This window comes from Syzygium oleosum, unplaced genomic scaffold (assembly GCF_021117445.2).
Source record: "Syzygium oleosum isolate NSW1041296 unplaced genomic scaffold, Sole_v2.1 Sole_v2.04, whole genome shotgun sequence".
In the NCBI taxonomy this organism is placed as follows: Eukaryota; Viridiplantae; Streptophyta; class Magnoliopsida; order Myrtales; family Myrtaceae; genus Syzygium; species Syzygium oleosum.
In genome coordinates, this window is record NW_026607488.1 from 8,700,547 (window position 1) to 8,822,498 (window position 121,952).

The window sequence follows — 121,952 nt, forward strand, 5'->3', positions numbered from 1 at the left end:
GACACATGGTAATGATGTGGTATCTAACAAGCGCCACATCAGCAAAAACTAAAATTAAAATTAAATTAGAAAAAAAGCTATAAAAAAAAAAACCAACCAGCGGTTGTGGCTATGGCGGTGGTCAAGCCCTCACCGATGGTCGCTGGCCGCCACCATAGCCGCCAGGAAGGGCTGGCGAAGGTCGCCTGGGCCTTCCCGAAGCCCGGCGACCCTCGCCGACCTTAGGCGAGGCCCCACTAGTCCCTGGCGACGGCATGAGGCCCCCGATCTGAGGGAGGGTGCGACCCTCGCCGCAGATCTAAGCGAGAGTCACCAGCCCTCACCTAGGGTCACCCACCTTGGGCGAGGCCTCGCCAATCCTCATCGGCCCCAGGCAAGGGCCGGTGACCCTCGCTCAGATTTGCAGCGAGGATCACGCCCTCCCCCAGATCGGGGGCTGCAGGCCCTCGCTGGGGCCGGCGAGGGTTGCTGGGCTTCGGGAAGGCCCAGGCGACCTCCGCCGGTTCTTCCCGGCGGTTGTGGCGGTGGCGACTGACGAGAGCTTGGCCACCGCCGCAGCTGCTGGTCCTTGGTTTTTTTTCCTTTTTTTTGTTTTTTTATAGCTTTTTCTAATTTAATTTACATTTTTTTCAAGTTTTCTAACGTGGCGCTTGTTGGACGCCACGTGTTTCAAGAAAATTAATAAAATAAAACACGTCAACATTTTCCATTAGTTAATTAGACGGTATTAAGTTTATGACTCGATTGAACCAATTTAACAAGTTTTGGAACTCAATTACACATTTTGCCAGTTTTAGGACTTGTAGTGCACTTGTCCCTAATTAATATTTTAGATGAACTTGCAAAAAAAAAACCTTGGTCACATGATCTACAGCGTAAAAATTCTTATATGCAACTCGATCATGTGAGCCCACTTCATTTTAATCACTAAATATTGTGGATTCGATACGGAGTTACATTATTTGATGGTTGAGATGGATGGAGCTAACATGTTCTTGGCACATTGTAATATTCTTCTTGGGAAGTTGGGCCTCGCACGTACGTGGGTGGTCAAAGCAAAACGCACCTCGAATCTATTACCAGACATCCTGTGCGTCGCAATAATTGTCTTTTTCCGCCTGTCGCACCCCGACTCAGTCCTACAAGTTTCAACATCGCAACTCGCAAGCAAGAACCAAGAAGCAACGCATGAGTGGCTTCTTCGTTGCGCAGAGCTCATGTGATGCTTACTGATCAAGGGTCGATGAGCATCATCATGTAGCAATCGGGTAGTGAAAAGGGTCGAGAGAGAGAAGAGAGAGAGAGAGAGAGAGAGAGTGAGAGATCATTGAGAGAAGATGAGCGTCTCCCTCACGGTGATGACCTTCAATCTGCTCGATGATCAAGGTGAAGACAGCCCGAATTCATGGTTGAAGAGGAGGGATTTATGTATCAGTGTCATCACCAGCTACTCCCCCATCATTCTCTGCACCCAGCAAGGTCTGTGTGTGGGTGGCGCGTGCGTGTGTATCTTGGCTTCGGCTATTGATTAGCGGATCTGGGTCTCTTTGATTTTCCATTTTCTTGATGAACTTCGCCATGGGAGTTGGCAAATGGGCTACTTGACAAATGAAGAAGAAGCAGCATTTAATTTGTGGGGATTAAAACTTCACTTTGTCTAACTTCGATTTAGGAGGTTTCTTTATTCCAACAATCGAATAGCCAGCTGCTTTTTATTTGAGATCAGAATGTTGTGTCTCCCTCCTTGACTTTCTAATTTCTGTTCTTGTTATTGATCTTGCAGGTGTAAAAGCGCAGCTTGATTGTCTCCAGCAGTGCTTGCCTGGTAAATTTCACATATTCTCTATTTCAAGAATATTAGACAAGTGAGCTCAAATCTTCTGCTGCTGTTACTTCCATCTGTTAAGTTGACTAACAATAAGGTTGAAAATGAGTTTTGTTGAATTTTCTCTGAAATTCTATCGATATAATTGCTCCGTTGAAGTGATATAATTTGGGCTAGCTGCGGGTTTCACTCCGCGGTACTAGCTCAATGTCTTCCTCAACTATGGAACTCATTGTGGCTGAAGGTAGACTTTCATGAGGTCATGTATTTTGTTCCCAAGTTACCAATTTCACTGATCTTTAATATCTGTGAACATCTGAAACCTTAATGGAGGAGAAAGCGGACTAGGAGGGTGAATAGAAAGCTTAAAGAATGTGATATTTTGATGTTTCTCCTTAGTATGGGAAGGAAGGATTTGAATGTTTGGTTGATTGAACAGATAGAGTGCGCTCTATCCAGGTGATAGTTTGATATCACACTCTGCATATTTTAGGTGATATATCCCTTAAAAGTGGTCATGTGTCACCAATAGACCTGTCAGTTCCAATGTTTAGAATCATACCTCAAAGCTTTAGAAACAATTTAAGTGCATCCATATTGGAGTACATTTTTGGATGGTCTGGGTTGTTGTATAAGCTATAATCCAAGTTGCACATGCCATGCACTCCGTATTTGGAATTTGCTGTCTATGAAATGTTAATGTGATAGTCCATCATTCAAAAAGCTTCTAGACTGGTTGTGAATCCACTGTTCACAGATATAATGGACAGGTTATGATCAGTTTGGAATCTCAAGAAAAGGGTCCCAAGACACTACAGATGAGCAGTGCACCATTTTCTACGACAAAGAGAAAGTACTATTTTCTCCCTCTTCTAATCATACCATCAGAACATAATTGTTCGGAGTGTCCTAGCTTATTATCTGTCTGTTTTTTTATCACAAAAGGTAGAGCTACTAGAAGGTGGAACTTTTTGGTTGTCAGAGTCACCTTCTGTTCCCGGAAGCATATCATGGGGTTCGGAGGTTCCTTCTATTGCGACATGGGCGATATCCTTCTCATAATGTACTTCTGTTTTGACTGTCGGTCTTCTTTCTCCTCTAAAATATGCTTGACAATTGAAAGATGAAAAGTTATTGCATGAATGAAGAAAAGGTGTTTCCTTGACGTGATGCCCCCACACATTCCAATTGAAAGGCGTTGAGCCACCGGGTTTTTCGTTTCAGATAGTAAATACAAATATGGACGAACTGAGCCCACGTGCTCGCAGGAGAGGCGCATTGCTCACTTGGCAACATATTGCGTCTTTACCTCCTAGCTTGCCAGTTGTGTATTCCGGAGGATTCAACACTCAAAAGGAATCAACTACGGGGCGTTTTCTTCTTGGAAGATCAAGGTTTCATTGATATCTGGTGCATTGATTTAGGCAATGCTTGTCATGTGCAATTCACTTCCGTCACTAGCAAAAGCTTGATGCTATGGCTAGCACTAGCCGTATAATAATGTGTCTACAGAAATGAGAAGTGCCTTGATTGTCCTCTTCTGACTTCTGAGCTTGAGTCTCCATTAGGTTTTCAGAAGTGACGCGTCATGTTGAAAATTTCTATGCCTTATCTTATGTAATACTAATCTATTCGAAGCCTAAGCTCAATACTATTAGATCCTTTATCAATAAACTATCATATTTTTTAGGTCAAAATTCCTGCACCCATCATTGTTCAGCTTTCTTTGACAACAAAAGGATAGTTCGTGTGATATACCTTTTCTAAGTTATGTGGACAGATGGTCATATGTCTGATTCTTGCTGCTCCATTAGGTTTTCAGAAGTGACGCGTCATGTTGAAAATTTCTATGCCTTATCTTATGTAATACTAATCTATTCGAAGCCTAAGCTCAATACTATTAGATCCTTTATCAATAAACTATCATATTTTTTAGGTCAAAATTCCTGCACCCATCATTGTTCAGCTTTCTTTGACAACAAAAGGATAGTTCGTGTGATATACCTTTTCTAAGTTTATGTGGACAGATGGTCATATGTCTGATTCTTGCTGCTCCATATACGAATGAACAAAATTTTCTTTGTGTAGCATTAGAGTTTGCCTCAAACTCTTATATAAATTGAACAGGTGCAATTTTGGTTCCCTTTAATGATGACGACTTCTTTTGGTGGGTTTTTTCTACTTGCTGCAGAGAGCATGGTGTAGTAGGTGATATGAGGGATGCATGGTTTAACGCACGGGTGCGGAAGAACATTTCTCTTGTTCGCACTTACCATGGATTTAGAGGTATAATTTTTGGTTCTCAAGTGAAAAAGGGGCATAGTCCATGTATACTGCGAGTGAGTTTGTGGTTGTTTTGAACTAATTTTATCTTCGCCTAATAGGTGACAAGCAGGGAACTCTTGAGTACATCAAATTGATTTTCAGGGCACTCTGCCTCTGCTGGGATCGCCAAACTCAGGATCTACACAGAGATTGGATTCTTTTCCGTGGTAGATCTCTCATACCAGTTTCTTGTGAAGTGGTCAGTGATAACATTGATGGATGCTATCCATCATCCCACTATCCCATATTTGCCGAGTTTATGCTGCCTCGTAATGTAAGGATGCTTGAACCTCCTGCACAAGAAGACTCATAGTCTCTATCTTCGGTGGTTGAAATCTGTTTCCACCTTTTTGACTTTCTTGAGTTCCATTATTGTCGTCATTTTTTTGGGTGAGGTCAATTTCTTCGGCGGCATTGTTTATGAAGAGGGTATCAGAACAGCCAAGTTGTCAAATTAGATGACTGTACAACTTGTAAACTTAAATAGATGCAATGCGAGTCTTTTAACGAAAAGGGGAAGATGAACTTCACTCACTTTACTCCAGGGCACCTGTTTGGAAGTCATCGAGTTGAGCTCACCCAAAATACACTGCGGTTTCTCACTTGTTCACCTGAGAAAAAGTGCAAAAATGGAGATGTTTATGAATAGAGTGAAGGTGAAAACAAAGTGCTGTATCTAATAAGACTAGTTAGATGCAACAAGTCTCTCTGGAGAGCTGGTGAATTAGTAATTAAACTGAACTCATTTAGAATTTCCACATGTTCCTCTAATCTATTTACGGTACTTTTAGTTCTTTGAAGTAGATAGCTGGGTTGATCAAGCATGAGATGATAATGTGTCGTCTTCTCGTCTATCCCATCTATTGAACTAACTAGGAAAATCTATGTTCATTAAAACATCTCCAGATATCGTAGATACATACTTTTGCTAGAAGCTTATGTGTTGCCCATAGGCAAATAAAATTAACGGCTGCTGAAGTTACCGACGAATTGAAAAGTCGAGATGCTGTGATGGTTTTGGGACATTTGCAACTCCTTTCATGCTTGATTTCAATTACTGGGATTAATAGCCTTGTCTACATAGGAAGCGCCTTGTGATGAGGTAAAGAACATGCTATTCTTGGTTGGGAAGATTTTCAGGTACTTGTAGTCCAAGTTAGATGCTCGTTCGCAGTGAATGTAGCATGATCTACGGGTTCTAACTAGGGATGAGCCAGGGGAAGTGGCAAAGCCTATGAAATGTGCATGGTTCCTGGTTCCACGTGTAGAAACCATGATTACTGGAACAAAAGCATTCTTAGTAAACATCTTCTAAAATCTCAATTTGTGAACTGCGTTAGTAGGTGACGAACCATTTCTATGTTGCTTCATCATAGAGATTGTGATTATGATGAACTCGAAACATCACTTCCGATTCGTGTACCCAAACCGCTTGATTATCTGAAGGGCGCTTACGTGCATTTTCATAACTCCTCCCTAGTAAAGGAGGAGCCTTTTGTGCATACTCATTTCCCAAAATAGAACAATTCACAGCGATGACGGCCAGAGCCGGGCCTTGAGTTTCCGTGTATTAATTATCTCAGGGCAAGGAATGCACAAAATCACCTCTCTAAAGCAGACTGGACAGATACAATGAACACTTTCATTGAGTCTCAAGTCAAAAAAGAAAAGCCCAAGATAGCCAACAAAGGCGAAATTTCTTTTAAGTTGTTGACATTTTGCCCAAATCAAAGAAAATCCTAGCGTCCTGCACAATCACTTACACAGATATTGAGCATGAAATATACGTGATCAATTAGCTTGTCCCTCTCCCCGTTCATGGTTTTCGCTTGCTATGGTATTTCACATGGCGTACACATCAAACTTGCGTAAGTGTCACTTCTTTTCTCGTACAATAAGTACACAGGCCAAGGTCGATCATTTCACCAAGCTCAGGAAGTCGCGATTTCTGGTTTTTGCATCACGATCTTTAACTGGACGTTGCAACAAGCTTCCATTTTCTTTAGGCTTGACAGCAACAAAGCTTGAAACAAATACATAGCTTTGATTCGAGATAAAAAAGACAAGTGATAAAACTACGTTCAACCGGCAATCCATTAGATACAATGCCAAGCTATAACTTATGGAAGCATACGTCATCTTGAGCCTTCTGAGCAAATATAATCAGATACACAATCAGCATCACGTCTCAATCAAGTAGTTATTGTACAACAAATCTAATCTGCATCTTCGGCAGTGAAGTCAGGTTCGGGAGGCTTCTGCAGTTTCACCAAGTCCCTTGCACTCTTGGCAATCCGATTCCGATGAACCCCACGGAGTGCATTTGCCGCAAATCTGGAAGCTAAGAAGGTTGCACCAATGCTATAAGAACCACCAGTACCGGCATTTTTGCGTGTCCCATCAGACCCTTCGACTTCTTCTTCCTCCTCCTTTCGGCGGAGTTCCATGCTCTTCCTCTTGGAATATCGCCGCCATGCTGCCTGAATAAAGCAAGCGGCCCAAGTCCTCCACTGCTGCGAATAGAACCGGAACGTGTGTTGAACCTGCCTGCTATGGAGCCGACGAAATTGACTAGCCACGAACTTCAGCTCCTCAGCTACTAGGGCAAAAGCCTCTACTTCAGTTATTGCCCTGACAGTTCGTGTGGAGGATGGGAGGTTGGAGCCAGACTTGGGATCTAGGGCCCATGTTAGCAACTCCTCACCACAGAAATCCCCTTCTTTAAGCAAGCTGCGATTGAAAAAACCACTCCTGCCACCATCTGTAGTTACACTCTCAAGGCGGCCACGAATTATAAAGAGCATCTCGTCAACAGGATCCCCCTCCCGAACTATGAACGTGCTTTCGGTAAATAAGCTGGGCTTGAGACGCTCGCAAATTGCATCAAGTAGTCTTTCATCCATATTTTCAAAGAGAGGAACCTAAAAAAGTAGGCAAAGCAATAAATTGTATGGCAATATGAGACAAACCGGGATAAATTTTCATTCAATCCACCTGGATATGATGAAAATAAACACTTTCAAAAGTTTCGCCACCCTATCTGATGGAATAGTTTGGCAATTGGCAGATGGGTAAAGACACAGTAAAAGATATAGTTTCCAAATGAGTATCAAAACATATATAGTTTCCAAAGATATTGCCTCTTGCACTGGCAGTAATATTTGCAATGTGCCAAGATAAGACTCGGGATATCAAAGCAACACATATTTAAGATGAATTCCACTCATTTCGGGGTTCATTTTCAAATATAAACTACCCCATAAATTATGTGCGGTATGAGTAAGGTAAATAAACTGCAATTCACGATTCATAAAAACAAATTTTACCATGCAATACAGCATATTTTGAGCCCCAAATGTTCGGGTAACTGGAGACACTAGTAGCAGCAAATAATGCAACAACCATCTAAATGCATTATCGCATTAAGTATATGAATAGAATTAGCAAAATAAGTTAAAAAGATCTTACCCTCCTAACCAGAGCCAGACAAAGATGACGTTTGATATCTCTCCTGAGATCCTTTGGTAGACTTTGAACCAACGCTTCTTCGTCCACCCCTCTTGTCTCTAACCACTTATACTGGTCATAGCGTCTAACTCTTTCCTTAAGATCTGGTGGTAGCAGTCGATGATGCATCCACTGTTCTGAATCACGCCTCTTGACTCTCATCTCTTCAAGCCGGATAGTAAGAGATTGAAGATAGGTCTGTCACAATAAAAACAACTCACAACATGAGCATGTTGAAGAATTTGAAACGACACCGAAGTTCCGACTTTTCTTGAGATATGAGCATCTTCAACACAACTGTAGGAGCGCAAGTGAGTCATGCTACTTGCAAGCAACTCGAGTTCGCCTCATTGAGTACTCGAACTCAGCTCGATTCCTTTTGAGTTCATGTAGCTCGAGTACTTAATTGAGTTGAGCTCAAAGTTAAAATACTTGACTCGAGTAGCTTGCTATCCTAATCAAGTAATTGTATTTTAGATATTTTAATTACCTAATACATTGATAAATATAAACAAATACATATTGTTTAATTTTGGAAAAATGACATAAATAGTCTCTGAACTTTGGCCCAATGTGCAATGTAGTCCATGAACTTTTAATTTATTCAATGTGGTCTCTAAACTTTTGCTACATATTCAATTTAGTCCCTGAACTATATGAAAATGTTTAATGTTGTCCCTGAACCTGAATTAATGAAAGGACAACATTAAACATTATCATATAGTTCAGGGACCATTTCCGTCATTATCCCTTTAAATTTTCAAGCGAAGTGTACATTCAAAATTCAAGATCAAGCACATGCTCGAGTTTGAGTTCGAATGGAGCTTCAACTAAAACTTGTTAACTTATCGAGGCAAGTTCGGACTCATTGACAACTTACTCAAGTCTAGCTCAAGCTTGAAAAATCAAGCTCGAGTTGATTATCAAGCCTTGAATATTCAAATTGAGTTGAGCTCAAGTATTAAATTATGTTGACTTGACTCAACTTGATTACACTCCTATGCACAAGTCCAGCAACTCAGCAAGGATTTATCTTTTCTTACATGAAAAGCAAAAAGAAAACTACCCTTTTCCAATTCTTTTCATGATTGACTAAGAAATATTCCTGAATGAGCAAAGTGAATACAGTGGTGGCACATAACAGGAATTAATGGAAGGAAGGCAGGTTATATTGTCGCTATGAAATAGCCCTTTCCTGGGCATTGGGCATTGCAAATTAAAGTTTGCCTTCTATAGGTAAATTACACATTGTATCTTGTGTATTCAAATCATCCCTGCATCCTGGGTTCTTAATATAACAAAAGCTTTATATCCTATGCTAGGTACCATTATGGGACATTATAACCTATTTACCACAATACCACCACAAGCTGCAAGATTCCCAATAGTGTTCTTTAATTGTTGAAACCAGTTTGCCCTAAAGTAGGAAATTGTTTCAGGCAAATGAGCTGATTACTCACTCTCTCCACACTGTCAGACAAACAAAAGAGTGTTATTGTTAGTGTGTATTAATGAGGTGAAGGGTTTTTGACCCCATCTTTTGGATTATGGTTTGTGGCATAAAAGCTAGAAGACTAAAAGACAGAAGCTATGTTACCCTACTTTTGACTAATTGGCTTGTGGATTTTTCATCTAAAAATTTTGCAGTGATTTTTAAAGAATTGAAAACCATGATAGCATGACTTTAAATGCAACTAAAGTCATATCGAGCTTTACATTTATGGTCTGACACAAGTGAAGTAGATACGTAACCAGTATACGTCCAGTAATGCTCTCCTTTCACCTTTTGTCAATCAGAGGGATATATTACTGTTTTTATCACACCTTCTATGATATCAACAGGCAATTTACATATTTCCAGCTAATTGTGAAGCTTTTAGTGCGACAAGAAACAGAGGTATAAAGGAAACTAAAGGATATTTATAAGTTTGAGGATTTTATATGCATATGAAAGCAGGTATGGATTAATCAACCAGAGATAGATCTTGTCAATTGTTTCACAAAACACATCTTCATTTCTCTTTTCACTTATCCAGAATGAACAAGCACCTTGCTAGTACTTTTGAGGATGCACATAGAGCCACCGAATTCAACTGCATAACCTATAGCAGTCATTTACAAGTCCAATATACCAGCTAGTGTTGCATTGAACAAACCATTACTTATCCTTAGTAGGCAGTAGGCACATGAGTAGTTGAAGTGTCCTTAATAAAACAGGATAGGGAATCTAGACTGACAGATAAGATGAACCAACCAAACCCTAAGATCAGCACCTACCACCAAAATAGATAAGTTACGGAAGGTCCACAGTTAAAACTTTTACAGAATGACTAGGAATTAAGAGTTTACCTGCATGTTACCAATCAGGAGAGCAAATAGGATGAGACCCAGAATTGCTAATGAAATCGAAAATATCACTTCCCAAGGGTAGGTACTGGTCTGAAGCCCCTGCCCTAGTGTACTGCAAGTAACAGATTATCATCAGGAGGTGATTTTATGCAAGATATACATACAATTGACCTTCAGAGAAAGGATAAATGCTTCAACTTTCTCAGATAAATCTTTTGTATAAAAGAAAGAACCTCAATTGGAAACTAAATGTCGGTACATTTGACAGAATCCAATTAACCAATGGTGATGGCTAAATGCACCAGCTTAATACATGTTGGAAAAATTTATCAGCCATACAAGATAGATCTTCTCCATCAGCTTATAACAGAATAGAAAGTGGTTCTTCGGTAAACTCCAAACTAGAAACCTGTAGCATCTATAATTTACAATAAAAATCTCAAAAACCCTCAATTTTCTCTCCCTCTGAGAAAGCCACGGAACCTATGGAGGCATAGCAGCAGGTAGAGTTATTTTTTCTTTATTATCAACAAAACGATTCAAGATGCCCAAGACTCCTCTGCACAAATACTGTGCATCAAGATATCAAGCAAAAATATTAGCTACTGACATGGTAAGTCATAATCCCTTAATTCAGAATTTGCCCGATTCATCTCAGAATTTGCCCGATTCATCTTTATCTGCGGGATAGTGCATATTTCGAATCTTGAAAACAATGGTGCTGGCCTTTCAATGGCCAGATCTATAGTGTAGCCTATGTGCCACACCAAAGAGGTCATTTCATAATGCAAAAAGGAACAGCATCAGAGAGAGAGAGAGAGAGAGAGAGAGAGTGACGACAGTAAATTCTCCATTCTTATTGGAAGGCAAGAGGGACTAAACCACATGCTGGTGATCTCGTGCTTTGTAAAGTTGTCATTATGGTTCTTAAGTACACAAAATCCAGATATGTTAACATCATCTTACACCATAAGATGGCATTAAATATGAGGACTGCTTCCTGGAACTGAATGAAAGAGCTAGGTTTAGGAAGAAACATTCAGATCTCTTGTTCTTCTATTCGTAATTTACAACTTCAAACAGACAGGAGAATATTAATAGACTTGGAATTGACATATCACAGTTAAAAAATTTTCCTCTAAACTTGATAGTAAATGGATCCTGCTATAGTTAGGAATGTTTTTTCTCCAAAGTAAGCTTCCTCCATCTCTTTACTCTTCAACTTCTGTTACTTTGTCTCTTTGGTTTTTCATCGCTTGTCATTTTTTAATGCATACAACAGGCTAATCCCGTGACTCTTTCTGACAACCACACTACTGTATAAAGATGCCTCCATTTTCTTTTTGTTGGCTAAAGACAAGATAGAAAAAGGAAACAATATCAACTTAGCAATGAAACCTATTGCATATCTCGGCATGAGCATGAAATTTCTGTGACAAGTCAAAACTACTCTTGCCTCATTTTAAAGTCTTCTTATTACCTTTAATTCCATAATGAATGAGATTGCATGAAAAACACAAAGATACGTGATACATTATACATATTATAACATAAGATAACCTGAAAGTCATCTGTTACAATAATTAAATAGAATTATGTACCTTAAATTTTGCAGCCCCCACCACAAACAATAACAGTATTTTGAGATGAATTGCGTGGTCGACACTATTCCCGATGAAATTGCCGATTGGTAGATTCCATAATCAAATGGTGGGTTCTCACCATCTGCCGTACAACTAGTATTGAGCAAGCTTGCATTTGTGTTGTACCAGTCAATATAACCAGGCATTACTTCATTGCCACAGTAAAGAAAACCCTTCTTGCAGGTTCCAGTGCAAGCTTCCTGCCAGCATGTATCATTTCGTTCCACAGCCAACAAGTACCATAATGCCCCAACTATCTGAATAATTTTGAGAGTGAGTCATTTCGACCAACTGAAGTTTTGTTAACATATAGTAAACCAGCTACATGTAAACTGAGACCAATTTCAACCGAAGGTAGAATGATGGCCCAAAAAAAAGGTAGAAATATTAAGCAAATAACATAGCAACAGTTTATCATTTCTACCAATTGAAGTTTCTTTCACATATTGTAACAAAATACATAGTAGAAATATGATAGCTACAGCCAGCACTAAGCTAAAAGTGCACCAAAGAGTCCTGACTAATCTAGAAATCAGATAAATCATAAACTCCAACAATAAGAGATAAGCCAGTCTTACTGAAGTACAGCAAGCCATATCTGTTCATAACATTGTCCAGAGAGTATCACTTAAGAAATCAATAATCCATAACTATGTTTTTTCCTCTAAATAGTAAGTTTTAGCATAATTTAAGGAAGATAGGGACGTAGGATTGGAATCTCATCCTGAAGTTTGAAAAATGAGCATGCATCCCTATTCAGTGCGAGAGAGAATCCTATTGTCACCCCAGGGCGCTCCTTCAAAAGCCCCTGAAACCGACAAAAAAGGAAAACTAAAAATGATTCACGCTGCGTATTGATCCTGAAGACCTGATCAGTTTCCTTTTTCACGTACGAGTATACCACATTTCACTAAGATGCATGCGAACCAAATCGCTCGCCCTCCTTTTTCTCCAGCCACCTCCTTTAGATTCATCAGTAATATCATCTAGCAAATTCTCAAAACTCCACAATGAACAAAGGAACAGTTCACGACAGAAATACATAATAATGAGCCTAAAGATACCTAAACTAGACAGAGCAGAATGCAGGATAAACCGAGATTAGATAAAAGTCATCAAAATAATCCATCAAATAAAGTAGTAGAAAACAAAATTAAAAAATAAGAGCTAACTGGAATCACTCACATGACTGGCAAGCATATACAGTAGCAAATAATATGCAGCTCCAGCCCAGGCAGTCTCAGCCAAAACTCCCGCAGTCCTTTTTAGTTCTGAAGTCAACGGAAAGATGCGAAGAAATCTAAAAACATACTGCGCAAACACGATGAAAAGCAAAGCCCTCTTTGTCCCTAATACATCTGAACCATTCGATCTCCGAAGGAATCTCCAGACAACAATCTGCATTTAACAAAAGAAAACAATGTACAGTGTCCTCCATGCCCATTTCCAAAATAACAATCTGCAAAGCCTACAATAGAATTTTTCATCCAATATAATATACTTGCAGTATAATAACATAGATATCAGCCAAAACAAAATGAGTTTGGCCGAAAAAAAAAGAAAACTGGAAGTGTATTTTGGAACCAATCGAGCGAAACAACTCAGCACACGGCAGGAACCTTAGCATAGAAAATTTGGAATCAAAAGTAAAGAATTGGGTGCATTCGTTTCAAGGAAAACCAATGATGTGGAAAATATTTTACTAACAATGATTGTTTGTATCGCATAGTAAACGAGTCAATGCAAAAAAAAATTTATTATCAGTAACGAACTATGCTTATGTATTTTTGTTGATGATGAATATATTATTCATTAATTCATTTCTGTAAGCAATACAGGCCATCATTTTAAGGAAATGGTTTACAAATCATTGATTTTCAGCGAAACAAACACGCACTATGATGAGAAAAGTTTGCAACAGGGAGAAAACACGCAGCCTTGTGGAACTTCCAAGAAAAAGAACACAGAAAGAGTTCAGTAAGAACCTGAGGCAGGGGTAGAACAGCAAGAAAATCAACAATGAAGTACCGCCGCAAGTACCGTTTAGCTATTTGGGCAGGATCTATCACAAGTTCGCCGCGTCCAAAAACCCGGGATGATGGAGCAATATAAGCAGTTCGGAATTGGAGGAACATGTGTATGAGATAGAAAGTATCGACAACGGTTCTCAATGTGGTGACAGTGATGGCTAATTTTCTGTCTATGCCAATACAGTTACTAGAAGCATTAACGACAGGAAGATAAAAGAAAAAGGGATCCACATATATTGCCATAATACATGATATGACAGAGAGCTTATTCCAATACAGTAGGAATTTATCTTGAGGATCAAATATCTTTTTCTCCGATGATTTTAAATCTTCAGGGAACACTGCCCTAGAAACTCCAAATCTAAGAGAACGACCAATTGACTTAAGTCCTTCAGATCCCTTTTGCATTCCAGTTTTGAAGGACTTAGATTTGGCATTATTTGTGTGGCTGGATCGGCTCAACCCCTCAATGTTGAATCCACATTTCTTCATTCCTGTATCAGAAGATGATGATACTCTAGAGTCCAAATCGTCCAGCCTAGAAGTTTGAAAACAGTGTTAGCATGGAAAAGGCCCAACTTTTCTTTACCATTTTACAGCAATGATCCTTCCAACTCTTTTCATGAAACAGTAAAAGAAGGTAACAAAAAATCTCAGCATGCACCACACTTCAAAATTGCCTCGAAACGCAGAGAGCAAAAATATGAACCTAGATGAATAAGCCACAGTCTCAATTAACTACCTCAGAATGTTGAAATCAGATAGACCCAATGTTTAAGTTTTTTTCCAAATGACAATACGCTCACTCGTACATACATAAAAGAAAGTTGACAATGTTGACCTTCATCATTCAAGACAAAGAATACAACAATGTTCTCAAGAGCCCAGGCGGTTAGTATTTACAGGAATGAGAACTTAATGACAAGTGCGCAGATGGTTGCCCCATAATTTACCAAACTCTACCAAATGCCTGATTGATATGCAGGTTTTAGCCCTCAGCCTTCACAAATATGTATTTAAAATTGGCCACTTTTCTAAAAAATTTCATATGCAAAAGCTATTAGCCATCATCCAACATAGGACCTTCACTGTACATTGAATTCAAATGGAAAAAAATGGCTATTTCACATAATACCTCACAAACTTCTCTTGCTGGCCACCCATGTAGTGTGATTTCAAGCCACAGTCGAACATTATGCAGACTGAAACCAGATATAAGTCAACTGCAGAACAAGAAACTGGTTTAAGTTGCAGAAGGCCTCAAGTAGTATCACTTGCATTTGACAAAACCCCCAAAAAAAAACCCAAAGATTACCTAAAGGTCCTTTTTCATTAATGATGAATAGATAGGCACTTCCCCATCCACACATAGAAAAATCTATACTGGCAGACATGGTCACAAATACATCCTATAACTAAATCCATTTCAAATGGACACTTTATGCATGCATGCATACAAACACACTGTGTAGCAGGACACTTGCACAGCATGCTGTAGAAGCACGTCCATAAAAAAATGCAGCAAAACCCATCAATTTCGTCAACAGCAAAAGCAACAACACATAAATGTGTATTCCATTTAAAACACTTGATACAAGAATTTACGAAGAGTACTACCAAAACGTATAGAGCAAAACCAATTCTAGACTTGTTAAAAGAGTCTGATGAAGCTGATATGCTCTAACACCAGAATAATCTAGTGCAGCTAACTGATCCCTTGAATATCAATGTGACCGCGTGTTCTTAAAAACCAGAGATAATCCTATGATACAGTCCTCTATAGCAAAAATCCAATCCTTCGAAGCCTTTCAGAAGATGCTAACCGAGAGACGCATTGAAACAATATTCTGATGGAGAGCAAAACACGAGTAAACCCTAGCTTCGTGATCAAGCGAAACGTGAGCCCAAGCAAGTCATCTAAACATAAAAGAACTGCCCCCCCCCCCCCCAAGTGCATCACTTTAACTGCTAAGCTGCTAAGACAAGACAGCCCCATACGCTCCAATTTAGTGAAACCCCATAATTTGCCCCCAATATCTCCCAAAATAGCCCAACCAATTACATTTCCTCTTTTATCTTTCGCGACAACATCAGTTTCATACCAGACAGCCATCCGCATAGCAACGCCCATTAGTACCAGACCGCCAACAGATCCTTCACCGACCCATCACCGCAAAACGATCGCTCCGAATGAAATTTCGCCGCGGCCACCACAAAAATCAATCACACAAGACCCACCCACCTCCTCCTCGCGAACGAATTCGTGTTGACTAGCGATTGCGGCGAATTCGCGCGGTGTAGAGAACAGCAAGGAGAGAGCTAGTCAGATTCCAATCACAGACGAGCAAAAGGGGGCGTTGACCCAGAAGTTTGTCCCCCAGTTTCATAATCTAGGCGACACGACACGACGATGAGCATCAAGGCGAGAATACACCGATGAAACTCGGAACACGACTACACGAATGCATGATCAGAGCACGAAGAGCATCACCGGAGTCGGCAAATCAAGGCGGAAACCGGCGAAGATCGAGGGTGGTGGGGAGAGAGAGAGAGAGAGACGACCGGAGGACTTACAGTGAAACAACTGTCGCTGGTCCGAAATTTTCAGTCCATGGGATTGAAGATGAAGGAGAGAGAGAGAGAGAGAGAATGTAGTCAGAAATATCGTTTACTGCTGCAGCCAAAAATAAAAAACTGAAAAATTGAAATTGAAAATGGTTTTTTTTTTTTTGATTGGATAAATTCGGGAGAGGCGCCGATAATGCGAAATGACGGAATTGCCCCTGAGTTGGTGACGGCGAATGCGAGAGCGCTCGGTCAAAAGCGCCAACTGCCAAACGCTACGGTGACGAAGAAACCGAGTTGGCTCTCCTCAGTCCTCACGCGCTCCTCCGCCGTCGCGATCGTCGTTTTGACGTGGAAGGAAGTTGCGCCGAGGCCTGCTCGCTTGCTTGTCGTGTCCAGTGGAAAAAAGGGACATCATAACCAAAAAAAAAAAAAAATTTCTTTCGAAAGGGATAAAATAGAGGAATAATTATATAAACGGTCCATAAACTTTAGTCCAACGTGTAATGTCGTTCATGGATTTTTTATTTATTTAATGCGATCCTTGAAATTTAGCTCAATGTGTAATGTCGTTCATGAATTTTTAATTTATTCAATACGATCCCTGAATTATATAAAAATATCTAACTATTATCCTTTCATTAATTCAAGTTAACGGATAATATAGTCCAAAAACTAAATACATCAAATTAAACAAATTAAAAAAAATTAGGGACGACATTGCACATTGAGTTAAAATTTAGGGACCATATTAAACAAATTAAAAGTTTATAGACCATATTGCATACCGGGCGAAAATTTTGGGACCAGTTGTATTATTTGCCCATAAGAAAATGAAGGGCGAGGATAGTAACTGTGACAACAAGTAAAAAATATTATTCTAATTCTAAAAAATTATTTAGAGTTAGATATTGATCTATAAGGTCTCCGATATTTTGATATTAAAAAGTCAAAACGCTTGCATCCAAAATTCAGATAAAGAAAAAAAAAATTTTAAAAAAGTGAATCTAACATGCTCTTTGATTTTAGGGTTAACCCCACAAAAAATTTAAAACATTCTCACTGTGATATAAATACCCCAAATTTTTTTTGTATCACTGAAAACCTTAAATTTGTCCATTGTGACACAATCATAAAAAACCTCTAACTTATACCAGTGTGACAAATATACCTCCGATGGAATTGAAACAGAGGTATATATTTAACACATGTATAAGTTTGGGTTTTTCATGACACAAAAAAAAAATTTAGGGCATTGTGTCACAGTGGGCAAATTTATAGTTTTTGGTGATAAGATATTTGTGTCACAGTAGTCATAATTTTGAATTTTTTTTTATGGTATTTATCCTTGATTTTATTGGAGTATGACGTCAATTATATTTGACTGACGCAACTTTTGCTTAAAAAAACAGAGGAAATGCTGAGTAGTCAGATAATCGTTTGTTGTTCCAAAAAGAGAAAAAAACAAATAGAAAAATAAAAAAAGATAATTAGCTTTTGAGTTGTGATCGAGAAAAGCATGAATTGTTCACGGGATTGACAAACCCCCAGAGAGCATCATGGATAAGAGTGAATGTGAAATGATAGCGATATCCATTTGATCAACAAGGTTCGGAAAAATTATTTAAAAAATCATAAATTTATTACACTTTTATCAATTCGGTCATAAACCTTTCAATTTTGTCAATTGAGTTCTAAATCTTTTGACAATTTGCCAATTGAGCCCACGATCAATTTTAGCTAGAAATTACTGATGTAGACAGTTTTAAATAATATTTTAAATTTTCTTCTAATTTTTTTGTTTTTCTCTTTACATTTTTTTATTTTTTGGATTGAGGGCCGGCACCAACCCTCGCCGACATTGGGCGAGGGTCGCGACGCCTCACTAGATCCAGGTGAGGGTGCCGGGGCCCTTACCGGCCCCGGGTGAGGGTGTTGCGGCCTTCGTAGGGTATGGACGAGGGTCGCGACACCCTTGCCCAATGCCAGCAAGAGTTGCCGGCTCTCAATCCAAAAAACAAAATAAAAAATGAAAATGAAAAAAAAACCAAAAAAATTATTAAAATATTTTTAAATTTTGTCCACGTTAGCAAGTGGTCGTGCCACGTAGGACTGTCATCGTCTATATTAGTAATTTCCGGCCAATTTTGTCCAGATGAACTCAATTGACAAATTATCAAGAGATTTATGGCTTAATTGAGCCAATTGAGCCCTACTATACACATGGCTTGACGAAAGTGCAATAGGATAAAGACTTTTTGGACAATTTTCCCATGAAGCTCCATGTATGTGAACATGGATTGTGCCTATAACTGTGTATGTATCTATACATATATTCATGTATTAAGATAGTAAAGTATGGGGGTAAATCAATTACATGAAACATCGACTATTTAAACGAAATAGCTAGAAATTTGAATTTTGGCTTTAGCATAGCAAAATCCGTATTAACTCATTTTTCAACATAGTAACTTTGTAACGCTTGAGACTTTCTTCTTGGTATTCGACCCGTGTTTATTTTATAGTGAAAATGTATATAGACGAACGTTTGTGAAAGTAGCTTGAGCCTTGAAGCAAATTCTTTGATATACGCTTGGGCTTTTTGCCATTTCGGCGAAAAGCTCTAATAATTACCTTTTGATTAAAAACAAAATCTTTCCAAATCAAAACATTTTCGACAATCGTGAGAAATATGATCTTACCTTGGAAGATGGGCTTCCTTTTTGGCATATCATTAAACAAACGGCCGCTTTAATTTAATTAACAAAATTACATCCTAACTATAAAAGGGGGTCTTCAGCTTTTTTTATTTTCCCCCAAATATAATTTGAAAGAAGTCGACTCAACTCGTCAAGCAAACCCCTAATTCGAATTAGTATTAGGGGTAACACTTGATCATCTCATGAACATTTTAGATGTTATCATGGGCATCTCATCTATCAAATCCATTTTTTCTTATCTTATCTATATATAAACACGCATTTAGGAAATAAAATCTTCTTTTCATTCCAAGTCCATCTTTAGTACACCAACAACTCCTTAATAGCCCATTCAAATAAGGATCTTATTTGATTTGGTCTTGGTCGTTCAATTCCTAATTTTTTGGATAGCGATTATGTGCTGTTCGGATCAGTTTTCGTGCATCCGTCCGTATTGGCCTGATGCATGCGAGATTTTACTCCTAGGATATTTTCTACGAAGCTTAATAAACCCCAGGAGCATAAGTAGAAAAGCAAACTCCTTTGCTATCTAAGCTACTATTTGGTTGGCCAATTCCTAAGTTTATTTATCTCAAAGGACGGATCAATTAGCATAATGGTCAATCAAATCAAAATAAGACCTTTGAAGTAGCTCAATACATTCTCAAATCGAGAATAAATAGACAAATCACCAATGGCGCTCGCCCACCATGGCTCATCCACCATGGCAAATCTCTCAATTCGCCATACGACAAAGCACCGACACGTCGGTGCCTTGCCGATGTCAATGCTTGAGATGGGTTCCATGGTAGGACACTGCGAACTGCAGTATAGAAATCGATTTGGCACAGCCAAACGATCCAAGGGACAAAGGACAGGTGAACTCCTTTCTTTGGGTCCATGTCAAGTACATAAATCTGTAAATAGTTATATGATGTCCGGTTCTCAGACAGCGTATATTCGCACGACAGTCACAGCTTGCAGCTTCCGTCCTCATCTGAACGCGGGCATCGGGAATCTCGGAACATGTCCCGGCTACCAAATCACTCATATAGGCAATTAAGCCCCACATACCGGATGAATTAGGAGTTTCTTCCTTGAATAACATTAGGATAAAGTAAAAATAGAACTCATTTCGTTCTTGTCAAGGAAACGCAATCTTGATTATGTGTTGTGCAGGACTAGTGTCCACAGAGAGAGATTAAGTGCAAGTGTGCAAGTGCTTCCCGCCGGCCGTGAAGATCCGGACCTCATGTCCGAACTTTGGAGAACAAGTTCCGAACACAGGAGGAAGTTAGAAGTATCATTAGGTATGAAGAGTTCCAGGGATGTGAGTCTGAAAGTTTGGTGCAACAAATAGCGCAACTATAAAACGTAAGCTAGATTTAGTTGCTGCTAGGTGTACAAAGGAACCGAACGCGTTACCACTTCTCGAAAAAGAAGAAAAGAACGATTACGAAATGGAAACTGTTAAATTCAATTGCTTTGGTTCGTGTAGTATTTCAGATTCTCCATCTCAGGATTTCCAGAGAATCTCCCTATCATTCACTTTCACTATGCCAAAAAAAAATTACGGTTCAGATCGCGACCTCCCATAATTCGATTCACAAGGAATGCATTCTCGTAATACACGGGCACAATCATTTGTCAACCTTGAGAAACTCTACCGTTTAGACTCGGGCATGCCGTATGGGGAAGGATCGGGATGAAAGCTTATATAGCAGTCGGTGAACTGTTCATGACTAAATCAAACCAGCTCTCGTGGTTGTAAGGTGAACGAGACATAACAGCCCGCCAAACAGCAAGAATTTGCCTCAACTACAATTTTGTACTGCACAATATGTCCTCTGCAAATTGTATATCACCTGCAGAAACAACGAATATGCATCCGTTAGTCTAATAAGATGGCAAAATCTAGGGCTGCATGTGGTTATGTGTATAATTTCCAATAAGAAGAAATCGGATTGCAATACACACCCCGGCGCGCGGGCATTATCCAAAATAAGTTGAGGGAAATCACCAGTTTAAGTCAGAAATGACAACTCTTATATATGATGTTTGGCACACGTTGAAGACCAGATATAACAAAAGAAGTTACAAAGATAAAAATGAGATTCGCCCTCATAGTTTGCCAACCATTGGTTGACCACCTACCAGAAGCCCATGGTCGGTGCTACACACCAATGAGCTGGTAGCTGGTAAACAGTTGTTAACATGCACAAGGATTGGTGACCGATTCTATGAAGATGACCACCTGAGCTGCTGCAACTTAGTCTCAGACCAAAGTCTGAGCTGTGAACCTTTCATTCTATCCTTCCTAAACCTTGGTTGCAATTGGGCTGAGCAGTCCCGACCCAATTTGGCCTAACAAACGAAGTTACAGCACATTGCAGCAACGGGATGTATGTGTGTGTGTGTGTGTGTGTGAGAGAGAGAGAGAGAGAGAGAGAGAGAGAGAGAGAGAGAGAGAGAGAGAGAGCATCCAAAGCAAGGGCTTGCCTGGCCACTCACGATGGTATGACCTACGTAGATATCACGACAGAAAAAATCGAGCTCTAATTTTCTGGGAAACTTTCTCTTTCCATCTGAGTCTCTCTTGCTGGATAGGCTAATCCCATCCAGCCTTATTTGGCCCCTTGAAGTTGGAATCCATAGACAGTCTATATCCATGCTTATCTAGCTCTCTATTGCATCGAAAGGCCACTGCCAAACACCTATCCTATCCAGAGTCAAATAGGATTTCTCCAAAGTGCAGTCTAAAAATTAAGAAAGACGATATTTAATCATATTAGAAGCAAAGAATGCACATTACACTTAACAAGGACAAAGATCTATGGCATTCAATGCATGATAATACCATTTTGATTTTTTTCACTTATTTTATCAAGGTATATATCATCAATAACTACAAATTTATTATGTTGAGAGACTTGCACAACAAAAATGCAGTAGGAGTACAGTTATCCATATTTCCCATCTTACATGTCCACAACAGTCAAGCCATGGCTTGGTAGGATCTCATCCAATTGTTATTAAGTATGACCAAGACATAGCTTCACAGGGGCCAAGATGGAAAGCACAATAATTTAAGCTTGGAATAGGTAAAAAAAGAAGAAGTGCCATTTGAAAAAGCTGAGAGAATAGAAGTTTTACAAGAATAAGAAGAAATAATAAAATCAGTAATTATCTAAAAACAGAAACAAGTAGAAATTTGAAATCGATGTTTACCCAAAACAATCCTTGGTGCATGCATGAAGCACAATTAAAAGCAAGCTTGCTCACTGTTTACCTTATCAACAGAAGTACTTTTGTGTGCACCAGCATTCGGCAAAAGCTTAACAGAAAATGATGATGAAAATCACAAGCAACTAACTAGATCAATAAGTAATCTGCATCACAGTATTTGATTTCAATTGAAGATTTAATTAGAATTTCATCAAAACGCTGTACTAGACCGTAGATTATTTTAGTTTGCTTAGTAGATCGTGGAAATAAGCAGCACTATAGTTGACTCGTACCTTTTATCTCTCCATTGTGCCAAAAAAATGGATTAAATTCTCAGATTGCAGAAGGAACTGAACTTGTCTTCGTAAGTTCCTCATCCTTGACAATTCAGAACTTTTGCTATAGTACTTTTAGCTTCATTGCACAAGGTTTCAGCATCACTGCCTTCTATTGGCTTATGTATAACCACTTTCACAGATCCTGAATTTACAATGCCCTCATGTCCTGCCGGCATGATTTTGCCAGTTCCAATCAGGGTCATAGGTACCACAGGCACTCTGGTCTTCGCTGCAACACTAAATGCACCTTTCTACATGTCAAGATAAACAATGCATCAGAAAATACTTTTCCATCTCAGTAGATGTCAAGAAGTGTACTCTTCGTTTCTCATATTAACCAGAATGTCATGATTTCTTAAACAATTTATACAAAAAATAATGACATAAATCCCGTATCCATGTTGAAGTACAAATAGAAGATCATATCACAGACTTGACAACGCTGGTCTCCATCTATGCAGATAGAAGCAAAATTCAGTTTTCTTCAACTAATCTCATAGAATTAGCATTTCGATACTATAGAAGGCCAACGGGGCATCACCTTGAAATCACCTAATTTTCCATCTCTACTCCGTGTTCCCTCCGGAAAGAAAAAGACAGATGCTCCCTTCTTAATGAGATCCATGCACCGCTTAAAACATTCCTACATGTAGGGAACCTAGAGTGTCAGTAAACTGAGAAAAAGAACAATTTTATCCATAAAACCTACATCTACACCAGGTAAAGCATTGCAATGAGCAGAAGACAAAAAAATATTCTAAAACAATGATCTACAATAAAACCAAGATGAAATTCCATACTACAAGTCTAAAACTGTTACCTACAAACCAGATAATACAAAGGAACACTTCATCAACAAATGAAAGAAGAGAATTTACCAATTGGCTTCGGCTGTCCATTCGTTTCAAAGGAATAGTACCCAACAAATACATTGCCCAACCAATAATGGGATAGAGGAATATGCTGGTCTTGCTGATGAACTTGAAGCTTCTCCCCAGGGTGAGAAGAGTATATATGTCTAAAAAGCTCTGATGGTTGGAAACATAAACAGCAGGAGTGTCTGGTGGAGGAAGATTCTCCAATCCCTGAACTTCAATTCTAACAAACGGAGCAACGGTCAATGTAGACCAAATCTTGGCAATGAAGTGCTGAGCTTTTCTCTGATATCGGTCCAAGAGGAACACAAAAGGATGTGCCACCAGCATTAGCTGAAAAAGAATAATTGCGGCAATTGCAGTGACAGCGTAGAAGCAAACTCCTCTCACTTTAGCAAGCACTTCATGCGCTGTGATTCAACAGGGAAAACACAAAAGGATTGAGATTAAAATTTCAAATTGGGGGCGAGGGGGTGGGGCGAACGTATAAAATAGACTTCAAACAGACCTGCCAAGGGAAGAGCTGCACCAGAATTCCCAAATTCAGCCAGTTCACATCTTCTGACAGTATACTTATAATATCTATTCTGGGAGTACAAGTTATCATAGTAATATGGCCTGTTGAACTTGACTTTACGGCTAGGATGATGCTGTAAAGCAGGGATTTGCTTCTTTGAGTGGTGGAAAAAGCATTTTGAAGAAACTGAAACCAGAAGCAGCGAAGGCTAGGAATTAGGTGTATGCATATTTACTGCAATGCAAGCATAAAAAACTCACGAAAGAATTTAAGGGCTTACTACAATGATGCAAGAAGAATCTAAGTCTTAAGGGGTAAACAAAACTCATGAGGAATTGAAGTGATGTCTAACAATGTGAAAATGCAAACGGTACCCACATCAACCTAAGACTCTTTATGCTACTCTTGTTAGTCCCCATCACTCGACAATCAGTAGAAAAAGCAAACCTCACACCGAATCTTCAAGAAAAATGGACTTTTTCAATAAATTTAACTTTAGTAAGGAATGCATGTGATTAATCTCGTATCATGTATAGAGCCTAAACATCCCAAAAAATTTGTCTTATGCCCCTATAAAATTAAATATCTCTTACTTCATCTTTTTTCCTTGAATAAACTCCTGAAGATCAGCAGTCGATACTCCCTTCCATCTATGTACTTTCATCGTACACTGTCCTCATTGTATAACTCGACTGAGTTGTGTCATGTCACATACCACCACCTCTAATTCTTAAAAACCTAAATACAAGAAATAAACAGAAAAACATAAGCAGCAAATAATGTCCTAAAAATTGGTTTTCATGAAATTCAAAACCTTCCTCTATAGTGCCCCTTTTATCCCTTAGATTTCCGCATCATCTACTTTAACAAAAAGAGGCATAGGGTTGCTGTTTTCACCTTTCTCCCCCCTTAGTGTGAGTTTCCATCTGAACCAAAAAGGACCATGGGGGTGATTGCTTTGTCCCGCAGAAGTTCATTCGAAAGATAGATACTTATAGCAAACAGATATTTTGAGCCATTGAATATCTTTTATGGACATGGCACCTTTTCAAAAGCCACTACCATATCAGTGGCGTCAGGTTCCCACAAACTACTCAAGTTCCAAAGAGTCACCAGTTGAACCATATTTTGGCATTAAAAGAATGAGAAAATATAGTTGATGGCACAGCACTCCTGAACAGCCAGTATTGCAGAAAAGTGGCACAGCACTCCTGAACAGCCAGTATTGCAGAAAAGCAAAGGCGACGAGACAACAATAATATCATTTTGTTTATGGCATCATGGATATCATTCAATGCATTCTTACCCTACTTCTTAGCCATTCAACACTATATAAAAGAAATTAAAACAATAATCACCTAGCTGATCCTATCCAATCAATTTCATCGCATTCCCTCCAAGTCCATCCACCATCTAACTGCACCCCCACAGGTTTATATATCTTCAGGAAAAGGGATATTATGGTATCATCGACAGAAAACTGTCCCCAGCTAGTGTCATAAATCATTCTCACTTCTCATGTTTATTGTCCTTTCAATACATCCAAAATCATCACTCATATGTGTGGTTCTTAGAACAGACCCAACATATGCACTGGAGGTTTTCAGAAGGAATAGCCAATGATGAGCGCAACATACAAGCAACAGGAAGCCCCCGGAAGGAAATCTTTGAGTTGCTTGAACAACACAAGATTCAGAGAAGAGAGATAAATAGGTCAATAAATGTTGAGTAGTGCTTTAATTTTCTTCTCTTATACTAGTCTTGAAGCATGGATTAACCTCCCTTTCTGCTACACAGCAAAAATGCAGCACTAGATACGGGCACAACACAATCAGACCAAATCATGATCCGAGATTGTAACTTTAAGCACCCTGATCGTGGCAAGGCCCTAAGGAGGTCATCTATAAAAGAGCAAACTAGAAATGAGACACCACAATGAACCCATTCATATCAATGCAGCTCATATAATGAGCGATCTGATAATGCAGTTTATTGCCACTCTTTATAATGTACACGCTAAACGTGAATACTTACAATTACTGGAACTTCTAAGAATCGAACGTCTATAAAGAGAGTGCCCACTATGAACTCCTGCTTTATACACACAAAACTGCAAAATTTCAGACAACAAGAAAATTGTCAGCCCCGATAAAGATGAGCGGAACGTAAAGGCTATAAAGAAAAAAAAAAAAATTCAAGGCATGGTATCATTATGAACCTCATCTAAACTGCCAAGCAACAGATGCAAAACAGAAGATCAGCCTTTGTTCGTATCCCTTTCATATTTTCACTTTAATCCTACATGCACACCACTGTCATGCCTCCTACTATTTGGCAAATGATCAATCCAATGTTCAAAGCTTCTAAAAAGATCATCTCATGCTCCAGTCAACTGACACTCCGACTCAGTCCCCAGCTTTCACCCTCCTCTTCCAAACGAAATGCATAAAGCGACGCCAAGTCCAGGCGCGCTCGAACTAGATCGATAACCTCGGGAACCGCACGCGTCCCGCCGACACTCCGCGAAAGGAAACACTGTTCGAGCGACCGCACTAACTAAATTCGAGATCGAACGAGGCCGAGAGGCCCAGCAAGTTCCAATCGCGAACGAACGAACGAACAGCGAGAGGCGGACGCGGAGATTACCGGCACGAGAGGCGGCGTCGGCGGCGGCGGCGAGGAGGAGGAGAAGTTCCGCGAGTCCCTGAAACCTGAATTCCGCACTTCGCAAGGAACGCAGAACGAGAGAACGAAATCAGGAAAAAAAAAAAGAAAAGAGAATTCCGCCATAAAAGCACCGACGACGACGACGACGACGACGACATGCACGCCGAGAGAAAGAGAGAGCGCACCGTGGCAGAGCCGTATCGAATGCGGGGAAGAAGAAGAAGAAGAAGCGACTTCCATGGCAGGAGCTCCGCTGTGCTGAGCGGCGGCGATCGCCTCCGGCAGATCTCTCTCGCGCTCTCGCTCTCTCTTCTCCGTGAGAGCTCGCGTCGTTTGGCGGAGCGACGAGGGGAAGGAGATGAGAAGTTGATACCGATTGAAGTTTGATCTTCAAAGTAGATTTTCGCCAATTTCAAGGCATCTCTGCCGGTGCCTTCCTCCTCTTTATCCCACGCCCCACCTTTTTTATTTTTTTTATTCCACTGTTTTTAATTTTTGAAAACCCGTTTTTTCCCTTTACTTTGATTTTACTTTTTTACACACAAAGTAAATTATAAAAACAAAAACCCAACTAATTTGTATGGTCGCAACACGTGAAGACATTAATCCAACATAAATTCAGATATCATGTTTTTTTTTTATGTATTCTCCACATTATACTTTAGACGAGTGTATTAAGAAAGTATTTTGAACTGAGGTCGAAATTACACGTAAAATAAATTAGTGATTTACGAGGACAAGAAATTATTTTCGATAGCTAAAAAATTCTGATGGTATAGTTATTTCATAAAAATTGTCTTGATATGAAATTTTCCATTTCCGTGTAGCTAATGTTCACTTCTATCACTAAAAGCAAGTATGTATGGAGTGACTTTGTTTCATTAAATTCCATTTTATTTATCTTCATATACAATATCTTACGACGAACTTTGTATCGTGTTTATGTATTAACATTGACATAAAAAAGGTAGTGAAAGTAGGCAAAAAAAAAATAGGGTCAATACCGCAAAAAATATATAATAGATACATCCGTGCCACATTTACCTTAAATTAATTTTTCGTGTCGCAAAACAATTCAACCCGGTACAACAGATGTCTCATTTGCCAAAAACTAATTTTCGTGTCATTGAAGATCCCGAATTGATACACCCGTGAAAAAATCTACCTTCTAATAGTGTAGAGTTTACTCCCAATATCGAGCGGGCGGCACGGGGCCATCAACATCGAGGAGGTATCGGGTCACCAAGCAGAGCTGCCTGCCACCATGCCGCCTGGTCCGGTTTCTGTGCTTTTTGCTCTTCTTCTCTTTAGCTGCGTGGACATTCCTCAGTCAAGCGTCTGGGAGTTAGAATACAGCAAGAGCTTCCTTCATTGCTGCCCTGTGGCTATTATTTCATGGGAACTCAGCATCTTCTGGTAAAGCGGATAAAGACCTGCGAATTGGTAAGAGACCACAAAACTACACGTCCCGAAAGATGATCCTAACATGCCCTGTAGAAGATATCTGGTGAATGAGGCCAGTTTCTTAACTTCGAGACCGGCCAATGCAGATTCACACAACCTCTCTGCTATCCCCACGGCCTGTAAAGGTCCCAGAATGGATATCTCATTAGGAAGATCGCGGCTCACCATTCATAGGACATGAAACTAAGCAAATGAAGATGCATACCGCGTTCTTGGTCATGAGGCTGTCCTCGAGAGCTTTCAAAGCAGGTTCCAAATCACCCTACTCCAGATATGCTTTCTGCAATACTGGAGAATAACGTCCATGATCAATTTGTAACATCCGACTTGTTAAACGGAAAGCGAGTACGATCAAAATAAATCTGAATCGGATTCAAAAGAAAGTCTCAGGTTCTTCTCCGTCCTGGAGGATTGCTGCTGCGCTATCTGAAGCAAAGTTTCACTACAAGAACCCAACAGCATGTCATTTGTACCAAGATAACATAAAGCACTTCATCACATAATCATTGACCACTTTCCACATTTTCCTTCATTAAAGGGATTCAGTTAATAACTCCAAAAAATCAACTCTGCGCCATGAGAAGCCGGAAGGAAGCATATGAAGGCCAGAATGATTATGCATATTCAATGACTAATGAGAATCCCGAAAGAGAACTTATTTTTTTTGGTCGTGCCTGAAAGATAACGTAGGTTGCCCAAATAGTACCAATACAGAATACACATACCGACATGGCAGTAAAAAGATTGATTAATGGTAGACTCGAACTGTGAGACAAATGATAGTAACATATATGGTAATGACACAATTAAGCAGAATTGATCTGTCAAATACTCCATTGCAAGGTCTGAGAGTACGCCAATGCTAACGCTTTTACAGAAACAGAAAACAACAGATAAAAAACAATTAGGACATATCTAAAAATCAATGCTCTTAAAAGAAAAATGTAAAGTATAGAGTATCACATCGGACAGATCGTCTTGAGGAAATGAAAAGTCTGGATACCCCCTATTATGAAAAAAACAATGGACTCAATGAATTAATCGCTTTCCAGCTATACTTCTACTCTACATTGATTACAACAGTTTTAAGCAAAAACTATGGAACAGCTAGAACTTGGTCATGCTGGGTGTCAGACAGTTCAGCAAAAGGAAAAACCCTTGTCGAGCCGGACCCTTATGTAATGTCTTCTAGTGTGTGTTGTAAGATATTCCAACTATTGAACACACTGTAATCACCTCAAACTACCATTTCAGCTTCTCTGACATCTGAGGGAATCCCTACATCCAATCTCATGGTTGGTTTATACTGCTCTGGCACGTTTGCACCAGCCTGCACACATATCTCAACCACCACAGGTGCTTTTCCATAGAAGCTTTTTAGCTCTCGTTGTAATGGAGGGCCATCAGCATTGGGAACATGCCACACGAATCTAGGAGGTATCAAGTCATTGAGCACAGCGGACTGCCATCCGTGCTGCCCGTTCCTTTGTTGGTGCTTGTGTGCCCCGCAATTCTGTGCCTTGTGCCCAGTTGGACCCACGTGCACTTCTGGGCAGTATCCACAAACCCTCACGGGGTACATCCTCATCAGCCTCTTGGCTCCACGCCTCATCTTCTCCCATGCCTGCAATGTTTCCTCTGCAAGCAACAGCCTTTCTTCATCATCAGATGGAGCTAGCATCTGAGAATCAGGTAGTTCAGTCAACATTGGAATTATGGGAGCTTCTGGGACAGGGTCAGGGAGCTCGCTCTCATCTGCATCGACAAATTCTTTCTTCCCAATACGAATTATAGGCTTTCTCCTCCTTTTCGTAGGTAAGTCAGGAATTTCAACACCAGCTTGGATGCAGAGCTCAACTACAGCAGGGATTCGAGGAATTGAAAACCTCTCATCATGAGAAATACGCTTCCCAAGTCTATCATATAGGTGATAAGCTTCAACTGGTGGTAATATATCTTCAACAGTGGCATTTGTCCACTCATGAAGGCCCTTGCGCATAGATGAGGTTGGACCTTTACATGATTTGAACGGATGCCCAACAGGTCCCACATGGATTTCATCACACCACCTGCATGGGATATGGTGGAACATTCACCAATTTAAAAGTAAATAAGAAGAAATAGATATGTGAAAACAATAGTGAAAAACGGAGGCTACATGATAAATAACTCGGCCCATCAAGGACTAGATCTATTTAATGGATTGAACAGTAAAGTGCCACAGTCCAATGATCAAACAGATGTAACTGTAAGGCTAAGAAGTCAAATCTGCAGTCATTCAATTTCTACAATAATCATGTTATGTGGCCCCTATTTTAACAACTATTAAATAGTTCAATAGAGTTTCTCCCGCCAAAAACACCGTCTATGGAGACTGCCATTACTGAATCATCTAGAAAATTGCTGTGGGCCATAAAAAGATGTCCAACAGCTCTTAGGGGCCAAAAACAAAGATGAACTAGAACATTGAAAAGTGTAAAAAGAATGTAAAACTCGGTCAACATGTCATCTAACTCTTGAATGAAAAATAGTGGTTTAATTTGTTTCAGATGTGACTTTGTGGACAGGAAGAACACTTGGTAACTATTCTACAAGCAGACATGAAACTATTGTGACAAGCGAGGCAAGATAGTCCTTTCATGTAAAGAAATGAAAGCTCAATTGTCTCTTGAAAAACAAATTATAGCGACAGATGCTGTGAGTTTTTGTCATCAGAAAAAGGATCTTCAAGAAAGACCATTAAATGTGCAAGATTATTACCCACAAGCATGGACCGGTACTACTTTCAAGAGTTTCTTGAGATTGTTGATTAATGTAATCCTTGCATTGAAAACATCATAAGCCAATGGTATAAGGCTTTTAACGACCAGCCCATTTTTCGGAGCTGAAGGAGGTCTTCTGGGCTGATCTTTCCTTTTCTTAAGTCTCTCCCTTGCTGCTCGCCTCAACTCAACAATTGGTACTTTAAAGGGTTTCTTCTCTTTTCTTGAGTAGGAGCGAGGAAAATCTGCATTTTGAGGATGATCATTCCTGATGGACACCACATACTGTCGATATGACTTATCTGATGAGACAGAAGACGCTGAAGGAATCGAGAACCTCCAACGGTAACGCTGCAAAATATCAAAATGTAACCATAAAGGCAAACTTTAACAGCAGTTTTGTTTCAAGTAGCTCGTCTCCACTGAAGGACCAGCGGCACAAAGGTTAAGGACACCCACATGATGAAGACCCTTCAGAAGGCATGGTTCCTAGATTTGCCAATCGGTACTTCTATCTTTTTACTAGTAGCAAATACAAATCCCAGTCAACAAAAAGGGGCTGTCGGGAAGAAAAAATGCCGGTGCCCATGTTTCTTAAAAAGGCTGCACCTAAGGTGGAAGTTCTGTCTGATGAAGGAACACATGTTATCTGAACTTAGAAGTGGTTCAGGTTATGAATATGTTGTGGCACAAACTACATGGACCTAGCATGGATAGGATTCTAGCTGCCCAAAATTACTCAAGTAGGTCATCATCCCGCTAGGCAACAACCAAAGCTTATTCAACATGATTGTTTCTCCAAGCTTCTAATTCCAGCAAATGTTTTTATTAAACTGACAGAGTTCAAAACTCAATCAAACTAATGCACCTTTATAAGGGAGTTCAGAAAAGAAGAATCAAGAAAGTCACTCAGGTAGAAACAAATTTGCAGGAAGTCAACTGAATGGAGAAGATAAAGTTCTAACACGGGCTTGTTTGTCAGTTTCATCTGCTTCAAAAAAAATAACCATTTAAATAACTAGATTTTGGTTGATCTTTGGCAAGCACAAAGCTTCGTATATGCAGCTTGCTCTCAAAGCAAATGAACTCACAAATCTCACACAAACAAAGCATTATCCAAACATACTCTAAGATATTGGTAGTGATTTGTACATATAAAGTAAAAGACTACGAGTCATGACCATCGACATTCACTAGTTAGACTCATTTAGCCTTCGGCAAGTACTTTTTCACTGTTTGTAGAAACTAATGAAGACTGCTTCTATAGCAATGGTTATAAAAATAACCAAACAAGCCAACTATAGGTATAAATAGGGTCAAATGGTTGTGATGGACAAGACAAGTAACTAACAGGTGCCAAAATTAAGAGCAACAACTGGTCGTGCTTGGATAATGGTATAGGTTTGCCGAAAGGCGGATTGATGACAACAGATGGTGGATGTCATATGATCGTATATAGCAATGAGAAATGACGACCAGATAGAAACTACAGGACCTGGTAGGTCTAACTTGGTTTTATGCAAGTAAAATTTAGTTCTTAAAAACAAGTGATATTCTTAAATTAACCGAATCAGTTCTAGGAACTCAGTTTGTCTCTGTGAATAGGAAGCTCGATGCCCTTATAAGTGAAGATATGCGCTGGCTGCATTACCAAGAACATATTACTTACCCCATGACTACGTCTACAATGAGTAGGTGATTTACTAAAACAAATGGCACAGAATCAGATAATAGAACAGACAGCAACTTCACAAAGAACTGACTAAACAGCTTCGGTGAAACATACCTTCAAAGAACCAAGTGCATCAGCACCAGAGAAACAACTTTTAAGAGAATCTGTATTGGAAGGAAAGGAGATCCTGAAACCCCTGTTTTTGGGAGATGAGGAAATCTGCACATGAAACATTGAAAAAGGAACCTTTATGGTTTTCTTTGTATTATTACACAACTAACATAGAGCTTTTTCAAATTAATTAGTTAATGCTGGAGAACCAAAGTTAAAACATTGTTCTACTTATGTCATAGCTCGTATCATTAAATCATATATTGAGCCATCTAATCAAGTAGAATTCCTACAAAATTCGGACCCAATTAATGCGCCTTAAAACACTATTTTGGTCACTGGGCCACAGATACAAAAACCTAACTTCCTCCATGAACGTTGTGCATTGTATCATGGGGAAAAACTTTCAGTTTCCAACTTCCATGTACAATATAAATCCAATTTCTCCAGAAAGAAGAACAACAAATTATAGCATCACCAAGAATCTCGGAGTGTGGTCAACTGTGATTCACACCTCTGACTTCATCTTCCATTCAAAATTTTGACAATTTGAACTTAACAACAACCTCATCAATCCATCGGGCAGATTCCGCGAAAACCCCGCCCTGCAGAACGGGTCGGGTCATTCGGGTCCCTCTGCCATTGAGCGTTAGGACCCTCTACCTCGGTCACGCTCAGCAATTAGCAGCAAAAGATCAAATGGGTCGTCGAGCTCTGCCAAGCACCCAAATGAAGAACGGAATAGCTAACAGAGACTCATCGACGAAACGATCGTCATATGTCCAGTCACAACGGATGGACTTAGGAGAGGGAGGATTACCGCTAAAACTGAGGCCGGGGTCGCATTCCCCAGATGATTGCAACCGGAATTTCGCACTGCGCAAAGAAAGAGGATAAGAGACCGCAGCATACATAAGCACACGTACACACGTAAGGGGAGAGAGAGGGAGGGAGGGGGAGGGAGAGAGAGAATACTCACTCGGACGGTAATGGACTGAGCTGAGTGGAGGAGCGACCTCCATGAACGCAGGCTCTCCTTAGCGAATACCCTCTCTCTCTCTCTCTCTCTCTCTCTCTCTGTTAGCAGAAATGGCCACTGAAGTGGGCAGAGATCACGGTGAGCCTCACACAGGGCCGTGCCGTGCTCGACACCGAACCTGAAATGGAGTATCTGAAGCGTTCATCTGGCGTTGCTCGTCATCTTTTCTGCAGCGTGGCCGCTGCCCCACCTTCACTGCCGTGTGTGCGTGCGCGCTGTGGTGTGGATAAACGAAGAGTGATAAGAGACGACCGTGACGAGAACATCTCGTTATTTTCAGTAGGCTCACCGCGATAACATTCCGTTTCAATAGACCCTGCCTTTTCTCGTTTTTGTGAGAACGCAAAGCGAGGGCTCGCACAGCCCTTGCCGCCGCCCGTCAAGGGTCGGCCGAGGTTGCCGGGTGCCGGCCAATGGCCAATGACCCTGGCCGACCGTGGCGGGATCGCCCTCTTTTGCGTTCCTTGCTCTCTCTTTTTTTAATGTAGTTTATTTTTTTGGTCCAATTTAAATCATATTTAAATTAAAAAAATCAGATTTGAATCAAGGCGAGCCACCCCAGCACCATACAGGTCAGAGAAAATTATAGTAAAAGCCATGTGGCATTTTCCGTTATCCAAGGGACCAAGTTAGACAGAATTAATGCAAGAACTTAATGGCACCAATTGGACAAATTTTAAGATATGATTGCAATTTTTGAAATTTTAGAACTCAATTGTATTTTCATGATAAATTTTAAGATTTGTAATGCACTAATATCTTTGTATAATCGAATCCTAAATCATATACTTTTTAATTGTTTATTATTTTAGTTCCTCGTTCCGTCAAAATATGAGTAAAAATACTGACGTGACCATTAATTAATGTTAAATGTTGAAGGGCCACCTTATGTAATATGTTACATTGCAAATTAAAGATATAAAAAATGTGTTAAAAAATTTATGGAAATGAAAAATTAAATAAAGCAGAGGGTGTAAAACAAAAAAGAAAGAGAAAAACGGAGAGGTAGTTGCAGGCTGTAGATGAGGCGGCAGCGGCTCTGCCGTGGCCCGCGCACCGGCAAAGGAACATTTCACTTGCCGAGCTCTTCCGTTTAACATGTACGTATCGTCCTATCAACACCATTCCATGTTTTGACTAGACCAATAACGAGACCGTTGATTGAGTAAACAATAGATTTAAAGAAGCAAAACTATAATAGCACGTTTGGTGGCCCGAATAGAAGGCTAACATGAAAAAAATAATCTTGGCTGTTTCCACAACCATCATCGCACGCGCCATGTGCCTAAAACCACCGCCGCGACTCTCGAGCAACCATAGTCTCGGCGGTCATGGATCCCGGAGGATACAAGTTAACAAGTTGCCTGTTATGCATCAGTCAGGGTTAAAACACGAATTCATGCAATTACTTCAGCAACAGCAAGAGAGCATGCAGAACGGGGACTCATGCTGTTAAATTAGGAGACTAATGGAACAATTCAAGACTGAATACAAATTAATAGCCGCAAGCGACTGATCACCACCCAGAAAATGTCGGACCACACAAACTACCACCAAAAGCGAAGGACAGGGCACACGCGTCAAACATGTCTGAACAAAGAGGAAAGACGACAAGCGCAGATTCTCATGCAAGAAGGGTCTTGACGATCGATTTGACATTGAGTTTCTTCAAGTCCGTGTATGACTGTCCGCAACCCACGAACATGACCGGTGCTCCGGACACATAGACCATCGACAGTGCAGCTCCAACCTTTATCAAGAGTAAGTACGCAACACATATAAGAAAATGGTAAGAGAATGGATACAAGTTCATTAAAGTATCTGAATGCACCCAATGGAGTTGAGTTATTCTTTACCTTATCATCAATAGTATCAAATTTTGTGAGCAGGATTCCATCAATTAATCTGGGACTAGGAGAAGTCGACAGGTCGGCCAATTTCTGAAAAACGGAGGCAAGAGGATTCAATGCCGATCAACAAGATGTAGAATACTACTCTTCTGACATAATATGATCTACCAATTCATGAAACAAGGAAACAACCTAAAAGCTCAACTAAACTGTTGATTTGCCTTTAAAGTGATAGCTGTTTAGCCTAGGTCCTACAGTCATATCCATGTCAACACAGTGAGTATCCATAGTTAGACTAATGGGATAGTCCTTCCTCGTCATACTTCACTCATTCCATATGGCATTCAATGAGAACCATCAAAGCTTCTATAATGAACCCTACCTGATTAAATTTCGAGAGTTGATCAACAGCATCATTCCCAACCAATGCTTCACCCACGAACAAAACCAGATCTGGATTGTTGAGGTTTACAAGTTTTGAGAGAGCTCTCATTAGTGGCTCATTGTCCTGTAAATATCAAAGACATTATTAATCATCAGTGGCTCAGAAAAGTAAGATACACCATCGAATGAATGACATAGTAAATACAAGGTCCTCTACATCATCTGGTAGGGAAAAACATCAGTCAGCTATGGCAAACAAATCGTTATTTGTCACCTAGTATTTTATTGGACAAATGATGGGTAGCAATTTTATTCTATATGCATTTCCAGTACATTCCTGAACAGCTTCTGTCCTCTTTATCTTATCCAATCAATTAGATATTTGATACTTTGACATGACAGAATAACTGCTATGGTTCTTCCCCGTCTTTCACTCAAATAAAAAACTCCTTCCTCTACACTGCTAATCAGCAATGCTTGTTTGGGACCTAAAAAGCTACACAAGCACTCCCCGACAGAGGAAAAAAAAACCATTTATAGATGGAGAAAGAAGGAAGGAAGCAATGCTGCGATCCAGAATGGATAAGTGCTGACAACAATGAATTTGGGCTTTTTTGCGTGACAGTTCACTTTTAGTCCATTTTGGAAAATTTCTTCAGAGATTTTTCTTTGGTGAGAAGTCTGGCGTGACTGGCAACTTGTGCACTCCTAAACCCCAGTATGGACCAGCAATAAGGGAGAATGTGACAGGGAAGAACATTAAACTTAACGTCCACCAACAGTCTAGGTAATATCAATCGACCTTTTCCAAATTTATCAGCAATTATTACCTGCATTCGACCAGCAGTATCTACAAGAACAACATCAGAACCATTGCGGGCAGCTTCTTGAATTGCTTCTTTTGCAACAATTGCAGGATCTTTCTCGTATCCTTTCTCAAATATTGGGATCTAAAGCAACAGAATGATAAGACAATCACAGACCTTAGTCAAATTAATTTGTCCACAGAGAATGATAATGCACTTTGTTCCGGAAGCACAGAACTATATAATCAAGTACCTGGAGTCTACGAGCATGAGTGCGCAGCTGTTCAACAGCTCCAGATCGAAATGTATCGCATGCAGCCATCATGACACTAACTTTATGCTGCAGGAGCCAGTAGGCAACCTGCATATTCATTTCAGAGAAGGGCAATCAATTTACTATGCCACCACTTAATACGTGAAAGATGTAACAAATAGAAATTAGCTTAACCTTCGCTAGATTAGTAGATTTTCCAACACCATTAACACCAACAAAGACGACAACATAAGGCTTATTTTGCTCTTTTGCTGCATGGACATCCCTCAATATGTCAATTGAGCGCCTGGGAGTTAAAATACGAACAAGAGCTTCCTCCATTGCTGCCTGTAGCCATTATTTTGCAAGAACTAAGCATCTTCCGGTAAAACAACTTGACCTTCTATTGAATAGCAAGAGACCACATAAATGAAAACATGCAGTAAATGTTGAGAGATTGAGAGATGATCGTGACCTGCACTGTAGAAGAAACCCTGGTGAATGAGGCCAGTTTTTTCCCTTCAAGACTGGCCGACACAGACTCACATAACTTCTCCGCAATCTCCTCGGCCTGTAAATGTCCCAGCATGAATAACTCAACAAGAATAACACAGCTTTTGTCAACAGAAAGTAAGACATGTGACTAATCAAACGAAAAATGCATACCACATTCTTGGTCATGAGCCTGTCTTTGAGAGCTTTCAGAGCTGGTTCCAGATCAGCCTTATCCAGATTAGCCTTTCCTGCAATACTGGAGTAGAATGTCCGTGATCAATGACAGTAACATCTAACTTGTCAAAATAGAAAGAGAGCATGATAGAAACAAGTCTGAAACAGATTCAGAAGAAAGTCTGACTCCACCCTCGAGGATCAACATTATGCCACCAAAACAAAGTTTCAAAACAAGAATCCTGCGGTATTCTAGGAAGGACTGTAAGACCTAGTTATTGACAGTTTTCCACATTCCCTTTCATTAAACGGATTTAGTTAATTAATTCAAAAGTGATGACCTTGCACCTTGAGAAGCCATAAGAAAGCGTAAAGTAGGCCAAATTACACTTATGAAACGAACATCCTGAAAATAATTAAGGTAGGGCAAAAAGGAAGAACGAATGTTTCGGTAGACAGGTTGATTGATAGTAGGGAGGAACTAGGAGCTTAGAAATAACAACCTGACTGACGGATGGCTTGATTAAGCAGAACTGATCTACATCGAGGAGTGGCTTATAGTCAATTTCAATATGTTCCATACTATAATGCAAGGACAAACGAGTATCCCGATGTTAAACTTTTAATGATATTAACCGGCCAAAACAAACAACACAGATTAGTCATGACAACATATGTTCAAACCAACCGTCCTCAGAGAGTTTTACAAAGTATGCAGTATCATGTATCCAGACAGATTATATTGAGGAAAAGAAAGCACAGTAAGTAAGCAGGTATCCCATGGGAAAGTGGTTGAAAATGCCCAAGGAGGATACAATAGTTTCATGGTTTCGACCTTTTGAGTCAGCCATCTCTTTCAATGAAGATATCCTCGAAAGAATCGGGAAAGAAGCTCACGAAAAGATTCACAGGTAGGAACATAGCAAGGAAACATCAGGTAAAGATTATGTCACGGAACGTACCTCTGAAACATGGATGAAAACCATCCTTTCTTCTTGGCATCAAGCTTGCTCTCCTTTTCCACCTCCTCATCATCTTCAGATTCACTTTCACTGCTCACAACCTCCTCAATGTCCATCATGCTTTCACCATGCACCTCTGCCACATCATGTACATTGTCATTCCCATTCCCATTCCCATTCCCATTCCCATCCACAGTTTGTGTGAAGTCCAACTTCGTCGGGGGAGGTTTATCGTCCCAAACTCTATTTTTCTTTGTTATCTTTTTCTTGGTCTCCACCTTGGGAACCTTGTTATCAACAGTGTCAGTTTTCTTTCCACCTTTAGACCTAAGCTTCTGAAGTTTATTTACATCGAAAGCTCCATTGTTGGAGCTCGTGTTCTCTTTTCCCTTGACAACAGCATTCATTTTGGAATCTTTAACTCCGACATGATTGCCGTTGGCATATCCATTCTCCATTTTACGCCCTTCGCCATCGCCGTCCCCCCCATCGTTCGCCAAGCCACCTTCGCTCCTGTTCTTGTTTCCTCCGTCATATCCACCCTTTTGCCCATACCCTTGCCTTTTGCCATTACTCGCAGGCTTACCCACCGGCTTCGATTTCTTCAATTCCTCGGCTCGAGCCTCGGCCTCCATCTTCAGCTGCTTAAACGTCCCATCGAATTCACGGTACACGGTCCTCTTCGGATCGTACATCTCCGCAAACTCGCGCCTCACCATGGCGAGCAGATCGTCCACGTACAGCAAATGGAGGATCCGCTGATAAACGGCCACGAACACGAGCCCGAGGTCGTTGTGGAAGGTCCACTTGAGCGTGTAGGCCGCGCCGGGCGCGTCGTAATTGAACGACGCCGCGCCTGAGCGTTCCTCCAGCAGGCAGGACCTGATGAGGGTGTCGATGGGCGATCCCTTGAGGGCATTCCCGATCTCCTTGCACGTCCAGAGGATCAGCCCTCCCCTCGTGAATATCAACAGCTGCTCCAACATCCTTAACAAAAATCACCACCCCGCCGCCGCCGCCGCCACCTGCAACCAACCGGACAAAATCGAAAGACGCAATTACCACCACAAACTCCCCGATCAAACCAGAAAACGAGCAAGGATCGAACGCTGCTCGCGATTCCGCACGCGGAAATCGCGTCGCGATCGATCGACCGACTGAAACCCTAGAGATTCGAGATCACGAGGAAGACGGAATCGCAGAGATCGATGAAGGGATCGAATCGGAACCGGATCTGCAGAGGATCGAGGGAGCGAAGAACTGACCTGATGTGATGATGATCGGACCTCGAGCGCGAGCGAGAAAGAGAGAAAAAACACGCGACTCGCGAAGAAAACTGAAGAGAGAAAAAAAAATTGAAAAAAACGAAATTCGAAATCTGGGAATGTGGGAACTGTGCTCGGGGGGGGCCTTTATATGTGCCGCTTTCCGCGTCTCTGTCTATTTTTAGTTTCTTATTTTTTTTTAAATTGTTTTTTTTTTCTTTTTTTTTTGTCGGAAACTGTTCTTGAGGGGGAGGGAGGGGAGGGGGTGGTCAACGTTTGACCGGGCGAGAATCGATCAGGGGGCCCGCGGTCAACGTGGGTTGGCTCCCGGCCGCCAGGTGCGAGAAATGGCAACCATTTTTTTTTTCTCTTCTTTTTGCCCTTTTTGGACAAATTTGATTGATATGAAATTATTAACTCGGTTAAAAAAGTATATGTCTCCCTATCTATTAATCGGAAAACAAAAAAAAAAAGGTAACGTGAAAATCCGACTGATTATTTATAGGGAAACAAGAAGCTAATAGTGACGTGACATTTCAAAGGCGAACGATAACTTTTCTATCGCTGATTTTTTTCCGACCGAACTACTTAGCTTGTTGAATCGGTTTTCTTGGGGAAGTTAGGTCTCGGGACTCTCGCTCAGTAACATTTCCAAATCCCAATAAGTGAGATTCCTTGGATATGAAGATGAAAAAGGCACTAAATATGATCGCTTAGATTTGCTTCCGTTAAATAAAAGGGGATGATAGATCTCATCATACTAGATTTGGCCATTGTCTAGATTGAGCAGTATCCATGTGCATTTAAAAGTTGTAGAATCCTTTTTATCGTAGGCATATTATCACTTTTGATTTGTTTCCTTATATAAACTAGAAGGATAGGGATCCACTTTCCATTGCCCATCTTTTACAAACCGAAATTTGTGAACCCTTTGGAAATAGGATTAATACCACGAAATATCCTAAACTTGTAAACCTGTGATAAATTTATCATCAGTTAATTTTCATTATATTTTACCATCAAATTGTCGAGTTAGATGACATGTAGCAGTTGACGGGTGTACCAATTTGAGGTTTTACCTTCTGTTTATCACAGATATACTAGTTTATGATTTTTCGTGATATTAATTCAATCTAATGGAAATTAACAAAAGGTAAATATATCACAAATGTATCAATCTGAGATTTTTGATAATCAAAATATTAATTTAAAATAAATTTACCACAAATATACCAATTCCATATTTTTCATGATATTAACCCTTAGAAATTATCATAATCATTTTGGTAAGGACAGAACGAATAGCTCTTCCACTCATTTTCATAACAACTCCTTTGAATTATGTTAACGATAGCCATTGACTAGGTTAGATTCACACGTTTAATGATTGGCGTTTGGCTCGTGTTTTTCCGAATTGAAATTTATTGATTTTCCGGTGATTGAAGAACGGAATATATCCCACTCCGGCTCTCAAGCCAGAAGTAGTTTGCATTCTTCGGAGTCATTGACCCAAGATCAAAAACGAAATCAGCAGCATTCTTCAAACCGATTGTTTCGTCCAGACACTAATAGCCATGAGACATGGAACAAGTTTATCGGTGCAACGGTGGGTGTCATGAATTCGCTAATTCCCTTCTTCAATGAAACCGCGACCGGCGTTCGAACGGTTACAAAAATCTACGGCTACAGTACAAATCGGAACAACATGCCTTGACTGTATACAAAATTGGATCTCGACTCAGTAGCCACTCCCCGGCAGGCGAGAATCGCTATCATGGCTTGAAACCCTCGCTCATGCCCGGCGGCATTCCCAAACTCTGGGCAAGATCACTCATTCTCTCCTTCATGGCCTGAGAAAGATGCGTAGACAATTCAGCTCAGAAAAATGACGATATGACCTCCCATGTGAACGCATATGAATTTCGCTCTTCTCACCTGTACACTCTTCTGGTGTGCATCTTTGTAAGCCTCGTTGACTAACTCCGACAGCTTCTGCATTCGAAAATGTCGCGCGTGTAAGCAAATATAATTTTCCATCAACTTTTTTCACGTAGCAGAAGCTGGACAGGTTCAAGTTGCATACGTATCTTTCCACAAGGTAATCTGGCTTTTACTAGCATCAAACTAAATCCGTTATGGCATGATCTAAATTTCATCAGAGTATTCAAGCAGATGCACAGACAAACAGCACCCGAAGATAGGATGTATCTTTCTTCATAAGGGTATTCGCTTTGGCCAAACATACACATGCGCATGCATGCACCAGGAGGTTCCATATTTATAGCGAAATAACACTTTGCCAAGAAAATTTCTCCATCACTAGAGTAATGATAGTAACAAAAACGCCAGGCAGACAAGCGAATATTCATCATCTTAATCTCATCCCCCTTGTATCCCAAACCTCCTAACCAGAGCATAAGGATCGATATAAGGTCAAATATAAAATACACATGGCATACAAGAAATCTAAGGCAGTTTCTGCCATACTGGTGAATTGGCCTATAGTTGCATCAGTTCAACTCGAAAGAATTTCGACCGAAAAAAAAAAAAACGAAAAAAACTCGAAAGAAGGCCTTTGACCAAAAAAGAAAGTCCAAAGAAGGTCCAAAGCCCAGCAAGCAGCACAGAATCTCTATAGTAAATAAACCTCTACTCTAGCCATAGGCCCCGGCATTTCTAAAAGCAGCAAGCTGATGCCTCGGATTAAAGGTGGAAGTTAAAGGATTGAAGTTACAAGAGTTAGAAACAACTGCATGCAAGGAAATGAAGTGGGAGGCCATAAAGCATGGGGGATAAGAGCTACAACCACCAACATCGTTTAGGAAGGTAAACTTCCATAATGTCCATGCACAAGCAACTCATGTAAGAGACAAGACCACCCAAGTTTTGCATGGCTACAGTTTCCTTCCAGGGAAGATTTCTCAGCAGATGATCCATTCAATCAGCTGTGAAGGGAAGTATTATGTAGGCCATACTAGTGTGCGTCCACGGCATGGGAGAACATGGTTATAAGATACACTATTATCCTAGAAACACAAAAAACGCCAGCATGCTCATCATGCAAAACAATTCTTAGGAAAGTAAAGTGCCTTAACACCAAATAACTCCAGAGAACTGCACGAGTAGATAGAAAAATTTCGACCTGTTTTACTATGTGAGCTATGAAATGGAAAATTTAACCATGGGACATGGTAAAATAGTTTTGCATAGGCATATGAGATGACAGAAATTGAAAGAAAAAGAGCTACCAGAAAACAAGATGGCAGAAACAATCTGGCCAATAGTTCGGGACTTGATAGTACATTAGGAATTTTTTCCCAACTGATACAAACCATAGCCACATTCTTGAAGTAATGATGAGATAATGCAAAATGGAAAGGAGAGTGAATTTACTAGAATACAAACTAATCAAGATTAAAATAAAATCCTGTGGCTTCATCATTGAATCACCATCCAAGATCCATGTCTAACAAAATATGAATTCTACTAAGAAGAATATTTTCTGCCTAAGTGGAGCCTGTTTGTAGGACATGAAAGGATAGATGACAAATCAATACCGAAAGATAGATGTAGAAGCAAATTTATCTGGTATTAATCAGAAAAGAGGTGAACAAAATGACATCGTCATCTCCAGGAAGAGGTGGAATGAATCACAAAAGAATCTGGACTGAAAGTCTGAGACTCTGAAGAGAAATTTGAGTTTACCCATGCTTAAGTAGATAAAGGAGGAACTCGCGTTGTGACACTTCCAACATGATGGGATTAGAAGAGGTGGGACTTGTTTACATTTGATTCCTTATCAAAATACAAGAATTCTTGTATCGACCAGAAAATGGGGTCGCAGAAAAAAGTCACAATTGGCAGAGCAGATGGTAGTGATAGACAATTGCCATTCTTGACCATCTACATAATTATCTAGAAAGGGAACCACGGAGACTTCATATAAATTCCTGAATACAGAATCTTGCCTAAGCAGTTCTTCAAATCTAACTATACGATAAGGATGGAAACCCAGGCAGAGTAGCTCTTGAAAAAGGAATAACTAACAAGACCCTATGGAAGCAGCCATTATATAACAAACAAGACCTCAACCTTCGCAAACTGCACATAATTCAGCCTATAAGTACTTTACCTACATAGAAAGTCTAATCAGAAATTTGCAACTCAATTAGACTAAGAGCAACCAAGTTGAAATGGCTAGTGCAATTTTCACAAAATCTTGGAGCTTGATATAGACTTAAAAAGTGAAACTAATGAATACCAAAATCCAATAGGATCATTTGAGAAAAAATATCCTTACAAAACACATTCACCAATCTATTAAGCGAGTATCACAGCAACACAAATTGAACAGTAGCGGCAGAACATTTTGCACTCACCTCAGCTCCTAATTCCATTGCGGCCTCAGTAATCTCGATGCGCACGGGTTGCTGGTTTCCAGATAAAGTAGCCTGTCGAAAATTAATTTCATTTCATTGTTCTTTTGTTGAGCCCTTTATATATGTCAGAGAATGGAAAGCTTCAGCAATTTGAAGAACAACATGAACGAACTGAAAGAGACAAAGAATCCATACATGACCTTGCATAAAATTAAAAGAAACCAATATATTAGGCTTGCTTGAGGAATTTTCAAATAGAGTTTCAATGCTGTAGTAACAACATTACAAAATACTGTAATCCAACAACATCATCAACAATACAAGTCACAATTAGGCAAAACAAATATTACTATGAAACTCGTTACTAATGGAGCAATGTCCACCGACGAATTCAAAATCTTCCCGCTTTTAGTTTGTTTCCTTATTTGCCATCAGAAATCAGAAGTAACCCCAGCTGGCACTGTGGATTTCTTGTCCCAGTTTTCATTTCTTCTTATTTCGGAAAAGTCAGAAAAACTTTTCTCTACACTCACACAATTGCAAGTTCTAATTTCGAAACCAAAAAATATTCTGTCTTCACTTTCCCAGCGATATCAGATTATGATGACCACCCTGAAATTTTTTTTGTCATGGACAGAGCAAATTACATGTACAAAAAATCAATACAGAACAGCCAAACCACACAAGGCATCCATAGCACCTCAACAATTTCACTGGTAAGGCAATGCATTTGTACCCAGCAACAATGTATTTCACAATATTGCATATTTTACTGTCTCTACCAAAAGCGCCTTTCGCCAATTAACTGTCTCTACCAAGGCATCCATAGCACCTCAACAATTTCACTGGTAAGGCAATGCATTTGTACCCAGTAACAATGTATTTCACACTATTGCATATTTTACTGTCTCTACCAAAAGCGCCTTTCACCAATTAACTGCAATTTTCTTAACCAATAGTTTCATCCCTAGAAAGGGGGATTAATCTTCACCTTGAACTAGACAACCCATTCATTCATCCATTCTTTCTTTCTTTCTTAGCTCTTACTCTTTTCCTCTCGTATGACTTCAACGCCATATCTCTGCCTCTCTACTCCACCACCTTGATCAGGTATTCACTAAACTTCCCATGTCTTTTTTCTATATTAAGTCTGGTTATAATGTAGTAGTCACTAGTCAGGTCCATATGACAAAATCTTAGTTAAGACCTCAAGACATCCAGGAATCCAGATTACTAATGTTGCGAGAATTTCATCATCTGGGAAATCCTTTTGTTGAATTCTGCTTGAGATTTTTGTGTGCATTTAGTAAGCAAATAATTTACTGATAAGCACAGATGTATGCTCATGGCATGTGCCTTCCTGCTCTCTTGGAGCATGGTAATACAGACCATGCATGGCCTTTGTTGGCCCTACATGTGTATACGACAGCTTCATCTAAGATAGGCATATGCTAACACAGGACATCATAAAACCATGTGAGGAAAACAGTAGTACCTTTATTAATTCACCTTCACAGTAACCATCAAACTCCGCTCTGTATATCAGAATGGACAAATATCAAGGAGATTATAAGTTAAGACTACATGAAGGAAAAGCAAGACATCAAAGGTAATAAAATAATATAAGACACCATAAAGAGGAAATAACATAAAACCTTACGCTGCAAGTTCCTTCTGCACTCGCACAGCCTCAACTTGGACAACCATTTGTGCCTTTTTCACTGTCTCATACAAATTTTGCATATTCCCGAGAATCCCTGCCTAAAAATTGCAGGAATGTGGTCATAAATTTTCACAAAAACTACACGATATATAGATGGAAAGTAAAGAATGAATCAGCATCAATAAGCTCCGGATATATTGCACAAGCATAATGACCCTCACATTCCTACACTCAAAAACTGGCTCACTGAACCGAGCCTTCTAATCCGCCTATTGTTCTAAGCTGCTTAAACTTACTCAAATGTAGTCCACCTACTTGTAGTGAGCTTAACTTAATCAACTTTGACAGCAGAAAAAATCTCATATCCAAGGAAAATTTCATAGATTATATTAAGATGCAGTAAAGTTGAACAAAACTACAATCAGAGACCTACAATGTCCAATGCACTGGATAAGAACATCAATGATATTTCAAACTAGTTGGCAAGATAACTCAAAATGTGGTCAAAGCAACTCTGCCAAAACCATATCCATGACTGTACTAATACAAGCATATATAAGGACAGTCCTTTAAACAAGATAGTGGAAAACCTTCGAAGGAGCATCATCACTGTTATCCTTCTTTCCTCCAAATAGGCCATGAACACGAAGAGTTCTATAACCTCTGTTGACTCTTTTATGACCAGACCAGAGCAAAATTTGCCTGCCACTACCAACAATATTCACACTTGAGTTGAGATTACCTGAAAAGCAGCAGGAGGGCCATATAAATAAACAGCTGATGCGATGAAGGAAAGCGGACAACATCAATGGACAACAGCACACTCCAAACGTCGGAGAGTGAGCAGAAGCAGAAAGCAATAAAATATCTACTCTCCAAATTACTTAAGCTTATTCTTCCAGCAAATTCTATTATCACATTTGCAGCGAACTTATAGAGAAATCCATTTGCATTAAGCTCTAGAAATACCAAATTAAGCAACAATACAATAAAGAGGTGGATACTGAATAGACTATGAGTATATTGTAAATTAACAGGTGTCAATTCGCTCAAACAAATAAAGAATGGGAAAGTTTTGAGGTTAAGACTAATTAGAGAAATACATTTTATCTGCCAATTCTACAGAGGGAAACTAATAATCAGTGGATCAACAATATGAGCATAAATACAGAATTGATCAATGGAAAAGTTGTTTCCATTTTACGCAATTTCTGATTTGATACTAGTTTAATAGGAAAGAAAAAGTAACCTCAGAACATGAACAAAAGCCATGCACACTTGACATTATTTAATTCAAACATTTCCAATTCAATGGTAACAACTTGGCCAAGGCGTTCACTTATTCGGTACCCTCTACCCTATATCTCTCTTAATTACATTTTCTGTACTGGAACTTCAAGCTGAAACCCATGCATCTTCCGATCCTGATCACAAGAGCACTTCAGCAAATGCGACAGCAGAAAACTGGAAGAGTTAAACAATAACTCGGGAAAATAGTAAATAGAAAAACCATTTCAACTGACCCTCCCAGCGATCTTTCATCCTGACTCCCGCCGATACTTAACCAAATACCTAACCAAATTGAAAGATGAACCTCAAACACTAATCTATTTTGTAATCTCTCTCTCTTTCTCACACACAAGCATGCAACCAAGAGGAGCAGAACCTGACTTGCAGACCCAACTTTATGAAAGATGAAACCTTAATCACTTCCCCACTCCATTCTACTTCATTATCCTCTCTCTCTCTCTCTCTCTCTCTCTCTCTCTCTCTCTCTCACAGAGACACACACACACACACGTGCGCTTATAATTGCAGGGCTGCGAACAGCAAAAAGCAAAATGCTCTGGTCACACAGTGCGTTTGTTCTGATATGAAGTAGGTCCATCACCAACTGGCTGTAGATGCATAACAATTAAGCATATGCTCATGCCACAAGTCATGTTATTTCTTTCTCATTAAAATAGCAGAACCTAGTGATCTCACAACTTTGCATGAATACGCAGGGCATCTCTTGCCCACTTTAAATTCAACTCAGCCCTCTAGCTTCTTCCCTGACCAATACAACTACCCGTTTCACATCCCAACAAAGTATGAAATTCCGTTTGCTCACTGTAAATTGAGCATTGCATCGACATGACAAACGCTACAAAATACAGGAAAAGACACTGATATCGCAACTCTACGGAGATAAGATCACATGCAGATGCAACACTCGTAGCAAACTTTTTTTCAATTCTAGAACGCTACATCAAACACTCACGGTCATACGGGCCTCAACCATCAAGACCCACTCCCCCAACAAGCAGACAGCGTCACAGAGGAACCAAAACTGATCAGGCATTACAGCTAGTGCTGAATTGCAAACAGAAAAGGAGACAATAACCACCACATGCTCTTAACAGCACCGAGTTCCGATCAATCGTGCAGCTCACGAAAGCTGAAAAGACCCCCCACCCAACGAATTGCGGTCCAAAACCCCATTCCTCACTTCGAATATCACAAACGGTCGCCAAATCTGATCGAACCAAAGAGAGAGCCGCAGCTCTTCCTCGCCAGACCAAACGTAATTCGACTCCCTCCCCAAGTAAAACCGCAATGAGCACGAGAGCGAGAGCGAGAGCGAGAGAGCGAGAGAGAGTTACGGAGAGAGACTGATGACGAAGGAGCACGGTCGTGGGGCGAGCACAGCTTCGGCAAATGACGAGCCAGAGACATCGAAGAAGAAGACGCAGCCATTTCAGCTTGCGCACCGAGAGAGAGAAGACGAGAGGGAGAGAGAGGGACGGGGCAAAGATAAAGGTGGGTTGTACTGTACATTCGAGGTTGCAAGCGGCGCTCCGTGACAGACCAATCGCGTCGCGCCACGGAATCCGAAAAGGGTCAAAGAGATAACGGGGGTATTTTTCGCTCCGTAAACCGATAGGGACTGAAGAGGAAAGGGAAGATTAGAGAGAGAGAGATCGATCCCCAGCCCTTCAGTTTTGCCAATGGCGAACTGCCACCTCAGCTTGCCATCAGATATTTTCACTTCGATGATGGATTTGGAATATCCGAGTAAAAAAGCGCGTGGGATGTGTAAATTGATATTCCGTCGATCTAGACATGGCCACGGGCCGGTTTCGACCCGGAACCGGCCCGGGTCAAACCCGGGACCGGCCCATTGATCGGGCCCGCAGTTTGGAATCGGAACTGGCCCGGAACCGCTGGTTCCGGGCTCGATTCCAAAACAAAAAACTGCAAATAAGTGGAGAAATTCTTTTTTTCCCTAAATTTGATTACAATGTATATTTTGATTACATTTTATATTGAATAATTCATTATTTCATAATTTGATAATTCATTATTTTTGTATTTCATAATTTATTTTTTAAATTTTTACCGTCCGGTTCCGAATCGGGCCGGAACCGGAACCGGCCCGGAACCGAAACCGACAAGGGCGGTTCTGGTTCTAGTTCATACATGGCCACGAACCGAAATCGCCGGTTCCGAACCGTGGCCATGTCTACGTCGATCCTCTCTAGCTACACGAAAGCGTGTGGCATGTGCGTTTGTTTCACGGAAAATGTACCGTTTCTGAAAAATATTTTCCGAAAAATAATTTTTCAGGAAAATAAGTTGATTTTTCAGTGTTTGGCTAAAATATAAAAAGTATTTGGAAAGTATTTTCAACTGTTTAGTAAGGAAAATCTAATGGTGAAAATTATCAAAATTTTTTATATTTTTAAAATTATTGAAAATTATTTGTTATTTTTAAGTTATTTTTATTAAAAAAAGAAAATATATGAATGTTTTCCTTCTTAGAAAGAAAATAAAATTAAAAAAATAAACAAAAGAAAATAAAAAAAATATTAACAAATTCAAGATGAGCAATTTCAGAAAGTGTTTTCACCTTCTTAAACAAGGGAATTCACTTTCCTAAAAATAAAACATGATATTTGTGTTAACCGGAAAGTATTTTCCGTTGATCAAATCATTTTCGGAGAATCAAACGGATGAAAGTCCAGAAAACACTTTCCGGAAAAACACTTTCACCAAAACAAACACACCCTAAGACTGGTCTTCAAATAAGTGGAGTGGATAAAAGATGCGGATATCATATATATTTTCGGGCAACCATATTTGTAATTAATTAATTTATATAGAATGGTGTTTATAACTTGTAACCCATCGTCAATAAAAAAAAAAAATAGCTGCGTTTTAGCACAATATTGAAAAAGAATTTTGGGACTCCCAAATCCCTCAAGCCAAATTCACAGCAGATGGTAAATGTTTTATTTACCACTTTAAATTGAGATAATTGCCTAACCGGCATTCGCAAACATCAAAAGCCCAAAGCAAGTCCTCCCGTATTTTGGTCCGGCATTTTCGGAAAGCCATCTCCAAGAATTGATTAATTCTTTCGGTCGCCTGAAAATTTTATATTTTCCTCATTTACCACCTTAATTTTCATTCCTCGTGTATCATTTTTCCTCCTTTCTCAATCATATCAGGAAAGTTCAGGGGTCTAATTGTTAAATACCGAAATTTTAGGGCGCATTCTGCAATTAATCCTCCACATCCTCCGGCCTCCACCGGTTTACCGTCCATTTCCCTCTCTCTCCGCACTTCACCGTCGTCGTTCCTCGATCTCCGATGGACGCCCCCGAGCAACCGCCGCCGCCGCCGCCGGTCGCCGATCCCTCCGCCGCCTCGGGGCCGAACTCGGACTGGGCCGAGTTGACCCACGAGTGCCTGATCAACGTCCTCTCCCGCCTCACCTCGGAGCAGCTGTGGACGGGGCCCATGCTCGTCTGCAAGTCGTGGCTCCGCGCCTGCGCCGACCCCTCCCTCCACTCGGCCTTCGACCTCGAGGCCCGCTTCGGGTCGTCCCGGGAGTCGATCCGCTGGTGGTCGCCGGAGTTCGAGCGGAGGGTCGACGCCATGCTCCGATCGGTCGTCGGCTGGAGCGGCGGGGGCCTCGCCGCGATCCGCGCTCGCCATTGCTCCGATCGCGCCCTCGACTTGGTCGCCGAGAGGTTCGCCCGATTCGATCGCGTCTTTTCGTGTTTGCGGCGTTAAAGTTATCATTTTTATCGCTTGAAACGGAGATGAATCGGGACATGCTTATGTTTAGACAAGGTAGCATTTGTGCGATGCTTCTCTTCCGTGCCTAAGAGGATGAAGAACTCGCTGTAGAAGTGTACATGGAATTGCAGTAGGGACAGAGTCGAATTTGCCGTTGCTTTGTCTTTGTTCAGGCGTGGACATCTTTCTTTGAATGGTCTGAAATCTCATTCTGGCTGGCTGTCGCGACATTGAATGTGGTGTCGATCGAATGGGAATGGAATAGAAAGTAGTATTCTCTCTGTTTGTGGTGAAAATTAGACATCAGACGAGGAAGTTTACAACCTCACAACATTGCAATTATCCTGTCCGGTCGACTGGTTCTTTTTGTTGGATGTTTTGTTTTGCTGTATGCTAATGCATTGCGGCGATCGGCTTTGAGAAGATACTTTTGTTTAGCTAGAGTCTTGTTGACACTGTGAATTATCTGCCGATTATCGAGGAATTGCCCATGAATTTGCAATTTTCAGGTGCCCGAGTCTCCAGGTTCTTTCGATCAAGAGCTGCCAAAATGTCACCGATGCGTCGATGGCCAGGATAGCGTCCCGTTGCACCAACCTCAGGGAACTCGATATCAGCTATTGCTATGAGGTGTCTCATGAATCTTTGGTTCTGATTGGGAGGAGCTGTCCCAATCTTAAAGTTCTGAAGAGAAACCTGATGAACTGGTTAGATCCTTCCCAACATGAGGGTGTAGTCCCCGAAGGGTATTTGAATGCTTGCCCACAAGATGGAGATTCAGAAGCTGCGGCTATAGGCAAGTTCATGCCTCGCCTGGAGCACCTTGAGATACGTTTTTCCAAGTTAACCGCGAGAGGTCTTTCGTCCATTTGTGACGGTTGTCTTGACCTTGTGCACTTGGACCTGTCAGGGTGTGCAAACTTGACTAGTCGTGACATCGTGAATGCGACGTCCAATTTGAAGAATCTGAAGCAGATAAGTAAGCCAAATTTCTACATCCCCCGGTCGGTTTTCCATACGGAGAGGTATGGCCATTGGAGGTTGTACGATGAGCGATTCCAGACGGATATTTTCCGAATCTGATCAGGCAAACCAGAAGAGGTTCTCCAGTTTAAGCTAGCCAGAATCTGAATGACTTTGCACAGCATCTGGTTCGTGATGGTCTACAGTGTTTTTTACTTTTTCGCCTACACAACTTCATCTTTGGTATTTATTTCAGTTTCACTTTTGATATACTTGTCTGTCTATATATTGGGCACTTTTGTATCCTTCCCTTGCTTGTTCATATGAATCACAGCTGAATCATCTATTTCTTGCTATTCTGACTTGGTTTTCGGTAAGTTTGTGTTGTGGATTGCTCTTTGGCTTCTAAGCTTCTTGTGAAATGCAACTCTTTTCCACCTTCATCTTGTCCCAAACCCGTCCCATTAACTTGGGATTTGGGAGTGATGGAACTGGTGCATGCAATAATTCTTCGAAGCTGAGTTTTGTAGGAGCGCAGAAAGGTATCGAGGTAGGTAAATGAAGATGACAACCATGCACGCATGTTTGTTCGAATCGATTCAATTAGTCTACCTAGCAAAAGAATTCAATGAGTATATTTACCAAGAAATATTCAATTATTATATGAACATAACTATTTGAAAACAACTTGATATTGATTCCAGAAATATTTAACGAGAATCCCAAATTAGTACAGAGAAACGACAGATCCAACGCTACTGGAAATATCTCTTGTAGCCACTACATTTTGGTCCCTTTTATTTTGTCTCGAAGAACGTTATGTAATTCAGAACAATAATAAGCAGATGAAAAGAGAGTAAAAGTGTAACATAATGCAGCAAAACATTGGAATTGATGATGGTCGAGGACGTTGCTTCCTTGTAATTCCGACTCGAATGCATGCGCAATCTCCTTCTTCAGGTGAACGACCGAACTTCCCGAGCAGAAGGACTTAGGCAGTGCTAAACCAAGGAAAAGAGAGGAACAAATAATAGAACCAAGCCACGGGCTGAGATCTGACAGCAGAGGACGACATCGCCGTGACACTGTAAGAATTATCATCACCATGTTGAGCCAGGAACAGCGTCAGAAAGACACACAGGATCATCAATTCTGCTTCTTTTCTCTTATGCTGGTCTTTTTGTCCAACTCTTTTTGCCCGCATAATTTGCGTAACCGAGAGCCAAGCTCCCGCGAAATTGGAACAGCAGCAGAAGAACTGCAGAGGAAAGAGCAAGCGCAAGCTTGATCTCCGCCATGGAGTCACTAAAATCTCTGGGTCACGAAGAAACAGTCGAAGCAAACTCTTGGAGACAAGACTGGCTTTACCACTTCATCTTCATTGTATTGGGAGCACAAGTAATTCTAGCAGAAGAGAAGACAGGATGCAACACAATGGCCCCAGCCACGTAATTCATTTTTCCGCAGGTCGGGCTCTTTATAGACTGAAACATCAGCAGATGAATAATAGAAGGAAGGGTCGAGCTTGAATGTAATCTCCACCACGGAATCGCCGACGCTGCGAGTTATGTAGGAAACTTTGTTTGGGGACGAACTTTTGAGAGGAAGGGTGAGTGTCGATCGTGTGGATGGTGATGTTACATGTACGAAGAATGCAATTGAGGAGGTCAAGGTCTTTCCGGCGCAAGCTAGACTTGGTTAAAGAACGGGTTGCACTCATCGCTCTTTCTTTTTCTCCAAGGTTGTCCCCAGGAGCAAGAGTCCATAGCTCATGTTAGGACTCGATGTATGTGGGGCTGGGGGACTGCTTTGCGAGAGATTAATCGGGGCTCAAAAGTTCCTACCGTGTCGTAGATGATTTCAGTCGTCTTCCCACCCTCATCCTATATTCGCACAAATTACTTCATCTCCCTCCCTTCAGAATTTTTTTCCTATTTATCCTTTTGGCTGAGTAATAGGGGTTCAATCTTTACTTTACGAGGAAAAAAATTTTGTAGTTCGGTAAAAGAAAAACGAACGGAATAGTAAAAAAAATTATATTTGGTTAGAGAAGTTGGTAATTTAAAATAATCAATAAACATGGCTTGGTAAGGTAGCAATTTAATGGAAGAGTAATCGCTCTAATCAGGCTTTGTAATTTCTAAAACAAGGGGAGGAATTTAATGGATTGATAGTAAAGTCAATAAAAGTTAGTAAGTTAATAGAAAAATTGACAGTAAGGTGTTCAAATAAGAGTTGGTAAACTAAAATTAATCGTTTGGTAGGAGAAAAGCTTGTAAGCCACACATAAGAATTGATATATATAAGGCGTTAAGGGCCTGTTTGGTTCAACTTTGAAAATGCTACTTGGGGGAATGCAAATAACTTTGAGTGAAAGCCCATTGGGCAAATGTAAATGGTGTTTGGTAAAAATATTTTGTAAAGCTACTTTGGCCAAAATATAGTGTTTGGTGAATTTTTTTTTGCAAATGGACTTTGAGAATTATTTTATTTATTAAAAAAAAAACAAACCCACCGTCGCCGGAGCAGGCCGCCGGCGGTCGCCCGAGGCCAGGCGACCCTCGGCGGGGGTCGCACGACCGGCGACGGCCGCTTTGGGTCGCGCGACCTCGGGCGATGGCCGCTGGGTCGCGCGACCCGGGCGACGGCACTTGAGGTCGCGCGACCTCAGCGGCGATGCTGGGTCGCGCGACCCGGGCGGCGGCCCGAGGTCGCGCGACCTCGGGCGACGGCCGCCTGGGCTTTCAGCCTTGAGAAGGCCAGCATTTGGCCAAAGAACTCCAAAAATGATTTGCCAAACACAAAATAATTCCCCCAAAGGGCTTTGGAGGCTCAAAGCTCCTTGGAAAAGCCCAACCAAACACCCCCTAAGTATAAAAAGAGATAAAAGATGATAAATAACAACACTTAATTAAATTAAAAAAAAAACAAGTAGCAACTCAAAGTTGATGACCCAGATGATCTAATCGAATTGGTAAGTCACTAAAATAAAGATTGGTTAATCCATATTAAAGAGTCGGTAAGTTTAAGGCAGTTGACAAGAGATAAGTTGATAATTTCGTAAAAGTATTGCTAATTATCCACGAATCGGGTGCTTTGTTTTAACATTTAAAAACTTTTTATCAGAAACCTACCACTACAGAAAAGAAAATATCAAGAATGGTAACTATCATCCAACCTAAAATCGGCCTTCAAGAGCCTCATGAAAACAACCACCAAAGTAGAACAAACTAGTCAAGGAAAAAATAATACAATCCGAGCACCGAATTGATCGTCTTCAATTTTCAACAAAAATAAATCCGTCACTGCTACTACTAACCCTAACTTGTTCTTTCTTGGGGTTCTATTCAATCTAGAATCCTAACACAACCAACCAAGGAAAAGAGAGAAGAGACCAACAACTGAACTGAGCGACCGGCCAGACCCGGGGGCCGAGGACGCTGTGCTTCCGGGCATCGGCATCGGCATTGTGATCACAGGGTTTGGGTTCAAGCCAGGGACTGGTTCGGGCTCATCGATGGGTTCGGGTTCGATGATGGGGATGGGTTCCGGTTCCGGTTCCGGTTCAATGATGGGGACGGGTTCGGGTTCGGTGATGGCTCCGCTCAACCACCTCATGTTGAGGCCGGTCCTATCTCCTTCTCTGATTCTCTGGTGTCGCCGGCCAGCAGCCAATTCGGGCCAATCTTCTGCGCCTTTGTAGTTCGGGATCTCCAGGGGTCGGCACGGTGGCAGCAGCACGAGGATCGCGAGGGAGAGGACGAGCGCGAACTTCATGACCGCCATGAGAACTGCGAAAGCTTATGAGCTGCGTAAGACGAAGTTAGACGAGAACTATGATCAGGAGAAGAAGAGTTGCAATGTCTTTGATGGTGAATGATCTGTATGTAAAGGCGAAGGCTTTTAAGGAGAATCCGTTCTGAGGTTTTTCCGAATGCAAAGTGGAGAAGTTCGTGATCTCTATTATCACTGAAAATACGAATTATCATCATGATTTGAGAGATTGAATTTTAGTTTCTATCCAGCTGAACAATTACCATGAGATAAGTTCTATGGAAATATTTTTTATCTATCGGTGAAAATGTTAAAAAATTGATAACACTTGGCATTTGATGATTGGTTAATGGATGGACTCGAGCTCCTCCTATTTTGATGATATCTCAATCATTTTTTTTTTCAAATACAGATGCATGAATTCGTATTTTTATTTTATCTCACTTTTTCAACATTACATTTTTAATGTTTTGAATACTACACCGTCTTTCCAAAAGCAATTTCGAATCTCGAAATATGTTTGTGTTTCCATAAATATTTATGCAATTTTTTTTACCGTGCACTTTTATCAATAATTTCTTTTCATCATTCATATATATCATAGCGGAATATCTATTTCTTGCCATTCTGACTCAGTTTTTGGTGAGTCTGCGTTATACATTTCTTTTTGGCTTCTAAGCTTCTTGTGAAGTGCAGCACTTTTTCCCACCTTGCATAGTGTTTGTTTCAATGAGGAAAAGAAAATAGGAGTATGGTGGATGAGTTACTGGTTTTGCCAGCACTTTCTCTTCACTTTGCAAATAGGGACGGAAGCCGGACGGGTTTGGGAGGGATGGTCGATACCGTCCCGAACCCGGACCCAGACCCGTCCCATTAAGTTTACCCATCACAAATCAGGATTGGGAGTCATGGAACTAGAGCATCCAATAATTTTTGGAAGTGGGTTTGGTACGAATGCAGAAAGGTATCGAGGAAAATCAATTCAATTAGTCTATCTAGCTAGCAAAAGAATTCAATGAGTATATATATTTACCAACATATATTCATTTGTCTATGAACTTTGAAAAGAACTTCCTATTCGTTCTATAAACATTTGATGAGAATCCCAAACCAAGAACTTGCTATTCGTTCTATAAACATTTGATGAGAATCCCAAACCAGCAGCAGATGAAAAGAGAGAAAAGAGGCAACAGAATGCAGCAAAACATTGGACTTGATTTGATGGTCGAGGGTGTTGCTTCCATGTAAATCTGATCCGAATGCGTACGCAAACCCTTCTTCAAGTGAACGATCGAACTTCCCGAGCAAAAGGACCAAGGCAAATACTAAACCAAGGGAAAGAGAGGAACAAATATTAGAACCGAGCGACGGACTGAGATCTTGACGGCCGAGGACGACATCGTTGTGACACTAATAAAAGTCATCACCACCGTGTTGAGCCGGGATCGTCGATTCTGCTTCTACTCTCTTTTGCTGGTTGCGTTGGCCAACACTTTTTGTCCACATAATTCGCGTAACTGGGAGCCTAGCTCTCGCGAGATTGGCACGGCAGCAGAAGAACTGCAGAGGAAAGGGCGAGCGCAAACTTGATCTCCGCCATGGAGTTGCAAAAATCTCTGGGTCACGAAGAAATAGTCGAAGCACACTATTGGAGACAAGACTGGTTTTACTAGCTCCATCTTCGTTGCATTGAGAGCGCAAGTAATTCTAGCAGGAGAGAAGGCAGGAAGATGCAAGACAATGGCCCTAGCCACATAGTTCAAGCCTCCGCAAGTCGAGCTCTTTATAGATCGAAACATCAGCAGACGGATAATAGAAGAAAGGGTCGAGCATGATTGTAATCTCCACCACGGAATCGCCGACGCCTCGAGTTATGGAGGAAAAAGAGTGAGTGTCGATCGCGTGGATAGTTATGTTATATGTATGAAGAATGCAATTTAGGAGGCCAAGGTTATTCTGGCACAAACTAGACTTGATCGAAGATCGAGCTGCACTCGTCGATCTTTCTTTTACTCCAAAGTTGTCCCTAAGAGCATGAGTTTTCGGCTCGTGTTAGGACTCGATGTACATGGGACAGGAGGACTACTTTATTAGATATTATTAGTCGGGGCACAAAAAGTCCTGTCAAGTCGAGGATTTCATTTTCCCGCCCTCATCCTATATACGTGAAAAATTACTTCATCTCCCTCCCTTCAGATTATTTTCCTATTTATCCTTTTGGCTGAGTAATAGGGGTTCAATCTTCATTTTACGAGGCACAATTTTATTGTTCCGTAAAACAAAAATCGGATTTTCTCCGTAGTGGTGAATTTTAATTAATTGTTGATAAGTGCCAAGTAACTTGGTAGTAACTTATTGATATTTCTACAAAATTACCGGCTTTTTTTTTAGTTTGCAAATGATCGATTATCCTACTAACTTCCCAACTATTACTTGCATAACTTACCAACAATTCAAATTAATCTTTACCAAAAAAAAAAAAAACAATTCAAATTAATCAAACTCCTATATGAAAGTACCAACGTAAATTAGAGTGAATTACCAACTTTTGTCATATTAAATTACCAACTACTTTTGAGTTACCAATTCCCAATTGAATTACTTAGCAACGCTAAATTTTTTTAATTTACCGACTTTCTATGGAGTTACATCTTTTATTAGCCTTAAACATTTACTATCTTTATTACCAACCTAAATTAGTATAACTCACTAAGTTTTTTCCCATTATATTTCACTTAGTATTCGGTTAACAAAAGTCATTTAATTTACTTACCGATATTTGTCCGTTTTCTTTTAATTTGCCATTTTTTTTTATAGTTTACAAGACTTATTTGCATTTCTTATTAACGCCTTAAATTTACCAACACTATTTAGAAATTATCAAAGTTGATAAATGATAACAAAACTGAATTAACTTTTAAAAAACAAGTAGTGACTCAAAGTTGATGAACCGTATGATCTAATCGAATTGGTAATTTGCTCAAATAAAGATCGGTGAATCCATATTAAGAGTCGGTAAGTTTATCTAGTTTAAGGTAGTTGATAGGAGATTAGTTGATGATTTCATAAAAGTATTGGTAATTATCCACAAATCAAACATTTTTTTTTTGCGTTAAAAAACTTTCTATCAGAAACCTACCACTACAGGGAAAAAAAAAAATCAAGAATGGTAGAATCATACACCTAAAATCGGCCTTCACGAGCCTCATGAAAACAACCACCACAGTAGAACAAACTAGTAAAGGACGAAATGATACAAATCCGAGAACCGAATAACTTCTTCTTCACATTCCTATTTGCTTTCCCATACATCAATTGATCATCTTCAATTTTCTTTTGTGATAGGCCTAAACAAGAACTTCTAATATTTTCTTTAAATATATATATAGGGAAAAAAAAGTAAAAAAAAAAAAGAAAATGATTCACAAGCATTATAACTTTAGAATTCCATAATTTATGTACGGAGCTCAGTGCTCGATCACTTGAGTGCTATATAACTTTTCAATTAATAGTGCCATAAATTATTCAAAATGTTTAGCACCGGTACCCTTTTTTTAGAAGTTATGGAACTCATGTGGTCAAAAAAAAAGTTATAACGCTCAAGGGCCGTACAAAAGTTATGGCACTCTTTATACCCGATCCATGCAAGACTTATTACGACTGCTGACATCATGAACATGTATTACAGAAGTTTACACGCAAGGAAACTCAAAAACAGGACTGCATGAAGATAAAGGGAACCAAATAATCAAGAGTCCAAATTGATTCAGGAGTTATAAGAAAAATAAGTACGACACTACAACCAACCCTAACTTGTGGGTTCTATTCAATCTAGAATCCTAGCGCACCCAACCAAGGAAAAGAGAGGAAGAAACAAAGGAACCGGGCGACGGGCGAGACCTGACGGCAGAGGTCGCTGTTCTTCACGCCAGAAATTCGGGCTCATCGACAGGTTCGGGTTCGGTGATGGGGACGGGTTCGGGTTCGGGGATGGCTCCGCCCAACCGCCTCATGTTGAAGCCGGTCCTATCTTCTTCTCTGATTCTCTGGTGTCGCCGGCCAGCGGTCAATTCAGGCCAATCTTCGGTGCCTTGGTAGTTGGGGACCTCCAGGGGTTGGCACCGTGGCAGCAGCAGCACGAGGATCGCGAGGGAGAGGACGAGCGCGAACTTGATGACCGCCATGAGAGCTTTCAAAAAGCTTACCAGTTGCGAAGACAAAGTTAGATGAGAACTATGATCCGGAGAAGGAAGATTTGCAGTGTCTTTGATGGTTCAACGAGTTGTATTTAAAGGCGAAGGCTTTTAAGGGGAATCTGTTCCGAGGATTTTCCAAACGCAAAGTGGAGAAGTTGGTGATCTCTAGTTTCACTCAAAATACGAATTATCATCTAAGATTGGAGAGATTGGATTTCAGCGTCTATCCGGCTAAACAATCACCACGAGATAAGTTTTGTGAGAATTTTTTTTCGAAAAGATAAGTGCACTAGAAATCCTAATACTTTTGGACGTACGGTACTGCTACTTCACGTATTAGCAGCCTCATCGCTTGGACTGTACAGCAATGAGCTTCACGTATTAGAAGCCTCTTCCGAGGGGAAAATTACCAAAAAAAAGCTAAATTTATTGCAATTGTTTCAATTCAATTTTAAATATTTTTTTTGATTAATTGAGACCTAAATCTTTCGCATTTGTACCAATTTAGTCCATCCAGCCAATTTTGATCGGCCGACGCTGACATGTACCATTTTTAATAATATTTTAATATTTCTCGAATATTTTTATTTATTTTTTTTTCTTTTTCCCTTTTTTTTCTTTTTTTTTTCTTTCCTTCTTCCTCTGGCTTGTTGCCATGGTTCGGCGACTGGCCAGAAGCGAGGTTGAGCTTGCCCTTGTCGTTGTTTGGCGAGGGTTGCTAGCCATGGGAAGAAGGAAAAAAAAATAAAGAGAAAGAAAAGAAAAAAAAAGAAATAAGAAAGAAATAAATCAAAACAATCGAAAAAAATATTAAAAAATTATCCACGTCAACGTCGGTCACGCAACGTAAGACGGATGACGACCATGTCAGTGCTGACTGGTCAAAATTGGCCAGATGGACTAAATTGGCACAAATGTGAAAAGTTTAAGACGTAATTGGTAAAAAAAAAAGGTTTATGAGTGAATTGGTACAATTATAATAGGTTTAAGACTTTTTCAGTAATTTTCGCCTCCTCTGAGTTATCAAAACAAACCGCGCAAGTTGAGGTACATTTGGTGTATCGTACACCGAATTAATCCACCAATGCTTAGCCGGAGACTTTTAAGGTTTTAATCTTATGACCGTTGAATGAGCCAGTCGCAACCGGTTGCCATTTTTCACACGAGGTCGGACGTCCGATTCACCAGAAAATGGACGTCCGACGTACTAAAAGTGAAATTTACAATGCTTTAAGCACAAGCAAATGGGGCTTTAATCCCCTAGAATATTGACGTCATATCACGGCAAAAATCAAATTTAATAAAGTTTTATTAGCTTATGTTCTAAGTTACGAGGATTGTTGCAAACCTTTACAAGCCGTCGTAGTCTAAAAGGATTTGAATTTGCGATGTTAAGTTCTTGGTTAGGGTGGATTGTCGAAATCTTTGAAAACTGTCATAATTAAAAAATAAATAAAATTTGCAACAATTTGTTCATGGTTACCTTCGCAAAGCGTTGTAATTAAAAAAATAAAAATTATGACGTTTTTTCCTTATTTATGGCTAACCATCATAAACTTTTGTAAATAGTTGTAATTGAAAAAACATCCTAATTTATTACGTTTTGCTCTTGTTAAGACGTCATAACTCTTTGTAAATCATCCTAGTTAAAGAAATTCTAAATTTATGGCAATTTCTTCATCTTCTTTTTATGACAAACAGTCGTAAATGTTTGTAAAATTATGATGTTTTGCGCTTAGTCATGACGCAACATTGTAACATTTTTGTAAATTTATCATAATTAAAAGAATCCAAATTTACGATGTTCTATCTTAGTCATTATAGACAGTCGTAAACTTTTGTAAGCAGTTGGAACTAAAAAAGTTCCAAATTAACGACATTTGGTTCTTGGTTACGACATTAACTCTTTGTAAATTGTCATAATTGAAAATTTTCCAAGTTTACAATGTCTTGTTCATTGTTATGACAAACCACCATAAACCTTTGTAAAAGTGGTCGTAATTTAAATTACCCAAATATGAGATTTTTTGCTCTTGATTGTGACAAAACATCGTTACTCTTTCTTAATCGTCACACTTGAAAAATATCCAAATTTATGATGTTTTGTTCTTAGTCATTATAGACCATTGTTAACTTTTGTAAATTGTAGTTACCATAAAAACATTTCCAAATTGACGATGTTATGTTCTTGGTTACGATGTAATGTCATAAACATTTGCAAGCCGTTGTAATTAAGAAAAATCAAAATTTACGACATTTTGTTCTTGGTCACAACATATCATCATAAAAATTGGTAAATATTCGTAATTTTGAAATAATCCAAATTTGCGACACTTTGATCTTGGTCACGAACAGTCATAACTAATAAAAAAGTCGAAATTGACAATGTTTTGATCTTGGTTACGACTAGTAAACATCCATAAACCATCATAAATGTATTCCAAAATTAAGACGTTTTCCTCTTGGTCATGATAGAACATCGTAACTCTCTCTATAAGTCGTAGTAATTCAAAAAAAATATCCAAATTTACGATGTGTTGACAAAATTCCTATGATGTTTTGAATATGCCAAAATAATAGAAAACTACTAATGCGTACATTTACTTGTGTGGAACAGTTAACACATGCATAAGCCAATATGCAAATGGAGTCTAGAACAAGATGTTCGGAAAACTCCCTATGGTATTATTCCAAAACTATCTTTAGTTAAATAACTACTTGATAATTGTAGATGATCATTGTGATGAAGTGATGGTAATTTCAGGAAGACTGATGATATTGGTCTCCATAAAGTTTGGTGAATGGCATTTAATAGGATGAGGACCTTGACAAAAGGAGAATAAGTCTAATATGACAAGTGGTTCATAAGGACTTGGAAGTACTAAGATTAGGTGATGATTTGAGTAAATCCTTTGGATATTGATCTGTTTAGGAAGACCAGATGTTTCGCCGGAATTTTTTCTGCAACAAAATACCTTTCACCGAAAGTCGTTCTTCAATTTTTTTAATTAAAGGAAACAGGTCCTGTGGCGACTCTACACATAAAATTTCATAAGTGATAAGGAAATCAACAACTTGAATTTCAACAGGATTGTATAAAGGCAAACCATGTCGGAATTTAATGAATGATAAGGTTTGGAAAATACAGACTCTATTGCATAAACAAATGTAAACAAATTATTCCGGAATTTAATCGACGGCACATCATAAGAATGCTAACAAATTACGCTGGAATTTAATCGACGATGCAACACCCAGGATAAAGATACACGCTGGAATTTAATTAACTTCACGGATCTAGAAGCTGTAGCTAAGAAAAGCGTCGGAATTTAATCTACGATGCGAGTCTAGAAAGTAAAAGTACAGTATAGGAAAGTAAATTGAAAGATAGTAAATTTTGTTTGATTCATGCTGGGGATTCAATAAATAGGCGATTGGTGATGATATTTATAGTGGTAGTGCCATAATTGCTCTCGACAGATCCTTACGGTTGTGTCCATGTTCTTCTATTTTGAAAATCTTTTGCCCATGGTCCCATGATGTCATGATCTTATTTCCAAGCGATTGTTCCAATAAAAATGCATATTAACTGTCCCATTGCAATCTCTATATTCTCCGGTGGCTTCAAACTCGCAATCATATATTGATGCGTTCTTTCTTCCAATACTTTGATAGCTCATTGATCTTTATCAATCGGTACCCTTATCGATTATCATTATCCATTCGTCATCGTATATCGACAACAGATCGGTGAAGATTATCAATATGCACTAACTTTGACATCGATTGGTCACGTGTCTAACAACACTTGTTGCTTTAATCACATATCCGTGACCCGGTCACTTTTTGGTACAAACAACTGGCAGGGCTATAGAGATATTGTCTGTGTTGTGCAGCGACGGCGGGAGGAGCTGGACAGCAAGCAGCAGCTGGTATCGGGACTGCTATGCAAGGCGGAGATCTGGCCTGGAAGTGTTTGCTGGAAGTGTCAGCCTTGCTGTGACGGTGCCGGAGTTGCAGTGAGCGGTTGCGGGCCTCGGATGGGGGCTGGGACTCGTTTAACCACCGTTGGAGGACTAGTAAATGCGGTGGAATTGAAGCGACGCTGCGCCGGGACGTCGCCAAGATCGATGGGATGCTAAGAAAGCCGCTGGTGCGCGTCCAATCGCGAGTTGGAAAACTTGCCAGAGATCTAACTGATGAGCAGGTGCAGGTGTTCCTGGTAAGGGCTGGAGGAGTTCGCTAGACTGAGCTCTTCGCTGGGCAAGAACCGTCGCGGGCGGGACTGGAGGATTCCGAGCATGATGGTCACGGTGACTTCTTGACTTATATGCTTTCTCTGCCTTCACGTGTGTTTCTTGCAAAGAAAGGAGTACGCGAGTCGTGCAATAGTGGAGGGGTGATCATTGTCCAGTATACGAGCTCCTCTTCCCAATTGTAAACCTCGCTTTTTGTATATTGTAATGTATATTGTAAGAAAATCAATCTACCGCAGTCGTCTCCTTTTTGTATATTATAATGTCCCCCTTTCTATACGGGGAAATTACCAAAACAGTTCTGAACCTATTATAATTGTGTCAATTTAGTCATCAACTTTTTTTTTTGGCCAATTCAATCCTAACACTTTTGTATTTGTGTCAATTCAGTCCATCCAATCAACTTTTGCCGGTCGGCCGGCTGATACTGGCGTGGCAATTTTTAAATATATTTTTTTCTTAACAAGGAAAGGGAAGGCCAGTAGATTGATTTTCTTTCCATGTGTACAAATTTAAATTCAGAGAGAACCTCTATATATGCCTATCTCAGTCCATATATTGTGAATGCTTTCCTTTTCTTGTCTTTTTTTCTTTGATCACCAAATATATGACAAAATTTAATTTGCACCCAACCAAAAATATGCACTTTCTTATGAAAGTATTCTTTTCTATCCAGCCCGTCCCAACTTTCCTTTCAATTTCAATTAATCTTAGTCCAATCTCCAAATGGAAATGATCTTAACTGAATCACATTTCCTTTCTCCAAGTTTGACCCATCTTGAACCTATTTTGAATTCGAAAAAAAAAGAAAAAAAATATTTTGAATTATATTAATCTTGAAATAATTTTGAATATGAATTTGAATCAACCTCGAGTCCAAGTCTAATTTAAATTTCTAGACCAAGACGGATAATCTTATTTTGAAATTCAGTGAACTTGGGCAATCCCAGCCAACTTTGGTCGAGATGAGCACCAATATTATTAACCCTCGTCCAAATCAAACCAACCCACCCTCCCTTGAACTTTAAGAGAATTACACCCATAGCCGATGCTCCGCCAACATGCTCAAAAATGTTAATATTAAATGTATTTTTATTTAGAGGTCAGAGTTGATCCTTAGTTTTTTTATATAATAAATACCGAAATGGGTCGTCAAAATTTAGGTGTCGATAGCTGCCGCTCTTTGAAGGGAAGCTCGCACAGGTTTCATTCAAAAGACAAAATTATACCTTAGATTTTGACGATGCAAATGCAAAGCGATGAAAACAAATATTTTTGTTGGGAATATGGAACTCAAAGAGTTTACACCCATTTGTTAATACAATAAAATGTAATGAAAATGCAGTTGCTGATGTAAAACGTACCTTCAACTACTTATTCGGGAATCCGAGAGAGTAAATTTGGGTACGTACAAGAAAATTTCATTGGGTGGGACTTGATAAACATCTCGAAAATTCGATAGCTATTCGACAAATTTGAAAGCCATGGAAAGTTTTCACGGATATGGATACCTGACAGATTCTTGCAAAAACTAGAGGATTTGGAACATTGACAGATGATGAGATTTCTTTGAAAAATCTTCAAGGGCTTGGATTTCCGACAGGTTCCTGAAAAAGTCTCAAAGAAAAAACGTACTTGGAGGAGATTTATGGAGAGTCCTTCAAGCATCTGGAGAGTGACAGGTTCTTGAAAAACTCGGGGGATGAGGGTGTCCTTGAACAAAAACATCTGGATAGTCGACAGATATTCGAACAAGGTTTTTATTTAGAAGTCTTCAAGCACCTGGATAGCTGACAAGATCTTGAAAGGCAAAAGGACACTATAAGTGCCATAACTTGTGTACGGAGATCATTTTGGTGCCATAACTTTTTTTCGGATCACTTTGGTGCCAAGTCGGAGGAAAAACGATCACTTAAGTGTCATAAGTTTTTTTTGGATCACTTCAGTGCTAAAATTTTTGAAAAACGATCACTTCAGTGCTAAAATTTTTTAAAAACGATCATTTAAGTGCTAAAATTTTTGAAAAACGATCACTTAAGTGCCAATCTCCGGCGAGCCTCCGGCAAGCCACGTCAGCTTCAGAAATTAATAAAAAAAATGCCACGTCGGATTTCCGGCGAAAAATTGTGTACGGCACCGGAGTTGGCACTTAAGTGATCGTTTTTCAAAAATTTTAGCACTTAAATGATCGTTTTTCAAAAATTTTAGCACTAAAGTGATCCAAAAAAAACTTTATGGCACCAAAGTGAGCGCCGTACACAAGTTATGGCACTTGTAGTGTTCTTTTGCCGATCTTGAAATAGACTCAAAGAGAAAGTTCTTGGACAGCCGACAAAGTATCTAAAATATCCAAACACCTCAATAGCCGACAGATATTTGATGGGCACCTGTTCTTGGATAGCCGACAGATATTTGATGGCATTTGGTTCTTGGTTACGACGTCATTAACTCTTTGCAAATAAGTAAATTAAATGCTTTGAAGGAGAACCTGTCCTGATGAGATTTTGCCGAACGCAAAGTGGAGAAGCTGGTGATCTCTAGTTTCACTTCAGTGTCGTCTATCCAGCTAAACAATCCCTTTGAGATAAGTTTCGCGAGAATATATTCCTTTCGGATGGAAAAGCCGAGGAAATCGATAACACTCGGCACTCGATGATTGGTCAATCGACGGACACGTCAGCGCCTAGGAGAGCCATGAAATCTCTCTTTTCGTTGACGTATTCAATTTCTCTTATCTTTGGGAGCCCATTGTATAAAGCCCCTCCTTATTTTTTTTATGACATTTTAATTTCTCTCTCTCTCTCTTTTTTTTCCAATAGAAATGGTCGTCGTAATTTGAATATCTTTTCATACTACCACCACTTCCCTAAAAATATATTTCGAATCTCGAAATAATTGTCTCTTTTCATTAACGTTTATTCAATCCCTTTATAATGTGTAGTATAATGTGTAGTTTGGGACTGATCGGATATTTTTTCCCATTAAAAAGACAAACTTCACATTACTATAATTAACAATATACATAAGTCGTTAGCATTAAGGGATTTTGAAATCATGATGAAAATTGGTTTGTCTTTTTATTTGAGTGCCTTTCACAGCTTATGTAGTCTCCGTTATCATTGGCATTTGTGCAAGATGAAGATGATTGTCTACCGTTCAAGCGTAAGAACCCCATAACCAAGGTTTACAAAAAAAAAAAAAAACTAATTGAAATATACGAATAGCATTCTATCGATATGATGTGTTGTGCGTAGGTTGCGAAACCTTTTCTCCCTCACTCTTGCTAGAGGTCGCGGCGACCGGCTAGAGGAAGAATAAGAAGGGAAGGCCAAAAAAAAAAAAGAAGAAAAAGAAAATAAGTAAATAAATAATTCGAAACTAAAATAAAATATTATTAAAAATTATTCACGTCAGCGCCGGCTGGCCAAAATTGGCCGGATGGACTGAAACGGCACAATTACAAAAGGTTTAGGGCTGAATTGGCAAAAAAAATTTTAGGATTGAATTGGCACAATTGCAATAGGTTCAGGACTGTTTTGGTAATTTTCCCGTTATGAAATTGTATACATAAAATATTATGCATGATCGTGTTTTTTGGGAATGCAAAAGAAAATGAGCAGTATATTCGAAAGATGGTAGACACAAATAAAAAATCATAAACCTATTTTATAGATGTTAATTCAGTTCTAAATTTTTAGTTTGACAAATTAGTCTTAAACATTTTGACGATTTGGTAATGCAGTCTTTCCGATCAATTTTGATTGGCAATCGCTAACGTGGACACTAGCCATCCTTTATGCTATAGCTGGCGCTTATATGGACAATTTTTGCAATTATTTTTAAATTTTCTGAATTTGTTCTTTTTATCCTTTTATGTTCTTTCCTTTTTGTATTTTTTTTTCCTATTTCCCTTTGCCGATCACAAGGGCCTCAGCGATGGCCGGCGGAGGGCAATAGGGAAAAAGGAAAAAAAAAGAAGAAACAATTCATAATTTTAAAAAAATTATAAAACTTGTCCACATTAGCACTGATCGGCGTTGACCATGGCGCGTAGCACGGCCGGCATTGACTGGAACGCCATGTCAGCGATTTCCGGTCAAATTTAGCCTGAAGGATTATATTTACAAATTGTCAAAAGATTTAGAAATAAATTTGTCAAATTGAAAAGTTTAGGACTGAATTGATATTCATACAATACGTTTATGACTTTTCCAATAACTATTCCGACGAGATTTATGGAGAAAACAGATCATAAAAAAGAAGAAGAAGAAACGACATTGATGAGGAATAGAGAGACGAAAAGATTAAGACGAAAAGAGTCTTAATCATTTTTTTTTCACATTCGGAAATGACTTATTCACAGGGCATGCATTAAGCATTCTAAACTTGTGATCAAACAGGTCTCCCTAATTGACTACCCAAAGTCATCGTCCTTATCACTCCAGGTCTTGATCAACTTGAATCGAGCTAACCTTGCTCTGATACCAAATCAACAGGGATGTCACGTCCCGAACCCGAATGAGCATGCAACATCCCTTCGGGGTCGTCAAGCATGCGACATCCCAGGACTTGCCGCCGACCCAACTTAACTCAAATGAGGAACGCGAGCGGAAGCAAATTCGAACTCACCATACAACATACAATGAAACAGGGTAGTCGAGAGAGACGAATGATACACATCAACAAACTGCTTTTTAAGAACATAATGTTACTTACAAACGGCACAAGGTACAAGCCTTACTAGAGGACACTATTGACGAACCACGCACAATAAAAAGGATCGGGTGGTTGGTAAGCTTAACTCCCCTACAAAAAGGGGCACTCAAAAGACGGGGTAACTTGACCTATTCTCAATCCCCATAGTACCTTGGCAGCATCTCCGGATCAATCATGGTCGCGGGTCTGAAATGGTTATATTACAACAATGAGAATAAATCTCAATAAGCAACTACCTAAGCCTCGCTTAGGCCAAAGCGTACCTCCGAACAATTCTAAACATGCACTTCGAACAATCGACGTGCCATGAACAATCACAGGCATCCTTATCTTGTCTCGGCATATACACAAGCCCTGCACATTAGAATATTGCCATAACATGGCCAATTACTCATCAAACAAGCACATTTCAAATCAGGGCATAATCATAAGAAACAAACTCAATATTCCGGATTTCGAGCATCCACCAATGCATAGCATACGTTCACATGTATCCAGGTTATTAACGACCCCTCGGGCCACCGACCTCCCGCCGGTCTTCTGGCGTAACCAGGCATCGTCCCGCTACGTCGGCGACGGCAACGTTGGGAGTCTGTTGACACCTAATTTTTAGCTCATTTTTTTTTTCATATTTTCAAAAATCTCAAAATTAGGACTAGGAATCTTGGCCAAGCCTAGAAACCTATTTCTAAACCAAAAATAATTTTTTAGCATTTTTCTGCATTTTTCCTTAATTTATTTTAATAAAAATAAGTGAGAAAAGCAAGAAAAATAGTAAATGGAATCAGAAAATTCCATAAAAATAGTCATTAGTATTATTTTAAATCCAATTTCATTAATACATCATCAATTTTGAAAAATCTCAATTGGGTATGTGTTTTTCTCAAAATTGGGCAAAATTAAACCCGAATTGAACCAAAATTGCAATTAAATTTTTTCTAGTCATTTTTAAGTCATAGTGTCTTCACAAAAAATGATTCTGGGACCTTGAATTACACAATGGTTGTGCCAATTGCACAATTTGACATAAAAATAAAAAAATCCTCAAAATTCAATTGAAAATCAAGAATTTTGAAACCAAATTGGGAATCGTGCCCAATATGAAATTGTCGAAATATGAGACCATCATTTCTAGGGTTAATCAGATGAATTTCAGTACTATCGCACCCCCAATTACTGAATGTATGAAGAAAGGCAAATTTCTATGGGGAGAGGAAGCTAAGAATAGTTTCGCTATTTTAAAAAGAGAAATTATGTACTGCACCTGTTCTTGCTTTACCTGATTTTGATAAACCGTTTGAAGTTGACTGTGATGCTAGTGGAGTGGGTATATGAGCTATTTTATCTCAAGAGCGCAGACCAGTTTGCTATTTTAGTGAGAAGCTCAGTGACGCAAGGCAGAAGTGGAGCACTTATGATAAAGAATTCTATTCTGTCGTAAGGGCTTTGAAGACCTGGGAGCATTATCTGATTGGGAAAGAATTCGTCCTTTATTCTGATCATGAAGCTTTGAAGTATCTGAATAGTCAGAAGAGGATTAGCAAAGATATGCATGAGCGATGATGTCAATTTTTGCAAAAATTTCCTTTCAGATTACAGCATAAGTTAGGTGTGCATAATGTTGTATCAGATGCATTGAGTAGGAGAGCTGGCTTGTTGATTACGTTGAGCCAGGAAATTCTAGGGTTCAAGTAGCTGAAAGACTGTTATGCAGATGATGATGACTTTGGAAAAATTTGGGAGTCATGTGCTGCTGGTCAACCTGTACAAGAATTTTATGTGCAGGATGGTTATCTGATGTGTGGCAATTAGCTTTGCCTTCCTCGGACATCATTACGAGAGAAGGTAATTCGCGATTTACATGATGGTGGATTAGCTGTACATCTAGGTCGTGATAAAACTATTGCTGCAGTTCGGGAGCGATTTTACTAGCACTAGTTGGTAGAGATGTCAGTAGGTACGTACAAAAGTGTTATGTTTGCCAGACTGCTAAGGGTCAATCTAAGAATACAGGTCTGTATATGCCTTTACCTGTTCCTAACAATATATGGGAAGATCTGTCCATGGATTTTGTGCTTGGTTTACCACGGACACAAAGAGGCGTGGATTCTGTTTTCGTTGTGGTTGACAGATTTTCCAAGATGGCGCACTTCATTCCTTGTAGGAAGACTTCTGATGCAGTAAGTATGGCTAGATTATTCTTTAAGGAAGTGGTTCGTTTGCATGGTGTGCCCAAGTCTATTACCTCAGATAGGGATAGCAAATTTCTGGGGCATTTTTGGCGGACTTTGTGGAAGTTGTTTGATTCATCTTTGAATTTCAGTAGCACAGCTCACCCGCAGACTGATGGGCAAACAGAGGTGGTTAATAGAACTCTGGGAAACTTGATTCGAAGCATTTGTGGAGATAAGCCGAAGCAATGGGATGTTGCTTTATCACAAGCAGAGTTTGCTTATAATAATGCAGTTCATAGTTCTATTAGCAAGTCGTCTTTTTCTGTTGGTTATACAAAGGCGCCTCAGCATACTATTGATGAGGAATAAAGAAAATGATTAAGTCATTTCCGAATGTGAAAAGACTCTTTTTGTCAATCGAGTGGCTTTTCGTCATCCAAACTCTGCAAAGTCCGACAGCTATATTTCCAAAACAACTTTTGAAAAACAAAGCTGATCCTTTGTTCATTTTTCTTTTGTCGACATTATCAACCAAGAAAATGATTAACTCGTTTCCCCCCGATCTAAACTTATCGTTTCCATCTGCGAGCGAAAGACGCTTTCCGTCGATTAAGTGATTTTTCGTCATCCAAACTCCGAAAAGTTCGAAAACTGTCTTTACAAAATAATTTTTGAAGCAAAACAGATCCTTCGATCGTTCATTTTTCTTTTGTCGATACGACTTATTTAGCTACATTGCTCGCCACCAAATAAATGCGAACTAATATATGAAAGGGCGTTAATCTTCGAAATTTTACAGCAACAAACTTTTTAACATAAGTGCACAGAAGAAGGTCCAGCAACTTCCTAATTCCTATTTGCAGGTTGCTGTCTTCTCTTTTTTCTGTGTTTCCAGAGCCGTGTTTCCGGACATTCAAACCAGAGTTGAAGCAGACAATAGGCCGAGGCAAAGAGAGGAACAAGCAGCGGCGGTGGCGAGCAGCGACGGGCGAGGTCCGACGGCCGAGGACCTTCGGGTCCCGTTGCTGGTCTTATGTCCACCCACATGTACCGGATAGATCATACCGCCGCCTATGTAACCGCCGCCGCGGCCACCGCCACCACCGCCACCGCCGCCTCGGCCACCGCCGCCGCCGCCTCCGCCCTTCTTCACGTGGACGTTAATCTCTCTCGTTTCCCTGCTGATGGTCTTATCCGCAGGCTCGGCGCTTCCGCGAGCGCTAGCCGAGCTCTCGGGAGATGGAGACAGCAACAGGAGGATGACGAAGGAGAGGGCGAGCGCAAGCTTGATCCCCGCCATCGAGATCGCGGAGATCGGACTCCTCGATCGGATCACGCGGGAAGGCGATTTTCGCGTAAGGGAAAAGGTTTGGAGATCCTTTGTCTTTCGATGGTGATGTTGCACGTATATTTAAAGGCCAATGTTAGATGAAGAAGAAGAAGAAGAAGAAGCAGTTGGCGATTCTCCGGTGCAATTGATTTCAGTTGGACCGCATTACTACTTTTGGAAACAAGAACTGATCTTATAAAGAATAGTAAGTACATTATCAAGAACAGACCTCTTGTACAACATCTTCTAGAACATCGGGGTCGTCGAAACGGCGCGGTAAAACCAGGTTTCGTTGTCGCGAACGGATTCGTGCCCGCACGTCGAAAATGGACAAATTCGATTGGAACTCAGTAAGCGCGCGGACGAGAAAATATAGTCCTTTCTTCTCGAGAAAGTGCCGCGCAGACCTGACGGATATACGGGGCTCGATTCCGGTATCGTTTCCGACGGTCCGGATTCGATTTAGCACGGGACGGACCGCATCGGAAAGAAGTGAGATAGGCTCGTTATAGCATCATGGCAACACAACGGAGAGACCAAAATGGAAAAAGATGGAAAAGTTACATGTCTCTGTCGTAATAGTCGTTTTATTCAACATTGGCTACACCACACGCAATGTCGAAGAAATGCCGGAAAAGTTACCCGATCGGTTCTCAACATATCGTGTAGATATTAATTCGGTTCTAAACTTTTTGATTTTATCAATTTAGTCATAAATTTTCACGCGGAATTCCGATGTTGTCCTTCCGATTAATTTTTGCCGGAAACAGCTGACGTGGCGGTCCGGTCATCTCCGCAGCCTTACGTGTCGCCGCGCCACGTCAGCGATTCCCGACGAAAATTGGTCGAGAGGACAATATAGGAATTTCACGTGAAAGTTTAGAACTGAATTGACGAAATTAAAAAAAATTTAGGATTGAATTGGTACGAGTACTATAAATTTAGGATTGATCGGACAGTTTCTCCCGAAATTCCCATCGGCTATGACCGCCCAATATGGGTTGTATTGCTTTCGAAAAGTCACTAGCTAATGAAATTAATGTGACGCGTAAATAAAAGTTAGTTAACGAAAAATATCGCTATCGTTTAGTCCCCGAAGAAAATTCTTGCGGGTACGACCAAATGTTCGGCTCGGGGTCCGTCGAATCCAACATGATATGTCGACATAATACCTCTTATCAATGCAAAAAAAACATCGATCTTTAGGTATGTCGGGGTAGCATACTAGCGTTCCGCTTGACATAGCAATTTCACAAAAGATGTTCTCATCGATTCGAACCCGACCGACATTGTTGGCAACTTTGGCATACTTCTTTTTCGACCACCCACATTGCGAGAAATCGAACTAAGAACGTCTAATGGTGAAATACTTGGTACATTTATGCGGGGTACATATATATATATATATATATATATATATATATATATATGTATATGATACATATACATGGTTTTCACTAAGGCGCCGTTTGTTTGGCGGAAAATATTCCCCTTTTGGAAAATATTTTCCCGGAAGTCATTTTCCTGGAAACTGTTTTCCCGGAACATAATTTTCCGGTGTTCGCGACCAATATGAAAAAGTTTCGGAAAATATTTTTCGCCGGCGACCGCGGCGCGGCGGGGGCGGCGGCGGCGGCGGCGGCGGCGACGCGGCGGTAGCCGGCGACCGCGGCGGGCGGCGGTGGCGGGCGACCGCGGGCGGCGGCAGCGGCAGGCGGCGGCAGCGGCGGCCGGCGGCGGCGGGTACATATATATATATGATACATATACATGGTTTTCACTAAAATTTGCATCTTTCGCCTGCTTTTCATATGCTACTTTGTGCGTTAGTTATAAACTAATTTTATTTTCATTAGTTATTCACATGTTTATGATCGTTTTTATACGTTAGAAAAACTTTAAGTTAGTTTTAACCTCATGTTAGATATGTTATATTTTTTTTTATAGAGTTAATACAACCAAAAATCCCAAACTGGTACATCCGTGATAAATTTACCCCAAACTAATTTTTTTGACTACTAAAAACCTCAAACTGGTACACTTGTGTCAAATTCACTCCAAATTAATTTTTTGACGAGCAAAAACCCCAAATTGATATATTTGTGACAAATTTACTCTCCGTTAGTTTCCTTTAAATTATATGAATACCACAAAAAAAAATCACAAATTGGTACACTTATGACAAACGGAGGGTAAAACCCCAAACTGGTATACCCATCAACTGTCCGGTGTCATCCAACTCAACAATTTGACCGTAAAATTTAACATAAATTAACAAATGGTAAATTTATCGCAGATGTACTAATTCGGAGTTTTTTGTAGTCAAAAAAATAATATGAGGTAAATTTATCACAAATATATCAGTTTGAAGTTTTTCGATGTATTAACTCTTTTTTTATTTTATCAATATCCATTCGAATCAAGTCCTTTCGTGCCAAAAATTGATTTTCCTATTTGCCTACTGGATAACTCATCAATTTCCAACGATATCCCTGCCAAGATTCTCGCGATTTTAAATTTCCCCTCCTCTTCGTAGTTATAGAAATTTTAGATATATCAAAATTTTAAAACATTATCCAAAAATGTCATAAACTTATTATAATTCAGTCATATACTTTTTAATTTTATCACTTCAGTCGTGAATTTTTTTACAATTTGCCAATATAATTCTTACGGATGTCCTAAACTTGTGATATCCCGATTCCACTTATATTAGCGAAGTCAATTGATGTTCCACCACAACGTGTCGAGAAGATATTTCATGTCGGCGGTTACACGACGCGACATTTTGACCGCAAGGTTTGGCTTCACAGATAAAGGTATTGGTTTAGTTACGGGGACTCGTTCAACCACAGGGTCGACACTGTTGTCGCATAACTTGTGTCATGTGGAAGGAGCACAAAACGATGTCGCCGTCCGGTGATGGATGATCCGACTTCTCCTTCTCCTCCTCTCTCTCATTCGCGGGCATTGTTGGCTAACTTAATTGCACTTTCGCGACCCCAAGGGTCTCGAGAGATTGACATAGCGGTAGCGCCATAAGACAATGGTGACTCGATGTCCGCCACGAAAAGTGCGCAAGTTGCGAGCTATGAATACAAGGTCAAAGAAAAGAGTAACACTTGACGGTCTTTAGATAACATCAGATTGGATCGAGATCGTCTGAATCGTTGATCATGCAGGTCTGACGCGATTAAAAACTACCTGTCAACCGGCGGTACGATGTTTTTTTTCTTTTTTCAAATAAACATGGAGTGTGATTCTTTATGGTCCGTACATAGAGGCGGGAGGGGCTTTGGAGAAGAACTTGCCGTGGGAGTTTTAGATTGCCTTCGAAGCATTGCGGTGTCTATCCAGCTAATCAATGATCATTAGATAATGCTTTGACGGTGTATCTACATCCCTAACCTAATAATTATGGGTAATCGCCGTATAGTTTAAACCGTTAAGAGAAGAAAAGCGAGCGAATTCGTTCGATGTATGGATGCGGCGCGGTAAGTTAATCCTCGGTTATCCGAATCTCGTGTTCGTTTTGTTTTTTTCTTTCTTGTGACAAGAGTGTGCAATCCGTGGAGGTGCGTAGCTCCATATGCTATTTTTCTCTTTTTCGATAATTCATGTGCATGGCCACGATTAGCAAGCTTACTAAAGGGAAACTGATACAGCAACTCACCGTCATGACCCATCACTTAAATATGAGTAATTCGGGGTTGGAGTCGGATGCCCGACCATCCATTTTTCGAAGTCTTTCGACTGTTGTAAATGCAAGCACTAAATTTCATCAGAAACAAAAAAAATAAGATAAAATTTTCAGCATAAGCATTTCTATAATTATCAAGCAAATTTTCTTTTTTTCTGGACGCACTGTCATGGTCGAACGGCTACCATATGACTATGCTATCACCGGAAACACCAACGACGGCCAAAATTCCTGATTTTCCGGTGGCTACATTCAGATTAGGGTTGAAGAGCAACTCACGACGGAGCCGACGAGCGTCGACGGGCCAGAACTGACGGCTGACGGTCCATCAGTCCCGGTGGGAACAGGCCTCACTACACTCCCTGGTGTCCGTCCAATGGGACCGCCGCCGCACCCGCCACCGCCACCCCCGCGACCGCCGCCGCCGCTACCGCCCCCAAACCCACCACCACCACTACCGCCACCGCCACCTGAACGGCCACCCCCACCGCCAACACCCCCGCCACCACTCAGCTTCTTCACCACACGGGTGCCGATCCTTCTCGCTCGGACGGAGGAGGAGACGTCGTGGCTCGACGGCTGCTGCCGTCGCTGTCGGTGGCTAATGGCTTGATCCGCCAGGCTCCCGGCAGATCGAGACAGCAACGTGAGGATCACGAAGGAAATGGCGAGCGCGAATCTGATCGCAGCCATCGAGATCGCCCGAGTTTTTTTGGTGTTGATCGGATCGCCGTGGAGTTTCACGCAGTGAAAGGCCGTGTGATTCTTCTTCTTCTTCTTCTTCTTCTTCTTTCGGTCGAGTATGATGAATGCCACGTACATATGAAGGCCAGGGAGGGGGTAACGATGGAAAAAGAAGAGGTTGGTGACATTCGGATACGATCAAATTCGGTTGGACCCGGGTTCGGGGCACCGGAGCGTGTCGCCGGCCCGAACGGGCCGGTTCTTTCGCCGCGGGAAAGATCTTAAAAGGGGAAAATTCGCGGCGAGCGGGACGCGAATTAGCCCGGGCCTGCCCCATTTATATATTTATTTTTTGTATGAAGTTAATTTTTGTGTGGATGATGATTACATACAATATGTTCATACCTAGAGTATTATATATTTATCGTCGTTAAATATATCGATGATAATTAATGATTAAATATTAGAACACGGGATATCCACGTTAATAACGATATCACAATTACCTATTTGAAATTATAGTTTTTCCGTAATTAAATCATATAATAATTCGACCACGTGAATAAATTTTCATGTAGACGAAGGTAGGGGGCGGGGCGAATTCCCCCGGGGCCGAGATGGGCCATCCCTAAGTTGGATCGTGCGACCAATTTTTGAAATCGATAACCTCTCGCCATTTCTCCTTATTAAAACGAACATAATGTACGTACTAAATTGAATCTGGATCGTCGAAAACGATGGTCTTAATTCACGTGGGACCATCGGATTCGGTGGTCCAAATTCTGTTTGATTTTTGGGCAAAGTAGATGCAGGAGAGAGCTGTGCTGAGAGGAACTCCTTCCACAAGAACTTACTACTTATGGCACTTCTCATGAAGGATTATAGCCTTTTGCCACAGCTGTTCAAACTAGGCTTTTACCAAAATCTTCCTCCAAAAGATGACAAGACAGCTGTTGTCACCTGGTAGGAAAGGGCCCGTGGATTGGAAAAAGTATATACTCGTTTTGAATCTTCATTAATCTTCCTCTTAAATATCCCATGCTATCGTCAAGAAAACCCAAGACCGATGAGGTATGGAAAATCTTATCTCGAAGATACATAGTAACTAGATTTTTGCTCTGATGGAGATCCCGATCTCGACCCTAATTTATGAATCCATCGATAAGCGAGAGAATCTTTCAGAGTCTACGTGATTACTTTAATGAATTCAAAAGTCGAGATGTTTATCAGTCACTTATATATCTATATCAATCCGGCCAATACATGAAGAACGAGAGGAACAAGTCTAACAAATCTCTTAGACGACATCGTCTATCATTTTTGCCGTCATTAAATGCCCGGTAGAATTCAATGAGTATGCAAGGTATTATCTCTCTCCGTACATTAATGTATACACTTACATAATGTATAAAAAATTATAATAGTTGAAGAGGAGAACAAATAGGCTCATCATAGCACGATGGCGGTAGAAACAAAAGTACAAGAATCGTTCAGTGCCCGAAGACGAAATCGTTATGCGGGCGGGCACGACAGGATATATTGTCGTAGCAATAACACCGCCGATCAACAATCACGTTTCTCGATTACGGTGATCGTGTAACATACATTCAAAACGAAGAAATTCGTAGAGGTGCGTAATACCGTATCGATATATCATGTGATATAGCATTTGATATAACCCGATATAGGAATGAAGTCAGAGAAACCCTAGATGCCACTAAGTCTCTCCCCCAAAAACAATCCATGATGGATCAGAAATTTGCTTTGAGAGATTGAAATCAACTCCTGCCAAAGAAGGCTTGTTCTATTCTCAGCAGCAGTATTCGAAGCATTACAAGAGAGTTGGCCAAGCCAATGCTTTGTCCTGTTGGGACAGATTACGCGCGACATTAACGACGGATCGTGGGGGACAAAATCAAGAAAAAACCCTACTGAAACCACAAAAGAAGTCCAACAACTAACTGCCCAACTCCTATTGTCATGACATTCAAAGTAGAGCTGAAGCAAACAGTAGACCGAGGAGAAGAGAGGAACAAACGGCGGAGGCGAGCGACGGTGACAGGCGAGATCCGACGGCCGAGGACCTGTGAGTCCCGCCGTTGGGCTTAGCTCCACCCCCTGGCCAGACACGACCTCCATAGCCACTGCCGCCCGTGCGACCCCCGCCACCCGCACGACCCCCACCGCCCGCATGACCGCCGCCTCCGCCGCCGCCCTTCTTCACGTGGACGCCAATCTTCCTCATTCGGAAGGCGGACGAGACGTCTTTGCTCGACGGTCGCTGTTTCCGCGGGCCAACAACGGTTTTATCCGCGGACTCGGCGCTCCCGCGAGCGCTGGCCGAGCCCTCGGGAGATCGGGACAGCAACAGAAGGATCACGAACGAAAGGGCGACCGCCGACTTGATGATCCCCGCCATAGAAGTAGCGAAAGAAAGACGGTGCTTGGTGGATCGGATCGTGTGAAAGGTGGGGTCAGGTACGGGCGATGGCGATGTTTGCACGTACGTATATAGAGACGAAGGGGTCCATCAAGAAGAAAGAAAGTGGGGGATACGATTTGATATCAGTTTGGACCGCGTGACTATTCTAGGAAACACGAGGATATCTCTCTCTATGTGATAGAGAGGTGATATTGTGTCCATGCGAAAAACGGTCCTCGCTTCCTCTCGAGAAAGTTTAACCTAAATGCGCGCACTAAACTGAATTGGGATGGCCGAGTTTAATAGAGACGGATGTAAGACGAAAGTGAGACCTATAGTTTATACTAGGGTCTAGGTTCATACTCGGCTCTAGGCTATTAGCGACGATACGCTATGCGCACCGCGACGCCAATACCCGAATTTTTCTGTCACATCAGACCAGTTCAAAGTTTCAATTATTGGTGGCAAAAAAAGAAATTGGAATATACGTGTCACGGTAGGTTAAGTTTAGGGTTTTTTTTTTTATAGTAAACGGCAAGTTTGGAGTTTTAGTAACACAAAACAAAAGTTGAGGGTACTGACGCTGCAATGAACATAATTTAAGGTTTTTTTTAGTATTTTCTTTACTTTCGAAAAGAAATAATGTACATGCAATGCGTAACTAAAAGTTACACCATTTGAGTAGTTAATTAATTATATAATTACGAATGTTCAATCCATTCGGCAGCCCAAAGAAAATTGTTTGTAGGGTACAACCGAATGTTCGGCCTGTGATACGTGGAATTTCCATGCGATGTACCGACATAATATTGATAATTTTCTTGATTTTCTAAATATGCGTGCAAATGCCAAAACTTCTTTAGATATGCGGTACCATGTAAGTCTCCACTTGATAGAGCATTCTAACAAAAGATATTCTCATCGATTTGAAACCGAACAACATTTTTGCTTCATGATAAGAGTGTTTGGCGTATTCCATCTTCGAATGCACACATATGTGAGAAATCTAATGATAGAATACTTTGGACTTTTATGCGCGCGCGTGTATATATATTAAAAAGAAAAAGCAGACAGCTTTTATGTTGGGGGAAGAGCAGTGCTATCACAAATCGTGATTGGTTAAGTTGAGACTAATTAACCGTGCACACGTTAACAGTAGTCGAGTGACCGGCGGTTCGATGCTTACCTTGATCGATGAAAGCTCCACATCAGTCGTCGACAACAGAGAAGTATAATATGAGCAAAGCACACGCGTTGATGGTGACAACAGTATGATGCAAGATGCAGTCAGAGAAATAGGTTGCTGAGAACATCTGGATTCAGCTTGTGGTTTGACGAAATCTGACCCAATTGTCTAGCCAATTCTCCGACCACCCGATCCATGTAGAGCATGTAGAGACCATTGCTGCTTTCCAAAACTCCCAGCGCCTTCCGGGCGTGGATAATTGATGTCAACCACTCTTCAAACAACACTGCGTGAATAACGCTTAACGCTTACTATATCATAGAGCTTATTATGCTTATGATATTTGTTGTGCAGAATAATCAAAGATTATGGCTTTAGTCTTGCCTTGCTAAAGTGAAGTAAACAGCAGTACAAGATGCATGCAAGAAATAAAGTACACTTACATTGGTCAAAATTTTCATCCCTTGACCATGTCAGCAAGTAATCGGATACCAAGAATTCGAGAAGTTGAATTCTGCATGCACAAGAGTCAGCAATTGATTTATAAACTTGCTGAAACCAACAATATCTAGGACTCGTCAGTTGAAGCATTCTCTTTATGAGGCCACCAAAAATAAAGCATGATCTTAGCTCTAGATAGCATCATGTTTAGCCTATGAAATTCAGGAAAGACCACATGCCCAGACGCAATTATCCACTATATTTATGCCAAGTAGGATGCAGGCAACAGATCCCATTTCACCGATCTTCTGATGTGAACTTGTGTTACGTAAGTCCATATGGTTAAAAAAAAAAGTTCAGAAATCCAGGTAATGACATATGGTTTGCTACAGGAGAAGTCATGGTTGATTTACTTACAAGATGAACATATACTGATGCATGTCTGGAAATTTATCATCAAAAGGATCTGAAAAAAGTATACTTTCTGCCACAACGGGAATCTTTTGAGAAACTGCGACTGATGCTCTTTGTCCTAGGTAGACCGCCTTTCCTAGTTTCCGAATCAAATGCTGAACATAGAACTGCACATCATTGCCAATGTCATCCCGCCCTAAAATAAAAGGATGCAGCAAAGAAATAAGTATTATGAGTCACTGACAACAAAATGGAAACACCAATGATGGACTGTAACTGTACCTGCGGAAAGTGAACAATTTCAGTACATATAAGTCACTCATCCATCATTATATATTGTCAGACAGTTTAGGGTGTCATAAAATCAAGAGGAGAAGGATTGGAATCAGAAAGACTTACCACCATCTCTTCCTGAAAGAGAGGTCATCCTTCTAACCAAACGCAATATCAAACTGTTGACAATACCTTCAATGCTTTCCATGTTCTCTTTCACTGATAATAGATTCTTCAATGAAGCTTCAGGAGAGAGCATTGTTAGAAAATTAACCAGAGGGCCAAAAAAGGCATTTGGCATGAATGCCAAATTGCATAGACAATCATCTTCATAAATTTCTATTCACAAGAAATCTGGACAAATTAACATCGAATCATTGAATTTGACCTCAAACTTACTGAAAGTCCTTGCTGCAATTCTAGGGCCATATAGATTTAACCACACATTTAACCACCTTGCTGAAAACCATTAATAGTTCACTCTAAAAAATTTTATATCTGAAAAATGATTTACACCTCCAAATTACTGCCGCTGGAAAATTACTTGTACAATGTGCACATCTCTCTACTTGTAGTAATGACACAGGTGCAGTAAATAACATTCATCCTCGCAGCAGACTTCCCAATAGATAGACCACCATGTGCAGACTAATAAATATAGGTTCACGGAAGATAACCGATCTCTCTTTTACTTTTGATACATTATTTGACTTCAGGACTGAGTGTTTACGATGAATCAGCAACACAGTATAAGGGAATATTGTGGATAATAAAATTGAGAAGTGAAGGTGGATGCAACTTAGAGAAATTCAGAAACAAAACATGCAAGTGTTCAGTACCTAGTATGAAGTCTACAGCTTGATGTGACCAGTTAGCAAAATTATCTTCCTCAACCTACGAGAAAACAATCCTTATACGATTAATTTATGATATATAGTATGAAATCACAGAGAGCAGAAGAGAGAGAAATCTCACAGATGAAACAGCATCAAGTAGCTCCACGAGAAAATCAGCAGCAGCACAAAGATGCTCCACTTCATCTATGGTTGTTACGTCTGAAATCGAAGTGTACGAGGACTCCAGAAAATCACATATAGCCATAGATAGCATATTCATACTGCTGAATTCACGGGTTAACAAGAATTATATGTTAATACAGTGAAAAGCCAACTTCGAAGGAATGTCTGGCAGTCCTTTGAGGGGAGGGTACTGGCTTTGTGAAAGAAATATTGAGATCATTTCTGCTAAGGGAAGGAAGAGGAGAACATCTTGAACTTTTCAAAGTTAAATCATTCCACCAGTCTCTCAAGTCCAAATCCCCAATTCATTCTAAGGGTCTTTCTCAGTCATAAGGATCCCAAATTAAGCAAGACGGAGACATAGCCGATGAGTACATAAAACCAACAAGTGCGTTAAATCCTCCATCGTTACTCTCGCCCATTCACTACCGGTACCAGAAGCCATTAGCGGAAAGCTACCATATAAAGCTGTATAGTGCAAGTCATTCAACTTTAGTTAAAAATAAACAGTGAGGATGTAATACCTCAAGAAGTCCAGTTTCGGTTCTTAACGTTATAGAAACGAGTGAGGGGAGCAACACCGGAAGTTCGACAAGTAATGTAAATGGGAAAGGGCATTCTATTCCAAATCACGGTACAATATGAACTGTCCGATTCGAAATTCACTATTTCCTCCTAAGCAGTGACAAAATTAAGGTACTGGTGAAAATGTACATGGATAGACATAGATGTAGGAAATGCAACACCAATAGACGAGACTAATACGGTTCGTTTCGACTCTGAGCATGCCGGAATTATAATGATCAACTAAAAGAAGCACCTGATAGATGCCGGCGCTGATGCTGATCATCTCTTTTCCTCTTACTTTCCCGGTATCGCACTGCAGAGTAAGAGAAGCGAACAAGTCCTTGGGATCATCGAAACTCGAACCGGAGTCACGTCACGACGATTAGGATAACAGCGAAGGCGAACCTTGCCTGAGAAATCTCCGGCGAAGAACATCGCAGAATCGGTGATCGGAGCCGTCTCCGGGCCGCCGGTCGGGGCTCAGCTTCCCCAAGTCGTTGAAGAAGTAGCACTTGCAGGACGCGACCTGCGGAAACGCAGCGGCGCGCGACGCTTCTGGCGCGAAACGACCGATCGGACAGAGTCTCGGATCACGAAACTCGACCGATACAAAAGCAAAGACGAAATCGGGAGCAGAGAGAGAGAGAGAGAGAGAGAGAGAGAGAGAGAGAGAGATTCGGAATAACGCGAACCTTCTGCTTCCTTGAGATCCTCCCTGAGCCTCAGCAGCTCCTGCTTTCGCTCCTTCGCCTTAAAAAGCCACAGGCAACAACAGCGACGCCGGCGACATCACTTCCGGTCAGAGAGGAAGATGCGACGAAGGCGATTCGAGCAAAGTAGGAGGAAGATAGAGAGAGAGAGAGAGGGAGACCTTTCGCTTCCATCGTAGAACGTCGGATTCAGGAGGAGGAGGAGGAGATGTGCGGTTCTTCAGGAACTTGGAGCGCAGGAGAGAGATGGCGACGGCGAGCTTCAGTCGGTCGTCGGAGTCCTGCGCCGTCGCCGCCGTTGGCGGCGGCTGTTGATGTCGCCGTTCGCTCGAACCGGACATGTTCGCTCTCGACAAATGGAGCGCGAGAGCGGGAGAAGACGATCTTGAGAACATCTCTTCCCTTCTGCGCTTTTTTTTGAAAGCTTTCGGTTTGTTTCCGGACCGGTTCGCCGCTCCCCGGTCCGACCGTCGGGCCTCTCTCGGCCGGTATTTCAACTGGGCGGGCCGGGCCGGGCCCATAGAGGCCCATAAAGAAACGGGCTCGGATCCTTTTCCGGTCCGGTCGGAGCTCCGATTCGACCCAGGAGGAGTTCGTTGTTGATAAGGAAGACGATGATTGCAGTAGCGAGAACTTTTGCTCGCAGTCGCATCGTAGCTCTCTCGCGACGACGCCATGGCTGCTGTCACCGGCGGCTTCGCCTTCAAGCCCATCCTCGCAAGCTCCAAGGCGACGTCGGCGGCGGCGGCGGCGGCGGCGGTGTCTCCGCCTTTCTCCCTCTCCTCGCTCGAGTCATCGAAGCTCTTCGGAGTCCGACTCTCCGAGGCAGGGAGCCTCACCACCAGATGCTCTCTCGTCCTCGCCCCCTGCGGCCGCTCCGTCGCCTGCCGCTACGGCGGCGGCGGCGGAGGAGGAGGAGGATCGCGGTACTCGGGGTCCGGAGATTGGAGGCGGTCCCGGCAGAGCGATTCCGACGACGATCAGGCGCTCGACGTATCCACTATCAGGTGAGGTGCTTCGAGCTTCTCTTCTTTGGATGATTTGCTTGAGCATGTTGCTAAATTTGGAGTGAATCGGATTGAAGTTCGAAATGATGGTGTTCAACGGTCGTGTGGTGGATTGGTGCAGGTCGGCTACTGTACGCTTGATTGACCAGCAACAAAACATGGTGAGTTGTTTTCCTTCGTCCTCTTTTCTCCTTTGTTTCTGCATTTTGCGTTGAGTTCGAGGTAAGAATCATTGTTCTCATCAGTGTAGTTATGATGAAGAGGCTTTGAGAGGGTTTGTATTTGGAATTGAATGGCTGCAGTTGGCTTGAACTTAGTTAGGGATGCTTTTCAGGACTGTTTCAGGTCCTTTTTGTATGCATGTTCTTGTTAAAGCTGTGGCTTATTGAGTTATATCTTGGTGTAGGTTGGGGTGGTGTCTAAAAGTGAGGCGATTCGGATGGCTGAGGATGCGGAGCTCGATCTGGTATGAATTATAGTTGTCGAATTCTTCAACTTTTTTTCTTTTCTTAATCTGAAATCCAATAGGAAGATATGCTAGAATTTAGTACAAACGTAGCTTCTGCTTGTGTTGCTTCTCTATCTTATTGCGCTGATAGAATTTACCATGAAGTACTATATTTTAGATTTATTCTTGCAACAAAATGGGTGGAACAGTCCAAGTTTGAAACTTGTTCTTGGAGAATATATGTCTTCCTATGCCTTTTCGTGTCGGGTTTGGCAAAAGATGTAAAATCTTGGGATCATATATGAGAAATATGCCTAACTACGAGCAGTATATTGTATAATGATCATGAGTTTGCATATTTAGTGTTTAGGAATTAGCTTTCAAAAGAATCCATTATTTTATTTTTAATGGTTGTGAATGATGTATGAGAAGTTAGTCAACTTTTAATGTGTACTCAATGACAGTATTGACACATGATGAAAGAAGATCCATTTGGAAAGTTGGAATTTTTCAGTCCAGACTCGAATTAGGTTGTCAGAATTTTCCACTGATGAAACACTCATATCTTGTGGAATCTTGATACCAAAAGTACTAATTTCAATATAACGTCCATCAGTTCTTCCTTTTTGGTCAGCACCTCGGGGTTGGCACTGAGCATTGGACATGAGATCAACTTTGGTCTATCACACGATGCATTAATCTGCATAGACACTATTATTTTAATAATCCACTCTATACCTTTGGAATATCGTGGTTGTAATTTTTTAATAATTAATTGGGGATTGAAGTTTTTAACTTTGCAATTTTCCATCTTTGCCCATGAGCAAATTGATGTGTTCTTCATGGTTGTAATTTTTTACTAATTAATTGGGGATTGAAGTTTTTAACTTTGCAATTTTGCATCTTTGCTCATGAACAAATTGACGTGTTCTTCAAAGATCCAGTTAGATTATTATAGTTTAAATCCAAGTTTTCTTATGGGAAAGATTAGCAATGTCTTTCTTTTGGCTGCTTAAATGCAGGTCATATTGTCCCCTGATGCGGATCCCCCAGTGGTCAGAATCATGGATTACAGGTATAGACCTCAGATTTCCGTCTTCATATTCTGGAAATCAATACACGTGCAATGTGAACTATAATCAACACACTTGTTTATTGAAACAATGTTAAATGTTGATTTTATCTTATTATATTTAATGTTTACATTACCACCTCTCGTTTGATAAACTTCCTTTTTTTGCTGTTATACTGATACTGCTATGTGCTAATTCCAGATAAAAGTTTTTGCTATCATTACTCTTATCTTTGTAGTAGTAGGTGAAAATGTGAGCCATACTGTTTCCATAAAAAGAAAATTGAAGACATTTATTTGTGCTTTTCCCTTCATTCTGTTGGTACAGTTTTGGTGTGCTGACTGAACCTCCTCTATCTATACACTTATCAGTGATAACTTGAGATTATGCATATCTTACTTATAATTTGATCATCCTATCTAAGCAGCACTAGTTTTCCTACTCCTCTTTCTTCCTTTTTGTCTGTATATTTCTTTGTTAGTGAGTTTGGAATACTTTTTTGTCTTGTCATGATAATCAAGTTTTCAGAACCTAAGCTCGCTAAGTTTATGGTATAATCTGATGATATAGTGATGTTTCTAAGCCGATTTAATGTTATACGTGAAAATTTAACATTTGAAGATTGATTAAAGCTGTCACATGTGGCAAATTATGTTATCAAAATTCGAGGAAAAGCCCTGTCTTTATGAAAAGGACTGTGACCTCACCTTTTGGTTTAAGAGTTTAGCCAACATTATTTGTCTTCTAAGGAAAATCTAAAGCTTCTGTTTTTCTTTGTCGATTTTGTTTATTCTCCCCAGGAAATTCAAATATGAACAACAAAAGAAGAAACGGGAGCAACAGAAGAAAAGTGCTGGTGAATCTCTTCTCAGCCTAACTTTTGGAGTTCTAGAGTGATCCATGTGCAGAATCTCATTAATGATAATGTGTACTTATCAAATTACCCTTGCGTTTACAGCTAGTCGCATGGATATGAAGGAGCTGAAAATGGGGTAACGATTTACTCTGGAATTTCAAGATACTTAACCCAACTGTATACTCTTTTCTTTTTTTGCTTTATCTTGGCCTTTGATCTCTAGTTATTATTAGGGTACGAATGAATACCATTCTGTGCCCGGAAACTATTTCTGAACAGAAATGATTTTTTTTTATTCTGTGCCCAGAAACAATTTCTGAGTATTTGAAGGTGTTTAATAAACTGTCCAAAATTTCTATTCCTAGAGTAGAAAAGAACAGAAATGCGTTTGGTAACTACACACAATTTCTGTTCCCAAATAATATTTTAATAATATTTTGAATTGTTAAATTTTTTTTTTCTTTCTACCATTTTCTTCTTTGGCCATGGTCGGTCGCCGGCGACTGGGGGCCGGTGACCGGCGACTGGCCACAGCCCAGGGCCGGCGAGGGCGTCACGGCCCTCGTCGGCGGAGGCGAGGGTCGCCCTCGCGGCGAGGGCGAGGGGTGGACCCTCGCCGCCCGGGCGAGGCGGCCTCGCCCGAACCGGGCGAGGGCGACCTCGCTCCACCGGCGGCCGGCGAGGGCCGTGACGCCCTCGCCGGCCCTGGGCGTGGCCGGTCGCCGCGGCGGCCCGGCCCAATGGGGAAGAACAACACAAAAATAAGAAAAAGAAAAAAAAAGAAGAAAAAAACTGGTTCTCAAAATTGTGCCGAGAAACAAGAAGCAACTTTTTTTACTTCTTATTTCTCTTCCAAAACTGTTTCTCGGCACAAATTTTTGCAAAAATGTGCCCGGGAACAAAAAGTTTACCAAACGCATTTCTGTTCCCAAACTATTTCTGGGAACAAAAGAACAGAAATTTTCACTGTTTGGCACGTTGCCAAACGGGCCCTTAGTCGCCAGACTTGCTCTTCCTGTATATGTTACAGGTTATATGGTACAGTTTAAAAAGTTCGTTAAGAGGAAGTCTACTGATGATTTTATGTTACTTTCAAGTGTGAGAAATGGGTCATACTCAAAATCTCCAGTCTATGCAAATCAAACTGAGGTATTAACTGATTCGGTTAATCCTCTCCACATACATAAAAATTTGGTTTTACTCTTTTCAGCTCAAAATGTTTTAAAAATTATGAACTAGAGTGCGGGTGGTATTTGTGTGTATACTGAGAGTCAGTGTGTGTTCTTTTAGATTCTGCCATGTCTGTCTCCTCAGTACACTCATCTGTCTTTTAATTGTGTGGCAATTTCGTGGACAGTTACAACATTGATCAACATGATTATTCTGTGCGTTTAAAGGCAGCACGGAAGTTTTTGAAAGATGGTGATAAGGTTGGTTGGATCATTCTTTATGATGTTGACACGTTACTTATTCGGATACTAATATAATTGGACCTTTATGTGTGAAACCCTTACTTCTTGCAGGTTAAAGTTATAGTGAATTTAAAAGGTCGTGAAAATGACTTCAGAAATATTGCCATTGAGCTAATCAGACGTTTCCAGAATGATGTTGGAGAGGTATTCCTATTTCCTGCACTTCATGAGTATATATGTTCAGTAATTTTGGAAGTAAAAAAAAAAAAAACTCCTTACACTTACCCAAAAAGAAAAGTTCCTGTGTAATGCCCCAAATCCCGGGACAACACCACGTGTGAATCCTGAGGGGGCTTCCTATAAGTACGCGGAAACAAAAACATATACATTTTATTACTTTTATTATTAATAATAATAAATGGACAGAGTCTCCCCTGTATTTTTTCGATATATCAATTAACTTGTAAAATCAGAAATACTGAACTAAAGCAAAATCAAATTTAAACATGGCATTCAGAACACTTGTCATGGCGATGTCATTTTTCAAAAGGTGCTTACAGAGCCAACCAGTTTACTAACAGCATCGTTGTGCAATTTTCACTAAATTATACAACTGGGTGAGTTGACATTAACACTGGGTATTTTGGTGTGTCCATATGATACTAATTTGATGTTGACTATACCAAACTTAATCTCCGTTGCTGACAATCACGTAAATTTCATAAATCTCTTAGTGGCCCTCAATAATATCCGAAATAAATCTGACATGTCTATAATATGTCGATATGGGTGAATTAGAGGATTGTTACATCCTAACACCACGAGCTAATGAAAGATGAATATGTCCTCTTAACTGAAGCATGTAAAGAAAAGAGAGTTTATTTTTCGGACCGTCTGGAGGTGCCACTAATTTCTTATTTTTGTTGAGCTAGCTCTGGCTTCACTATTGGGTTGGATAAGCGGATGTAAATAACTCATTATTTCTTGTCTTATATGGTAAATAGTTGGGAAATTGTAATTTCTTCGTGCCCTGTCTGTTACTTTTCTTTTGGTTAATCCTCAAATTCTTTTCTCTTTTCGCATAAGAGGTGTTTGCCAAAAGGTTCGGATGTTATATTCCAAAGTTTGTCATATCTTTTTTTAAATACCTCGTGGCTTTTGAGTGGTGACCATGTGCAAAATATCTCTTAAAAAGTGATTTGTCTGTTGCTTCAGATTGATATTTATCTGGGTCACAAGCTTAACATTTATTTAGCATATTCTACCTTGCTATGAGTTTCCATTTTGTCTAATCCTGGACATGAACCTACAGCTTGCAACCGAGGAGAGCAAGAACTTTAGAGAGAGGAACATGTCCATTGTTTTGGTCCCAAATAAAGCTGTTCTGCAGAAAGTTCAAGACCCACCAAAGAAACAAGATAAATCATCCGCCAATGAAGTCTCAGCCAGCATCTAGGAGCCAAGCGCTGAGGTAGAAGGCTCGTGAGCCATTTTGTTTTACATAATGTCGATCTTTCTTTAGATTGGGAAATTTTTGTAACTTGTGTACAGTAATGTGTACAACGGCCTATTTCGAGAACCGGCTAACTAGGATTAAAACAAGTTAGTGAATAGTAGCACTTTGCCTGTTTTGACTGGTGCTAAGTTAAATACAAATGTACTTTCAAGAAAAATTTGTCAATGAAGTGTATCATTTTGAAAGCACAGTAGTGAAGCAATCTCTTGCCAATGGAGGCTCTTGTATGTCAAAGCGAGAAGAATACGGTAGTCCATGGCACTTTGATTCATTTTTATCTCCCAGAAGTTCTACTATGCACTTTGACATGTTTCTTTGGCAGAAGTATGAATTGATTGGGAATGAACTTGATACATTGTTGCATTTCCCAAATCACCAGGTTCAAATTTTGGTCCAACATACCTCTAAGTCAAAGGCAAATCGAACCTTGAACCCATAGATCACGATCGCTTATTGGAGGAAAAACCCTATATGGTGACTCTTTCATGTCATGACTTCGCACCATCTGCCGACTCGTGGAGATCCGAAGCAGTTGTGTCCGGCCTGGGACATAAGCTTGCTAGAGAGCTGTTGCAATTGGGGACCCGCGATTACAATCAGACGCCGAGCGGCTTAAGGAAAACATCATAGATTGTTATTGTCATCAAATCGCTAACTTGCTTGTTTCTTGTCAAACTACAAGCTAAGTAGCACCGACACGTTATTTCTCAAAATATAGAGAAATCCGACACGTTGGGTCACGTTGTATATTTAATAAATATTTTTATATATACATAATAAATGATCATTTTTATAATTATTTCAATCAAATTAATTTGATTCAAATCCATGAATAAATAAATAATAAAAAAAAGAGTGTCAGACGAGTGTCGGTGTCCAACACGACATGGGGGAACACGACACAGAAGCCCCTGGAGAGTGTACGTGCTTCCTAGACTACAAGCAAAACATCTACACAAAATCTTCACTCGCTCATTCCTCTATTTTGCTCTAGACTTCATTCATTTCCAATCCCTTTGCTCTCTCTCTGCATTGCTTTTCCTAATTATACTCAAACCGTTTTGATCAAAATTACATTGTGAAGGTGGGGCCTGATGGTGCCGCCACGGCAGAAGAGGAAAGTGGAAAAAATGAATGGAACAAAAAAAAAAGAGAAATAGAATCTAAGGAAGAAAAAAGAAAAAGGCGTGATATGAATATACAAGCTTCCGACTCCCGAACAGACCCGAGTCGATCTGCGGAACGTGTTATATGAAGGACAGTGAAGAAGGCAATCTCAACGGCCGGAATAGGGTGCTCCTTCTCTCCAGCGTCTGCTTCAATTGCAAGAGATGTGTCCTGATGCTGCATTCCTCCACCTTCGTCAATTGACAGAAGATGAAACCGAAACATCTGAGTAAGAGAGCTCATGCTACGGATTGATGTTACACAAAGGCGATACAAACTCCTATCCGCTACAAAGAGATCTTTCACGAACTAAATGGGTTGCATCTTATGTTGAGCTAAGACTTGCTCTAAGCAGAGACATGGGATAAACTTCATTAGCTTCAGTGAACTTCAGTGACTTTCAGATCTACCCACTCTACCCATGATTTCAATACCCTGAGGTGCCGAACTTTCAAATTTCTCTTTTTACAATTGATGCACTTTCACCGAAATTCAGTAGGCTTTCCAACAAAACAGCAAGGTGGCAACCGCATGGCAATGACGTGACGCATTCCACAAAAAAAAAGTCACGTACGTATCTGCCACGTCAGCATCTCACTAGAAAATTGACCAGCCGAAGATATTAAAGTTTAGCGGCTGGACAAATGCCTAAACCAAAATATACTCGTTGTACCATAGCTATGAACCGAGGCTGCATTAAAGGTGGTATGCTAGTCCTCAACCTCGCAACAACACATTCAAACCAGTAAAATGTGTATGAAAATATACTTTCAGTCTGTAAGCATTATGCAGCAGACTATATCAGACTTGATGCAAACATAGAGGAAGATTCGGCATAATATTTATGTCCCGCACCTGCATAGCAGCTGTTGAAGCCAATAAAGTTTCACATTGATCAAGCATTGCCCTTTCACGAGTTGCTGCAAGAGCTAGTTCGGATACCAACTCATTCATTTCTTCAACCTGTAAATTCGGGGACAAGAAGAGCGAAATGATGTCAGGCCTTGCAAAACTATTTAATCATGTTTGCAAGTACTTATGAAGAAGCTATGAGCTTCAGACAACAATCTGAGTAACAATTATATTGGAAAAGGGGCTATAATAAACATATACATCATAGAAATTTTGTAAACCAAAGGTATATGGGTATGGAAGACAGCACAATGGGCAAGTATCCACAAAATGCAATTTCCCTCCCTAAAGATATGATTTTTCTACAGGACATGAACTACTAAACTTTGCATAATGACCAATGGTTTGTGTTGAACTAATAACCATTTTCCTCCCTCAAGTCATGCTTCCTCTGTAGTACAATCTGATTGTGCCATAAGTTAAACCAATTACATTGAAGCAAACACGTAAAAAACTTCTTTGCTTTCTTTAAAATATCACAGAATGGAATTTCTCGAGGAAAGAGACCTTTCCAACAAATCCAAATCTCGAAGACTGTAGGACACTCAACAAATGAGAAATGAAAAAAAAAAATAATAACTAGGTCTTACTTTTGAGAGAAGAGGATACATAGAGGATCCTGTAGCGTGCATCACATCAACAGCAGAGCAAAGAGCACCTTTCAAAGATTCTATATCTACCTGTGAATATAAATTTGCCATGATCAGATATTATGGAGATCAGCAATTATTCTTTCCAACCAACAAAATAATCTTTTGCAGACCAACATACTCTTGCTCCTCCGGTAACAGGAAGACGAAGAGTGCTAGCCTCTAAATCTTCTACAGCTCCAGCTAATGAGCTAATGTGATCTTCCTCAAGCAAAGCCCATTCATCGAGGTAGGTCATCTGAATTGGTCATTATAGATAGAGGAGAGCCATTAAAAGCCAAGCATTTAAGAGTATCATCCTGGACATTGATCTATAAGAGTTCATAAATAAGAATTTCCTCTATAAGTGCAGAAGTTTACAAGCTAGAACCAAAAAGCTTAATATATGTTTTAAGAGGAGTTCAAATAGATCCGTGTTTACGCTTCTTTTGCCAAGCATAAAATTTAAAATAAAAATTCATCGGACAAAAAGTACAGCAAGATTTATCAGATAACTAAGTATACGCATCAGAAGTTTTCTCCTCCTTATAATTTGATGCTAGGTATCTAAAACCAAACAGAATTTTGAAAATCGATCAAGTAGCATTGGCTTCTGTCAGTGCTTCCACATTTCTCAATACAGTGAAGAACTCAGACATAAACCTCGTCAAAATCAGGATACAATCATACCGAATACTTCTTTTGTGGTATCCGTTTTAAGACCATTAAGTCTGAACTATTTTTAGTATAAACTAAAAAGAAAAAAAAAATCCATAGCAGCTTCTCTTCAAAAAAGTCCACGAGCATCTTTTCATGAAAACATCAGAAGTGCTCTTATCATATTTCAGCCATAAACAAGTAAAAAACATACATGCGTGAAATAGATGAGAAATGAAATCTAAATGCTAGTAAAGGGTGAAATAACGGACTCAGTCGATGCTGTTCATAGCATGAAAGCTTCTTTAACAGAGAGTTCTTACTTGTTTATTCAGAATAGAGTTCAGCTTGAGCTCTAGCCGCATCTGCTGAAGAATAATACTCTTCATGATAACTGAATCCCAGAGCTCAATCATAGCGACCCAAACGTTGAATAAAGTCTTCTGCAGAATTTAGTCAAGTTCTATGAAATCAGTGAAAGTAATCAAGAGACAGTAGGGAGTGAGCACTCACATGACCATAAAGTATACCACTCACAGACGATATAGTACAGGTACAAGTCGCCACTAAATGCACACACACAAGTGCATGCAAGCATGCGCACACCAATTACATATGCATATCCAATTCAAACATTTCCCTGTTCATCTGATTTTAACACTCATTTCCATGCATCTCAGAACAGAAAGCTCGCATAGATTTTTCTTTTCTAATCTCAAGAAAAAATCTTGAGTATATATACAAAACGAAGTAGGCTAGACAGGTATATGAAAAGAAACAAAGTCACTTTAAAGTTGTAAAGGAAATCAGGAAGAAAAAGTAATCAAACAAACCCTCTTCCTCTAAAAGCCAACTCTAAAATTCAGCATTAACAGTTGAGTCTACCATGTCATATCACTGTTAATGTTTTCTTATGATAAAAGTAAATATTAGCTTTCTATAAAAAGAGAAGCTCTTCCATTGCAAATTCTGACTTCCATTGCTTGCATGAGCCAAAATCACTTACATGAACACAAACTAATGCTCAGAAGCATCTTCAATGCAGTAGTAGATCATCTACTAATACAGATATCTTTTTTATTAAAAGTAATTTTTCATCCCCTGAGAGCATCATAACTGCCGATACAAATGCAGCTTTAGTTTCCAGAGTCAATTCTAAGCATTTCATAGAATGGTGAAACTTTGAGCTTTTAGAGTGAATAAACTCCCAGAGCTTTTTCATCAATTCTTTTTCCGTACTCTTTGAAAGAACAGAGACATTGAAATAGTATAAATCCCATAAGGAACATACGTATCAAAGTTCAACACAGTTAATCATTAGTAACAAAAACTGAGTGACCGTCTCACTTGGGCTGTCATGACGACTATTGGAGAGCAAACAGATCTAAGCCAGTCTTGAGTAATAATTCTGCGCGGCAGTAATTTCTACAGATAACGCTCTCATGCCAGGGATGAAAGCTAATGCATGCTTGACAGGGCTATTAACAGGCTTTCCCTTAATGTGAAGCCAAAAATTCGTCTAGAGCTGATCGAGAGGCTAACTTCTTGAAAGGTAGCTATCTGAAAAAATAAAGTGTTCTACCTCTGCTAATGCTTTCTGATCATGAAGTACTGCCTCTGCCCGTGCATTAGCAAATCGCCACTGCAGATTTCTGTTGTGCATCAGCCTGAGCTGATGAGCATCTTCTATAAAACCAGCACTCTTCTTCCCTTTACGAAAATCGACAATAAAACTAAGAACAGATGTTGAGCTGCTGGATTGAGTAGAAACATTCGCCGGTCTTATCCGAGAGGGACTTATCCCTCTCGAAGGGGGCGTTGATGGCCTTGTCCTTGATGGACTGGCACCTCTAGAAACAGGGAATGATGTGACAGATGTCCTACTCGGTGATGGTAGACGAGATCCAGGAATAGGCAAAGACTGAGATCTAACTGCAGGAGTTGATAAAGTCATTCTGTCAGCTAAACTTGTTAAAAGAAGCCTCTTCGGGCCAACGAGCAAATCATCCTCAAATGAATTTCCATCAGACTCTCCTCTGTCGGATTCATCAGTTGCCAGTCGTCTTTCAGCATCACTGGTAGATCTTTGCGGAGGTTTCATCGACCCATCAGAAGAAGGCATTCTCCTGATTGTTGATAACCCAAATCCTGATTTTGATGCAGACCCTCTAGTGATCTTTTCAGGAAGATCCGAGCTACTATTTAAGGCATTCAAAGACACTTTCCCACCTGCTCTACTAGGCCATCTAAGTTGATCAATCAGACGAGCATTTATACCGTCAACCGGCTTAGAATTCTCCGACTGATCAGATAAATTCTTTCCTTTGAGCGGGCTTCTTTTTCTCTCTGGCGTAGGCTTTCGGACCACAGTTGGCGTCTCAGATTGCTTGTGTACTCCATTTGAAGTGGGTCTCAAGGTGCGGTCCGATGGGGTGCTACTTACAGATTTCTCCTTCTTGGCAACAGGAATGGAAATAGAATCGGACTGGAAAGAAACACTCAAACTTCGCATTGTGGAAGGCCACAGACCTTCTGCTAATCTACCAGAGCTAACTTTTCTAGGTGCCAATTGCGTATCTACAGATGAATCATGTACAGGTGTGGACGGACGTGAAGGTGCCGATGAACGTGAGGGCGTGGATGGACGTGAGGGCGTGGATGGACGTGAGGGCGAGGCTGGCGTCGATGGGCGGTTCCTCTCGGCTGACTGGGCTCTCTTTGGCGCCAATTGAGAGGGCGTGCTTGCTGTCCTCGTGAGGCTTGGAGATGGGCATCGCCTAACCGAAGGGGTCGACGTAGTGGGCGACTTGAACCTTGAGCTAACTTCCCTTGCTCGGGGGCGGCGTACGGCGGCGGCGGCAGCCGCATTGTTCCTTTCTGCAGGAACCAGGGGTGGTCTTGGGGTCTCCACGGTTGTGTGCTTCTGTATTGCTGGGCGGGATTCACATAGATCCATTCGCTCCGTCTGAACAAACCCACATTGACGAATTCACCCATATACTAATCCATATTTGACAGGCCAAGCAGTCTTGCATCCCACATGCACCAGAATCATACCATCAATCGCTCAAAAAAGAAGATCCTTTTCCTCTGCAACCAGTCTGGCAGAAAAGCACAACGACAAAGTAAGGAACCACAGCGGGGAAACGGCCAAGAAAAGAATAAAAACCAGGAACAAAATCTGAAAACAGAGACCGTCTTCCGATTCACTATCAATTGGCTGAGATCAGTGGAATTGGGTACTGGATCCTTGGTCACCAGTACCCCCAGTTTAAGCAGATCACCGACGGGAAGAGACTTCAGCAAACGGGGAAAAGTCACCAAAGTCGCAATTATGGAGGGAGGGGGGTGGGACAATTCTTGAAAGCGCATCAACAACCTGCGCCGGGAGCAATTCCCAAGATGCCGACGGGGGAGGGGGAGGGGAAGAGAGAGCAAGGTGAAGATGTCGGGAGGAGGGTGGGCGGGTGCGCAGGATAAGGAAGCGGGGGTGCGCAGGATGAGGGGAACGCCGTACACTGCTGTCCCTCTCACGGGAGTCCCATGGTCTGCTGGGCTGTAAATGGGGTTTCTCTCAACAACAACAACAACACCGCACGAAAAGCCTGGCTTATTCTCAATTCCTCATCTCCTTTCTCTTTAAACTCCCTTTCAATGGAAACAACGCTGAAAGTGAATTCAGCCAGGTCTCCACCCCCACCACCCCCAACCCCCACGCCCACCCTCTTCCCAAAAACCAAAAGAAAGAAAGAAAGAAAAAGAAAGAAAGGAACAAGATTAGAAGTGTCTCGGTAACAAGTCTTTTCCTTCCTTAACTACGATATGTTAGAAAGAGGGTTGCGCATGCTAAATGACGAGCTTGAGTTTTGTCCGTATCCGCGAATTATTCTATTGACCCTCTTGATTAAGAAATGGAGATTGGAGTTGTTGCAGGTGCTAATGTTCTCTCGTGGGTTATCGGAAGAGACATGGCCGCCCACGTGCCGGAGAGATCATTGTCCCATCCCCCAATGAAATTCAGAGCCTTCATCTCGCGCAGGAGAAAAAAAACCAGAGGAAAAACCAAATTGGAAACCTCAAGCCAAAACAATTCACCAGAAAAAAAAAACGACCGGGGGAAGGAACAACACAATAATGTGCAGAGCCCCAATATAAAAAAGGGAGAAAAACGGGGGTCTCTGCTTCGACGCCATTAAAAAAAACGGGCGAGTAGTTCCAAAATTGAGGAACGGGAACCGACGGACCTGTGAGGAGATTATGGCTGTCGGTACGAAGATCAGACCAAACCCAAGTTGTATTGGAACTAATCAAAACTTTGGCTCGGTCAAGAATCCAAAGCGAAAGACAGACCGGAAATCGCCCGCGTCCGGACGGATTCCCGCTTCTGACGGCATCGAGGACATCGGACTGCGATCAAACGCAGCCGGAATCGCCTCCGCGCGTCTCGACAGTAAACTCTCAGGCATCGCGCGGACAGAGAAGAAAGAGAGGGGGAGATCGTTGGAAGTCCGAGTTCCTAAAATTAGCAACCAAAGTGAGATCCGACGTATTCCTATCGTCGATTCGATCGAAATCAAGCAATTTTCGATGTCGAATCCCTAGTTGGATATCATCAGAAACGAATCCGGAAGCCAAACTCCCCGATTGATCAAGGCAAATCCCGATCGGACAAGCGTCGCAAGTCCTTCCGCATGATCGAACGATCAAACCGACGGCGCTCCTCGATTTTGCCGTTCCGCGAGAGCGGCCGTCGAAAAAAGAAACCGGAATCCGCACGCGGGAAAAAACGCTGACCTCGGTCGACGGAGCGCGAGATCCCGATCTCCGGTGCGGTTACTGTAAGGCGACAAGAAAAGGCCTCGGAACTCCGGGAATCCACCGAACAATCTGCGGAAAAGCGGCGGGACGGTCGGCGGCGCTCGAGGTTCCGGCGAATCCGATCGCTCCAATTCCGTCGGCGAAGATGAGACCAAAACCGAGTCGTCGGCGCGGGTGGCCGGACGGCGAGGATCCGGCGAGAGAGCAGGGGCTCGTTCTTCTTCTTCTTCGCGCGGCGAGATAGAGATAGAGAGAGAGAGAGAGAGAGAGAGAGAGAACGGTTCCAATTGAGAAGAAAAGGGAGGGCGTTGTTTTCGCGCCACTTACTTTAATATCGACGTGGCTTTTGTTTATTTATTTAAATATAAAATTAATTCGTTTTTTTTTTTGTTTTTTTTGGCCGGAAAGGTGAATGATGAATATTCTCCGACACCCCCAAAAAAAAAAAAAAAAAGAAAAGAAATTAATAGGAGCGGTGATTATTCTTCTGGTTGGCGTTTCTGTTTGGGGGGTCTCGTTGATATTGACCGGACCCCACTAAGGGAAAATAGAAAGAAGAAAAATCCAAGTGGGGCCCCACCTCTTGCGAGTGCCAACGAGACGTGGGCCCCCCACAACGTCCTTTCCAACGATGAAAACTCAAGGCGGCCAAAAGTAAACCAGCGAAGAGCTTAACTTGCATTTTCGATTGTCTGCTTTCTTTGGTAAACTAAACTTTAGACTTTATTATGGTCGCCAATATATTCAATAAGAATAACGCTAAATATATTTTGACTAAGAAAAATCTATGATGTCATTTGAGATATTAGGTTAAACGGGATTTTACAGAGGGGCGCGGTGATGACTCGGTGCCTGCCTTTCTTTCCGCTGGCGATCGACCACTCCAGTAGAAGACGGAAGCTAGTCATGCTCCAATTTGATTTAAGAAACGAGCACTGAGCATTTAGGTAGAGTTAGAGCTCCAGGAAGTCTTGACGGTTTTAGGACTATATTTCGGACTTTTGGCAAAGGTAAAGCCCGTACGAGATTCTCCAGGAAACATTTAGGAATCTATAATATTATCTCGGAAGTAATTGTGCACATGCGTGGCGTGTGCATGAAAATTAGTGTTGCTTAATGGAAGTCGGGGGAAAAATGCCAAAAGTATGCCTCAACCTTCACCCAACACCCAATGATCACTTATGTACTTCTATCTTTACGGATACCATTAATGTACCTCCGAGCGAAACCCCGCATTGAAAAGATCGAATTGCATCTTCTTGCAAACTCGTTTTAGTATCTTGCTTAGCGTTTTGGATTGGTTTGGTTTTAAATTTGTTGTTAGTGCTTTGGGTGAGTGCGACCTCTCTTTGTGTCAATTTAGTCATAAACCTTTTAAAAATTTGCCAATTTAGTTTTAAACTTATTATTTGGATATTTGACCGAAAGGACTACATTGGAAAAATCATTAAAAGGTTTAGGACTAAATTAGTAAATTATCAAACGATTTAAGATTAAAATGGCACAATTGCAAAGTTAATGACTAAATTGGCGAATTGTCAAAAGGTTTGAAACTAAATTTGCACAATTAAAAGGTTTTGGATTAAATTGGCCCATGTGCAATAAGTTTATAATTTTTTGGACAAATTTTTCAATTTGCATTTATTGTAAGTTTAGTCTTGACAAAATAGGTTTTCCTATAAATCGAACTGGCAATTCTCTTTCAAAAGTGAAAGATTGAGCTGCTTTAATAAAGTGTCTAATTATGATTAGACCCTTACCTTTTGACTTCCTATTATTTTATGTAAAGGTAATTAGAGGAGACTTTATAAGTGAACAAATCTCACTTTTGACTTAATAATACAGATAGATTCAAAAACTTTAATGGGTCATCTAGGAGGAACGAATGAATGATATCATTAAAATGTAGAAACCCCTTCTTTATTAAAATATAGATTAGTCCCCACGCACGCGATTGCTTTTGACGTTTTTAACTCTACCAACAAATTGTTTTTTTTTAATCTAGTTTTTTTTTGTTTTTTTTATTTTTTAATCTAGTTTAAGTGCAAAAGATAATTAGTTTTCTAAAACCGAACAATAATTATGTTTAAAGAATATATTAGTAGCTTTTTTTGTTTTGGTAAGTATATTAGTAGCTTTTTTATTGACAGAGTTCATTAAAAAAAAATAGGAGCGATAGAGAGAGAATAGAGAAGGATAAAATATGTTTCATTGGCCATGAAATGATTCTCACACACAATAATACCAAAAAAAAATCCAATAATGCATTGAAAAGGCACTCTAAATAAATGTTATAATGATAGTTCAATATGAATATTGATCCTCATAATTCTATATCTGTCTGTTTATCTATTTATCTGTCTATATTGTTTAGGGAAAATATGAGCGTCTCCTTCTTTTAATTTCATGAATGCCATTACATAAATGGGGTAAGGCTAAAAGCAATCGAACTTCAAAAGTTCTAATATGTAAAATATCTTTTGGCAATTATCATGATTTTCGAGAAAACTATTCTCCACATATTGCGGCAGTAACTACACTCCGTCGTCATCCCCATCTTCGTGATACTTAAGCTATTAGTTGCGTATATAGGTATAATCGCGCACGAATCGAAAAATACTATATTTAATCCAATGTCTAACCGAGAACTCCAAGCTTAGAGGGGCCCGATAAAATCACGTTACGTCGACTCATATTTTCTAGTCAATAAGAACGATTAAAGTTTGGAAAATATTTTTTTGAAATCTCCGATTAATTTTCACGGAACCTTGATGACGCCGTCGTATCCCGTCGAACCGGCTAGCAAAAGCGAGGCAATTTCATTGAAAGTGCAGCATTAAATCTCACCACACGCAGCATTCAAAGGCATGGAAACCCACCATCGAATCCGATCTCTGTCTCGTCTCCTTCACACGGTGGTCCAGTACAATGGGGCAGGCACGAACTGAAGGAGCCACGAGCAGTTCATGTCATGAATGGAGCAAGCCATGCGCACTTGCATTGCGTGCTTTCCTCAAACTCTGAACGATGGCTGTCGGTATCGGCCGTGCCGAAACCCTTCTTCGATAGAGATGCCGGACCTTACAGTTCCATACACACGCCGGCCGGCTGAACGAATGCAGGCAAAAACCTCACAGTTTCGTACAGATGCATCTGTTTCATCGCTTTCTTCTGGTTCTTATCGATGCCAATGATGGAGATTCCCATCGGTGCATCGTATGGCATGGAAAAGATGCTGGTTGCGATGCAGAATGCGACCGCGAGACTGGGTGGTAGAACAAGGATGACAAGCCAACGAACCAACATCTTCCTCAGGAATCCGGGCGCTGTCGAAGCGGCGGCGTTAATTATCATCTTCAAGAATGCCCACCACAGCAAACCCTAACCCTAGCTTGGATCTCTCTCTCCCCCGCAGCCTCCCAAGTCGTCGCCGACGCTGCCGCCTCCGGCATCACCGGGTTGTGTCGTGTCTCTAAAAGTCGTCCTTGCTATAATTACTTAAATACGTTGACGTTATTTTTAGCCGACACGAAGACAATCGAACGGACATATTCAACCCTCCAGAATAGAGAGGCCGAGTCTTTCCTCGCGACTCACCTACTCTTTTAACTCTTTTTAAACCCGACACTCACGAAACTCTCGCGGCACTCGATTGCTGACACGCGGTTTCACGTATAACTCTTTCCATAATTTTCTCGAAACTCATCTAACATTTCAAATTCCGACGGAAAAGAATTGAAAACTCAGTTTTGTTTGCCGCTCAAGTCCATAGAAAAAGGGCCCTTCGTTGGACAAGTGACGTCCACTTCAATTTTCTACGATCTTCGATCTTACACCGACGGCGACAAGTGACGTCCTTCGCTGAGCGCTCGTAAACAGCGGTGACCACTCGATCGCGTGAGCGTCATCGTGACGTCCATTGATGCGGCCTCCCCCCCGTGAAATCGACGTATCCCGCAAGCCGGCGAGGGCCACACGGGAGAAAGCGACATGGTGACGGGAGCTGGTGTGAAGTCAATTTAAATGGAGTGATTTTTTATCATTGCTGGTCCGGAATACGAATTGGCGGTAGCCGGAGGTGCGACGGCGGCGTGGCGTGACGACAGGATAAGGTTGTCCACCGGCTATATCGAGGGGGGGCGGGGGAGGGGGAGGAAAGGGTAATAATGGATGTTTTAGGCGTCAGGGTTTTGAACTTGGACACGCTCCGTTCGTTTCACCGAAATCAAATGATTCAAAACATATTTTTTCCTAAAAATGATCTCCCGCATCGCTCGCAAGCACAAGCAAACGTTGAGAATATTTGGACACAAATTATTGTTGATGATGAAAACATTTCTCATTTTTACGGTGCGCTCGTTTTACGGATTTGGAAAATACTTTCCCAGAAAATGATTACTTATATCATTTAGAAAAATCAGTCGATGGAAAATATTTTCATCATCGATAACAATCTATACCAAATTATTTCCGTAGGCAATGAATTTATTTTTCATTCATTCATTTTTTTAAACGATATAAGCGATTATTTTTTAAATTACTCATTTTTCGGGTAACGAACACGTCTTTAAGAAAATAGTTTCTAAAAAACACCGATTTTTCTCTAAATACATGTAGGGGTGGAGTTCAAACCAAATGGGACACGTGTCGTCATCTCGGAAGAGAGTGGAGATTGAGGGGGGGGGGGTGGGGAGAGGGAATCTTGAGCTCGCGGATCGAGGAATATGCGGTCAACGAAAGCCGCTCGTTTCGGTGCGACTTCGAAGAGCCCCTTCGCCCTTCACCTTCTCTTTCCCCTTCTCCTTACGCAATCTTTGTTCGGTTGACCGGACCGTTGACTCGGCCGCCGCCGCCGCCGCCGGCGGCGGCGGCGGCGGTTGGCCCCACGTTTCCCCCACTCGGAAACGCCTCGGCCGCCGCAAGAGAAATCGCGACACGGTCTTCTCTTTTCCTTTTCCTTCGACAATTTCAAAAAGGTTGTTGGGGGTCGGCGAGGGAGAAAGATCCGAGGTTTTACGTGAAATGGCGTGTTGAAAAAAGACCAAAAAACGGGGAGACATCTTCTGCAGCTTTTGAGGCGCCATGATTCACGGCCTGTTTTGTGGGGAGGGGATCTCGGTCAGTCCGATGATGACTAGCTCTAGATTCGTTCGAGTTCATAAATCGAAAAAAAAAAATATATATATATATATATATATCTAAAAATCGAAGAAAGCTCGAATTGACTCCACGCGCATCCACGCGGTAACTTCGATTCGATTTTTTTAATCTGGACGGTTTTCTATCTAGATGAACCGATTCGAATCGAAACGTAACGACACGAGCGTGCGTTTTTAAAGGATTGCTCTTAATGGAGGTCGATGATGTTTTGAGCCAAGTTTTTCGTTTCTTTTTTTCTAATTTTTTTTTAGAGACGTCCATATTTGCCGGGATAATTGTCCAAAAAATCTTAAATTTATTATACGACGGCCAATTCAGTCATAAATTTTGGTAATCGTGCCAATTTGGTTCCGAATCTTTTGACGATTCGCCAATTTAATCCTAAAAATTTCGATTGTGTTAATTTAGTCCAAAACCTTTTGAGGATTTGCCAATTTAATCGTAAATTTGTTATTCAGTTCTTACAGGTAAATGTGCCCTAGAAAAGGTCCCATTTTTTTTTCTCGATACCCTTTCTCGCAAATTTCCGAACCGAAAGAACACCTATCCATCACTTACAGTAATTTTCACCCGATTAAAAATCATTTTTTAAATCTAAATAAATACGTATCTTGATTTATTTTGCTCAAGCAATATTTCCACGGCTTTATATGGTCATCTCTCAAAATTCATATTCTTCGTCCGAGATTTATTGCAGGGAATTGATATGATAGTGAAAAGACAAAAAAAAAACATGTGAACCCAACAATAAATGTCCTTCGAGCTAATTAATTAATCAATAATTAGTTAATTACTCGAAAAGCACCACCGAGGATACTTTCCACAAGGCAAAGGGAGTAGTGCCGGCTTAGAAAGCCCCACCTAAAAAAACAAGAGAAAGAGCAAGAAAGGCACTTCCAAAAATATAATTTTAATATAAAACTAATATCATTAAAAATCTCAAATTGATATCATTAAAAAACTCAAGTTAGTAATCTTATGGCACTCTCATTTATATTAAAGTTTGTCTCACAGAAAGACGCAAACCTATTCCTCATAACACATATACCTCAAACTAATTTTCATCTCACAAGAAATCTCATCTCATAAGAAATCCCAAAGCGGTACTCCAGACCCAAATCCACCCTCCATTAAAGCACGTGCATGTCACATGGATTTTTCCATGTTGGATCTGTCATTCTTTGTATCAGATCCATCTTATAGGCATTTGCCACGTGTGTTGATATGTACGCATCTTAAAGAGAGAACGAAATGCTAACGAAGGTAGATTTATATCGGGGATACCAATTTGAGGTTTTTTTTTTTTTGCAAGATGAAATTTAGTTTGAGGTACCATTTTGAAATTTTTTTCAAGACAAAAATTATTTTGAATCAAATGTGTTATGAGGTACCGATTCGAGGTTTTTTTAGCAGTGTTAATCCCTAATTTGACCTCATTTTTCACCGAGTTCTCCATATAATTTCTAGAGCAATGCGAAGAAACGTGCTAAGGTCAAATGAATTTTTAATGTATAATGACGTACATAATATGGTGTTACATAGTACAATGATTAATTTGGTCACAAAGCATGGACATTTATGGCATTAAATTAGCCACAAAAGCAAGTTAAAAACGGCGACGTATTCCCATCTACGTCGCACGTGTGTCCCTTTCCTTTCAAGCTGGCTTTCGCACGCATCCGATCCACTTCCTCCTTCTCAGATCCAGAAAGCGATGCCTTAAAGAAAGGCAGCTAATTTCGTGGTGTGAGATTCTTTCTTTCTATAGTGAATTGGTACTAGAATTAGGTAGGTACTAGAATATCATCTTCGTTTGGACGAATTCGAAGAGACGTGCGGTCCTTAATTTAGGATCTAGACCCGTCGTATCACGCGATTGGTAGCTCCATGATGAGGAGATTATGTAATTTTATCGTGAAAAGTGAGCTCCTCGATGCTTGCTTTTCCGACATAATATGTGTGTTAATTGGATGCAAATTCCAATATAACAATGTTTCGAATCATGGGTTCACACAAAATTGTCACAAGGCTCCTACTTAATTTACTGTTTTGAATTTTCGTGTAATTTTTTTTTTTATTTTTTTAATTCGATCAAAAAGTCAAATGGTAGAAGTTTACACTAATTGCTTTTGTAGTTGGTCACCCACCATCACCTAAACTCAAGTACGGTGTGCCATGAGCACATGCCTAGCAATATTCTATGGTGCTTTTGCTTTCAATACACTATGACTTGACATGTCAAAATGTGTGAAATTTTGATACTTCATTCTTCTTACTACTAATTTTTTTAACAACTTGTAATTCTTAAATAACTGTTTTTTTAGGTTCGAGATTGATTACATACTAATAATTCCATTCTTCAAAATACAGTTTCGTCATCTAGAGTATTCACTTTACGTTCCAATAAAATAGTTTCGGGAAAGTTATCCAATTAGTCCTAAACATATTGTACGGATGCCAATCCTTCAGTCTTGAACTTTTCGATTTTACCAATTCAATCTTGAATTTTGCGCAAATTTCAATGTAGCCCTTCAGACCAATTTTCGCCAACCGTCCGTCGGCACTTTTCAGCAAAAGCTGACCGGAAAGACTACATTGAAATTTTGCACAAAGGTTTAGGACCAAATTGGCAAAATTAAAGGTTTAGGACTAAACTGGCAAAAGTGCAATAGATTTAGGACTTTTTGAACAATTTTCATATATGTAATTTTAATTATTGGATTCAAGTGCAAAGAGAATGTGAATTATTCTTGTGATATTATGTCGCCATGTGATTGGATTTGGACAGCTGCATGATACGTGACTCTCAACTTTGGGGGCAACATTAGCTTTTGTCCCATTCCTTTGGTCCCCCAACACTTGCTTTCCTTACTTATTCATTTATTTATTTAATTAATTGTTTCGCATGCAAAATACCCAATAAAACCAAATTTCCATTTTCATGACAAAAGACATTACACTCGAATTTTTGTTTATTCAGCTTTATTTGTGGATCTTCCTTGCACCCGTCGCAACGTAGTTATCATGCCAAGAGAGCAACATAAAAACAAATCGCAAATTATTAAAGAGAAATTTTCATTTTCATTTTCGCATTTGATCGAGAGATAAACGAATTTTGTAATTTGTTGTCTCGGAAAACGTTGAGTCGAATTGAAGTTTAGCTGATTCCGGCAAAAGGAGTTGGCCACCTCCCACCTCGGGAAAACTCGGGAAAACTGTTTAAAAAGTCCTAAATTTATTATATTTTTGTCAATTCGGTCCTAAACATTTTAATTTTGTCAATTAAGTTTTAAACATTTTCATTGTTTGCCAATTGAGTCTATCTGGCCAATTTTGGTTTGAAATTGCTGACGTAGACGCCAGCCGTTCTAAGTGACACGGCCAGAGCTAACATAGATAATTTTTTTATTGTATTTTAATATTTCTTTTTTGAAATTTTCTTTTTACACCTCGCCAACCACAGGCAAGGGCCAGTGACCCTCGCTCGGTCTGGCAGAAGGGTTCGCAACCCTTGACTCTTTGTGTTTGATGTAATTTGAAGATGAACTCATCATATTCACAAGCGGGGAGAGAGAGAGAGAGAGCTGTCCCTCGCTAGATCTAGGTGAGAGCCATGATGCCTCACTGGCCACAGCGAGGGCCACGGCCCCCTCACCTAGATCTGGGCGTGAAGGCTCTCGACCATACCAAGCTTGTGGTCGGCATCCTTGCGTCCAGAGGTGTAAAAAAAGAAAAGAAAAGAAAAGAAGGAAAAATAAATAAATAAATAAATCAAAAAATTATTAAAATTTATCCACATCAATAATGGTCGTGCCACGTAGAACGCCCGGGGTCCACGTCATAGATTTTCGTTTAAAATTGACTGGATGGACTTAATTGGCAAAACGCGAAAAGGTTTATGACTCACTTGTTAAAATTAAAAGGTTTGTGACTAAATTGGTAAAAATGCAATAAGTCTAGGACTATTTGGACAATTTCCCTAAATAGTTTTAATTATTGGGATTCATTTTGAAAAGCCTTGGCTTAAACCAATTAATAAACCATCATTATCATTCTAATCATGGTCCAAGACAAGTGCAAAGAGAATGTGAATTATTCTTGTGAAATATGTCACCATGAAATTGGATTTGGACAGCTGCATGATACGTGACTCACTTGAGGGCAACATTAGCTTTTGTCTCATTCCTTTGGTCCCCCAACACTTGCTTTCCTTACTTATTCAATTATTTATTTAATTAATTGTTTCACATGCAAAATACACAATAAAATCAAATTTCCATTTTCATGACAAAAGACATTACGATCGAATTTTTCTTTATTCAGCTTTATTTGTGGATCTTTCTTGCACCCATCGCAATGCGGGAGAATTACCAAAAAATTCCTAAATACATTACAATTGTACCAATTTAATCATAAACCATTTTTTCTTTGTCAATTCGGTCCTAAACCTTTTGTATTTATTCCAATTCAGTTCATCCGATCAATTTTAGCCGATCGGCGCTGATGTAGACTCTTTTAAATATTTTTTTTATTTTTTTATGATTTTTTCTTTTTTCTTTTCTTTTCTTAAGTTTTTTTCCCTCCACTTAGGGCCAGTGAAATTTTTTATTAAAAAAATTCAAAAATATAAAAATATTACCAAAAAAAAGTTCACGTCGGCACCGGCCGGCCAAAATTGGCCAGATGGACTTAACTGGCACAAATGCAAAAGGTTTGAGACTGAATTAGCACAATTGCAATAGGTTTATGACCTTTTTAGTAATTTTCCCTCGCAACGTCGTTATCGTGCGGAGAGAGTAACAACATGAAGAGAAAAATTTGCTTTGTCATTTTCGCATTTAATCCAGAGATAAAACGAATCTTGTAATTTGTTGTCTCAGCAAGCGTTGAGTTGAATTCAAGTTTTAGCAGATCCCGGCAAAAAGGAGATGGCCCCCTCCCACCTCTCATTAGCTCGACTGAAAGTGACAATCGTTTGCAAACTTGTTTGGTTCACATTTGATGAGGTGACCAATAACTATAGAACCATAGTGTTTTGTATCATTTACAATTACAAACATGCATGATTCCCCCAACTTCTTTTTTTCATTTTTTGGATCGCCATGCATGCGTTCGTGATCGTGAATAGCGTTCAAATCAGCTTCGAGCACCTGAAGTTCGTTGAACATAAGTTATAGTATTCGGTGAATACCTTTTCAGAAGACTTCGGGCTCGGAGCTGTCTCGACAAATAGCTCAAAGCTCAAACCAAGTCCCCTCCTATCGACTAAACACGTTTCCTCTTATGCCCTTTATTTGCATTTGGGAAGGAAACTAGGGATAGATGCGTGGCGGCCACCCGGCTGTCGGAGGTGGAGTCATGCGACCTCCAGCCGACCACTCGCCTCGGTCGCGCGGCCCTAGGTTACATGGACCTCCCCTAGGCCTCGCCCCCACCTAGGCGAGATCAGATATCTGTCGAGGTCACGCGACCTAGGTGAGATCTCGTATCGCCGGGGGTGGTCCGGCCTTGGCAACGCCTTGCTCACGGTTGTGGCCCCGGTGACGTTGTGGCTGTGGTTTGGTGGCTGCTGCAACAATCTTATATACCTTTTCTTCCTTTCTCTCTCTCTCTCTTTGCTTTCTTCGATATTTTTGCTTATTCTAAAGTTGATCTAAATAGATGTTATTTGTACTAATTATCAATACACTGTTGCTTGAGCTGAAAACCCCTAGTTAAATTAAGGAAATTTAGTAGATGCAAAGTCTTAAAGCCTGCATTGCCAAACCCACCCACTCCTCAACATCAGCTATTAGGGTTTCCATAGTTTCACGAAAAGTAACAACAAAAGTCTTGCATTACAATTAACTAAGGGTCCATTCGTTCGAAGCAAAACTGTTTCCGAAAAATTGTTTTCTGACTTTCGAGTATTTGGATAACAGAAAACTAATTGAACTATGAAAAATATCTTCCATGGACTAAAAATAACAAGCTTAGATCGAGGGAAAATGACTTCTCCTTTTGGTAAAAAGGAAATCAATTTTCCTATACCACAAAACAAATAAAAACTAACTATTATCCTATAAATTTTCTTTAAAAATATTTTTGTTCATGATGAATTTCATTGAAACAAATAAGTCCTAAATTAGGAAAATGTGTTTGTTTTGGGAAAAACTTCATGATAAAGAAAAGTGCTTTCCGAGAAATTATTTTCCAGGAAAATGTTTCCCACTTTTTAGGTTGGGTTATTCATTTTCCTAACTTTAAGCATGTTTATGTTCTTTGACCGTAAATGATTTTCCGTCGACTGATAATTTTTCAACAAACCAAATATGTGAATGTTAAGAAAGCTAATTCGCAAAAAATTATTTCACTCAAACAAAAACGCCCAATCACAGGCAACGATCACCCTTATCGCCTTTTATCTTATTATGTTAGCCAAATGATTGGGCACTATGAAGGTGTTCAAGGAGCATTGAATCTCCAAACTCCACACATGATCCAATCAACCAAACGTTTTATCTTTTTCCAATTTCTGTGGGCATGTGCACATGCAAATGCAATGATTAAGCAAAGCAATCATCTGGTTATGTTCCCTGGCCAATTTGGCTCCTATGGAATAGTAATACCACTACACAGTACACATTAGACACTGATTTGAGATGTGCATTTTGGCGTGCATGAGGATCAAATACCCAATATTCAAATTGAAGTTCCTTACAACCAATTTTTTTGCCTTTTTCTTAATTTTTTTCTTTTTTTTTTCAAGTGTTGTTTCTCTATCTTGCAATTAAAAGTGGACCCGAGGATGGGCAGCCATATGCAAGAAAATCCAACCCCAATCATGGTGAATCAAAGGCCTTGCACCTGCCTGTGCTCTTCATCCCCCAAACAATTCATTATCTCTTTTCTCATTTAAGGTTTCGAAGAGATCTTCAGATTTTATATAATAATATATATATATACACATATGTACATGTACATGTATTGGTTCTTTATTGAAATTTGTCACCTATTGTTAGTACACAGTCTCTGCCTGAGGTGTGTTGTTTTTCTCCAAGGGCATTAATTGTGGGGGACAAGGAAATCGGATCAGAGATGGCTTTGTTCTGCATTGTTCCCGCGCCGATTCATGTTTGTTTTTTGTTTGGGGTATTGAGGTTCAGGGCACATTGGATACCTCTAAAGGTATGGTACATATAGAAGGACCAAAAGGACTCATGGCAGGAGACGGTGAGGAGATCTGCAGGAACTGAGGATTTCTTGAGTGTTTTGGCCTCTCTATACATTTGATCTTCGGCCATATGATGGCATGGTCTTTTCTATGTCACGAGCTCGTGCACCAAATGTCCACTAGCGTTCCCTCTTTTTCGAGAAAATCTTGTTTCAAGCCGAGGTCCGGATGGATCGGATTAATGACAACTGTTGGATTATGTAGGTCCGTATCAAAGTTATATTTGACGGGTGTGGTTGCGCCCGGTCGATATGCTGAGGTCTTTGGAAGAGTTTCTCCATTTCTATGATGAAGTCGTACATAACCCGGAATATTTGGTAAAATCACGTAGTGAGGGGGGAAAAATCATTTTCACGGGCAATGTCAGATCGACAACAAGTGTTTGTTTACAGAATTTGGGATAGTTCATCGGCATGGACATTACAAATCAAACATCGCCCGGGGATAGTGTTTCTTTCACTCCGATGCACAAAATCCTTGGGTCATTGGGGACCTCATAGAAACGAGTAGGCCGACTAGGGTAACAACATTATGCCCGATCTCAGCCCCGGCACGGCCTGCCGTTTAGGCTGAAGACTAGCCTGAATGAGCTTTAAGTCCATGGCGACTGCTTATATTTTTCTCCTCCTTATTGGTGATACTCTATGGAGTTTCCCTATGCAGTTCCAAAACGACCTTGAGCTGTGTTCTTGGGTTTGAATCAAAACGCCCCCAGTCAAAAAGCCTAGACAGACTAAATTTTTTTTTTGGACAAAGACAGACTAAATTGGAGTGCCAAAGAAAAGCCATTTGGATTTACCCGAGACCATCCAACCTAAAATTCCATTAGCACTACATGAGCAGATTCGAACAATGTAAAATAGTTCAAGGAGGAAACTTAACCGATTGGAAGTTCAATCTTCAAAAACATAACACTTTGTACAAAAAACTCAAGAACTGTTAGTGTCGTTATTCCGTCCTCGATCCAGACATTCGACGACACGATGACTTCAAATTCCTGAACTAAGGTGATCGAGAACAATGGTTGGTCACAGTGAGCTTCGAATTGGATATAAAAGTCTTGAGTACATTGAACTTCAAATTCTAATGGTGATCACAAAGAACTTAAAATTGGATGTGAGAGTCTCAAGAACAAAACCAATTTTAAAATTTTGTAAGAATAGGGCTTTAACTGTATCTCTGGAAAGATTCATCATGCTTCCAGTGTAGCTTCAACTGTGATTACCACTCCAAGCATATCATACATGGAATCCCAGTTCATCTCTAATGCAAAGGTCAAAAGTATAATGATTCTTCATCATTATCAGAAGAAGAGTTCATCATGATACAGGGCAATTACGGAATTAAGATCCGGTCGACATAGACATTTCCATAGGCAAGACTCAATCAGTGTACAGGGCATTTGTGTAAAGAAGGATCTATACAACCAAATAAAAAAGGGTAAAGTTCAGTCCAATCATTGTGACGAGCCAATTAATCATAAAACGGAGATACTAACTACTGTCAACGATGGGACGGATATGAGGCTTGACAAATTGAATCCAACCCCAGCACCATGTACGAGTCTTTATGTCAAGATCCACATCCATTGTAGACATATAACGATCTTTTTCGTAGATATTTGAATGAACTTCTAATGTTTATGCTCTGACATCATCAGATTGACATTATTCATCACGCTGTCTAATATAAACTGACACAGAACAAAGCAAGAGAGCTAAGATGATTCTCATCCTCATTAAACTTAAACCTATGTAACAAAATTTTACAGAATACCTTGATATAACAGAAAGCAGGATCTCAGTCAATTTTGGTTGAACTTTAGCTCCCACCAGTCAATCTGTACTAAAATATCACGGTGTTCACTAAAGGTGAATACGAACTTGCAAACTTTTCTGGCATCTGATTCTTCAAGTTTGCCAATTATAGCTCAGACAATTCCTCTCCCACCAGAATAAGCTTACTTGCATCCTGTGCTCCACAGAACAACATGTACTGATGATGCTTGGTCTATATTAAGCAAGTTAGATCCAACTGTCACCGAAAATCGACAGCCCAAAAGGTCTCGTGGACTTCTTTTCCAATTGCATCCTCTGAATCTTGTCGACAACCCATAACTAAGTAAATCGAGTAGAGAAGTCCCATAAATCTGCAGTAAGTGCATTATATAGATTATAAGGACGTAAAGCACAAGAAACAATTGATTATTAGATGTGGTTCTAAGCAAGAAAATTACAAAGCATATGGTTGGAGAAAGGCGTGGTAGAGCACTGAAGCCAAAGACCAACTCATACCTTCCTTCCTCAGCTAAAATGAGCAAGAGATTGGCCAAAGTATATACAGCCTGCACTTTCTAGTTCATACACCGAAAGGGGATCTTAGTAATTAACAAATCCAGTGCCATAAGCCCTGCCCAGAATTGCTTCTATGCCGTCGGGAAGTAAATCGAAATTTTTAGCGACAGCTAAACCGGCATACATTCCATCAACGGCAGCACTAACGATTCCACCTGCATAACCTGCTCCTTCACCTATTGGATAAAGTCCTCTGAGCGACACACTCTCATAAGTATCAGAGTTACGTGGAATCTGAACAGGAGAGCTCGTTCTAGTCTGGAAAAGTAATAGAAAAGAAAAGAAGGAAATGATTTACAAAAAGTTCTGAAGAAACATTGCTAGCACAAAAACAGAAACAGATTCCCCGCAAGAAATAAATTTCCTGAGGTGACGGCGACAAAGATGAGAGTGATACTTGAATACTATTAAACTGGAATGTGAAAAGATCGACAGAGTAGTAGATGTGTATTACCTCCACCCCATGAAGAAGTGCATCCTTGGTGATAAAGCCTGGTAACTGGAAGTCAAGAATTTGGCAAAAAATGTTAATTTGTGACACCACATTTATTCATCATAGTCTAAAAGGAAAACTGTCAACAGATGACTAAGAAAGTACTCGACCTCCTGATCAAATGCGGCAATCGAACGCTTCAAAGCCTCTGTTATATGGATGGGGAAGAGATTGTGAAGATTTGCTGCTTTTACTCCTAACCGATAGCTCGAGGGTGGCACAGATGTTCCTAAAAAAGTTACATATTCCCAAGTTAAATGACAAATTGACTGTTTTCTTTCCGTGATTTAACTCGAATGTAATTTATATTTAGACAAGTGGGATAATGATACGAGAAACACTACCCGATAACTTATTTTCAAGAAAATCAGTCACTGTTTGCGCAGGCACAACAAAATTTCCACCTCCCATAATAGCTGCTTTCTTTTCAAGATCCCTCTGATATATTAAGAAATTAGAATCAGAATGTGGGAACAGTTCCGAAAGACTGACAAGGATTAGAAATTAAGCCCTCTCAATCAAGGTTTAATTTTTTAACTAAACTATTGCTTTTGACCTTTTTCATTCATCTATGGACGTAAGATTGAAGGATCAGTAAGCGGAGAGTATAAACGCCAACGCCTTGAATGAACTTGGACTTAAATGAGCACAGGAAAAGAAATAACATAACAATGGAAGCAGAACACCAATGAAAAAACACCTGAAAATAAATCCCGGCCATGGGTCCAGAGCAATTCAATGAATTAAATTCTGTTCCAGACACAGTGACAACTAAAGCAGCATTTGCCCATTTGGATGAACGCCGAGAAAAAGACATCCCGTTGATACAAAGTTCTGATGGATCGGTACTTGTGAGAACCACCTGTAAAGTGTTCTTCAGTTACACCAACACATAAAACCAACAAACTTTCTTCTATACTTTCAATATGCTCTTCTAGACAGATTGTTCTCAAAATGTAGACAATCCATCAAAATTCATAATCAGTCCAACAACTTTTGCATTGATTCATGGATATACCACACCATCTATCTAGTAGCTACTCTTCAATTTGTGATGCAAATCCGCTGGAAAGATTTATCGACCTGTCAGGATAACTCCTCATTAAGTTACCCATATGATCACACTGAACAATCTTACATCTGCAGAAGTCCGATGTCCCCTATACTATAATCAGGAAACATGAAGAAAGTCTAATAGACCACCATAGAGCATTTCAAACCATCCTTTCAACAAAAGTAAGATATGTATCAGGTATACCTGTCCACCCGGACACATGCAGAAGGAGTAGCAAGCAAGGTTTGTCCCTAAACTTGTGGAAGAATCAACATCCTCACCCCTGACGTGCTTGGCAACCTTGTAATCTGCCACCGGTACTTTTCCACGTCCACCACGGACTTCCGATGCCAGTTTTGAGTACTGTAAAGTATAAAACCAACTCCATGATAACCTTGAGAAAAAGAATTATTTCACTAGAAATACTGAATTATGCAAGGAATACAATTTACTCAACAAATATTGTGAAAATGGAATGAAATCTACTACCACTAGCATAAGGTTAGATATGATGGAAAAATCATACTAACATTGTTTGGTGCGACAAAAGTACCAACGTGGTACACTAGTAACTCCACACAGTTAACCACACTCAATACTGAAACCTTTATTATTTTCAGAACTGTTGCAACCACATATAAGTCTCATTGACAGCACCATCTTCCCTGATTTGTTCCATTCACCCCACATCTGATCCACTTTCAACAACTCACGTCCACAAGGAGCATCCTTCGAGAAGCACACACCATCTCCCTCATTTCTTCTCTTTGCGTATTTTTCTCCAGTTGGTTTCTGGTCTGAGCAGTCTCTAAGACATAAATCAAAGATGAAAAGATTCCTGAACATATATTTACTCTCCTATCTCTCCACTGTCGCTTTCTGTACACCCATCTATTTGTGTTATGATCATCTTGCTTCATCTCCCTATCACTTAATACAGTCGAAATCTCCTTCGCACAAACAACTCTTCCTTAAGTAGAAAAAACTCCAATCTCACGATCTTCTAATGATTCAAACTCCACTCCTCATTCTTCCCACTAACTCCAGCCCAACCCTAACCAGCCCCTGCTAAAGGCAAAAGTTTAGCAGCACTGCAGCATGGGCTGGGGAAAGGCAGTGCCAAATGGACCAATTTCAGGGAAGCAGGTATGGGGAGTGGAGGGATGGCTGGCCTAACAAATTCCAAGAGGTGACTGATTCCACAACAGTGCTTGGAGAACAAAGAAAGGGAAGAAAGAATAAGAGAAGAGGATATCAGGATACCATTCTGTTCCAGGCATGGCACTATATTTTTCCCTGACCAAAAAAACACATAGGATATTTTTAGGAGTCTCTCACAGATTTACCTAGAGAACCTCAATTGCGAATTTTTTACTTCGTCGAGAACCTAATTGAACTATCAAAAGTAAAGAGCTAACTCGACACTGTATAAAAAAAGATCGTATTTCTGATGCAGTTATCCCATCCAACAAATATAGAAGGTGACGGGAGATTTATTCCCATTTTCAATGGCATTAGGGATATGTTAGTCCCAAAATTTTCCACAGATTTAGGGGGGAAAGGAAAGAAAATTAAAGACATCAAGAACAACCATGGGTGGTTACTCCATCCATCTTACTAATCAATTGATACACTAGCAAAGGGAAGTGCATCACCAACCTGTATGCTGTTTATTAGTTCTTGAGGATGTTCAACCCTCAAACCTACCTGCAAGACACAATAGAAGGAAAAACGACAATTAATAGTTTCATTTATATCACCAGTATCCAAACATTTGGAATGATCTTACTATGCATACAGATCAAGTTGCCAAACAAGGTGATTTCAAAGATGCCCAACATTCTAGTAACCGGACTATATATTTGAGAGGATCAAGGGTCGCAAGTTAAAACAAGGTTGAGGTAGCGATCAAGATCGCAATGCAACGATATAACAATTCATAATTATGGTTATAAAGAAGATGAGAGGGTAATATTAGCACAACAGCTGAAAAATTCATTAACCAAATTGCTTCTTCTTGCTCCTTGACGCAATCAATCAAATTTTCAAACCTTTGCATTCACATAGCATTTGCATATCGAAAATCACAATGTTGATGGACCAGTTTGACACAATTAATTGAATTCTCAAACCTTTACATTCTAGTGTGCATTTGCATATTGAAAATCACAATTTTTAAGGATCAGATTGAAAATCTCTATTTGATCTAGCACTAGTTTTGATCATTCAAACTTCAAATGCTATCTTTTCAGTAAGTGTTTAGTTCTTAAGGTACAGGACTGGACTTCGGCCATCTCCTGGTTTATTCAACTTAAGTGGTCAACATGGTACAGTACAGCTTTAAACAAAACAAGAGAGGCCACATGTTTGTTAAACAAATATCTAATGTTCCTATATCCTATCAGGGATGAACCCATGCACAATATTGACCTAGAAGGTGATTGCTCACCACCTACAATAGCAAATTGAAAAAGTCATCCATCTACTCAGGACATCAAAGGCAGAACATATGCAAATGAGCAACCAAAACGGACATGATATTCCGGAAAAAAGCAATTCAAAAGTGATGCATTTGCTCAGGCTAATTTACTCACAGCAAAATCTTTAGGAACCAACTCCACATTATGAGAAAGAAGTATCTGGTACACATCTCGAGCAGAATGGCCGACAGCAAGGACAACTGCATCAATTGTAAGCTTTTCACTGTCAAACAATGATTTGTCACTTGACTGAGAGACTTTGACCCCCACAACCTGCCCATTCACTACTAGCAAATCATCCATTCTCGACCCAAACATGATGTTAACCTGCGCCAAAATATTTTAAAAGATGAACAACACCCACGAAAGTAGTGATGAGCTAATAAGCAATGATCTAGTGCAATCAATTTCATTAATGCAATTGAAAAGGATAACAAGAAAAAAAAACTGACTCACACCAAGTTGCTGGAGATGCTGCCGAAAGTTCCGAAGCAAAGGAACCAACCTATCAGTTCCCAAATGAGGCTTTCCATTGACCAAAATGCTTTTGGGAGCTCCAAAATGCACCAATGTTTTCATAACCTGAGATGGAATAGTTATCAAAGTGCTGTAAAGCAAGTGAAATATCATACAAGGGCAGGGTGGCCTAAAGGATGTTGAGGGAGACACAAAATAATTGAAAAATACTAGCCAAAATTCCCTAAACTTATTTCTCCCACATTAATAATGCAATGCTCAGCATAATAGAGTACACTAGAGCAATTAGCTCAAAAGAAGTGATATGAAGATTGAAGTTTTAAGTCCCACCCCAATAAAGCTTGCAAACAAAAACAAAGAAACGCAAGTGTGGTGTTATAATTACATCACTCTTATTTTGAGAAAATAGATTTTAATATTTATTATTTTATAAGTAGAAAATATACAAAACTGTTGTAAACTCTGCATCTGGGCAAACAAATATCCTTTAACTGGAAGAAAATAAAAAAAAGAAGGAAAGATTTAAATTTTCACCGCCTTCTAATAAACTATTACACAGTCAACAACCTTTTATATCGACCAATATTTCTCCCACGGGCTAAAAAAAATGTGAGAGACGCGTATTTAACTTTAGATAAACAGAGAAAATTCCGCCGAGCTGCTCTTCCACTCCACCATTATAGAAGAATGAAATTTACCAAAGACTCTCTCTGAGTTGACCTCACTATTACCTTGCAATGAAAACAGTCACACCAACTCTAGCACTTGATTTAAGGTTTTCTTTTTAGGCTGCCTCAGCATCATACTGTCAATCACGAAGTCCTCAAGTTTCTCTTAGTGAAGGAGCAGCTTTCATCAAAATACATTAGTTCAGTTCAGTGACATAGGGAGACCTAATTGAAAGATAAAGACTAAAAAGCACTGCACTAAGACTTGACTATGCATCTGTTGCCTAAACTCATATAAGGAAAAGGCAACATCAAAATGGTATGAGAGCCTGCAATTGTGCTTCCAGAGAAGAACTATGATCTAGATAAGCAGGTACTACATTCCGGTCATTGCGGCCATCCTATTCCCCTAGTGATAAGGTAATTGGAAGGGAAAGGTTAAAGAGTCAATAAGAGGGTGAAGATGCACCATTTAACATCCAAATTAGGGGTTTTCTGACAAAAGAAGGCCACTGGTGAATTACAAGGAAGGAGTGATGAGCTATAACACAACGATTTATGAAAATATTGTGTATGAATGCACATGTTTCACAGAGGAAATAAGGTCACGGATCATTACCGCCAATACACTCTCACTGTTCTTTCCAATTCTAGTTACCAATTTTCCATCACTCCAGGTACCTGCACCACCCTGCCATGCATAAGTCCTCGCATAAATGACTCTAACAGCAGACAGTAGATATGGACCATAAAAACTAATATAAGAATCTCAGCAGCCAAAAACAATTTTAAAATGGTAGATAGGACAAAAAGGTCATGTTCTCTGCAAAACTACACCCTATTTAGGCCGTATAAATTGATAAGTGTTAAAAACATGAGCATCCCATCAAGAGAAATATAGAAAAAAGAGTCCTCGATAAAATTTAATTTTTACACAAAATGACAATTCTTTAAGACAATGATTTTTTCTTCTTTTTACATTGTTTAGATCTAGTAAATTAGGCAAACTATCAAAACGTAGAAAAAATAATAATGAACTTCTAGACAAGAAAAAGCGAGTCTGAAACAAATAACTGCTTTGCTCATAAAAATATAGCCTCATAAATCATACTATAGAACAATGCGATGGACAAAAGGTTAACCTCTCCAAAGCAAAAGTTGCTATCTAGCTGTAACATCCGACGCACTACGAGAGCACCAATGTCACGCCCCCTTTGCTCAACAGGCTGGCCTCTTTCAATTAAAGTAACATCTGCACCAAGTTCAGCGAGCACAAGAGAAGCAAAGAGACCAGATGGCCCACTACCCACCACAGCAATTTTAGGTACTTTTACGGAATTGTATGTGCATTGTCTACTAGATCCAGCGTTAAGGTCATTATCGCTCTCTCTTGACAATGTAGCTTCATGCGTCTTCTTACAATCATGTATCATGCTGATCAAATTTCCTGAATCCTTTTTACTTAGCATTTGTTCTACTATCCCAACTTTGGGCTCCAACCGAGAAATAAAGTCCCATGTACGAGGCTCTAGGTGCAGAAGCTTATTTGCATCCATATCCACTGTATATACAAATTTGGGCTCCTTTAGCATCTGGGACCAAAAAAAAGGAGAAGTGGTCAATAAATATTAAGCAATTATAAAGTTCGGCTTTACAGCATTGCATAGTGCACGGCTCAATGCAGTCATTGATTGGTAACTCTTACTCTAAACGGCAAACAATGCAACTTGAAAAGCTTATTCTTCAATTCAGTAGTCCCAGGCTACTGTCATTCAAACGATACCTAAAGCTAGAGTAACAGAACAGGACTGACCACAGAGATAGCACCGTCAGTTCGATTCACAATAATGTTTTCTTTTTCCTTTTCAAGTTGGCATCTTCTGATTCTGTAGAATGATTGAACAGCTGACTCATCCATCTTTAAGAACCATTTCCTGGTCTGTTGGTGCACTTTCTTGGTATCTTAACATAATGGTATATTCATTAGCATTCTATAACTGTAATGTCTTTTCCAATAAGCAAACAATCTTCTTGTGATCCTCAAAAGAATGGGTCTTTCCAGACAGCAACTTATGAAATGCATCGAGAACGAGTTAAAAGCGGAAAATGATCCTCAAATGAGGAGAGTGGCAGGGAGATTCCAACACAAACCAGATGCCACACATACACATACGCATGCACATATGTTATAAAAGACTCTCGAATGCCATATTACCATATTGTACTTGACATATGTTATGGAACAATTCAAGACCAACAACTTCACTGTCACACACGTACCTTTCTCGCATCAAATGATTTCCTCACCACGCAAAAAGCTTCGGCTGGCAACATCGAAGCGACCTTTTAACATTAAAAAAAAGTCTCAGTCACTGAAGTAAAATGGCCTCCCAACCAGCACAAATTCGGCTCTACAATGAATATCGAAACGAAGCATTTTCAAAATTCCGAACTTTGGATGAACACCAATCCTAAAATCGACCCATTCCCACTCGATCATCACGCCCAACAATCCAACAGAACCGAACTAAAGAAACCCCAGAAAACCATTACAAAACAAGAAGAGAAAGGATCACAATAAGTTTCACCGGAAACTCGAGGACTTTGGCGATTTCCTGGAGCAACCCATCGGAGACGCCGAGGAAATCCTTGCCGGGGTCGTCGCGGACGGGGACGGCGAGCTTCGACAGCCTCCAGGTGCCCTCGAACTTGTCCTTGACGACGCCGCCGCCGGGGGCTCGCTCCCGCCGGAGCCGGAGCTTGAGCTTCTTCTTCTCGGAAGGGTACCGCTGCTTGCCGGTCCTCTTGGCGCAGAGGGTCCGGAGCGTCTGGCGACAGGGATAGGGGAGCCCGGGGCGGCGGGGATAGGGGAAGCTCGTGGGGAGCGAGCGGTGGGCGAGGGCGAAAGGAAGGAGCTTGGTGGGAGCAAGCGCCATGGCTAGAGAGAGAGAGAGAGAGAGAAGAGATGGTGTTCTCAGTTGCAGAGGTGAGGGGATAAGGGAGGTTTTTCTTTGGCTCCATGATCCATGTTTTAGTGGAAAAAGAAAAGGAAATCCATGAGTTCCTGTTTCACTTAAATTTTTTTTTTTTTGAGGTAGGATAATTTTGTAGCAAGATTTTTTAACTAAAAATTCAAGGAAATTGGGACAATTTGCCCTAAAAAAATTGAATCATTTGGCTTATATTTCAACACTAAGAATAATGTCCGCGCTAAGCAGGAGATTACGCAGGAGGCGTGAGGCTGATTAACAATCTGTTTCGTGTGGATTAAGGCCCCGTTTGTTTCGCGAAAAATGAAACAATTAAAAAACATTTGTCTAAAAATGATAGCTTGTATTGCTTGAAGTAATTAGTCAATAGAAAATATTACCATTATCGATAATAATTTATGTGTAAAAATTTTCGTGGGCAATGATTTAAGATGGCTTAAGATCTAGTGCTGCAATCCGAGCGAAAGGAACCATACACTTGTGGATAGAATGAGTAGATATAGCTCAAATTAAATATTTCTTAACGTGTGTGAGATCCTTATAGTAAACCTCATTAGAGTTAGCTCATTCTTCTCCAACTTTTTACTTATCAGAAAAGGCAAGTCCTAAAACTTGTCAAATTTTATGTATTTAAAGTTCTAAAATTTTCATTTCGTGCATTAAAGTCCCAAACCTCGCAACGTCACTACACTTAGAGTCCTTCCTATCGTCATCCAACATGCTCAATTAGAAGAAAAGTATAAATTATAAGACTCAATTGTACTTTCTTGACAAATTTTAAAACTTCCGGTGCATTTATCCCTTGATAAATAATTCTATGGTTTTCGTAAAA

General features: G+C 40.3%; 13 protein-coding genes across 24 annotated transcripts; 3 read left to right on the plus strand and 10 right to left on the minus strand.

The window, feature by feature from the left end:
• The first annotated feature begins 1,111 nt into the window (after positions 1-1,111).
• Positions 1,112-4,663, plus strand: LOC115679540 (uncharacterized). The gene is made up of 7 exons (XM_030603152.2): positions 1,112-1,479; positions 1,784-1,825; positions 2,596-2,678; positions 2,771-2,872; positions 3,005-3,219; positions 4,017-4,111; positions 4,210-4,663. The coding sequence occupies exons 1-7, from the start codon at positions 1,338-1,340 to the stop codon at positions 4,461-4,463; spliced, it is 933 nt and encodes a 310-aa protein (XP_030459012.1). The 5' UTR covers positions 1,112-1,337; the 3' UTR covers positions 4,464-4,663.
• Positions 4,664-6,174: 1,511 nt separating this feature from the next.
• On the minus strand, positions 6,175-14,896 carry LOC115679534 (probable cyclic nucleotide-gated ion channel 5). The gene is made up of 7 exons (XM_030603141.2): positions 14,815-14,896; positions 13,635-14,217; positions 12,835-13,047; positions 11,608-11,906; positions 10,007-10,118; positions 7,619-7,855; positions 6,175-7,071 (listed from the first exon to the last, which is right to left on the minus strand). The coding sequence occupies exons 1-7, from the start codon at positions 14,871-14,873 to the stop codon at positions 6,367-6,369; spliced, it is 2,208 nt and encodes a 735-aa protein (XP_030459001.1). The 5' UTR covers positions 14,874-14,896; the 3' UTR covers positions 6,175-6,366.
• A 5,475-nt stretch (positions 14,897-20,371) lies between these two features.
• Positions 20,372-26,919, minus strand: LOC115679537 (1-acyl-sn-glycerol-3-phosphate acyltransferase BAT2, chloroplastic). Of its 2 annotated transcripts, XM_030603149.2 has the most exons (9): positions 26,751-26,919; positions 26,545-26,621; positions 25,933-26,008; positions 23,890-24,084; positions 23,385-23,791; positions 23,048-23,149; positions 22,462-22,757; positions 21,198-21,699; positions 20,372-20,808 (listed from the first exon to the last, which is right to left on the minus strand). In XM_030603149.2, exons 1-7 carry the CDS (start codon positions 26,803-26,805, stop codon positions 22,542-22,544), a joined length of 1,128 nt encoding a protein of 375 aa, XP_030459009.1. In that variant the 5' UTR covers positions 26,806-26,919; the 3' UTR covers positions 20,372-20,808; positions 21,198-21,699; positions 22,462-22,541. The 2 variants fall into 2 exon arrangements, with proteins under 2 accessions (XP_030459009.1, XP_030459007.1); XM_030603147.2 differs by lacking the exon at positions 21,198-21,699 and having other exon boundaries at positions 26,751-26,918.
• Positions 26,920-28,835: 1,916 nt separating this feature from the next.
• LOC115679536 (APO protein 2, chloroplastic) lies at positions 28,836-33,773 on the minus strand. Of its 2 annotated transcripts, XM_030603146.2 has the most exons (5): positions 33,554-33,682; positions 33,395-33,450; positions 32,578-32,682; positions 30,790-31,142; positions 28,836-30,098 (listed from the first exon to the last, which is right to left on the minus strand). In XM_030603146.2, the coding sequence occupies exons 1-5, from the start codon at positions 33,594-33,596 to the stop codon at positions 29,267-29,269; spliced, it is 1,389 nt and encodes a 462-aa protein (XP_030459006.1). In that variant the 5' UTR covers positions 33,597-33,682; the 3' UTR covers positions 28,836-29,266. The 2 variants fall into 2 exon arrangements, with proteins under 2 accessions (XP_030459006.1, XP_056167017.1); XM_056311042.1 differs by lacking the exons at positions 33,395-33,450; positions 33,554-33,682 and adding an exon at positions 33,732-33,773.
• Positions 33,774-34,994: 1,221 nt separating this feature from the next.
• LOC115679535 (uncharacterized) lies at positions 34,995-39,562 on the minus strand. The gene is made up of 9 exons (XM_030603143.2): positions 38,538-39,562; positions 37,573-37,657; positions 37,382-37,477; positions 37,102-37,254; positions 36,907-37,014; positions 36,678-36,797; positions 35,846-35,971; positions 35,470-35,553; positions 34,995-35,363 (listed from the first exon to the last, which is right to left on the minus strand). Exons 1-9 carry the CDS (start codon positions 39,521-39,523, stop codon positions 35,238-35,240), a joined length of 1,884 nt encoding a protein of 627 aa, XP_030459003.1. The 5' UTR covers positions 39,524-39,562; the 3' UTR covers positions 34,995-35,237.
• Positions 39,563-41,413: 1,851 nt separating this feature from the next.
• LOC115679541 (nucleoid-associated protein At4g30620, chloroplastic-like) lies at positions 41,414-48,647 on the minus strand. Its single transcript, XM_030603154.2, has 7 exons — positions 48,490-48,647; positions 46,435-46,586; positions 45,842-45,942; positions 45,677-45,716; positions 44,182-44,253; positions 41,738-41,794; positions 41,414-41,652 (listed from the first exon to the last, which is right to left on the minus strand). The coding sequence occupies exons 1-7, from the start codon at positions 48,581-48,583 to the stop codon at positions 41,575-41,577; spliced, it is 594 nt and encodes a 197-aa protein (XP_030459014.1). The 5' UTR covers positions 48,584-48,647; the 3' UTR covers positions 41,414-41,574.
• Positions 48,648-50,440: 1,793 nt separating this feature from the next.
• Positions 50,441-52,230, plus strand: LOC115679539 (F-box protein SKIP1). The gene is made up of 2 exons (XM_030603151.2): positions 50,441-50,862; positions 51,421-52,230. The coding sequence occupies exons 1-2, from the start codon at positions 50,480-50,482 to the stop codon at positions 51,992-51,994; spliced, it is 957 nt and encodes a 318-aa protein (XP_030459011.1). The 5' UTR covers positions 50,441-50,479; the 3' UTR covers positions 51,995-52,230.
• A 24,042-nt stretch (positions 52,231-76,272) lies between these two features.
• Positions 76,273-76,713, minus strand: LOC115679456 (uncharacterized). The gene has a single exon (XM_030603057.1). It carries the CDS (start codon positions 76,711-76,713, stop codon positions 76,273-76,275), a length of 441 nt encoding a protein of 146 aa, XP_030458917.1.
• A 1,978-nt stretch (positions 76,714-78,691) lies between these two features.
• Positions 78,692-79,123, minus strand: LOC115679457 (glycine-rich protein 23-like). Its single transcript, XM_030603058.1, has one exon. The coding sequence runs from the start codon at positions 79,121-79,123 to the stop codon at positions 78,692-78,694; it is 432 nt and encodes a 143-aa protein (XP_030458918.1).
• A 928-nt stretch (positions 79,124-80,051) lies between these two features.
• On the minus strand, positions 80,052-84,170 carry LOC115679459 (protein MULTIPOLAR SPINDLE 1). 3 transcript variants are annotated; one of them, XM_056310887.1, is made up of 10 exons: positions 83,898-84,170; positions 83,719-83,776; positions 83,432-83,578; positions 83,280-83,339; positions 82,416-82,495; positions 82,280-82,334; positions 81,567-81,683; positions 81,171-81,363; positions 80,756-80,826; positions 80,052-80,598 (listed from the first exon to the last, which is right to left on the minus strand). In XM_056310887.1, the coding sequence occupies exons 1-10, from the start codon at positions 84,129-84,131 to the stop codon at positions 80,414-80,416; spliced, it is 1,200 nt and encodes a 399-aa protein (XP_056166862.1). In that variant the 5' UTR covers positions 84,132-84,170; the 3' UTR covers positions 80,052-80,413. The 3 variants fall into 3 exon arrangements, with proteins under 3 accessions (XP_056166862.1, XP_056166861.1, XP_056166863.1); XM_056310886.1 differs by having other exon boundaries at positions 83,432-83,581; positions 83,898-84,168; XM_056310888.1 differs by lacking the exons at positions 82,280-82,334; positions 82,416-82,495 and having other exon boundaries at positions 83,432-83,581.
• Positions 84,171-84,355: 185 nt separating this feature from the next.
• LOC115679449 (translation initiation factor IF3-4, chloroplastic-like) lies at positions 84,356-90,236 on the plus strand. Of its 2 annotated transcripts, XM_030603050.2 has the most exons (9): positions 84,360-84,743; positions 84,865-84,904; positions 85,150-85,209; positions 86,214-86,266; positions 87,065-87,120; positions 87,223-87,256; positions 88,478-88,550; positions 88,644-88,736; positions 89,845-90,236. In XM_030603050.2, exons 1-9 carry the CDS (start codon positions 84,412-84,414, stop codon positions 89,986-89,988), a joined length of 885 nt encoding a protein of 294 aa, XP_030458910.1. In that variant the 5' UTR covers positions 84,360-84,411; the 3' UTR covers positions 89,989-90,236. The 2 variants fall into 2 exon arrangements, with proteins under 2 accessions (XP_056166917.1, XP_030458910.1); XM_056310942.1 differs by lacking the exons at positions 88,478-88,550; positions 88,644-88,736 and having other exon boundaries at positions 84,356-84,743.
• A 764-nt stretch (positions 90,237-91,000) lies between these two features.
• Positions 91,001-98,496, minus strand: LOC115679448 (AUGMIN subunit 8-like). 4 transcript variants are annotated; one of them, XM_056310729.1, is made up of 7 exons: positions 98,208-98,496; positions 94,996-96,503; positions 93,737-93,856; positions 92,899-93,015; positions 92,718-92,807; positions 92,071-92,178; positions 91,001-91,406 (listed from the first exon to the last, which is right to left on the minus strand). In XM_056310729.1, the coding sequence occupies exons 2-7, from the start codon at positions 96,367-96,369 to the stop codon at positions 91,296-91,298; spliced, it is 1,920 nt and encodes a 639-aa protein (XP_056166704.1). In that variant the 5' UTR covers positions 96,370-96,503; positions 98,208-98,496; the 3' UTR covers positions 91,001-91,295. The 4 variants fall into 4 exon arrangements, with proteins under 4 accessions (XP_056166704.1, XP_030458907.1, XP_030458908.1 ...); XM_030603047.2 differs by having other exon boundaries at positions 94,996-96,514; XM_030603048.2 differs by lacking the exon at positions 98,208-98,496 and adding an exon at positions 96,609-97,111.
• A 12,968-nt stretch (positions 98,497-111,464) lies between these two features.
• LOC115679527 (uncharacterized) lies at positions 111,465-121,109 on the minus strand. 4 transcript variants are annotated; one of them, XM_056310897.1, is made up of 15 exons: positions 120,719-121,109; positions 120,411-120,473; positions 119,273-119,722; positions 118,750-118,821; positions 117,442-117,567; positions 117,100-117,312; positions 116,165-116,212; positions 114,710-114,868; positions 114,152-114,313; positions 113,796-113,889; positions 113,562-113,680; positions 113,413-113,457; positions 112,899-113,216; positions 112,381-112,753; positions 111,465-112,251 (listed from the first exon to the last, which is right to left on the minus strand). In XM_056310897.1, exons 1-13 carry the CDS (start codon positions 121,064-121,066, stop codon positions 112,983-112,985), a joined length of 2,133 nt encoding a protein of 710 aa, XP_056166872.1. In that variant the 5' UTR covers positions 121,067-121,109; the 3' UTR covers positions 111,465-112,251; positions 112,381-112,753; positions 112,899-112,982. The 4 variants fall into 4 exon arrangements, with proteins under 4 accessions (XP_056166872.1, XP_030458993.1, XP_056166874.1 ...); XM_030603133.2 differs by having other exon boundaries at positions 111,465-112,753; XM_056310899.1 differs by having other exon boundaries at positions 111,465-112,753; positions 120,411-120,541; positions 120,719-120,855.
• Positions 121,110-121,952: the final 843 nt, after the last annotated feature.

What these genes read in the sequence shown, in the direction of transcription:
- LOC115679540 (XM_030603152.2), top strand. Translation starts at nt 1,338, where the DNA reads ATGAGCGTCTCCCTCACGGTGATGACCTTCAATCTGCTCGATGATCAA. An exon ending in TCTCCAGCAGTGCTTGCCTG is followed by an intron (nt 1,826 to 2,595) that starts GTAAATTTCACA and finishes TATAATGGACAG; the next exon opens with GTTATGATCAGTTTGGAATC. An exon ending in TTTTCTACGACAAAGAGAAA is followed by an intron (nt 2,679 to 2,770) that starts GTACTATTTTCT and finishes TTATCACAAAAG; the next exon opens with GTAGAGCTACTAGAAGGTGG.
- LOC115679534 (XM_030603141.2), bottom strand. Translation starts at nt 14,873, where the DNA reads ATGTTCGACTGTGGCTTGAAATCACACTACATGGGTGGCCAGCAAGAG. An exon ending in TGGGGGCTGCAAAATTTAAG is followed by an intron (nt 10,119 to 11,607) that starts GTACATAATTCT and finishes TGTTACTTGCAG; the next exon opens with TACACTAGGGCAGGGGCTTC. An exon ending in TCCTGATTGGTAACATGCAG is followed by an intron (nt 7,856 to 10,006) that starts GTAAACTCTTAA and finishes TTATTGTGACAG; the next exon opens with ACCTATCTTCAATCTCTTAC.
- LOC115679537 (XM_030603149.2), bottom strand. Translation starts at nt 26,805, where the DNA reads ATGGAAGTCGCTTCTTCTTCTTCTTCTTCCCCGCATTCGATACGGCTC. An exon ending in TCTTAGAAGTTCCAGTAATT is followed by an intron (nt 24,085 to 25,932) that starts GTAAGTATTCAC and finishes TTCTGGTTTCAG; the next exon opens with TTTCTTCAAAATGCTTTTTC. An exon ending in TGCAGCTCTTCCCTTGGCAG is followed by an intron (nt 23,792 to 23,889) that starts GTCTGTTTGAAG and finishes GTTGAATCACAG; the next exon opens with CGCATGAAGTGCTTGCTAAA.
- LOC115679536 (XM_030603146.2), bottom strand. Translation starts at nt 33,596, where the DNA reads ATGGAGGTCGCTCCTCCACTCAGCTCAGTCCATTACCGTCCGA. An exon ending in CTCAGTCCATTACCGTCCGA is followed by an intron (nt 33,451 to 33,553) that starts GTGAGTATTCTC and finishes TTCTTTGCGCAG; the next exon opens with TGCGAAATTCCGGTTGCAAT. An exon ending in ATGCACTTGGTTCTTTGAAG is followed by an intron (nt 31,143 to 32,577) that starts GTATGTTTCACC and finishes GATATTTTGCAG; the next exon opens with CGTTACCGTTGGAGGTTCTC.
- LOC115679535 (XM_030603143.2), bottom strand. Translation starts at nt 39,523, where the DNA reads ATGTTGGAGCAGCTGTTGATATTCACGAGGGGAGGGCTGATCCTCTGG. An exon ending in GGCTCATGACCAAGAATGTG is followed by an intron (nt 37,478 to 37,572) that starts GTATGCATTTTT and finishes GGACATTTACAG; the next exon opens with GCCGAGGAGATTGCGGAGAA. An exon ending in CTCATGCTCGTAGACTCCAG is followed by an intron (nt 36,798 to 36,906) that starts GTACTTGATTAT and finishes CTGTTGCTTTAG; the next exon opens with ATCCCAATATTTGAGAAAGG.
- LOC115679541 (XM_030603154.2), bottom strand. Translation starts at nt 48,583, where the DNA reads ATGGCTGCGTCTTCTTCTTCGATGTCTCTGGCTCGTCATTTGCCGAAG. An exon ending in TTCGTCATCAGTCTCTCTCC is followed by an intron (nt 46,587 to 48,489) that starts GTAACTCTCTCT and finishes GCTGCTTTTCAG; the next exon opens with GTAATCTCAACTCAAGTGTG. An exon ending in GTGCAGAAGGAACTTGCAGC is followed by an intron (nt 45,717 to 45,841) that starts GTAAGGTTTTAT and finishes TCTGATATACAG; the next exon opens with AGCGGAGTTTGATGGTTACT.
- LOC115679539 (XM_030603151.2), top strand. Translation starts at nt 50,480, where the DNA reads ATGGACGCCCCCGAGCAACCGCCGCCGCCGCCGCCGGTCGCCGATCCC. An exon ending in CTCGACTTGGTCGCCGAGAG is followed by an intron (nt 50,863 to 51,420) that starts GTTCGCCCGATT and finishes TGCAATTTTCAG; the next exon opens with GTGCCCGAGTCTCCAGGTTC.
- LOC115679456 (XM_030603057.1), bottom strand. Translation starts at nt 76,713, where the DNA reads ATGGCTGCGATCAGATTCGCGCTCGCCATTTCCTTCGTGATCCTCACG.
- LOC115679457 (XM_030603058.1), bottom strand. Translation starts at nt 79,123, where the DNA reads ATGGCGGGGATCATCAAGTCGGCGGTCGCCCTTTCGTTCGTGATCCTT.
- LOC115679459 (XM_056310886.1), bottom strand. Translation starts at nt 84,131, where the DNA reads ATGTTCTCAAGATCGTCTTCTCCCGCTCTCGCGCTCCATTTGTCGAGA. An exon ending in TCAGCGCCGGCATCTATCAG is followed by an intron (nt 82,496 to 83,279) that starts GTGCTTCTTTTA and finishes CTTCGATTTCAG; the next exon opens with ACGTAACAACCATAGATGAA. An exon ending in TACTTGATGCTGTTTCATCT is followed by an intron (nt 82,335 to 82,415) that starts GTGAGATTTCTC and finishes GTTTTCTCGTAG; the next exon opens with GTTGAGGAAGATAATTTTGC.
- LOC115679449 (XM_030603050.2), top strand. Translation starts at nt 84,412, where the DNA reads ATGGCTGCTGTCACCGGCGGCTTCGCCTTCAAGCCCATCCTCGCAAGC. An exon ending in CTCGACGTATCCACTATCAG is followed by an intron (nt 84,744 to 84,864) that starts GTGAGGTGCTTC and finishes GGATTGGTGCAG; the next exon opens with GTCGGCTACTGTACGCTTGA. An exon ending in GTCAGAATCATGGATTACAG is followed by an intron (nt 86,267 to 87,064) that starts GTATAGACCTCA and finishes TATTCTCCCCAG; the next exon opens with GAAATTCAAATATGAACAAC.
- LOC115679448 (XM_056310729.1), bottom strand. Translation starts at nt 96,369, where the DNA reads ATGGATCTATGTGAATCCCGCCCAGCAATACAGAAGCACACAACCGTG. An exon ending in ACTCTATTCTGAATAAACAA is followed by an intron (nt 93,016 to 93,736) that starts GTAAGAACTCTC and finishes TGACCAATTCAG; the next exon opens with ATGACCTACCTCGATGAATG. An exon ending in TGTATCCTCTTCTCTCAAAA is followed by an intron (nt 92,179 to 92,717) that starts GTAAGACCTAGT and finishes CCGAATTTACAG; the next exon opens with GTTGAAGAAATGAATGAGTT.
- LOC115679527 (XM_056310897.1), bottom strand. Translation starts at nt 121,066, where the DNA reads ATGGCGCTTGCTCCCACCAAGCTCCTTCCTTTCGCCCTCGCCCACCGC. An exon ending in GCATGTGTCCGGGTGGACAG is followed by an intron (nt 114,314 to 114,709) that starts GTATACCTGATA and finishes AACACTTTACAG; the next exon opens with GTGGTTCTCACAAGTACCGA. An exon ending in TGGCCGGGATTTATTTTCAG is followed by an intron (nt 113,890 to 114,151) that starts GTGTTTTTTCAT and finishes TTAATATATCAG; the next exon opens with AGGGATCTTGAAAAGAAAGC.